The sequence below is a fragment of the Sceloporus occidentalis genome, unplaced genomic scaffold (assembly GCF_023333645.1).
Source record: "Sceloporus occidentalis isolate IW3139 unplaced genomic scaffold, rSceOcc1.0.p SCAF_82, whole genome shotgun sequence".
Taxonomy (NCBI): Eukaryota; Metazoa; Chordata; class Lepidosauria; order Squamata; family Phrynosomatidae; genus Sceloporus; species Sceloporus occidentalis.
The window spans coordinates 618,081-741,918 of record NW_028317062.1 but is presented as its reverse complement, the minus strand read 5'-3'; the positions used below and the strand labels follow the sequence as shown (position 1 = coordinate 741,918).

The window sequence follows — 123,838 nt, the reverse complement described above, 5'->3', positions numbered from 1 at the left end:
AACTATGCATAAGTCTGTTATAAGTTAAAAAGGATGGATATTGTATCAGCCCAAGAGACAATTGAGTCTTCAGGACCTCATCTTCAGATGGAATTACATATATATATATATATATATATATATATATATATATACTGTATATAGAGCTTGATTGTAACTGTACTGTCCACTGCAATGGCAATAACATGACATTTAATGTATCTCTCAAATATAATGTACAAAGCCGGGTTTATAGGCGGTTTTTCCGGTTTTGTGTAATGTCACATATCGCATGCTAGGATGGGGCAAGATTTCTAGACATGGCAAGCAATGCATGCTAACTGTCCCTGCGTTGACATGCTCCGATCTGGCTCCTGTTGTTCAACAACCCACCAAAACAGTCCAAGCCAGTTGTTTGAGCGTGAAAAGACAAACCCAGCCTGACACGTATATTTGATTTAATGTCATGAAACCCAACTGATACCTAAACAAAGCTGACCCTATTATGTAAGCAATATAGGCATATTTGCCTAGAGTGCAGAATAGGTGGGGAAAGCATTCACCAGATTGTCTCTTGTAAGTAAGGACACTAATTTGAAAGGGCCTTGGGGAAGAAGAATTTGTGGGGCCATTTTGCCATCCTCTGCGGGTTTGAGGGAAGCTGATCGCTGGGATATGACAGCATATCCCATCCCAGCCCTCCACTACAAACAAACCTGGAGAGACCACAAAACTGAAGAATGGTAAGCAGCAGCACTAAAGAGCCCTCCTACGTTCATGAACCCTGATTGCCCCTGCCTAAACTTGTGCTCACTAACTTTGCATGCTCCATGTAATACCCTTACATTTTCTGCTTCTTTTGGATTTGCTTAAATGTACTGTGATCCGAATAAGCATAAGTAGGTAATAGAAATGCCCCATCTGCTGTTCTTTTCTTGTTGAAAGGTTGATGCGTTGAAACTCTAATAAACTTAAGTATGGTTGTTTTATACCATAGGTACTTAATAAAACAGCCCCTCTTCTGTTCTATTTGATTTTTTTATGTTTAATAGTTAAATCTGCTTAGTCCACAATAAGCAGAATCTGGTGACAACCTGGTTAGTATCTGTGTGTGTGTGTGTGTGTTTGAGTGTATGGTGTTAATGTGTTTGTGTGTATGTTAGTGTGTGGTCATAACATGAGTATGTTCGTATTTGATGTCACTGCTGCCCGTGAGAAGGCCAATTCCAATTCCTACAATACCAAAAAAGTAAGGCAAGCGTTTACACTACATGCACAGACATGACCTTCCTGATGTCCTTGTTTATATTTGTCTGACCATGTGAACCTGCTGACCTCATTTCCTACCAGGAAATTCCTTTTGAACACTGGACCTTCAGCTTTCCCAGCTCTTTTTGGTGAAGCTTGTGTTCTGAACTAGTTTTATCCTGTGTTTGGAGGAGGAATGCTGCCTATGACCCCAAGAACACCATCCCCACTGTCAAACATGCATGTGGGGTGTTTTTCTGGCTAATTTCACCGCATCAAAGACACAATGAATGGGACCTTGTACTGTCAAATCTTGGGTGAGAACCTCCTTCCCTCAGCCAGGGCATTGAAAATGGGTCGTGGATGGGTAGTCCATCATGACAATGACCCAAAACACACGGCCAAGGCAAACAAAAGAGTGGCTCAAGACGAAGCTCATTAAAGTCCTGGAGTGGCCTATCCAGTCTTCAGACCTTAATCCCATAGAAAATCTGTGGAGGGAGCTGAAGGTTCAAGTTGCCAAATGTTAGCCTTTGAATCCTTAATGACTTGGAGAGGATCTGCAAAGAGGAGTGGGACAAAATCCCTCCTGAGATGTGTCCAAACCTGGTGGCCAACAACAAGAAATGTCTGACCTCTGTGATTGCCAACAAGGATTTTGCCACCAAGTACTAAGTCATGTTTTGCAAAGGGGTCAAATACTTATTTCACTGAGTAAAATGGAAATCAATTTATAACTTATTTGAAATGCGTTATTCTGGATTTTTTTGTTGTTATTCTGTCTCTTGCTGTTCAAATCAACCTACCACTAAAATTATAGACTGATCATGTCTTTGTCAGTGGGCAAACGTACAAAATCAGCAGGGTATCAATTATTTTTTTTTTCAATTGTAGGTGTAAGTAAACTGTGTAAGTGAATACATTGGAGAAAATAATGCTCAATCATTAATTTTCTTGTAGCCGTCTAACATCATGGGTTGTTTTATCAACCTGGTCATTCAAGAGTATGAGTAACCAATACTGCCGGGCTCTGGCACACCAGACAGATGCCAGCAGGGCTACATGTTTGCCGACATTGGCGCTTGGCAGATTAGGTTGGTTGTTCTCCTAATCCTGGCACAGTAAAATGTGTGCTGTATTCAAGGCCAGACTGGGGGTGACTAGGCGGCCCTGGCACTTAAATTACATAGATGCGGCCGCTGACCGAGTCATCCCCTGAATACTGCTCACTTCTTACCGTGCCAGGTGTAGGCATAGTGTTACTCAGCGATACAACCATCAGCATGTATAAAAGGTGATTCTGGGGCAAAGTTTGAAATGTGGTCCATAGCATCCGCTTGAATAACAGAATCAGAACCTGAACAATGTATCCAATGAATTGGATAAATTGAAATAATTACATTGGGTGAATAAACACCTTAAGTGTGTAAAATTTATTGTAACTTAATTATAATCGATCTTATCAGAGTCATCAATAAAGTACGCTGATCTACAAGAAGATATTCGCGAATCTCCTGAAATCTGCAAACATCTCCACTAGAAGCAACACAATATGGACTACATATCCCAGTGGGCACCGCGGTGAGTGACGTCACGGCCGTTCGTTCTGTCTCTCACGAGATTTTGCTGTGTGCCAGTGACTGCTCCTCAGTACCGGTTCCGGTGTTTTGTGTTTTTTTTACTCCTTTTTATACTCGGTTATTCACGGTTTTATTGATGCTAGCAGATTGAGCCGTTACCGTCTGTTCGGAGTCTACGCTGTCCCCCCCCCATAAGCTCGTGTTATCCCCCACTGCAGTGAGCCACGCCCCGGCCCCTCCTGACAGCTCATACAAGAGACATGGCCGACCCAAAGTACGCCGACCTGCCGGGCATCGTGAGTACCCAGTGTCTGGACCCCATCCCTCGCACCCCGTGGACTCCCAGGCCCGGTGCCGCAAGCAGTCAGTGTGTGCAGCCGGAGCAGTGACAGGCGGCGTGCTGTGTGTGCATACTGTACATACACATCAGTCCATTTCATACAAGCCCTGTGTGTAGGAATACACGGCTGTGTGCTGTTGCCATTACGTTAAGCAATGTCCGTGTTATCAGTAGGACATTCTTAGAATGGCATGATAGGCCTCCCATAATCAATAGCAATGTATGTGGGGATCCCTGCTTTAAATGAGATTATGAAACCTATGGCTGGTACTCTCTGTGTGTGCGGAAAGAAAAGCCTATTGTGTTTGCTACACTGTTGTGTTGTGTTTGCTACACTGTTGTGTTGTGTTTGCTACACTGTTGTGTTGTGTTTGCTACACTGTTGTTTTGTGTTTGCTACACTGTTGTGTTGTTGTTTGCTACACTGTTGTGTTGTTGTTTGCTACACTGTTGTGTTTGCTACGCGTGTTGTGTAGCGTGTAAGTGTGTGTGTTGTTAGACATACAATATTACTGCACTAGTTTGATAAAACAATACCAATTACCAATATGTGAAGCTAGATACCTAGATTGCCTAGCTGTAGGGTCTAAGACCAGGTCAAAGACTGTAAAGGTTTCACTCTTTACATCAGGAAAAATGGGCATATTAGATGCTTAGAATGCATCTTATCTGCCGTCGAGTCATATGCTTCTGTTTTTTTTTTAAATCTCTTAATGACTATCGACATGGTCATTAAGAGACAAAACCTGATAGTAAATTTAGTGCAAGGAAAGTAAAAGTACCACCATGAAATACCCTGAGGTGTCTGTTTTTTGAAAATATATGGTTTAATGGAGGCAAATTGAATTGGCCGGCTTCAAAGATGTCCCAAATAGGACATGGACATAGGATGGCTAGATTTGGAAAAAATTGTTTCAAAATAGCAATATGCTACTTATACTTATTGCCCTATAACTTGCAAAACAGCATTAAAACATTGGGCATTAAAACTCAGGGCAAATATTAAAATCTTGTAAATTTTTTTATTAGCTTTTGTGTGTGTGTGTGTGTGTATATGTATATATATATATATATATATATATATATATATATATATATATATTATATAATATATATATATCTCTCTATCTTGAGTGGGTTCACTAAATGAGAGATAACAAAATTACAGCTAAACACAAAAACTGCAGAAATATTAAAACACGAGTCACGAAGGGTTCAAAAATTAAAAAGCAGTCTGGTTCTGTTTGGAAACTCGATAAAAATGTTTAAAAGTAAAGAAGCAGTCCTTAAGGGGATAAGGAACCGCAAAGAGTTCCATCCCAAGAGATCAACATGGAATAGCACCAAAAGTTAAGAGCCTAGAAGCCGTGGTTGTCTGGCGTCTGAGATTTGTTCATCGCTGCTGTAAATGTCAAAATATTGGTTCAGGTCAACATAGAAAAAGATGTCACATCAACTTTTAGCACCGCAAAGATCTCTTCCGTTTCAGCCGGATAATACGTACAGCAACAAAACGGAACACACGGCCTTGTGTAACGATGCTTATTTGTCGTTTCGACAGGGTGCAGTGGCACAAAATATTACATTACTGACCCTTTAAAAACTCACCTTGAATAGACAATGCCATTTTGATAGCCTATTGAGATACTTCACTGAGGTAAGCTTGTTGTGTTAAGCATTTAGATGAATAATGTCTTGGAAAATCATATTTATTATCCCTTTTGCCTTTCCTGTCTTTCGTATTTGAGCAGCGGGCGTTGGCTGAACAATCTTTAGCTTGTGCTCAGAGCTCTTTTTTACTGGCAGTGAAATAAGATGATGACGATCGCTGTCAGGAAGACTTACAGAAAGAGCTTAGTTTGTATGTGAGGAATTGAGATTTCACTTATTTTGTCATTTAAGCCTAATCGGCGTCTACTCATAAGCCTTTGCATGTACATATATCATGTGTACACCAAGGTTTAAGCTATAGTTCATTTAATACTCGCCTCCTTTACTGAATGGGGTTCAATTACATTCGAGTTTCTAGAGTGCATATGGTCAGTTTTGAGAAAGACCTAATGTTTGGTCTCTTTGAGGTCACTAAAGAAAGAGTTGGTAGGAGAGCATCATACGTTTTGGTCATATCACCCCTCCGTCTTCTAAGGTGATGCTCCACCATCATGAGTCCCCTTAATATAATATGTATATATCATAATTAAGAAATATGTCCCATTCTAAGGATATTTTTTTAAGAGTTGAAAAAATGTTAGAACAAGAGGGCATACTCTAAAACTAGAGGGGCAAAGGCTTAAGTGTGATGGAATGAAGTTTTACTTTACTAAGAGGGTGGTAGATAAGTGGAATGGAAGTGTTAGAGGCTAATACATGAATTTGAACATGCATGTGGAAGGTAGAGAGCTACCCTCAATCTAAAACAATACCACGGACTGATTTAAGGTCTACAAAAAATGGGACTAGATGTGTCAAATGGGTCTTATCTGCCTTCAAATTCTGTTTTTCTGTGTATTGAGACCACCTTGAAAATAATTTATTGTCTGGAAAGTGACATTCTCCTATCTAATTTTAGAAAATGTTAATGGTTATTCTGTAATGTTTGGCAGTCCTGTTATGGGATATTGTATTTAGTAATTTGTTACAGTAAAACAAAAAAGCTGTGCTAAAACAAATCCATAATAACAAAACCAAAATGCATTAATAATTGACTTAGACGGGGAACGCATGCTGTCTGCATCTTTTTAAGTTATTTAGGCTCATTTTAACCCCCCCCCCAAGGGTAGCATTTGTTCTGTTTTCAGAAGATGCAAAACATTAAATCTACTTAAAAGTTATAATATCAGGGACTTTCAATGTAGGTGTGATTTCTCAACTCTTATCACTCGTAATAATCCTGGAATTATTTGATATATGCATGGGATGAGCTAGATCTTATATTTGAGATATGTGTGTGTGTAAATATATATGTATTATAAATTTGGTAAGAGCCATTTGGTGAATAACAGTCTGCATAGAAGGGGTTGATTGGATTTGCCATCCTGAACATATATAATAATTCTTTGTTTTGCTTGTTTTAGGCTAGGAATGAGCCTGATGTGTATGAGACCAGTGACTTGCCCGAGGATGATCAGGCAGAATTTGACGCGGTAAGTCCAGTAATCTCTTCTCGGTTTACTTTAGCCAATATAAGCAGCCATGCCAATTGGTATTTCAGATGCAACTTGGCAGATCATTCACTGCATGGTTCACATAATTACTGGACTACTGAAAGCACAGTGCCGTTATTATACAGAAATTACGTGGCCATTTCCATGGGAGAGAACTACAGACATAAAGCCATGGTAATATAAGATGAAGAGCCGGATAAGCTTTCAAGACTTCAGAGATCCATTCTTCAAATATAAATGGAAGAAAAAAGCCCTGCATAATGCGTCATTAAGTTTATGAAATCTCACTGTACTTGGTTTCAGCTTGGCCCTTCTTCCCTGAGAAATGTTCTCAGTTCTTCCTTTATAATGTATAGAGGATTCAGGTAGTTGAAAAGCTTCGACTTTATGTAAGTTGCCTGCAAAGTCGCCATTTAGTGAACAACCCCATATAGGCCAGTACTGTGCTGGAAACTATACTTAAAACAGACACTCGCTGTAAGTATTGGGAATAGGAGGTTAGATGAGTCCCTATCTTTAACAGTGAATTAAATAATGAATCTGGGTTCCTTCAGAATGTTAGATTCATATATAAATGTAAATTGTTGGCGCTATATGAAAAAAAGATGATAATATATGTATGTTCCTCAGAACAGATTACTCTATTTTGGTCAAATTGACCACTGCACATATTTGAATAGTGTTCATAACAATGTTCAAAAGTATATTTATTTACTGCCAAATCACCATATAACAGAGACATGAATTATTAAAACCAAATTGATTACAAAAAAATGCTGCCAGCACCCTATGTACCGAATGTGGAACAAGCTAGTCTTTCTTTGTGATTTGTATCGAGACAAACATCTTTATACTTACTCCCTAAAAATATGATAGAAAACAAGTGAGTGTGATTCCTAATGCTAATGCATTGCCTTAATATTACAGATAATGCTGATGTCCAGCTATTCATGCCTATAAAAGTATATTGTTCTCTTAAGAAAGGGCAAAAAAAAAAATCCATTATTTTTAGCTTAAGTTGAAAAACGTTTGCAGTGTTCTGAGCCACACGTTTACTTCACGGCATCACTGAAATGCAAATTTCCTTAGTCACTTGTCTGTAGAATAGTAAAAAGATGTTAAGTTCCAGCAGTGGTGATTTTAGGAGCCATGGTTCCTCACATTCAGGGGGCTTACAGTGCTCCAGCAATTAGTTAAACGACCAATTGCCGTTCCTCTACAATATGATTTTGTTTGATGTATATTATTTATGCTGTGCCATATATTACAGATCACATGTGGTGACTAGTACATGGTGAGCTAAGACTCCTAAAATTATTACTGTTGGTATGTAACATTTTATTATTATTACACGTGTAACTTTTTATTGATACGTCTTCGAGTTCTCAAAGAGCGATTAGTTCCCAGTAGCTCCGTTGTGTGTGTTCTTGTACGGCTTTGATAAATTGCGTGACACCACAGGGAATTGGGCTTCTGTGTAACTAACTCAAAGGGTTTTTGTCGTGGTTGTAATTGGTAAGTGCTGAAGGGTTTATAATAATTGTGATCTAGCACATATCCTAAAATGCAATGTATGTACATGTCTACAATGTTATGAGCGCACCTGCAGAAATACCCCAAAGCAATCACATGATGGGTGTAGTAACGGAGCTAGGAGTCTAAACCTTTATACAATGGACACGTCTAGAGAGCTCACTATAACATATTTTCTGGGCATCAAACTAGTATGTAATGTATGCACGTTGCTGTTACTCTACGTTGACTCCTGTGGTCTACAACACTTCTCTCAAACTGGTGGCTAGAGGATTTGAGATAGGTTGGGGCCTGTGCATGCCAATCTGAAAAATCCATACGTTCAGAGTGAAGTAGCCCAATGAAATTATGCGTAGCCCTTCGCCTTACAAAACCTTGCCAGCTAGGCTTTATAAACTCGCGCTCCATCCACATTAACCAGATGCTTTATAGTTTACTTTAAGGTCCTTGTTTTGGAAAATGCTTCATATTGATGTCCGGGGAAAAAATGGTGGCCCATGCCTTCTTTACTACTATTTTATAACAAAAAAAACCCTTATTGAGAAAGCAATTTGAATATTCATCAGCGCTGGCTGTAGACAGTAATGTAGGCCGCCGGTCTCCCGTACCTCCATGCTCCATACCAGCTCCGTCATGTTATTGCTTAGGGATTCCTTTTACTAATGTTTAGTTGTATTAAAGCCGTTGCACATGTTAATTTACTTATGTCTTCCTAACACTCTCCCACCTCCCTTTTTGACCACCGTGCCTGGACGCTAGTTTGCACAAGTAAGACTTCTCATGCTTCTTTTTCTGCATGCTTTTTCCTGATTTTGAATTATTGCATGCAATTTCATTTTCCGCATTTGCGGTTTTATTATTTTACTTAATTATTTGCTAATCCCCTTTAGATCTGTGGTGTGTGTTTATTTTTTGTACAATTACCTAATCTTTTTTCCTCAATGCAGATGTAAAGTTGAATTATATGTTCTATAAAGACTGATCAATGAATCATAATGTGATTATAATTATGTGTGAGAAATGAAAAGGTTCATACAGTGACTGATTGATTGCATGCACCGGCTATGTTTTCATCATGTATTGGTAATGTCAGTCTTCCATTTTTATGTTACAATAAGTTAAAATGTTCTTCTTGCATGGAGCCATTGAAGGTGGGCTTTTAAGGTTAAGGAGTATAGTTGAAATTAACCCAAGCTGGTCAGTATTGCCAGTCAACAGGGCTGTACTTAGCAGTTGATGCTATAATGAGCAGTCACATCTGCCTGGTGCCATGAAGGACATTATTGTCCATCAATCTAATCACTGGATGGTGATTAAGTGTAGAAAATCCAAGGTAAGCATGTTCTAGCTCTATTCAGGCCATTAGTGTCTGTAACAGCCACATGTTTTCCCGTTGCCTGTTACACCTTTCATTTCGTTTACTCCTTCACACCCCATCTGTATCCAAAAAAAGGTATAATTAAAAAGGTCAGTACCCAATGAATGCTCATGGATGACCATGTACATATAGAAGAAGTATGTCTTACCCTAAATTGAATACATGTTTTATTAAAAGTCCTAAAATATCAAATCTTTGGGCTTCGTCACCCCCGTTTTTCTGCAAGGTGGGTACTTTGGGTAGCGATCCGAGGTGAGTTTTCTGAGCAGATTCTAAGCTATAATGTTAATGACAAACCACAGTTTTAGAGATAGACATTTTGCCCGCCACTCAGTATATTTTATCTCTTATTGTTAACCTTGGCAAAACACCAAATACTGTTTCCTCTTATACTGTATATCCAGAAGTCCCTGCAAGTCTCTAAACTTGGTTTGTATCAGAAACACAGTCTGAGACACTGGGGTTTATTCACTAAAGGGAAGAGTCTTCGCATGAGTTTATAGGAAAGTGGTTTCAACTTTCTTGCGTCACTATTCATTATGAAGGTCCAACTCCAGTGAGCTTCTGCTGCAAGAAGAGCATGGCTGGCCATGTATAATGTATAGTTGAATAGTCAAATGTCTCCTCGCCCGCATCATACAGGGCTGGGTCACCTATTCTTGCTTGAAAGACCTGCCAGGGAAGGCACTTCATAATCAATAGTGAGGGGAAGGAAAGCACGTTTCGCGCTTCCTTTGTTGAATAAACCCTTATATTATATAAGCAGTTAATACTGAATCTATGATGGAGATAATTACGACGTTGAGTTTTTTCCCCTCTTACTGAACTAACCTTGTCTGTTCTCAGTGTGACACCAGCTTACTGACCAGCTTTCCATTAATGCCCATGTTCCATCACTAAACCTGCATATGAAATGGCACTACTGCTATATATCATATACTTATATACTATAGGTCCTTTTATTATGTCACAGGTATAAGGTAACTACCAAGTGGCATTGCAGGGCTATCATAATGTATATTTACTGTAAATCTATCTATTACGATTTGGGTGTATTTAAACAAATTTAACAGAGCCTGCATACATTTATGTATATCAATGGAATCGAACATATTGGTGTCATTTGCAATATATACATATAACTTATATGTATATATGATATAAATGTAACAAACTATGTTCTAAAAACGCAAGCTTGCAATGCTTGTTAGCTGTTGTCTGTTTGAATCTTTGGGCATTTCAGGTACTGTGAGCTAATTGTGAAGTTGTTGCATGTTTATAATCTTCTAATACCAATTCTTTTTTTTTTCTTCCTCTTTTTAACGTATGTTTTTTTTGTTATTTTTCTGTCACCTCTTGGGGAATCTGCAAGGAGCTGGTAAGCAGTCTGCTACTATGTGCCTCTGTCGCTGTGCCTCGACTGCTGTGTGTCTGTACTTCAATTCCATTGTCATTCGCCTGTGACCCTTTAGTGCATTAGTTCCGATAACATTTTCCCAATAAAATGCATGCCGTTACCTTGATTCCAACATGCTCAGCAAGCAAGGTCTTCATTTAATGGTCAAATTTCATTTGCTGCTCATAAAAAATAGCTTACGCAATATTATTTGCCGTGTATATATATATATATATAATGTTTAAATAATTTAGCGTGAGAGAATGACAGGAGTGGATCAGGGGCCGAAGAATACAACTCTAATTAGGTGGCATCAATATGAACAGCATGACCCTCAAGAGTCTTATTGGAAAAAAAAATAATAGATGGACAAAATTGAAGTAGCCCTTAAAGTATTGTTAGTCCGATTTCTTCCTGGGGGAGTTCTTCAGCAACTGATTCATTACGTTTAGAATTTTAAATGTGTTTATTCTGAGGCACACATTTTAGTACAGCGGACATCATTGCATGGGACAAGAAGCTGACGTCTTAGATGTTGATGTTCCTAACTCAGTCTGCTCAGTATGTTCTTCTGTTGAGATCTTGTCCGCCTTAATAACATCATTTCAGGGACAATTCATTACTTGTGTACTTTGGTCTCCTATTGTTGCCCTGTCGCAAGGTTTATGTCTAGATTGTTCCTGCTGTTCCTCTGAAGCTCGGTGAGGTTATCTGATTGCACGGTCACCGCAGTAGCTGTCTGCTGTTGTCTGACATACAAATAACACATAGGTACCTGACCACAGTTATAAATACATATAAAATAAATGTGGTCCATCTACTATTCTGTAGATATATGGGAGAATGAGCTGTTACATTTGTAGTGAAGACCCAAGTCACCCCTTTATAGTCCAGATCTCCTTTCTTATATAAAACATTGCTTACATTCCTTATTTAGGCTTTTTTTTTTTGTGGACCAAATATTAAGTATAACCTTAAATTTAATGTACACGGGGATTACAAATACAGTGTAAATTGCAGAACACTACCTGTGAAATGTGTATTTCAGTATGTTTTACAGGTTTTTTATAACTGTATAGATTAATTATACAGTATAACAAAACAAATTGTAAAGAATGTAGAAGCAGTAATGGCATGGTCACCAAAACTGCAGAGCCCTGTGAACAAGAAGGACCAACGGATGGATATTCAGGGCTTTTCCGAAACGGCATTGGCATCTGAGAGCGATACAAGCTGTAGTTTCAGAAACGCCAAAGGCTGGCGCTAACGCCATACCATGTTCTTGCGTTTTTTGTGGGAAATATAAGCAAAATTCCATTTTTCTTACAAGCATGTGAATTGTTCCATCTGCATGGATCCTCAGAAAGCTATTTTTCTGTTCTTTTGCTATTGCTGTATGCGTTTCCCCCGTAATTATGCCTTTTTTTCATAACCATATGATTGAAACTTGTCTTTATGTAAATCTGCTTAGTGTACATGTACTGAATCCGGGAATCATGTTTGATTTATTTTCTCTTGTATTTCACAGAAAATAAGTTCTGTTAAAACTAACAATTATAGGAAGAATCGTGTGTTTTTGTTTGATTTTGTTTTCTTGTATGACTGATCTGCTCTTTGAAGGGTACAAATGCCTAAAAATGGTTGTCGTACTTTTAACAGTAGTGTACTCCCAGCCGGCAGACCGAAGAATAAATTGTGTCGATAAAGGGGCCGTTAGAATTTTTCATGGTTAACGTAGATTGCGAAGCATTAACATAGTATTTGCGTTTAAGAGACTTCTCATTCTGGCCTCGAAGATCCTGATCTTCAGACTTTTCTTCCAGTTCTTGGGAAACGATTGAAAACTTTTTATTTTACAAACGCCTTTTGATTCCTGGCTTATCAAAAAAAAAAAAAACCAAGATGGGGAGGTATAAGCATAAGGCAGCTGAACTATGTAAAATTAATGAGTTTTGCCTGGGGGTACAGAATTGTTACACGTACAGAACCATTTTTACCCTGAGACATCTTTAATATTGCCTTGACCACATTTATAAACCATCTGGGATCTGTATGAATGAGCTATTTTATTTGCTCAATAGAATGCAAGAATGATTCTAACTTTGCAGTTGGCAATTAATACCTCTCCCGTGTTGTTTAATTTAGGAGGAACTGACCAGCACTAGTGTGGAGCATATTATTGTTAACCCCAATGCAGCTTACGACAAGTTTAAGGACAAGAAAGTCAGTACCAGGGGTTTGGGTAAGTGTGAATGCATACCGTTCCCAGAAAGCCTTGTGTTACAGAACCAGGCGAAGGTGTGTCTCTAATACTAGAAAGTGTGTACTTTATACCAGCGCGTTGTGTCAGGATAACCCTACATGGTTATTAAGTTGTCGCATCATATAATTATATCATCGCGTGTCTGGCAGTCCAGACTATGGGACCGTAAAACCCATCCATTCTGCCTGCTGCTTGCATGGTAAATCTTCTATGGTGTTGTGATACATATCACACTAAAATCATTTTCCCCCCTTACCTAGATTTCTCTGATCGAATCAGCAAGTCCAAGAGAACCGGTTATGAGTCAGGCGAATATGAAATAGTACGTATCTTACAAAGGTTTATTTTAATAATTTTGTTCACGTATTTATCCACTTCTCTAAGACAGTATATCAGTCCACTAGGCCGGTTCAGGGATTTTGCTTGCATAATAAATACTTTCGTCCATTGGGCTTTAATGGGGTTATTCTATATATGCAATATATTTTCCTGTTTCCAACAGCATCCGCTGCCTTGACAACGCCAAGTAAAATTCTCTCAAAACAACTAATCCATAAGGCCCTTGCTGGTAGTCTGACTACTATGTATTAGGGATTTCTTACTTTGTTTAGCTTATTTTGTTTTAATAGTTTTGAGTTGGTGAGCCATAACTTTTTCTACGGAGAGGGGTGCATAGTATTTGGGGACTATTTCCTTTTTTACTTTTAGATGTATTCTATTTCTATGTGATTTATACACACACACTTTTAATACAAGTTTGGCCCTTTTAATTAATTCATATGTGTTCATTTCCTTTTAGCTTGGTGAAGGAATTGGATTAAAGGAAACCCCACAACAGAAATATCAGCGACTGCTGCATGAAGTCCAAGAGCTGACACAAGAGATAGAGAAGATACAGGTGAGATTCTGTGGGCTTATATGTTAATTGACCGTTGCCTTGACCTGGACTGGACAAATTCTTTGAGCCAAGTAGCCATGGCTCCTATCATTCTATCTCCAGGCAAGACTTTATACTAAGAAACAACAGAGTCCTGCTTATTGTTTATAGCCAGATAGGAGTAATAGCTGGGCTGTGTGGCAGCCGGCAGTCAGTCTCTATAAGTGTGGTATCGGTTGTATAGCCCAGTGTATTTGCCTTTCAGAGCACAGTGAAAGAATCGGCCACTGAAGAGAAGCTCACCCCCGTGGCTTTAGCCAAGCAAGTGGCCGGTTTAAAGCAGCAGTTGGTGTCTACCCACTTGGAGAAGTTGTTGGGCCCTGATGCTGCCATCAATCTTTCAGATCCTGATGGGGCCCTTGCACAGTAGGTTGAGTTTTATCATATTTAATCTCTGATGCTAACCCAGGATCATGACCTTTTTAAGAATCTTTCTTTTTATTGCATGCAGATTTTAATTGTTTTAGTCTTAGAAAGGCAGGTCATGTGAATGGGCTTATTGTTAATGACACTGTAAACCTACAGTAAAATGTGTAAAGAAGTTGTAAATATAAAGCAAATCAGATGTAGATAAGAAGATGAAACACGATTTTAAAAGAAAAACAGCTTCACGTTGCTCATTTATGGAAGTATTTTGTGGGGGTTTCCTTTTTAAGGCGTCTGTTGACTCAGCTGGATGTTGCCAAGACCAGAAAAGGTCCAGAAGGGAAAACTCCGGCAAAGGTTCCTGCCCCAGAAACGGGCAATGTGGTGACATACGAGTTACACTGCCGTCCTGAGCAAACCAAATTTTCCCAGGCCGCAAAGGTAAGCTCAACGTCGTTTGTGGAAATGGGGCTACACTTGGATAAAAAGTCACCAGAAGTCCCCATTTTCCAAATTATGTCTGAAATAGAACATGCTTCTCCTCCATTCTTTACATGTATGCTATTGCACTTTTTGCCCGGTCACAAGAGGCATTTGTCAAAGAATCCTATTTTATTTCTCCGTTTGTCTTGGGTAAAGTCTCCCATGACAGCTCATCTATGTATGCTCTCAGAGCTTATACATGAGCGAACATTGGTGCTCCCAGCAACCTCACTTACTAAATGACTCAAATAGGCACAGTTGGATATTTATAGAAGTAACCTACTGGATCATTATTGGTATTTATGGTCTAACCATTGACTACATACATTAGAACAAAAAGCTAGCGCAATGCTTTAAGCAAAAATTTCTCCTAGTTTCCTGCCAATAAAGACCTCTGAGCCAGTCTCGCACATTTATTTCTAGTCATGCAAGGATGCGTTAGGCAGTGATCTAAGCTTTTATCTGTATTACAAGCAAGTAACACATCTTACTGTCTGAATAACTCTGTTACAGGTTGCAGAGCTGGAGAAGCGGCTGGGAGAGCTTGAAGCAGCAGTGCGCTGTGATCAGGACACGCAGGCACGTTAACACATTGCGACACCTCGTCGTGTTATGAAAGTGTATAAATATGCATGCCGTTTTTACATTTTCCTTTGTTCTTCCAGAATCCCCTTACTGTTGGCCTACAAGGATCTGGTCTGATGGTAAGTATCCGATACACAACATCATTCACGGAGTCATCCAGTATATAGATCTATTCGTCCATCTGGCTACTGAGTAGAGTGAGAAATTGAACCCCTTCATCCTGTCGGTTCATCCCAATATTTCTCAGTCCTTTCAGGATGTAAAAACTAATAAATCCCTTGTAATGAAACCCTCCGATAAAGGAGGAAATGTTGTTATGAATGCAACACAGATTCTGCATAGACATGCTGTCAGACACACAGGCTTCCACACCCTACAGAAACATCCTACCCCAACATTATGTGAATTACGAGAGATATTATTATAGGGCAAAGAGATTGGGTTCCTAATTTCAGTTTATTCTAGTTAAGACTCATTGAACAGGTAAAATTCTGGGAGCGAGACACAAAGCAGGTGATTCAAAAACTCTCCATCATCACAATATCATTTGATGCTTACCCGGCAAGCTTTGATGTGGAATCCTTGTATAATAATATACCTCATCAAATCGACATCTTGGAAAAATGTGGATACTTTGCCCTAGATCACATCCAGTTTATTCTAAAAATGACTTGAGTTTGTGTACCTAAGCCGTAGCAACCCAAATTGGCCAATATGCTGCGGCCCAGCATGACTAGATAGAGCAACCTTGGTATTAAATTGCTTTGAGGAGACTTATTTTCGATCTATAAAATCTGCACATGAACTCTTTATACACCCCATTATAATGAAACACATAATTTACACGACATTAAAATAATATAAAATGTATTTAGAATTTGATTCATTATAGATTTTGTCATTCATGATGATATTTAATTGGAGGTATTTTGTATTAATGTATATTTGACCACTGATTGAATTAAACAGCAGTGAGTTATGAGCTGGATATGCATACATTTAAAATACTGGGGTTTTCAGTCTGGTGAACATATGTTCTTAAGTGGTTTTACAGTCTATAAGTAGGAGTTAATGAATATTCATCTTGATCTCTGGTTTGGTAGCTTTATTCACCAGTTAAGATATTTTCTCCTCTGTGTCTGTATTATTAGTATTGTTTATGGAGCGAAGTATGTTCTGTGTTTAACCTGACCCAGGTAATTTATACCTCATCTGGTAACGCTGTCTGTGCTGTGATTGAGCATGATCGCGTTACATTTACTGCCCATGTACGGCACATTTACGTCTTGTCTCATTGAAGTGATCCCTCAGTATTGACCATTTGACGGCGAGGTTGGGTGGTCCCGTGTTCCTTCAAAACGACCCGGGAACTTTCCCTGTGATTGCTCTGTACCCCTGAGGAAGCCATTCATACTGCAGAGAGCACATCAGGCTTTTTCTTATTTTGCTGATTCTACAGCGTAGCTTAGCAGCCGCTTTTCGTCCCTTTTACAGAAGACTAGTTAGGGCTTTTTTATCTTAGACGTTTGATCATTTTGGGGAGCCCTTAGGATTAATAAACTGGTTAGATGTATAGGTCTACTAGCTGTCCATGTATCAGGGACGTCTATAATAAGGACCTCTGTACTGGAATTAAATCTGTTTTTTTCGCTACCTATCAGTCGTATTAATAGTGTACCTCCGTACTGCTCTTGAAGTGAGCATTTCCTTATGATTTATTAATTTTTTGTTCTGTATCTGATCTCTGGAGATTTGATTTCTTTCCCCATCTTAGACGCTAGTAACATTACTTTAGCATTCTGTTTTTTATGTTTCGAGTGCTTCTGGGAATAACTGCCTGTATCAAATATAACCATATTTAAGACATTGTGCAAATCATTCTGCTTAATGTTTTTTTTTTTAGGAAACTGTTGAAATTCTACAGGCTAAAGTTAACATGTTGGATGTTGCATCTCTGGACCAAGTTGAGGCCAGACTGCAGGTAAATTTGCCATTTACAGATTACTCACTTTTTCCATTTTCAAAACTGGTATGGAAAAAGGGGATTCTATCAGCTAAATGTGTCATAGCGTTGCGTCTTTACTGTAAAGGCTCATTTCTGGTGTACTTGTTAAAGGAAAACCAAAGGAAACAAAGCAGACGTTTTAGAATACTGCTACAAATGCTCTTTTAAAGGATTTATATTTAAACATTAAAATGAAATATCAAACCATGAATTCTTCTTTCTGCTTGAGAAATGTTGTAGTTTATAACGGTAGGTGTCATCTTTTATTTCTTAAGAGCGTCCTGGGGAAGATGAATGAAATAGCAAAGCACAAGGCAACTATTGAAGACGCAGACACGGAAAGCAAGGTACTGCATGTGTGTTGTCGGGTATGAAGAAGGATTTCAGGTGCTATGATATATCGTACCTAAAAGTGTAACTAGAAAAGAAAAAGTGGGGTTCATCATGAAAAGAGAGATACTGTAATAAGTAGAACGTTTTGTCTGCCTTGACCTCAATGTGACTTGTCAGCAACATCCTGAGATGCTTTACAAGACGTGGTTTTCTTGTCATCGGGTTACAAATCCAAGCGAGCACCATGTATATGGTTTATTATACGTTGCTGTTATTGTGTGAAATTCCATAACAACGAAATGTAGTTGAGATATTCTACGCTTATACATGGTTACAATCCACCACCGGCTTCCTAGTAGGTTTCCCCTTAGTCTAATGACATAACACACTAATAATTACACTGTCTTCCAGGTGCACAAGCTATACGACGTGGTTCAGAAGTGGGATTCAATGTCTAATACATTACCGCAAGTAGTCCAGAGACTGGTGGCATTAAAACAGCTGCATGAGCAAGGTAATTAACTGTTAATGTTGAAATGTTATTAATACATATATATATATTCGGGGTCTAGCGCCCGGGCAGGCAGCAGGGTTAGGATACAGATCCCCCGCAGGGGACCTGCATCCTACTCTCTGATACGCTCAGACAGCCTCCCCTGCCGGCACTTTCAATGGGGGGAGTGCCGGAGGTTGTCTAAGCGCATCGTGCAGACGTTCACCGGCAGCAGCGATGCGCGTAAACAGCCCCCGCTGCCGGCACGTCTGCACGATGTGCTTTAACAATATCCCTTGCCGGGAATTCCCACGGGGGGAATATAATAAATATAATGCATATTTTTATTCAGTTTGATAGTAATATTGAAATATAGTGAGGGAAATGAGTCAAGAAACTCAAAGTTGATTTTGATTTGTGAAGCAGAAGGATAATATTTGTACACCATTTATTTGCATGTAGTGTTTCCACCCTCTAATGATCTTTGTTTTCTGGATTCATTTAGCCATGCAGTTTGGGCAGCTTCTCACCCACCTGGACACCACGCAGCAGATGATAGCAAATTCTTTGAAGGATAACACAAGTGTCCTAGCCATGGTATGTAGCATGCATCCTTTTAAATCTTTTAAGGGGGTGAGAAACATGGAATTATTCCCTGCTCCATCCTCCCAGCTGCTTGTTGGACTCATTATTTACGAAGGACTTCTTCCTATTTAGCTTTGTTTCAAAATTCTGTACACTTTGCTTACTGATGAAGGGTCTTGAAGCACAGTATCTTTGATGGCTGGTCATCGTTTGTTAGACAAATTGTGTTATTAAATGTTTTGATCTTAATCCCAAGGCATGGGAATGAGCATGATGTGCTGTACTAATAACTTCAAAGCAATTGTATAGAATAGAGTTAAATGTCATTGTAATATTTAATTTAAAATCTAGAATTCTCTGCAGGTCCAGAAAACCATGAAGGACAACCTGGCAACCGTGGAGGACAATTTTGCCAGCGTTGATTCAAGAATAAAGAAGCTAAGCAAATGATCCACAGTTTATCTATATAAGACTTGGTCCCTGAAATACCAGGGAAATACCTGTTCCCCACACCTTGTAGGGATTTATCAGTGTACAAATATAGTCTTGTTAGTCTCAAAACCTTGCCATCCCTCTACTCTACCCCCCCTTACCCCCGAGTATGCTGAGAATGCTTCTCCTGTACCTACCCAAGCTGACACCGCACCCGCTATAAAAGGGGCCCTTATCCAGTTCAAGTACCAGCTACTAATAGTATCTTACAAGGTGTTCCATATGCATGTTGGTACCTGCAGTCTGGAAAGAGGAGAGTCCGGGGATCCAAGGCAAACTTTAAACTTCTCTTTATTTATATATGGATGTTCTAACTAGGTGACCGAACGTCTTTGGTGCGTAATTTAATCTACATATAACTGGCACCATTACGTGTCCGTGTCGCTGTTTTGAGGAACAAATGTTCTACACTAGAAACCCTCTCTGAAAAAAAGTATGTTGAAGGTTTATAGCCCTTTACTGCTTCTTAAATAAAAAGGATCTTTCCAAATCGTGTCATGTTCTGTGTAAATCACTTGGTATGCAATACTTAAAAAGAAACCCTTGCTCAGTGCCAGAAAAAAGTGTTTGTTGCCTTTAATGCGATGTCAGGGGAGGGCTGGCAGCCTGGGGGGCAAGTCAAGTCAAGTGGCCCATTGTGCCACCGAATCAGCCCACCATACATGCCCATCTTTTCCTGAATGGGGACAGAGGTGACACTGGGGAGCTGAACTTGTGAACACATAGACACAGAGATTTCTTTTTTTGTTTAATTTAAAAAAAGGATTATGTTTGTCCCCCATGGACACACTTACATGTACACACATACCCATTTTTTTTTTTGTTTTTAACGAATACAAAAAAATATTATATAGTTTGTACAAAAATAAATTGGTTTACTAACTTGCCATATTAAATAATAAAAAAAAAAAAAGTATTAAAGTAGCGCCAGCCGGCGGCATCAGCACCCAGCGGCCGTTTAGATTAGATTTCAAGGGTAATGGTGACCGGTCCTAATGTGTCAGAATTTCCCTGCCATCCCAGGTGACACTAAGGACACTAAGGATAGACTCCTCCTTCGTACCTGATAGGGCAGGACTCAAACTTTAAAAGGGCCCTCCCCTCCTACTAACACCAGTTTTTTTCCTGCCCCACCAGGTAGGGGGACTCGTCTACCTTTTATTATTTTCTTCGGCTCTAGGTTGAGCCGTTTTCCCTGGGGGATACCTTGCACCTTAGCCGGATGTCTGGTGCTGCGTCGCCCAGCGCTTGTCCCGGTTCCTGGACGCTGCTGCGGTGCCGCCGTCCCTGCGGTGATCGCGGCCGCGGTGGCACTGTCCCGGCGGAGATCGCGGCTGCACCGCCGTCGTCTCGGCGGTTAGCGCGGCAGCTCCGCCGGTCGTGTTTCGGAGTTGCCAGCATGTTTGCCGGCACCTCCTATGGCCGGGGACGCCTGCCGGTCTGAGGATTCAGTGGCTAGACGCTGCTATTGCGGCTTAATGGCTTCGCCCATAATGGCGTCTGCAGACTTCCGGTTCGGGCTTCTGCACTTCCGGTTGTGCGTTCCAAGCCTCGTTTTGGTCACAATTCAAATTTTTGGTGCCAAACTCTCTGCTGTTGCAGATTACAGCCTAATTTCAGCTCCCTTTTCACTATATATATAGAAGGTAAGTGATTTGGCTGCTATGTGTGTTCCTGCTGTTTTCTTTTGATCAGGTGCTGTTGCATCTTTCATTATGTCGGCCCCTGATAATTCTGAGCCGCCCTCTGTTGGGGACAAGCCTAAGAAAGCTGCTATGAAGTGTAAACATGCCCAATGCTCCGGGTGTCACAAGGCTTTGCAGGATTCTAGGAAGAAACTCTGCTCAGCTTGCCTGAGATCTGTAGCGGATTCTGAGTCGCCTGGGGGTAGGGAGTTTTTGACCTGGCTTAAAGAGGAGATGCAGTCTACCTTCTCTGCCTTCCGTCAGACTGTTCCTGCCTATCATCACCTTCCAGCGGTACAAGACCCCGCTCTCCTGGGGCGTCAGCCTTTGTACTCAGACTCTGAGTTTGACTATCCTGAGGTAGAGGAAGGTTCCTCAGAGGAAGGAGAGATCCGGGAGGAAAGTTCATTTTTGTTCCCGGTGGAAGAAATTGAGACTTTAATTTCTGCTGTGAGGTCAGCTATGCATTTGGAGGAGGCCACCACCCAGAAAAATGACTCTTTCTTTGGTGCCAGCTTCTCCAAGCAGTCTGCCTCGTTTCCTGTTCATCCTGCGCTTTCTGACATTATCAAGCAGGAATGGAACCACCCGGAAAGGAGGGTTAACCTGTCCAGAGGGGTTAAACGCATGTTTCCCTTTGATGAGAACTTTGCTGAGTTTTGTGCTACCCCGCTGGTGGATACTGCTGTTATGAAGGTCTCCAGGAAGACTACTCTGCCGCTTGAGGATGGCTCTCATTTTTCTGACCAGATGGAAAAGAAAGCCGAAGCTGCGGTTAAGAAATCTTTCGAGGCTTCGGCTGCTGTCTTTAAACCGGGAATTGCTTCTGCCTCAGTTTCCAGAGCTGTCAAGATTTGGCTCTCTCAGATCGAAGAGGATATTGCTGCCAAAACCTCCAGGGAGACTATCCTCAAGAATGTTGCTGCCGTGAAATTGGCCGTGGATTTTCTCTGTGATGCCTCCATTGAAAACATCAGAATGATGGCCAGAGCTTCAGCGCTTTCGGTTGCAGCTAGAAGAGCCTTGTGGCTCAAGGCCTGGGCGGTGGATAATGCCTCTAAAAACAGACTTCTTAATATCCCTTTTAAGGGTAAGACTTTATTTGGGGAAGAGCTGGAGTCCCTTTTGGAGAAAACCACAGGGGACAAGCATTGGATGCCTCAACGTAAACCTCCTTCGAAAAGACGGCAGTCCTTTCGGCCTTTCTTCCCGGGACAATCTAGAGGCCATAGTTCTAGATTCAACCCCTCGTCCAGAGAACAAAACTTCCGAGGCAGATTCCCTCGTGGAAGGGGGAGATTTGACAGGATTGCCTTCCCCAAAGCGTTTCAAGACCCCAAGAACGCTGCATGACGCCTCCTCCATTCCGGTGGGAGGAAGGCTCCGTTTTTTCACCGACAGTTGGTTCTCACTCACCCGAGACCCTTGGTTGAGAGCCATTGTATCGCACGGCTATCAACTTCAATTCCGGACCAGACCTTCAGACCGTTTTTTTACCTCCCACCTTCCTCCAGACCAGGCAAGGCGGTCAGTCCTGTTATCCACCATCCAGCAGTTGTCAGACCTTAGAGTCCTGGTTCCTGTCCCCTGGCCAGAACTGGGCCAAGGGGTTTATTCTCCGGTTTTTCTGGTCCCCAAGAGACCGGGTGGTCTTCGCCTAATCATAGACTTGCGTTTTTTGAACAGTCACCTCCAGTTCATCAGGTTCAAGATGGAAACTGTAAGATCCACCCTCGACACCTTATGCCTCAACGACTTCATGGCTTCATTAGATCTAAAGGATGCATATTTCCCTGCCATCCCAGGTGACACTATGAGAGACTCCTCCTCCGTACCTGAGATAGGGCAGGACTCAAACAGTTAAAAGGCCCCTCCCCTCCTAGCACCCTCAGTGTTTTTTCCTGCCCTACATCGGGTAGGGAGGACTCGTCTCCCTTTTGTTATTTTTTCACGGCTCTAGGTTGAGCCGGTTCTCCCTAGGGCTAAGCCCCCCCGGGAGGGGGATGCCTGCACCATAGCCGGGTGGCTGGTGCCGCGCTGCCCCGCGCATACTCACCGTGGCTGAGCGGTGGTCCGTCCGGCTTCCTTCCCTCAGCTCCCGCGGCTTCCTTTGCTGATCTGCCAGCGTCTTCTGTGTTAGACGCCGCGGTTCCGGCGTCTCGGCGTGTTTCAATATGGCGTTCTAGGCATGTCCGGTATGCGTTCCTAGCCTCGTTTTCAGGGTCAATTCAAAATTTTGGCGCCAAATTTGCTGCTGTTGCAGTTTGTAGCCTGGTATGAAGCTATTTAAGCGGTGTGGTGAGTTGAGAGCTGTTTATATATATTCTATATATATTTTCTAACGGTGCTGTTGCATCCTGTTTAATTATGTCTGCTCCAGATAATTCTGAGCCTCCCTCTGTTGAGGAAAGACCTAAAAAGGCTTTATCTAAGACTAAGCTTCCGCAGTGTTCTGGTTGTCACAAGCCTCTGCAGGATTCTAAGAAAAAGCTCTGTTCCGCCTGTCTAAAGTCTGTGGCGGATTCTGAAGCCTCTGGTGGGAGAGAATTTTTAGCCTGGCTTAAGGAAGAGATGCAGTCTACCTTTTCTGCCTTTCGTCAGTCAGTTCCTGCTCCTCCCCATCTTCCGGCAGTATGGGAACCATCTTTCCTGGGTTATCAGCAGCTTTCTGACTCCGAGTTCGATTACCCTGAGCTGGAGGAGTATTCTTGAGAGGAAGGTGAAATCCAGGAGGAAAGTTCCTTTTTGTTTCCGGTGGAAGAGATTGATACTCTCGTCTCTGCTGTAAAGTCGGCCATGAACTTGGAGGATACAGCTACACCTAAAAAAGATCACTTTTTTTCCGGCTTCTCCAAGCAGTCACCGTCTTTTCCTGTACACCCTGCTTTATCCGACATCATTAAGCAGGAATGGAACCATCCAGAGAGGTCAAATTCTGTGCAAACACGCTGGTTGACACCGCAGTGATGAAAGTTTCCAGAAAGACTGCCTTGCCGCTGGAGGATGGCTCCCATTTTTCGGGTCTTATGGAAAAGAAGGCTGAAGCAGCCGTTAAGAAATCTTTTGAAGCTTCCACCACTGCTTTTAAACCTGGCATAGCATCTGCCTCAGTGTCTCGAGCTGTTAAAATCTGGCTGTCGCAGATCGAGGAAGAGGTTGCAGCAAAAACGCCTAGAGAAACTATCCTCAAGAACATTGCTGCTCTCAAGTTGGCAGTGGATTTTCTCTGCGATGCCTCAATTGAAAATGTCAGGATGTCAGCCAGGGCCTCTGCACTTTCTGTGGCGGCCAGATGGGCCTTATGGCTTAAAGCCTGAGGGGCTGACAATGCCTCAAAGAACAGACTGCTTAATATCCCTTTTAAAGGAGGGTCTCTGTTTGGCGAGGAACTGGAGTCCCTGCTTGAGAAAACGACTGGTGATAAACATTGGATGCCACAACGCAGAACTGCTTCCAGGAGACGGCAGTCCTTTCGTCCATACTTTCCAGGCCAGTCCAGGTCCGGTTTCTCTCGCCCTGCAAGGGAACATGCCTTCCGGGGCAGATTTTATCGTGAAAGGGGTAGATATGACAGGTTCGCCTTCCCCAAAGCGGCCCAGGACCCCAAAGGTTTTGCATGACTCGGCAGGCATCCTGGTGGGAGGAAGACTTCGGCATTTCATAGACTATTGGTTCTTCATCACCCAAGATTCCTGGGTGAGATCCATCATATCCCAGGGTTATCGACTACAATTCGAAAGCAAGCCTGCAGACCAGTTTTTTTATTTCCCACCTTCCCCAGAACGTGGAACAGCGGGGATTCCTGTTGTCTGCCGTCCAACAGTTTGTAGATACAGAAGTCCTTATTCCCGTGCCCCTGCAGGAACAGAGTCAAGGGGTTTATTCCCGTGTTTTTGGTTCCAAAAGCACCAAAGGGGTTTCGTCTCATTATAGACCTACATTTCCTGAACCGTCACCTTCGTTTCCGAAGGTTCAAGATGGAGACCGTACGATCAGCTCTGGACTCTCTAAATCTTCGAGACTTCATGGTCTCCATAGACCTAAAGGATGCGTATCTTCATGTCCCTGTGCACCCCTCCCATCGACGGTTTCTGCGGATAGCTATTCCTTGGGGTTCAAGAATCAGTCATTTTCAATTTCAAGCCCTTCCATTTGGACTGTCTCCAGCCCCCAGAGTGTTTACAAAGCTCCTTGCAGTGGTGGTGGCCCATTTCAGACGTCAGGGTATTTCGGTTATCCCTTACCTGGACGATTGGCTGATTCACACTCATTCAGCTGCTCTCCTTCAGTCTCACCTTTCCCGGGTGGTCCAGACGCTTCAGGATCTCGGCTGGATTCTAAATTAGGAGAAGTCCAATTTAGTTCCTTCTCAACAATTGGTGTTCCTCGGCCTTCGCCTGGATTCCTGCGAAGGAAAAGCTTTTCTTCCTTCAAGCAAGATCAGCGGTATTTATTCCCTAACCTGCAAGCTGCTTGCTGCACGCAAAAGTCCACTAAGGCGATGTATGTCTCTTCTCGGCAAGATGACTTCAGCAAGGTATGCAGTTCCCTGGGTCCTGGCTCACATGAGGGTTCTTCAGAACCATATTCTTCATCTGATGGAAGAGAACCCATTCGCCCTGGACAGACTGGTTCATCTTCCTCCGCATGTCAAGGCATCCCTCTCCTGGTGGCTCCTACGAGACACTCTGGCCTCAGGAAGACGATGGGCCTGGTCATCCAAAGAGCTCCTTACCACGGACGCAAGCAGAACAGGCTGGGGAGCCACTTATCGGGACAGCTTTGTTCAAGGTCTCTGGTCGCCTGCCACTCAGCTCCTACCCTCAAACTGCCTGGAGCTGCTGGCGGTGGAGAATGCCCTACATCACTGGGAAAAGCAGCTCTTCGGCGAGAACATCCTGCTTTGTTCCGACAATCGGGCGGTAGTCGCCTACATCAACAAGCAGGGGGGTACAAGAAGTCCTCGCCTGCTGCGCCTAGCTCTCAGGATTTCCTTTTGGGCAGAATCTCGTCTAATGACTTTGTCTGCGGTTCACCTTCAGGGGGCTTTGAATTCCCAAGCCGACTTTCTGAGCAGGACTCCCGTTCAAAGCAACGAATGGGCTTTGCATCCTGCAGCCTTCCACATGATTGTCCAACGGTGGGGAATGCCCGAAATAGATCTTATGGCTTCCAGGGACAATGCTCAAGTTCCAGCGTTCTTTTCTCTCAATCCTCGGGACAAGCCTCTGGCAGTGGATGCCTTCACTCAGACTTGGAGTTTCAGCCTCGCCTATGTTTTCCCTCCATTTCCTCTGATATTCAAGGTTCTGCAGAAGATCAAGTTCGACCGGGCGTCGGTTATACTGGTTGCCCCAGACTGGCCCAGACGTGTCTGGTACGCGGGCTTAGTCTCACTCAGCCTTGCACCGCCCCTACGGCTCCCGGCCTGGGAAGACCTGCTTCACCAGGGTCAGTTCCTTCATCCAAATCCTGCGGTATTTCAGCTGACGGCTTGGAGGTCGAACGGAGAATTCTGAGGTCTCGAGGCTACGTTGGACTTAAAAAGATGTCTTTCAATTTATCTGGAACGCACGCAGCCTCTGCGCAAATCATCTAGTTTGTTTGTAGCCTCTTCTGGTCCCAGTAGAGGTCTTAGCATTTCTAAGCGTACGATGGCAAAATGGATTGTGTCAACTATCTGTTTAGCTTACACAGCAGCTGGCGGGGTTCCCCCTCCCGGGATTCGTGCCCACTCTACCCGCGCAGTTTCTACTTCATGGGCTGAACAATGTCTTGTCTCGCCTGAACACATCTGCAAGACAGCTACGTGGGGAACTCTGAGTACTTTTGTTCGACATTATAGACTCGATCAGATGGCACAAGAGGATGCCCTGTTCGGTCGTACGGTTCTTGGGGCTGTGTTTTCCCCCTGAGTTTCTTTGTTTCCCACGATTCTTCTTTGTTATATCTCTCATAGTGTCACCTGGGATGGCAGGGAAACATTAAGTTCTACTTACCGAGGGCTTCTTTTCCCTGCCAATCCCTGGTGACACGTTTAGTTCCCTCCCTTCCTTTCAATAAATGTTTTTGCAGCGATTCTGTTTTCCTGTGTGGTCTTTGATATTCACTGAGGGTGCTAGGAGGGGAGGGGCCTTTTAACTGTTTGAGTCCTGCCCTATCTCAGGTACGGAGGAGGAGTCTTTCATAGTGTCACCAGGGATTGGCAGGGAAAAGAAGCTCTCGGTAAGTAGAACTTAATGTTTCCACGTTCCCATCCATCTATCTCATCAACGTTTCCTGAGAGTGGCGATTCCTCGGGGTTCAACTGTCCAGCATTTCCAGTTTCAAGCCCTTCCATTCGGATTGTCGGCGGCCCCAAGAGTCTTCACAAAACTTTTGGCAGTCGTGGCGGCCCATCTCCGAGTTCAGGGAATCTGTCATTCGTTATCTGGACGATTGGCTTATCCATGCCCAGTCGGCGCAGATTCTTCGGGTTCACCTTGCCACGGTGGTTGACACATTACAAGCTCTCGGCTGGATTCTGAACTGGGACAAATCCTGCACCGTCCCCTCTCAACAACTAGTGTTCCTGGGTCTTCGTCTGGGTTCCTGTTCCGGGAAAGCTTTCCTTCCGACTGCCACGATAGAGGGGATTCGATTCCTAGTACGCAGGATTCGCTCTGCGCACCGCAGCTTCTTACAGTTATGTATGTCCCTGCTGGGCAAGATGGTCTCCGCAAAGTATGCAGTGCCCTGGGCTCTGGCCCACATGAGAGTAGTTCAAGGATTTGTCCTCAACCATCTGGAAGACGACCCTTTGGCTCTGGACAGGCGTGTCTGTCTTCCTCCGCAGGTCAGAGCTTCCCTCTCCTGGTGGCTCCAACAAAACGTCCTTGCCGCAGGGAGAAGATGGTCTCTTGTCTCCAAAGTACTTCTCACCACCGACGCCAGCATCAAGGGATGGGGAGCTACGTGTCAAGACCTGTTTGTGCAAGGTCTCTGGTCCCCAGCTACAAAACTTCTTCCCTCGAACTGCCTGGAATTACTTGCAGTAGAAAAAGCTCTGCATCACTAGGAACATCTGCTCGCTGGCATGGACATTTTGCTTTGTTCCGACAATCAGGCGGAACAGACAAGGGGGCACAAGAAGTCCTCGGCTTCTCCGTATATCGCTCAGGATTTCCTTTTGGGCAGAGTCCCATCACATGACTCTGGCCGCCGTCCACCTCAGAGGAACTTTGAATTCTCAAGCAGATTTCCTGAGCAGAACTCCTGTGCTAAGCAGCGAGTGGGCTCTGCATCCGGTAGCCTTCGATCTAATCGTCCAACGGTGGGGCTTGCCCGAGATCGACCTGATGGCATCCGGAGACAATGCTCAGATTCCTGTTTTCTTATCCCTCAGACCTCAGGATCATCCCTTGGCAATAGATGCCTTCTCACAGGAATGGAATTTCCGTCTCGCATACGTCTTCCCTCCGTTTGCTCTAATCTCCAGGGTCCTACAGAATATCAAGAAGGACCACGCCTCTGTGATCCTGATAGCACCAGACTGGCCGAAGCGAGTCTGGTATTCCGACTTGATCGCTCTAGGTCTCTCTCCCCCTCTGAAGCTCCCAGCTTGGAGAGACCTTCTGCATCAGGGTCCGTTCCTACACCCAAACCCTGCTGTGTTCCACCTGACGGCCTGGAGATTGAACGCGAACTGCTGAGAGTGCAAGGTTTTTCTTTTCCTGTAGCTGAGACTCTTCTGCAGAGTAGAAAGAAGGTTACCTCTCTGCGATACATTAAGATCTGGAAGAGATTTCACAGTTGGTGTTGTTCCAGGGGGATTTTGCCAACTGCCTGTTCCTCTGCCTCTATTCTGGACTTCTTCCAGGAGGGATTCGACTGTGGACTTCAGCCTTCTACGATCCGGGTGCATATTTCTGCCATCAGTGCTCTCCTCGGGTTTGAGCTTATATCTCTGCCTGTAATCAGACGTTTTGCCAAGGCCATCGTCCTTCGTAAACTTACATTGCCTCCTTTTGAGCCTGTGTGAGATTGTGTTTTAATTATGATACCTGAAGCAAAGTAATTTAACTATGCATTAAGCAGGGCCAATGCATTGTACCGTGTTAGACGGGAGAGAGTAGTAATGCCTTTATTGGCTAACTGAATTGTATTAGATTGTAAGCTTTTTGAGGCTTATAGTATTGAAGGCTTTCGATCCAATGCACTTTAATAAAATGTATCTTACTTATAATGTTTGCAGCAAATTACAGAGGACTTCATACCCTCCTTCCCCTGGGGTGGCTTTGAGGGCAGTGGTAGCGGTGCGTAGGGAGGGTATATCACCAGACAGTCTTAAGTGTATGCAGAGTGGTTGTGGCTAATGGCTACCCACAGAAAAAGGAAAATTACACCAGGCCCAGGGGAAGCAAGGCTTACCTTTTAGTTCCAAAAAAGTAAAACAGTGTGATGTACCGCCAAATTTGGCAGGTATGGGCAGACACAATATGAAGTAACCTTATTGCACCACACTAAAAACATCTTCCGTACTTACTATTAACACAAAATGATAGACATTACGAGTAAATTCTACTTTCTCTAATTTAGAGCAAAATGGCATTAATAAACTAACAAAACTAATTTGTCCAGACATTCCCTAGTTGCAACAAAGACTGTTTTTTAATTCATGAGAGCAGACTTTGTATAGCAATCTGTGGTGCAAGACGCTATATGCCATCAGCTTCTGTATTCTATCATCTAGTATACCTGTCACGGATATGTTTCACCAGCTAGGGCTGCAACTATTATTTTAATAATCGATTAGTTGGCCGATTATTTTTTTGATTAATAGATTAATCGGATAAAAAAATGCAATTTTTTTTCAATTTAAAATAATGTAATAAAAACCGTACAATTTACACTTTCATCTCTTTATTGCAATGGCCTCTCTCTCTCTATTCACCTTCTTATTTTACTGACATAATAATAAAAGCTACAAGAACCCAAACACAGTGTTTCTCAAACTAGGTCTTAATGCAAAGTTATTAGTAAATATTAATTCATATGTTAACTATTTTTCATATTTAATAAAAACTATGAGAAAAAAAAAGCCTGGTTTAAATTTTCTTTTATTTACCAAACTGCCCCCGGTTATGCACATCTGGCCCCCAGCTTGCCACTCTGCCCCCATATATGCCTTATACCTCTTATATGCCAGATTCCACTGTGCCCCCTGATATGCCTTATACTCCTTATATGCCAGTGATATGCAACTGAGCCCCCTGATATACCTTTTACCCCCAGATATGTTTTATGCCCCCCTGATATGCCTTATAACTTCCAATATGCCACTCGCCCCCATTTACTCCTTATACCCCCTATATGCCCTGAAATTCATAATACCCCCCATACACCACTATAACTCACCCATACACCACTCTGGCTCCTCCCCCTCCCAGACACCACTCTGGCTCCTCCCCCTCCCAGACACCACTCTGGCTCCTCCTCCTCCCAGACACCACTCTGGCTCCTCCCCCTCCCATATGCCACTCTGGCTCCTCCCCCCTCCCATACTCCACTCTGGCTCCTCCCCCCTCCCATACTCCACTCTGGCACCTCCCCCCTCCCATACTCCACTCTGGCACCTCCCCTCCCATACATCACTTTGGCTTCTCCCCCTCCCATACATCACTTAGGCTCCTCCCCCTCCCATACATCACTTAGGCTCCTCCCCCTCCCATACATCACTTAGGCTCCTCCCCCTCCCATACACCACTTAGGCTCCTCCCCCTCCCATACACCACTTTGCCTCCTCCCCCTCCTATACGCCACTCTGCCTCCTGTCAGCAACGGAGGTTCACAAGACACCAGGGAGCCGGGTAGAGAGGCAGAGTGGCGTATGGGAGGGGGAGGAGCCAGAGTGGTGTATAGGAGGGTGGCTCCCATAAACCCCTCTGACTCCTCCCCCCCCTCCCATACACCGGTCTGCCTCTCTACCCAGGTCCGTTGCTGACAGGCACTTTCACTGCAGCTTCATAGAAGCCTCAGCGTAAGTGAAGGGCAGTAACGGTGGCTGTCTGTGCGATGCAGACCCCCACCGGCTGACAGAGAGGATGATTCTCTGTCAGCCGGTGGGGGTCTGCGCGATGCGCACAAACAGCCTCCGTTACTGCCCTTCACTTACGCTGAGGCTTCCATGAAGCTGCAGTGAAAGTGCTTGTCAGTAACGGAGTCGGGAGAGAGGCAGAGTGATGCATGGGAGGGGGGAGGAGTCAGAGGGGTGTATGGGGGGGGGGTCGGAAGTGAGAGACCGGCCGACAGTGAGGGGAATCCAGATCCCCTGCAGCGTTGCGGGGGATCTGGATTCTAGTGTTATAATCCGATCTCTGTTTGAGGTCGGATTATATAAAGGAGAGGAGTTTTTCAGAGCATTTGCTCTGAAAAAACCATCTTTTTATAATCGATAAAAATCGATTCGATTAATCGATAATGAAAATCATTGACAACGATTTTTTATTATCGATTATTATCGATTTTATCGATTAGTTGTTTCAGCCCTATCACCAGCTAAACTGGCAGTGTGTGTTACCGTATGGCATTAGAATGTGTCTGTATCTGGATGTAGTGTTAAGAGCGTGTATCGGTGTTAGCATCTACATGTTAGCGTAAGGTGTTAATGTTTGTTAGCGTGTGTGTATGACCGTAGGCAATTCTTTTTTTTCCCGTTACAAGAGTATGTGCAGGTATAGATTCAATAAATAAGACATGGAGACTCAGCATTGCAGGTATTAAGAAACAGAACACACAAACCAGCCCTGCGGCTTTAATGCAAACTCAGCATTGAAGGTATAGATCAAAATAATGCATGGAAATTGCAGGCATAGGTTACAGGTCGCACATGCCAAAGGGCATCCCTTGCAGCCAGATTGCACCCACAGAAAATAATCTCTTCTTTCTCTTTACCTCACTCTTATCACTACCCTTTCTGTTTATCTCTCCCCCTTTTCATTCTCTCTCCTATTGTTCTTTATTGCTCCCTTTTTCTCCCTACCTCTCCCCTTCACCTTGAACTTCCCCCTCTCTCCCATTTCTCACTGTCATTCCCCTTTACTTCCTCATGCTCTGTTTTCTTATCTCTCACTCCTTTTTCATTATCTTTCCCTTCTATCTCCCCCATTATGTCTACCGTATATTTTTCTAGATGAGCTGAATGGTTATCTGCCGTTACTTGTTATGTTTCTCCTTTTTGTTACCATCTATATCTCTCTCTTCTTATTTGGGCCTGTGGTGGGGAGTCTGTCCTCCTCCTGTTCGCCGCTTGAGGAGCTCATGAGTCTCCCTCTAACCAGCGCAAAATAAAGGGACCCCAAGATCTGTTCTTACAGACTTCTCGTTTCCCTGGTCTCTCTCGATGCTGTCAGCGATTGATACTGAGCGCCAAATAAGATGTCATATATGATTCATCATCAATCGCCAGCAACATCAGAAGGGAAACACGGGGTCTGTGGGAGCAGACCTCATGCTCCCTTTATTTTGGGCCAGTAAGAGGGAGATCCATTATCTGCGAGGATATACTGCACCCAGCCACCACGAACCCTAGGCATGCACCTGTTCTCATAAGGTGTGCTGATGGGAGTGGTATAGTGGCCCAGGCACTAAGTATGTACTTGGCCCCAAGATTTCTGATGGTTGCCCTGTTACGTTAATAACGTAATAAGACAATGACCATTTCAATAAATAACTTATGCTTATATTTTACTGTCTGCTGTTACCAAGAAAAAGAACTGTCAACTGTCTTCATGTACCTGCCAGCCCCACTCAGTTGATGACATCATGCTTGTACAGAAGCAAACACAACACTACAGGCCCAGACTGAGAGATTAATAAACATCGGGCTTCAGTCATGTTACTGTCACCAATTTTAGGACTCTTGGAATAATTTCTTTCCAAGGCTTTCCTGGGTAGTACCTTTAGCTTTGGCAATACATCCCGAACATAGAACTTGACAGCAGACAAGAATCCTTCGGACCATCAGATTAGTGCAAAAGTAAAATATACATCAAGCTGGTTAATTACAGAGACAAAGAATAGGAAGTGTCTGCTCGCTGGATTTGGCCAGTTTATTGTGGAACAGAATTACACAGCACCATTATCTTCTGATCAACACTAGGGAATAGCTCCCTTCAAATGTAACGGAGAGCCGCTCAATCTCTGTCCAAGAGCGGCTCAGTCACAAACCTCATATTAATCCTACAAGCAATCTGGTGTTATTTGAAAATTGGTTGGACACGGCTCGTGGATCACAAACTGAACCAAGAATGGGCTAAACTCACTCATGCCCTGAGAGCAAAGCTGTTATATACTTACCTCAAAATACATTCTTCATAACACCTTCCAAAGTAAAACAACGTCACCTTACAATAACTAATTTGAGTTTGTGTTTTTAAATTCTAAATACATCAGGTGTAATTCAGTAATATGAGAGAATTGGCCTATCATAAGGCTCGATATGTAATATAAACCCACGTAATGTGGCCAACAAAAGGAAAGGTAGCTTAACCTCCTGTTCCGAGGATCTGCATGACTATTCCTCAAAATTGTGTTATCTTTCTCCTGTTGATAGTTGTTGAAGGGTTTTCCTTAGTTCAGTAAGAACAAGGGTGGTGGAAGGAGAAGGGAGAGGCCTTCAAAATGTGTTCAAACAGCAGGGCAAACATTACCTGATCTAATCGCAGCTTCTATCAAAGTAACATTTTTTAAAAAATTACAATTTACAACTAAGCTAGCATTTAATGAGACGCTTCATATTTTTTATCATTACTGTATGCCTGTTTGTATTTAGAAGTTGTGATACCTTTTAGGGGGCCACCATGGAGGATCATAATGTACTTTAGATATCAAATTATATATACATATATCAAATTATGAAACTCTCAAAGCCACCAAGCTTTGCTGTCTTGGAAGTTGGTAATGGTAAAAAACTAGATCATTCAGAAACCTCCTGATCAAAACCAGAAGGAACCGTTCTACCCCAAGTACTCCACCAAAATAAATACACACACACACAGACAGAGCTCAATTTAAACATATTACCACACTTTTCATTTTAATACATGATAGAAAATAAAACAACCCCTCAATAATCAGAAAACATAAAATCTAAAAATGTTTCAAAATATTTTCATCTGTTAAATTAAAGTCAACTTCCATATAAAAAAGCTAAAATTCACAATTGTAAAAGTTTGGTGTTTTTTTTTTCTTTTTTTGATTTTTTACAAAAAAATATTAAAAGCTTAAATGGGGGGAAATATTTTACATGAAGAGGCAAAAGATTAATACAAAAAGTTTGTTGTTTTTTTTTGCAAAAAGTTTTGTTTCTCCTTAAGAGTATACAAGACACTTAGGGCTATACAATATTTACAGAACACGAGCGGTTATATACTTGCATAATTGAGTGTATACGTTGACCTCAACTCCTGCCAGAGAAGTCTGAAACACATTGTAGAGAAGTGCTTCATAACCATCATCAATGAGAAAGGAGATCGGTCTGTTGAGGACTCCTTGGCGGGTCTGTATCGAGCTAGGCATAGTGTGCAGTAACTGGGTCCAAAGCTACATTCTATGGTTTAGGCCAGTGATGGGCAACCTTTTTGGCGTGGTGTGTCAAAAATCGGCAAAAAATCGAGCATAACTCGCGTGGTGTGTCACTTCGACAAAAAAACATAATTTTGCGCAATTTATAGTTTAAACTACAAAAATGTATAATTGCAATATATAATTGTATTTAATAAACCAAAAACAAATTATTTAACATACCTGCTTAGTAACTTCTTTGTTCATCAGTCGATTTCGTATGTTGCCCTTGATATACCAATCCACACACATACACACCAATCCACACACATACACACCAATCCACACACATACACACCAATCCACACACACACACCATACACCAATCCACACATCATACACACCAATCCACACACACATACACACCAATCCACACACACATACACCAATCCACACACACACACACCAATCCACATACATACATACCAATCCACACACATACACCAATCCACTCTCACTGTATGCTTTCCTACCTTTCCTCTTTTCTTCTTTCAGCTTCTTTGCCTCCTCTTCGCTCCTCTTCTTCAGTCTTCTCTGTCTTCTTCCGGGTCAGAGGGCACGGACGGCGGTGGGCGCGGCTTCAGTGTTGTGTGCCGGGATCTGACAACAAACCCCGGCGCACAACAGCTGTTGCCGCGCGGATCACAAGGGAGCGATATCGGAGGTCTTTAACAGACCTCCGGCTCCCTTGAGTGATTTTAAGCCGGGTTCAAGGGAGATCCTTGAACCGGCTTAAAATCACTCAAGGGAGCCGGTGGTCTGTTAAAGACCTCCGATACCGCTCCCTTGCGAGCCTGCTCCTCCAGCGGCGGACATTACTGTCCGTCTCTGGAGGGGTGCCGGCAAGTTGGCGGACCGCCCCCCCCGCTAGGTACGCTACTGCACGTCCCGCCCCCGTTCCTCCAGCACAGATTCTTTCATCCTCGGCGGCCGTGCAGGAGCCGAGGATGAAATCCTGCGCGTGTCACCCCAAATGGCTACGCGTGTCAGCACTGACACGCGTGTCATAGGTTCGCCATCACTGGTTTAGGCAGTAGTGTCTATGAAGTTTCATATGACCATTTACACGCCTGTTCTTAGTTTGTACAAGTAACAATGTTACAGGAGTGGGTTGTTGCGTTCACCGTCCACTCACTTCCACTAACATGCTTAAAACGATGCATGTGGAGCTTTTCATCAGAAAAATCCATGGGGAAGCACAATACGCATGGAAAGTCCCAAGCGTTAATCTAAGGATAGTTGTTGGGGTTTATTCACTAAAGCACTAGAGATGTGATTTCACTATGCATTAGCAGTAGCTCACTAAGGCTATTATGATATTAAGACAAGTCATTAAAATAAAAATGCAAACTCTCCCGCCAGCTCCCTCTTCAGCAAATAATCTAAAACTGGCTAGCTATAGGGAGATACAGCTATGCTTGTATCGGGGTAGACAACACAACTTATATTGTTTTCAAATGACCTGGTGAAATTACCTCTGAATTATTGAGAGAGGCCATGCGTCTGTACAGATTTCTACATGCATCATTTCCTATTATATCGGGAGAAATAAATACACAGTATACTTCTATGGCTCTTTGTATTCCTGTAGGATAGAACTATAAAAAATGCATAAACAGATCATTTTAAGCTCTGCCCAGAGGTATTGAGGTCAGACATGACATCGTATGGGTCCTCTTGTGCAAATAAAAGAACAACAACTTAAGTTAAACAAAATAACTTAATAAGGACTTTAACTGTGATGGGCCAATGTCTCTGTAATCCGACGCAGTAGTACATAGCAGCGCATGTATCCGAGACTATGCGCTACAAAACCATGTACATGAAGCGCATGAATACATTACATATCAATATGTATCTGTCTCATTTCTGCATTTGTATATGTGGGTATATTTCAATAACACGGCAAATTGATGACCTTTGTAGTGTACGTATGTCATTTAGTCACTGCTGAGCACTTGACGATACAGTTACAGAGAGATGGAAGCATGCTTTGGCTACACTCATCTTAGTTACATGCAGGGCTTTGATCACAATCCATATGGTGGTTGTATGACCGTTCTAATAATTTCACTCAGTTACATGCTACTGAAAAAGAGTGCGGCCTGTTTAATGTTGGCAGAGATAAACATGTTTCATGATGGTAAGAATCTTGGGATTTGACATGAAGATGTTGATCATTGTATTGCACAAGGAGCAGGTCATGGTAAACATGGCATCTACACATCCCTTGGGTTAGGACAGAAAGGACCACCAATCTGGACACATTTTCTACTGGAAACCTTCATGTTACTTAAACATTCAGCTTGATAAGAGTACGGTGATTTATATCACACACACTTATGTGGATCCCCCGGATATTGTAAAATGTGTGACTATCACAGCTAACAGTGATACCCATCCTATCTATACCATTCTGTGTGTTTTATGACAAGGACATCCCTTGGCTTTTAGGAGAGGGAACCCTAGCTGATGGCATAACAAGGTGCGTGACCGTCAATTTCCTCGACAATTACTAAAATAATCACTGCACAAATCCTCACTGCTAGAACTGGCTTTACTGGCGTAGTAGTAGTAGTAGTAGTAATAGTAATTACCACTGAAAGCTAGAGCAGCGATTGGGGTACTCAAAAGATTCATTTCCAGAATTGGATTACGCCTATGCACATGAAGGCAACCCATTGTTTAGAACATGCTACACTGCAATAAAATATTAGATATAAAGACAACACACCTTTCTATTATCAAGATTACATTTTATATATTTAGGACGTCCTCTGGGCAAAAGAGAGAAATTGCATGGCTTCTAGTTCTAGTAACCTAGCATGAATGATGAGAGTATACCATTCATACACGGATCCCGTTGTACGACCCTCTGGGTGATATTCACCCCCCCCCAGTAATTAGTCCAACAGCAGAGGTGACGGCGTGTCAGAAATGGGTACGGAAAGCCAAACTGAAATGCATGATTTCCCTGAATCAGTACTCAGACACGGCAGTCAAACAAAACATTAAAATTACTTTGACCTTACATTATCACATCCCTATTAGAGTTATGTATAACGTAAAATATCCAATAGCCTTGCAGCACTGATGTCAATGGAGGAAACTAATTTTCATCTTTGCCCCAAAAGTGCATGGTCCAAGTATAGATTCCATAGATTAAAAAATATGGTCTATAATGCAGTCCACTAGCCCCTTTAATAACGAGTCACGAGATGTCCCTGCATGTTTTACTAATGTGCTTCTCCAACAACTGTACTCGAGTGGCTGCCCAGTGATGCTGCTAATGCAGACGCTCGGTAGTTAGGTGTAGCAGTAGTTAGGTGTAGCCTATACACCTATGTAACGATGCTATGTATATGTCCGATTCCCAAAAACTTGAAAGAACCATTCTAGGCCCCCCTATGTGTGGGTTTAGGATAACAATAGGTACAAGACAGCTATTTCGGTAGGTGCAATGGGCATGGGTATGGCAGAGGAATGGACATGAAAAATCTAGAATAAGCAAAACTCATGGAAGCTACAAAGTGGATACATAAGGGAGGAACGTGATTTCTAGTGCAGAAAGAATACAAGCTGAGCAAAATTAGGACCAAAGGGAAAAAAAATGGCTAAAGACAATGCAGGTAATCGAATTTGTGCTTTCAAGATGAAAGAGTTGACATTCCTGATGGCTCATCTATTCTGTAGTGTTTTTCCACAGCCCCTTCTAGTCTAGTACATGAAGATTCCGATTACAAACAGTGATAGAGAAAAAAATGGCAACCCCAGTCCCTTCGCAAATGATCTGCCAAGTCTCAGGGGCAATACGCCAACTCAAAGTGAAGCAGAGAGTCAAATACTGTAGTTATGGGAGGTGAAAAATATTAAAGAATTTGCACAATACCATTGATAAATACAGTGAGTGTCCTTATAAATGTATATTTCAACCTAAATATTTAAGGTCCTACCTTAAAACAGGTAACTTTTCTTAATATACAGTGGGAGGCTTACATTAGAAAGGGAATAAGGCCATGGCGATCAGCAGGGGTGCAGGCCAGAACAGTGGCCTACAGAATTCACTAGTTGAAAAACAGGTGGAGCGTCAAAGTTTTCTCCACGGTAGTGTGCGTGAGAAGGCGACGTTTAGCCTGGCTACTGTCAGAAGAGGAACTGCATGTATGGAAAAAGTGAGAAGTTCTAAATAAAATGTTAGAGCGCTCTAACCAGTTGAAATCTGCATAGCTTGCATCTGATGGATGACAAAAGAAGTGCCTTATAAGTGGAGATCAGTCAGAGGAGGCATTGGGTTAAGAGCCGAGAGAATAAGAAGCGCGAGGGAAATTCGCTAAATCATCCTTCGCCTTCTGTTCTTTGCAGGGCGACCGGGTCTGTTGTGCCTGGCGGTGGGACGATCGGCCTATAAGAGAACACAAATTCAGAACGTAAGGAGCAATCTGATATGGTAACAAGAGTGTAGTGAAAAGGGTAATCTACTCAATGTAAATATAAAATACACGAAGAGCAGCACCCAACAGAAACACAGATGGAAAGAGAGGACCTGGGGGGGGGGGAGAAAATAATGGAGGGGGGGGGGCCAAAAAGAAGTGAAAAAAATTAAAGGAATTGCAAGGAAGCAAGTTAGGCTCACGGGAAGTATAACAGGTCCGTGTAAAAGAAGACACGCAATCGGTACTCATTGAACATCCTTGGAATGACTGTATTGTAAAGAACTACACTTTAATTTTTTTTGGTTTTGCTCATTATATAGATGAGGTAAGCACCCTTTAATGCATTACTAAACATTTTCCCGAATGCTGGTTGAAGAATGGTGCCAGTTCTTTATTCCACATTATGAAACGTAGGAACCAGGGCACCTTTTCCAAAGACAAAGAAAATACCAAACAAATATACAATTAAGAGTGGGGGAGAATGACTGAAATGCTTCAATAAAACAAATTCTTCAGTTTAATATATTAGTAAATAGGAACTATCAGTAATGCACCCACAAACATAATGTGATTAGGAAGCCTTACAAAGAGCAGATGGGGTCAAGGCTTCTTAAAGAAAAGTATTTAATAAATAAGTAAAAATTCAAACATATGGTGCAGGATCAATTCTACACGGAAAGACCCCCTTCAAAATAATGAGGTCACTCGCAAGATGTTATTGCACTCTTAATTAAATAAGTGCATTAATTGCAATATCCAAAGTAATAGAATCCAGCAGACGGCAATAGAAAGCAACAAAACAGCAGATAAAAGAATGGATAATTATATTATATTTCCTATTATATTAATAGTATATTCACTCTTAACGTGTTTCTCTGGATCCGATCATGGCTTCAGGAGGAAATCAGCAGCATTTGTTTATATATTGCTTAGATTTTATTAAAATACCTTTTCCTTATTATGGCTTCCTTATAGCATTGTGCTTGTGAGTGCATTACGGCTAACCCATATTTATTTATTTTTGACTAATATACTACACTGATTTTTAATTTATTTTTTTATCTATTTAAGCGATTCTGCGCCACTCTGATTGTATCATCGCTTGTCACTTTTACAAAGAGCAAGATATTTTCTGTCTTTTCAACGTTGGCACTGCACACTTAATCCATTTTGAATAACGGATGGTGAATGAATGAAAGGCGAGGTCTGCCAACCTATTGCTGCATTTTAGCGTACAATGTGTGTTGGTTGAATTAATGGTCGAATTCTCCTCAGAAAGAGTTTCCTTTAATTAGATCATGCGCATAATCGAGACAAGGCACACAACACACAAAAGTCGAAGCGTTGTCTAATTACACATTAAGATTACTTGGTTTATATAGCATCTTATCTACTTCTAATAGCATGCTTCTTTCTGATTGGTTACTTTTCAAGCAGGTTACACCTCTTTAAGCTGCATAATTAAGAATGGCCTAGACTTGACCCTTTGCACATATATATATATATATATAGAAGAACATAGAGTAGACATGTCGGCGTGAACTCGTCCATATATCATAGACTAGACATTCCCTGCTTTCTTTTGTCTTTGACAGCAATAATATTTACGATAACATAAACATTTTTCTAACATTTCCCTCCTGTTTATCAAAATATTATTCAATATCAGACTCTTCATCTTCAGTATCCGTCATTAGCACTGATAATTCGTCTTTCATGTCAATAACGTCATTAATATGTAGAGTCTCAGATACTTTTAATAATTGATCACAATCTTCTTTGTTGATCTGGGAATACATAGTCTGATTTACAGCTTTATCATTTGTCTTATTCAAAAATCCTCTGCAACATGGAATAAAACAGCATCCTCCGAATATCAATACTGCGGATACTATAGTGATAGTAATTATTCCGGACATTATCATTCCTGACCCTCGCCCGAACCATCCTTCTAACCAAGAGGTGAACACATTATGTATTCCTGCATTCTCGGCAAATTCATTTGATAAGGATGTTAGTCCTTCAAGGGCTTTGGTCTCCGCACAACAACCAAATATCTGCTCTCATCTGGGTTGGCTGTCTCAGTCCTGTGGAAAAAGTCTCGACACAGTGAATTAGACAAATCTTTATAATCAAAATAGCTGCTATTACCCTGAAGTTTCATACAGGTGTAATTTCCCCCATATATTTGCACTGTTGGAGGTAATTCAGGTCTCTTAACCTTGGGAAACAACAAGTCCAATGTATGACAAGTTTCATTTCTAGGTGGGGTATAAGTCTTATCAAACAGCTTTATTATGCAGTCAAATCCGACTAGATCATTCTCTTCTGTTAACGGAAATGGCACCGTAGCCAACTGCGGACGGGCTTCTGCACAGACTATACAATTCTCTTTGTTACGACTCTTTACAGTAAATCGAAGCCATTCCAACCAAACGTTATCTCCATGAAATCCTGCTTCCAGGGCAATTTGATCAACAGAACTCAAATTGGTACCGAATTACCCCTGTCTCAATTTCCTCGATATATCTTTCTTCCTGGATCTGAAACTCTTTTTCTGCTTGGACCTTTCTGGAAAAGACAAAAAGAAAGTTCCCTGCGGGTCTCTATTGGAAACCCACACAACTATAGTATATAGTCTCTCATCCGTCTTCATAGGTTCCTTTAAAGTAAATAACAATTTATTACAATTATCAAAGGTTGTACATTCAGATCGTAATCTTTTTACAGATAATCTTGTTGTTATTCGCTCTTGCCCCGGGTATATCATATCCCCAATCTCAACTAGCTGTTGTCCACAAAGCATAATCCCAACCAAGACATGATGTTATACTTCGTTTTCCAGGGGGCTTTTCGGGCATCCAGCATACATATACAATCGGCCTTAGCATAGTTTCTTGCTTGCCCAATATTTTCACAATGAATCAGTTTACACAGATCAATTTCAATGGAACTATCTCCTGCTAATGAAAAAGTCAGATTTTGTGCTTTGGTATCTTCCCATCTGGTCACCTTCTTGTTCTCATCCCACTTAGCATTAGCATTAGAATAAGGAATTATTGTAAAAGCATCAGTCACTACCCAGAAAACTATAAGCAGGCACCACCCCTTCATCCTACCTGGCCGTCAACTCAGGGTTCAGGGAATGGATTTCTTCACTGGCTTGAGACGAGTCCAACCTATCGTCTGGACCCCCCTTTGTACCCAGACTTAATGAGTGACTACCAGCAAGTGGTGTTACCTTCTTACAGTGCGACTGATGTATCCAACAACAGCTATCTTATACGCCGTGGGGGTGGTTAGTAGTACTTGGTACGGTCCTTCCCACCTCGGTGATGACCAATTCTTTCATTTGATTATCTTTATTAGTACCCAATCTCCAACGCTCAATTTCTCAGGAATTGGCTCTTGTGCTTCTGGAAGAGAATTAAGTTTGTATTGATCTGGTATTCAACATTTTTGCCATATATTCTGCTGAGGTTAATTCTTTTTCATTACTTGCCTCTTTTACCTTTATCTGCGGCAAACTATATGGTCTCCCGTACATTACTTCAAATGGGGTGAGACCTTGCTTGTTGGGTGTAATACGCATACTCAATTTTACCATAGGTAGGCAAGAAACCCAATTCTTCCCGGTTTCTGCCATGGTCTTTTTTTAATTTATTCTTTATTGTTTCATTGTTTCTTTCTACCAACCCTGCTGACTGAGGATGATAGGCACAATGATTCTTTAATTGTATACCAAATACTTGTGCAAATCTGGAGATTAGTTGATTGACAAAATGACTGTATATTCTTTCTGGTGTTCCAAATCTAGGAATGATTTCTTTTATCATGAAGACAATTAGCACACAAAATTTTTTTTTTAGAGTAATTTTGGAACACCTTATCTATCTATTACCATCCCTCCTGTTGAGACATGGCTCAGCCCATGACTCAATAAGGCTGCATAGCGAACCAATGATTTTGGCAATATTGGTTTGTTGTTAATGTGAAAAATTTTCTTACATAGAGTCGCTTTTTTAGACTGCCAATATCGTTTTTCAGACATAGGGGCAGCCTGCTGCATATCATACAAAACCTGGTGATCAATTTGTATTTCATTAGTGATTATGGCAAACATCTCTTGAGCAATTCTTTTTGCTTCCATATCTGCACGGTGGTTGCCTAATGCTACAGGATCTTTGCTGTTGGTATGGGCTGCACACTTTATTACAGCTACTTCTTTTGGTAGATTTATAACCGTTAATAGTTCTTCAATCAGGGCTTTATGATTTATCAGTTTCCCTGTGGAGGTAATCATACCTCTATTTTTCCATTGTTGTGCAAACACATGTACAGTAGAAAACACATATTGACTGTCGGTATAGATATTTACCCGTTTGTCTACTGCCCATTTGCAGGCTTCTATGAGAGCCGTTAACTCAGCCGCCTGGGCTAATAAATGATTAGATAATTTACCTCTCTTACTTCAGTATTGCATTGAATATCTCCTTTATCCCTTTTCCACGAGTGATTAATCTCACATCGCAACACCATATCTCCCACAGACTTCTACTGATCAGTTTGCTGTTTACACAGAGACAAATGTGTGGTTATTCGGGGTGTTAATATACCAGATAATGCCCCTTGTCCTTTGTCCAGTAAAAGTATTCTGTCTGTATTACAGTACTTTGTTCATCTTTTAGATTCATAATACTCGTCTCCTCCGGCTGTTTTCTTAACATACATTGTACAATGAAAATCATTTGAATGCTGAACTTGTAAATCATCACAGGTCTCAAATGTCTTATGTACAAGTTCTAAAGCCTGTATTATATTTCCCTTATTTTCAATAAAAAATACTAAAGCATAGTAGTAATGATCATACCGTCCTTGATAGTTATTTCTTCTTCCCCCCACTGTAACATCAAACTTGTCTCCCACGGGTGCAATGTGCACTCCCAACTCTCTAATCAGATCTCTTCCCGGGAGATTTACGGGACATACCTCAGATAATATTACACTGGCGGTAATTATTTTTCCAGACTCTGGATGTTGTATTTGGAGGGGAACTGATAAGCTTTCGGTATGTGTCCTCCCATTTACTCCCTTTATGTGAATTTTACCAGTCCCTTTCTGTATGCCCGTGCAAGTGGGATGATTCAATAGGGTTCGCGAAGCCCCTGAATCAACCAAAAATGTTACACGTTTGTTATTTACAATTAAATCAATTTCAGGCAAGTTTGACAATAACAACACATCATGAACATTACTGAGATCCAATGTCTCTTTTTCCTGTATTAGTCATTGTTCTGGGGAATTCTGCTTTCTCTTGTCTGGCTCGGGACACTCTTTTGCCCAATGACCTTCCTTTCCACAATTATAACATCCTTGTGACCATCTATCACCTCTACCTCTTCTACCTCGGTACGACCGTCTGCTCCAGCCACCACGACCTCGAAACCTCTCTCTCCCTCTTTCGTTATTCCCTGTCAACGTTCCTTCATACAACATTCCTTCATACTCCTCTCCTGCTAACATTACTCTCACTTTCTTTTTCTCCCATTCTTTGTGCCACTTTTCAGAATGCTTAGCATATTCCAACACATCATTCAACAACGCAGTACGGAGGTTAACCATATGTTAACTGACATTCGCATTTATCTCTTTACGTGTCCCAGACACAAACACATTTTTTAATTGCTGCTCATAAGCAGAATTTGGATCTGGATCGGGAGGTGGGGTTAATCCACTATAGATATCAAAAGACCTTTTTCAGTCGATAAAAATATTGATCCACATTCTCCCCATCCTTCTGCGTACATATATTTATCTCTGTTCATATTCTATGCACCTACATGGTTAACGGATGTATCTAACTGTGACCACTCCATAAGGAGGTGCGTTACTTATATTGTTACTTTAAGCATATTAATTAGAACATAAAATAAATCAAGATATATCATAAAAACCACAGACAGATATACAGGATATCTTATTACCTTAAAAACAGGATACGTGCTAATTATAAATTCTAGCATTTAAAATATTAACCCTTATTTAAATTAATTCTGAAAGAAGCATCAGAATAAAAGCATTAGAATAAAAAGATAAAAAGGCTTTTCTAATGTCGACTCTACATATAATTTATGATCGATCACAGATAACAGACAAGACATACATTTAACAGATTCTGGAACCAGCTGGAAACATGGTATAGAATTTGGAATGTTATAATTTAGTCACTACGTAGTTTCTTCTAAATCCATACATTCACCGAGTGGTCCAACCACTCCGAGTCTAGATTCTACCAGGATGGTCCAACCATCCGAAACCTGAGCTAGAGCCCTGCGCGGGACTACTTTTTTAATCCCGCTCCCGCCCGCTCCCGCGGTTTTTAATCCCGCTCCCGCCCGCTCCCGCAATGTGGGCGTGCCGCTCCCGCCACATTTGTGGCCAATCCCGCCCGCTCCCGCCACATTTGTGGCCAATCATGCCCGCCTCCTTACCTGATTTCCCGCGCAGTCCCGCGCGGCTGCCCTCTCTGTTGTTCCCTCACGGCGTCTCTTCTCTTGCTCCGCCCAGGAACAAGGCGGAGTCACAGGAAGTGACTTCACATCACGTGACTCCGTTTTGTTCCTGGGCGGAGCAAGCTAGGAGACACTGTAAGGGAGCAGCAAGAAGGCAGCCTTGCGGGACTGCGCGGGATTACCGGGACCCGCAGGTACAGTGCCTGACCGCCCGCTCCCGCCCGCAGCCCCAGCAAGACCGCCCGCGCCCGCAAGTTTTTTGGCGGGTCCCGCAGAACCCGCCTCCCAGTGCAGTCCTCTAACCTGAGGGATCCGCCCTCTATTTTTAAGTGCACTATACCTGAACAATGTGGACTTATGCCTAAACATTTTCTTGATTAAGTTTATACATAAACTGTTTGTCTTCTTTCAGCGGTTTCTTCTTTATCCACAAGAAAACACTCTCATCCGTTTGTTTCTTTCCTTTACAGTGGGATTTCCCCATGATACAATCTCACCGCAAAGCAGAAAACAAGGAAAATCTTTTGGTATTTATAAGATACCACGTCTGGACAGGGTTAACAGAGAGTTCTTGGTATTTATAAGATACCACGTCTAGACAGGGTTAAACAAAGGACCTCGGTATTTATAAGATACCACAACTGGACAGGGTTAAACAAAGAGCTCTTGGTATTTATAAGATACCGTTCCTAGACAGTAAAGGCAGGAAAATCACTCTCGCAGCGAAGTTGTTCACTTGCAATCCCAGCACTTGATCACAGAGAGCTTCTCACAAATGCCGGGGGGCGTATTAACAACAACCTTATTAACTGTTCGTTCGCCGTAAAGGACTCCTGAACAGTCATTCACACAGATAGATTCATTCAGACAAGACATGGGTTGGTATAGCTGTCCCTGGACCATAAGAGCTCTTCTCTTTAAGGTCTTGTGATACTCTTGCACAATAATACAAGCCGCAACCAACATCAACAGTATTGTCACAATTACAAACAACAATTCGCTATCACAAAAATAATGACTAACTACCTGTGCACATTTCTCCTGATCAGCCTCAGTACTCCAAGTACTATTCCTTATTATCGAATGCATACGCAGTTATTTATTTCAGTAGTCCCTGACAGACTTTGACCTCTTATATTTCCCAGAAATATTTTCCTACTCACATTTCTGAAGAGAAGACCGTAATAAATTTTCGGGAGGACGCTGCCGGTTTCAGGGACGATGTCGCAAAGTGCCTCTGGTTAACAGCAATCTTAGCTGGAGGACTTATATTACCTCAGATGCAGATTCTTGAGGTGCAGTTCCTCAGGACCGTCGTCCCTGTCTCCGGTCAGGACCTCCTCACACAGGGCACCAAAATGTTGGTTGAATTAATGGTCGAATTCTCCTCAGAAAGAGTTTCCTTTAATTAGATCATGCGCATAATCGAGACAAGGCACACAACACACAAAAGTCGAAGCGTTGTCTAATTACACATTAAGATTACTTGGTTTATATAGCATCTTATCTACTTCTAATAGCATGCTTCTTTCTGATTGGTTACTTTTCAAGCAGGTTACACCTCTTTAAGCTGCATAATTAAGAATGGCCTAGACTTGACCCTTTGCACATATATATATATATATATAGAAGAACATAGAGTAGACATGTCGGCGTGAACTCGTCCATATATCATAGACTAGACATTCCCTGCTTTCTTTTGTCTTTGACAGCAATAATATTTACGATAACAAACATTTTTCTAACAATGTGCTTGCCTGGCAAACAGACAATTTGCTTACGTTTAAACCGTTGGCAGGGTCAGCAGTCGGCCATTTCTCAGGAACAGCTTCCAACCGAGTGCTCGTTCTCTGTGAACTAGAGCCAAACAAAATGAAGTGTTAATTCTATGAGTATATTTTGGATACTAGCAGAAGCAACGTTTGAGGCACCGGGACCCTGCAGATGATGACCCATTAAAACTATACACACTGAGGCGTAACTAGAAGAAATCGGAGCCGTGCGCCAAGACGGAAACCACGCATGATGATTTCACACAGATCCACAGATTCAGGAGAAATAATTCAATATTGTGTATTTTCTTCCACTGTTATGCAAGTCATAGTTTTTTCTTGCAAACACTACCCCTCCACACACATAAGTGCAGACGATAATTGTCACAACTAATAGACAAAACGAGCGTTGCACCTATTATATGTGCCCCGCTGAAATTAGCTGATGTTCATACTATATAATGTAAATAAAGCAGTCATGGTTTTGTAATAATGCTGCCTCTGCTGTGTTTTATGAACACGTACGTATGAAAGTAATGCATGGGATTTCACGACTTACTATGAACCCGTGATCACAAGAAGTTTAACAACCTAAGAGTAGGACTACTTGGAAATCAAAATATATGCTTGATCCTGTGGTCAAGAAACCCTAATTAGGACAATCAAAATGAATGGTGGCATAACTTCATTCAAGAGCATAATTTCTCTTTCATTTTCAAAGTACTTACTTTTGGCCCCGCCTTCTTCCTCGCCGGGAGCGTTTCAGCAGCTGGGGTGGCACCTGAAGTAGAGGAGACAATGTGATTCACCTAAACAGTTTAAACAGGCAGATCTATTAATTATTTCTATATAATAATACACGTGCTTTAAAGAAGCATCTTCTGTTACTATGGCAACAACCTATCAATATCTACATTTTTGTCGTGGCAAAAATATAAATGAGCCAATTTTCTTGATTAAAGAATTACTTCTGAGAAAGGTCTAGGTCTTCAACATAGGAGATACGTGGCTGCCACAGTGCGCTCAGACGACCAGCCAGGTAACTCCTACGCAGCTGCAGCGCGGGTTACTGAGATATCTTTCCTGCAGCGTATCTAGGATGTCTGTCAGCTTCTAGGCCAACAGGCAGCCTCCTTCCACCTCCCCAGCTACACGCAAGTCTTTCATACAAGAGTTTACTGTGAATTGTGTGGCGCTGGTTGGGCGCTGCATCACAGACAGATTGGATTTGGTTTTGCAAGAACCAGCTCACAAACAATGTTTAAAACCCGTCTAGTGTGTGTCAGGAGGTGTGAGTGTAATGTTCAGTATATGGCGTGCAATATACGCAGAGGATTTGACGGCAGATAAGAACCATTTGGTCCATCTATTCTGCCCATTTTTCCTGATGTAGAGACTCAGACCTTAATGGGTCCTTGGTCTCATCTTAGATTCGGGACAGCTCTATGCCTACACCATGCATGTTTAACACACATAAATGATATTAGAAATACAACACGTTTTAGTGAGATATCTGCGTATATTCCTGCCTTGTACAGGCCTCATATTACACATTTGTATTATTTGAGTCTGAGACTAGCTTAGCGCACCGACATTTTTTCTTTTTCCCTATATTCCCGCCTTGCTCTGATATTTTCCATGACTGAATATAAAATGGTGTTTATTCCTGTAGCTATCCCATGATGCTTCATTTTCCCGATCATTACAGAAGGTATCCGTTTACAGTCTGCTGATCACTGCTCAGTAACGAGATGATTTGATAAATCCCGTCTGGTATCCTGTTCTCTGCTGATCGCTGATATTTTCTCCAGTGTTTCTTTTTAATCTCTTAACTCCCTAGTGACTTCTCTACGTCCCTAGCCATAAACACGGTTACCAGCTCCCTGACACGTGAGCTCGTATGATCTGTGCTAATGAGTTCCACATTTCAGCTACGCAGAGACACAAAATAAGAAGGACACCCTGCGCTATAACCTTAAACAGGGTGTGAGAATCAATGCTGTGAAATATGCCGAAATGGCAACACAGAATTTACATAGCATAGCTGAATATGAATATATCAAAATAGTCACACATTATAAAGCCATAGAAAGGATTAATCATTTCATTTTTATGGCACAGGGCAAACCAAAGAGCAAGCCCTTAAAGGAACAGTCTAGACCCAAACCTGTACCTTCACTCTTTATTGTTTGCATGGACTTCAATTCATTTCACAGCATGCATTGCTTAGTTAGTGGAGTCAGAAAATAAGACTTCTGTCTCAATTTGCTCTTCCCTTTGGCTGCCTGTTCAGAAGCCAGGAGGCATCCATATGAACACATCTTGCACATGCTCAGTAGCCAGTCACATGCATACTAGCGAAGCATTAACGCTCAGACACCACATATATGATTGCCTTCTCCGACTCCCATTGACTAGAACGAGAGTTCTACTGAGCATGGTCAAGAAGCATATTGTGATGTGCTTCCTGCTTTCAGTATAGGCAGCCGGAAAGGAGTTTGAGACAGCAGAGCTCCAATAACCAAAGTATGCCTGTATTTGTGCCCAGCAAAATCACTGGTGTCCATGCAAAGAGGCCCCCGAAATGCATTTAACATGAAAATAGGGTCAGAGTGTTCCTTTACTATAAAAAAAAATCTAAAGATGGTTTACAGGTGTGTAAAGTGCATGAAGCGCATGCTCACCTCCACCTCCTGCTCCCTGGGATGTCCTTCCTCTTCCTGCCAAGTAACTTTAGCAATGCCCATCACTGGCTGTGTCAGTTCCTGGCTATGCCCTGCTACCTCTCCATCATTCTGCATCGCATCACCACCATTATACCTCCAATAGGACCGTCTGGAACCGGACAGCCTATCCCCACGTGGCCTACGACCATAAGACCGCTCACCTCGGGCATGGCCATTGAACCTGTAACCCCTTTCTTTGCCCTTGGTCAGCTCCATATCAGGAATATTTAAGGCATTAAATGAATGGGGAGAGCCCATCCATGACAAAAGATTTGGGGTAGCTCCATTTGGGACTTCAGTAGGGATAACAGGATCAGCCAGTATCCTGCCCCTTTTCAGTGGAGATACATCAGCGTCTGTTTCAGAGCATGGGGATTCAAACGACTGGGGCAAGGTGTCTGTTCTTGGGGGATCAGATGGTGTGCTGGGGGGGAGGTCAGCTCCAGCTGGTCCCTGGAAAGGAGGGCCTTTGGGAATAGGACTAGTTTCAAAGGCACTTGAGGTGTTGCCAACAAATGATCCAGTTCGCAGTGGAGGAATTGGGGCTACCTGAGTCCTCACACACACATCGTTTCTCTGAGAAGAAAAAACGGAGTCAGAAGGTTGCTGACAGACTGGTGGGACTTGAGGTGCAGGTGTAATGGGGAATTCTGGATGGGAAGACGGGTTGACTTCTTTATCAGATGTGGATGTAGCATGGCTCTGTTGAAGAGAAACAAATTAACAGTTAATGACACCTGAAAGATAGAATTATGATGCAAGTTTGTGAGTTAGAGATGGCCACAATGCCCTAAGAATTTGCACTAAAGCAAAAGAACATACAGAATTGTATTTATTTAAAGGGCACCAGTTAAAAAGTATAGCTACAGACACGATGGAAGACAAGTATACAAATAAAATGGAGGTGGGAGGGATAATACGGTTGCCAACGCAAATGGAGAAGGAGGGGAGTGGATGTAATAGAGGTTATATATATCGTGGAAGACCCGAGAACCAAGTATACAAAACTCACCGTACAAATCACACACAAACTTTAACAAAGGAGGCTATGAGACAGATAAGCCTTAGTTGAGTTACCTGGGTGTTGTTGCGCTGCCCTTGCAGAAGAGTTTGTCCCTGGAACAGCTGCATCCCCAGAGCACCCGGGAGGGAAGGAAGAAAAGTCTGCTGGTTTGGAAGCAGAGCCTGAGCACCCAGCAGAGTTTGGAGGCTTCCCAAAGGCCCACCAGCATTTGCATTCAGTGCCGAGAGATCACCTGTAATAGAAACAATGGAAGGGTGGTGGATAAGTGGAACAGCCGTCTAGCGGAAATAGGAGAGGTATAAGGCTTTCATGAACACACAAGACTAGATAGGGACATAAGGTTCTTATCGCCTATTACCATCTGACAGGGTGGTAGATAAATGGAACAGCTTTCCGGCTAATACAGTGAGGGCATTTATACATAAATGGGATAGGGATAAAGCAATCCTGAATCTAAGAAAAGACCAAAAACTGATTAAGAACTCTACATCAGGAAAAACACAAGCAGACTAGATTGGCTGAATAGTTACTATCTTCTGTCAAAAATCTATGTTTCATTATAAATTGTAGTTGGGTTAGGCATAAAAAGTGATTCTACTCAAAAAGAGTAGCCTTATCACCATAGCAAGTAAAGGAGTAGTCCAATCATTGAGAGCATTCCACTGGTTGCTGTGGTTAGAGGACCACTTTCCCAACGTTGCCCTTTTCTATGCATTACCAGCTATGTTTTGTTATACATGCTATACAGTGATCTTTAGATACACGGAAATACAGTAGTCAGAAATGTACATAGCAGGCACAGAGTAATTCTAATCAGATGTCTGATATAGCAGAATAATGCTCTGTAATCTTAATGCACCATTCCGACAGGTTAAGATCCTTTTCAGACTCGTTAGGACGTATCTGTAAGTCCTTAAAACTTGTGGCAAGAGGACCCCATTACAACCTACAGGTACGTCCTGACTTTGCTGCAGCCTGAACTCTCCCTTGTCAGCAGAAGCATTGTTTCCTGCTGACTAATTGCGCGTAATGGCGATCACCACGAGCGCTGGTACACTATCATTCAAAGAATGTCCAATCACACGATCGTGCGTTCCCTCCCATTATCCCCCTTGCTTGCTGAAGAAAATTCTCAAAACTGACTTCTTCTTAGTTGCTAGAACTTCCCTGTTACTGATACAACCCCCACACTACCTCTCACTATTCTCTGTTCCGTACGTTTGTCCTAACCCTATTCCCTCAGGATTGTAAGCTTGCGATGAGGGCCCTCTCCACCTAATGTATCAATTCTAGTCTTGTCATACCCCCTGAACATATGTATTGTATTAAGCGCTGCGTAAATTGTTGGCGCTATATAAATAAAAGATAATAATGTAAAGCATGGATATGGCCCTCTGGAACATATTTTGTATATAGGGTATGATTATAATAAGGAGATGTAGCTGAACCTAAATTGGTCATTGTTCAGCTGTTACACCTACAGTATAGCATACTATTTCAGTAAAGTTTTTTTTTTAATCTATCACACTAGTAATTATGTTTTATGTAGTTCTATGATTTTAAAAGAAGTTCCTACTTCTGAATAAAATGTTGTAGAATCTGTGTGGTTGTTCATCAAATATGGTCATATGTACCAATATCTCGATGGGTCCTTACCTAACAAACCAGCCGTTAGCAGTGGGCTGAGCAGAGGCGGCACCAACGTGTTAAGTCTGCCAGACTGCAGGAGGTGAAAGGGGTTGTGTGGTTCGGACGGAGGGAGTTTCCCCTCTGATAAGGCAGGTGAGTTAGTGGTTGTTGTAATGGACATAGACCCAGCACAAGAGGTATTGATGCCACTCTGAAACAAAACAAAAAACACAAGCTTGTGATGAGCAACAACTCACACCATATGAAGACTTCTTTAAAAGCCATTGGGTGACCAAAGATAAGTGATAAGTAATGCAGGGCAAACCTCGCTTGCTTGCTCATGAATTCTACATAACCAGTAGTTCCTAAAATTTGGGCAATTGTCCAACATCGCAGTTTTAAAAATATTCTTCTGTGATGCAATCAATTTAGAAATTAAAAAAGCAGGAAAGAAATCAATATGTATTATTTACCATCGGTTACAAATCACTACCAGCAAGCTTTACGTACAGTTAATTAAGCTGAAAAAGAGACCATCAAGTTCCAACTTTTAGCACATACTCTGACTAGATCAAGAAGACAATAAAAATCCTTGGCCCAAAAGATTTTCAGTTTTATCTTAAAAAGGTGAAAATATCTACAAAGAGAGTCAGACATTTCAATGATTAGTTCAACATTATCTGTGCTTAATGTAAGAGTTGTAGCAATTAAAACTTTTTGCGAAGTAACAATCGAATTTAATAAAACTTTCCCAACTATATAAGATCCCAAATGCCCTTCTTCCTTTTCTATCCTGGACATGACACTTCCTACACTCTTACCTCAAAGGATTCCCTGTGTCAGGTACGAAGTTCTATGTTTGAAGAAAAGCGCCAGGAAAAGGTATTTATTAGACTTGTGCGCATGGACCAAAAACAATCCAGACTAATTTTTGGCTGTAATTGAAATTCAGAGGGCTTTTTCCATTCGGAGTTGTCACTCACTCACACTCTTATTCATTCGCTCTCAATGTCCCCCTACCTTCTCCGCTGACTTCTTCTGTGTCTCTGCCTCCTTTTCCGCAGCTCCACTTGCTAATCTCAGGTATCAGCTCTTTTATTCAGGCCTCCCTGATCGCTTCTGCAAAATTACTCCAAGGGGCCAGAATATTCCAGACAGATTCACAGAGAAGCCTTTCACTTTCTCTGTGAATCCGCCTGCATTACTCTGCTATCTTGGAGTACTTCCTCAAAAGGGGAGAGCCACCATGGGGACAGTCTCTCCCCAGTTCCTCCAATCAGGGGGGAGAGAGAGTGAGTGGACGCTGTGCCCCTTATGCGGAAGCGATCCGGGAGGCCTGGGTAATGAAATGGATACCAGAGAGAAGTGGGCAAGGAATGAAGACTGAAGAACAAGAAGTAACAAGAGACAAAGTGGAGCTGTGGAAAAGGAGACGGGGGCACGGAAGTGGTCGACGGAGAAAGTAGGGAGACACTGACGGAGGGAATGTTAGAGAGATCAACGAGATGCAAATTAAAATTCGGAGCTCTTTTTTCATTTGTTCTGTTGGAGGACTCCTCCTCGTTTTTGGACATTCGTACAAATCCAAATGTGCAAGTCGGGTATTTATATTGATCTGAAATACACTCATATGCAATAGTTAAATGCCCTTTTGGGCTCCCTTTTTATGTTTATCCATAAAACCTGTCCACTCCAAATATAGTGGCCAGAGTTTTTGTAAGCAAATTAATTGCATGTCTTTAATGCGAATATATAATGAACACCAAATCAGAACGTGGATACACTGATACGGCACTGCCCATACAAGTTCTTATGTACCAAAGAGTGCCCCAAATGAAAATAGATAGATTGAAATAGACCGATGCCATCTTTCCCAGTTACCTGTCCCTGGCAGGCGGAGGAGTCCACAGCCCCAAGACTGGCAGCCAGAAGTGCTGAATTTAGGGCAATCAGAGCTGGTGAGGCAGAGACAGGCGGGAAAAGCAGTGGCTGGAGAGTGTTGTCCGGAAAGTTTTCAGGAAGGGTAATCTGTGCCTCATGTTTCTCAGGTGTGTCAGTTTGTGCGGTGGGTAGGGAGTCCAACAATGGTGCAAGAGAAGATAGTAGCGTGCTTTGTTGTTGGTTTTGTTGGGAAATATCTAGTTGTGGTAGCCCCAGACCACCGAGTGGTAGAAGAGGATTTTGCAGAAGAGAAGCCATCAGCAATGCCTGCAAAACACCATTTTCTGGATCACCCACAGCAGATGGAAGTGCAAGGGGTGGGTTCTGCAGTCCCATGAGACCAAGATCTGTACCACCCAATAACGATGAGGAAAGTAAATTGAGCAAGCCTTGGTTTAGAAGCTGTTGGTGCTGATTCAGACCAAGGGAGAGTGGCAAAGACCCCATCATTGCTAAGTTCAGCAGGCCAGGGTTAGTAGCAAAGGGCAGAACTTGATCCTGGCCCAGGAAGGAGAAGCCATCCCCAGCTGACGGTAGGGAACATGGCAATTCGTTGTTTCCTTCTGTGATGCAACTTGGCAACAGACTGGGAGCAGGAGAAGCTTTTGCGACCGGAGACTGGTTGAGCCGTGCAGTGGAAAAAGCTAACAGGGAAACAAACCAAAACGTTACAAAGGGGAAGATAAACATTATACTTATGTTTGCACATATTTCTAATAATGCATATTATTCTTCAAATTGCTGCATTTATCCCCCAACAGAATTACATGTAGAATTCAGGCCCCAAAACATTTGCCATTATGCTATAGGGTAATATACAAGGGATGTATGCGGCCCTCTAGAACATAAAAATTATATGCATGTGGCTGTATTAATGTAATAAGGGGATGAACATAAACTGGGTCATATTTTACATGTTTTGTGTGTTTTTACGGTTTCAAAAGAAACCCCTACTTACACAGAAAAGGGATGTCTAATTTATGTGGTCACATTAAAAAAAAAAAAAAAAAAAAAAGGTGAATCTTGATTAAAACGAACAGTAAAATGGCAACCCCCCCCCCCCTGAATTTATGCTACTAAAAACCTTCAACACTGATGGGGTTCAGAAGCTAGACACAAAAGCTAAGTGAAGTAGAAAGGAAACCTTGCCTCACTGATACTTACATGAGTTGGCCCCAGTAGGGGTTGATGGTAATTTCAGTGGTAATGGAGTCCCTGAGTTCTGCTCTGTAGCTGTCTGAACAAGTTGCTCTACAAGACCGAGGATGTTACTGCTAAAGTCTTGGGATGCCGGAGAAAGGCAGGGATTTTTGCTTTGGCTTGGGGACTCCTCTACTGATAAGCGAGGCATCTGAAGTGAAGAGACATTCTGACCAGAAAATGAATTTGAATGAAGGACTTTGGATCTTGCCAGGTCTTCCTCAAGTTGCCCCCCAACCCCCAACAGTTTGGATACACCAGGATTCAATTTGGAGTGACCACTAGGGCTATTAGGTGTTAGAAGCAATCCACTAGATTGGTAGTGTGTACCAACATCAGGACCCGGGGAACTCTTCTGTCTTTTACGTTTCACCATTGCATCCCTTCTATGTGAATGAGTCCTGTTGTGCAGCCCCCGGCCATCTTGTGTGCCAGCTGCAGAAAGCAAGGTATTGGGATTTAGCAAACGGCTCGGTAAAGTGCTAGGGGCTGGGGCTTCTGGTTTGGTTTGACTTGCCATTTGAGCCTTGGCTGCTGCTGTAAGGAGACTGCTGGCAGGGAACGAGGCGTTGCTTTGCTGGCCCAGAATACACCCGAGAGGAAAGCCCAGTAAGCCTTGCACTGCTCCCAAAGACACAGGTGGTGCTGTTTTATTGCTTTGGTGGGATAAGGCATGGCTGGCATTTGAAGAGGATCCCAGTTGGGCCTGCCCAATCGGAGGGAGGCCTTCAAGTATTGCTTTTGGACTATGGGGCACAGAACGTTTAGGAGAGCCAGCAGGCCGGGGAGATCTGGAACTTGCCCTCGGGGGAACAGGGAAGTGCTCAGAAGAGGCAGAGGAGTGACGTGAGCGTTGAGGGGACGGTTCCATACTGCCAGCTGGGGAAGAGATCGTAGAAACTGAGGACCTAGTGGTAGAAGGAGAAGTCAGTGCCCCACCGCGAGCAAAGGGAGAATAATGCGCTGGCATGGCAGGCGAGGATCGATTAACAGAATTGTGTTCAGGAACAGAATGTGTATTTATGATCGAAACCTGAGAATGGAGTGGAGGGGGAGAGTTCAACACATGGTGTTTTGGACTGGGAAGCCTGCAACTGCTGGAGTCCAAAATGCCCAGTGGATCCTTCTCAGGGAAGGCAAAAGGACGTCTGGGGGCCTGAGAAGGTTCTTCCAGGGTCTGAGTGTAGGTGCCACCAGCCACATAACTACAAGAGCTAACTGAAAGTGATTTTGGGGACAGGCCTGAAAGTTCTTGACTGCATGAGGGGTAGGAAGGTCGATTCTGGGAAGAGTTAAAAGAATTAGAGCACAGCTCATGGGATATGGCTTGTGGAGTCCTGGAAAACACCTCATAGCTACCATTAGATGGTGCTGGAGGACAGTTCCTTAAGGCATAGGATTCACCAAGAGGTGCCCCATGCTGCCTATGTACAGGCTGCCGCTGGCTGGATCTGATGCCAGAGTACCTTTCTCCCAGATTGGAAGTGAAGGGATCCTGTTTCTGATCAAGGGGTTTCTCGACTAAGTGGTGAGTAGGCGTGCCGTGGGCTTTTTCCATCATTAGTTTGGTAAAAATGTCAGGATCCAGCGAACAGGGGTGCTGTCCCATCTTTGGGCTGGTGGATGTCCCGTGAAAATTTTGACCGGGGCCACATCCTGTGTACGGGTGAAATGTTAAAGATGAGGCATTATTCATTGATAAAGATGCAAAACAAACACTAAATATATACAAAAAAAGACATACAAGTAAAATAGTTCTGATCAATAAGCACATTGAATACCGTATAGAATCAATTTTGCCAGGGGTCATGGAGGAAACCGCGATTTCTAATAAAATCAATAGGCAAATGAGCAATGTACTAAGCTTTAGAGATGAAAACGTGAATGGTCAGGCTATGTGGAAGACACACCATGGGCTCTAGTTTATATCATATAAACACTGGATACCTCTAACAACATTGTGCTGGGACTGTTCAACTAGACTAAAACGTGTACCCCAAAGTTGGCATGTATAAACCCGTGTAAAAACCTCGCAATGTGTGTTCTGTTCCCAGTAGACTCGAGGAAGCAACTTCCATTTTTTTTCTGATTATAGACAAGCAATCTGAAGTGAAGGTCTCAAGAGGAAACAAAACGGCTCCCTCCAACCACACACAAACTATTTTAAAAAGGTATGTAAAGAGTATCGAAATTCCTTAAACATGCCTTGAATATGCTACAAAACACTATTGTATCAAAGTAGATAAAAAATATTTGTGTATATTGGTTTTCTTTAGTCAGAAATAAATTGTTGGGCGCTGTGCAGTAAAGCACACAAAATGTCAGAGGTCCCCAATCAAAAAGAGAATTTTTATTATAGGCACTTTCCTATTTACGTATGCATGTTAATTGCGGAACAAAACATGCATTAGCCTTAAGGCAACATTAATCCATAGGTGGCTGAATCTGTTCTGCGACACAAATCCCTTAAGTCCCTTATCCCTATGAGAGATAGAAGTAGAGTAAAGTGACTTATTACTCGGTGTTTAAACAAGAAGGACATTAGGTGTGTTAGCCTGTGTGAACCAACATCCTATCCAGTATCACACAACAAGCACGAAGATACTTCTACGAACTCCTTCAAAACAGTTGGTTTTTTATTTTCTTTCTAAAATGTCTTTGACATTACATGATATAATACACAAACAATTCAACCCAAGCAAACCATCTAAGCCTTACCATGGACATTGTGACATTTGTGAGGCTTGACCCTTTTGATTTCTATTGCTGTATCGAGTAAGAGTATTAGTGGACTACTTTAGCAGGCAACAAAAGGGTTCTACTTTAGATAGAATTCTGAAATGTAAAATCCTGACGTTTCTTATTTGTCAAAACGCTTATAATGATTAATTCTGCTTGTAACGCTAGCAGAGGCCTTTTCAACGGCATATTAAACATCTGTTGGGTATTGTACGGCGATATTTCTCTAAGAGGGAAAGCATGGTTACCAGCAGCTTGGCTTTGTAGTGCAAGGGGAGTATTCTCGATGCTCTTGTACAAAGTAGCGAGGGCCACAATTTTCCGTCTATGGTTGCAGAGTTTGGTCATATCCTCTTCTGCCTTCACGTCCTCTGCGCTACGCCTCTTCACCACTGCTCTGGGGTCAAAGTTAAAAACCTGTTCAAACAACCACACGAAACGGGTTACTGGGCAAACTGGTTAGCAACTGAAAGTATTTACATTTCTTTAAAAAAAAAACTGATATAAGCAAAAGAAAGATACTTCAGATAAATTTTTGATGAATTAAGGAATGTTTACAATGGATTTTGTAGCAGGTATACTGCGTAAAGACTTTAAGACATTTATTTATCCTTAGTATATCAGCGGGTTCATGGATTATTTCTAACTGTTAATGATCGGCTAGTTACCCAGCAAGTCCCTTAGCCACCCATAAAACACATTAATGTTTGCATTCTCTCTTACCCAACTGCTACTCCAAAACACTATTCTGTTCAAAGCCTCCCCATTTCTTAATACACAATATATCTGCTATTGAACATGGGTAATATTGCTCTTGGATACTACTTAATTGCTCTATATAGGTGATTTACAGAATTACCTTGTAGATGTTCAGCGGACACTCTAACCCACACTTACAGGTTCCATCGGTGACTAGGTAACTCCTTAGGTGGTCCATAGAAGTAAGAATAGTACCACTCGGACTGTAAGCCAAGCAGAATGGGAAATCAGTAAAACTTGGAGAGTTGTTGGAAGTATAAGTGTGTCTTTGGGAATTGCATGAGTTGGAGCATTTATATGGGTGGCTGAAACTCACCTGATGTACGCCACGGTACCTGGCTCCACTCTTCTCTGCCATCCAATGGGCACTTGGACCGTTGGGGTCCCTCCATAGTTATCACCTCCTCCACTTTCACTACCACCATTCATTTTGTTCTCTCTTCTCTCTTGTACCTAGGGGCAGGACACCACATCACAAAGATATCATATGACCAGCCTGACCCATGACCCATGATAGAGATGGGACAATCCAAATGCCTGCCTCACACATTGTAACACATGTTTATAGCATTTACAGAACTCTGTGGCCTGAACTAGATCATTACACAAAACAGTGTAAACATTCACTTTAACCGAGTCAAAAACATTGTTCTGTGTGTATATTAGTCTTTTCCTAGGCATGCTTCCCTTTTTCACTGCAATATCTGAACTCGCCCCTACCCAATGGAAACATATCCCAATAAGAAATCTACATTTGTATCGGTTCAGCTACCTATCAGTAATTGGGATGCGCACTTTCAGGGAGGAATTCATTGTGCCTGCATTATTCAATCATGCATGCAGGTCTGCAGCCTAATGTCAGCAATACGAGCATTGTTCTCAAATCCTTAGGGGTTAAAGTATTCAAGTGTCATCAGAACATGAGCCCGCACATCCACCGACGTCTGTACCTGCTCATTGCGGCACAATATGGGCGTTAGGTCTGCATGAGATCCTTGTTGCCCAGCATGGCGCGTCACAGCGTGTCAGGTTCCCGTGCAGGGAAGAAGCAAAGATTGGGTATCAGTCGCTTGCTCCTTTAGGGCTCCCTTGGAGCTGGGAGATCGCAGCCAACCAGGGTTGCTAAGGATCCATGACGTCTACAAAGAAAAAATAAAACGAATGCAAGGTTATTGTTTGTTGTAGAAATTGGATTTTTTTTTCATAATCCTTTAATTATATACATTGCATGGTCAGTGACAGAGCCTTTGTAAGCCACCTGAAACACAAGAGCACAAGCAGACTTGAAGGGGGTTGTGTTAATCTACTCAGGTGTCTAATACAAACATCACAAGCTCTGTATCTCAGAACGGTTCAAAAACAAGCTGCTTCATCTGAACCCACGAATGGAACAGAGTTCGGAGTACACCGTTCTACCAGTAGGCCTGCACCAGAAACATACACAGAGACTTAAGACAGAATTCACAAGGACACGTTACTAGTGAGTCAACCGTTTACCCTAAAACTCTTTCATGTAGGTCATTGGCTTCCCCTCGCCAATCACCCATCCAATTCTGAACCAAGGTGGTGTCTGGGCCTTCAAATAGACCATACGCAGCAGTAACCAAGGGCTGAGAACTCCCCTGCCAATACACGAGTCCTGCGGGACAGGAAGGGGTAAGGCCACCACTTCCGATGGGGCACACTGCTAGCATAGGTTTGCCCGGGCTGCCGTGTTGAGTTTGGGACTGATAAGAAAGCAGGGTGTCTGTGCAGGAACATCACCCTCTGAAACAGAAGGCACTGGGGATGGGTGGGGGTAGAAAAACGATCATCCTCCACGCTCTCCTCTCCAACCAGATGAAATAACCAGGACAAAGAGGCTGCCAGCCAGTAAATTGATATTTATTACCCTTAGGAAGAAAAGCAGTCATTCCCACAAGACACAATATGCTTCTGGAGGAGTGAGGAGGTCAGACTGTATTAACCCTGTCAAACCCAGCAGAAATGATCTTATTCAACACACTACAGGACAGTGAATGCATGCTACGCGGATCCTCAGGGCATTTGTTGACATGCATGCGCACATACCGTCACAAACAATGCAAACCACCTTAGGAGAGGAAACTGCCTATTAGTTTGTTTCTTAGTATTCCGTGGGTCACGTGACTACACCAGAATCCAGATACCCCGCAGGTTTATAGACTTAGGTGTAATGACATGTAATGGGCCTTTCTATTTATAGCACTGCAGCCAAGCAGCAGGCATACCCATTACCTTGTTAGAGACCGACAAAACCTCTTTATAAAGAACAATTCAAGTGGGAAACAGACAAGAAAACCAAGCAACAAGGGGTTACATACAGGGATCAATGAGTATCAGTGGGTAGGGTAAACCACCACACTTAAGGTGGGGAGATAAAGGAGGGTCAGTCCTTTATATGGTGGCCAAGCATAGGGTTGCTTAACTTCCCAAATGGTATGCTATGGGGAAGGGCAACCAATCAAGTTAAGCTACTGAGGGAGGGTGACCAAGCCAAGAGTGAAGGCAGCCAACTGATGTTCATCCCATGGACCCACTCACTAATGCTCCCACTCCCATCACACCTGTTCTGTCACAATAAGAGTCTTATATGTTTATTGTACGGTACATCATCATTTACTTACTTTCTGGCACAAATCATACACATTGTTGAAGAGGAGTTTAGGTGGTAAGGAAAATACCTACTGCATTGTTCCAAGAGAGGATGGAGACATTAGTTGGATGTGATTATTGGGCCATCATATAAAAGATGCACACATAAGCTTTCAAGACTCATAGAGGTCTCAAGCATCTGAAGAAGAGAACTCAGAGGTCCCAAACCCATTTGTAATTGTACATCTTTTTTCCTATGTTGGTCTAAAATAAGGTATGACTTTTTAAGACTCCATTTTTACAATCATTCATTAGACTGCACATGCCAAACTCAGCGTGACCTTTCAAGATACCAGATTTCATAATTTTAAAATAATTTGTATCAAAATATTTAATGGAGATCTCTAAAGTGCAAAACAGATGTAGACAAGTTGGCTGGTCAACTGGAAGTTTTCTGTTAACCAGAAGCCCAAGAACAAGTTCTGTCGACGAACTACACCTTTTCCTATAATGTCTACTAATAAAGAAATATGCCCTTTGTGTATTTTTTTAAGACAGAAAACTTCTACAAAATATTTTTTCCAAATGATATGATCACAACCAGGTCAAATGAATATCAATGCATTTTCTTAACCTCACCAATGCGTTTTAATAACTTGTCCATGAAATAAAAACCAGATCTACTTGTAGCACAGAGAAAACCTGTTTTTATTTGTCAAAATAAGACACTTATTTAAAGCTGGTAAGGAACCTATTTTGTACTTCAGCGTTAATGATTTTCATCCTTACACACGTACGTAAACCAGCCTTTGAGAATAATGTAAATTATAGCGATACAGTGTTACAATCAGGACCTGAAAAAATCAGTAGCTAGAATTTGACGGCAGAGAAGGCCCATTTGGTCACAAGCGATCTACCACTCTCTCAGTAAAGTAAAACGTCCTTACAGTACATCTAAACCTCTGACCCGCTAGTTTTAGACTACAACCTCTTGTGCTAACATTTCTCCTCCTTTGGCATACGTGCTGGTAAGCATACTGTACCAGCGTACCAGACCTCGTATCAGCTGCGTATTCAACAACTTTGTGCAGCAAAACATTGCTATGTGATAAGAGGTTGTTACATAGCCTGGTATAACATACTCACCTTCATCTCATCCCTGTGCTTGCCTGATCTTGACCACTTCCGGGTACAGGGCACATCTGCGCTTTGTGCATATTATCTATTTGTATGTGCTTTAGCTGTCATCTTAGCCCAATCTTCTAAAAAAAAAAAAAACAAAAAAAAAAAACCTTGCCTCCTTATCACACTGGCAACAGAAATGCTCAGTCTCAATCACCCAGTCTGACATTCTAGAAAGCCAAGGATTTTGGACAAGGACTTCTTTAGGCTTGCTATTAAGAATAAACTCAGTGCAGCACAGAAAATCACCCAAAATATCACATGAAAATATCACAAAAACAATGGCAGCCTTCAGGTCTATTTATTGTAAAACAAAAGAAAATGCCAACTGTAACATGTATTACTGTACATGCTCAAAGAAAATAGGTTTTCCATGGGACATCCCCTTTCAAATACTGAGAAAACGCACCTAATCTGACGTAATATTCCTGGTTTCTTTCATATGGTTTCGGTTTTCCAATCCTCTAATATGGTAGACATTCACTAATTTGCAGCCCATGGTGCAAGACATCATGTATCATTAAATAAAAGCAATTGGAAGTACTTTGTACTTCTCTTAGGAGGAAGCTGCAGCTCCCTGCCCCCTCTGTGGTCCGGCATTTCATGACACTGATTCTGTAGAAGTTCCCCACACATTTGCAACAGGGACATCATGAAATGTTCTGAATATAGAGGAGTCTAAGGAGGCATTTCCCATTCCACCCTCTAAGCCAGGGGTGTCCAAGTTTTTTCTGCAGTGGGCCACTTCATCAGAATTGTATCCGTGCGAGGGCCGCACTCATTTTTCACTGCGTGAAAATATGGCCTTTAATAAGATATGCAGATTAAAATAAAGTAAAATGACACAAAACCTTTACTCTTCCTCTCACTGATTTCTGGGCCTAGAAAGTTTTGTGACTACAAATTCAGGATTCTGGATAAGTAAAAATGAAATAGTTCTATTTATTTTAGGGATGCACCGAAGTGAAAATTTTGGACCAAAACCGAAAATTCAGGGTTCACTTAGCCAAAACTGAAAATGACCCCCCTCACACACATACTTTTAATAAAAGTAAGTTACACACCAAAATTGTACAAAAAAAATTATATATTATGATTGTTAACAGCAATCTCAGGCATACCCAGATTCCAGCATGTACTGGTTGGCTGGGCATTGTATTTTTTGTCCAATTTTAGTGTGTAACCACACTTTTATTAAAAGTAACACAACAATATGACTTGGCATGATAGGAGTGTGATTGCTAACAGCAAACACACTCTTTTCATACCCAGGCAACCAGTAAATGCTGGAACCTAGGCATGATGGGACTGTGATTGCTGTTAGCAGATTGCTGTTAGCAATCACACTCCTATCATGCCAAGTCAGCCAGTACATGCAGCTAGCCAGGTTTCAGCATGTACTGGCTGACTTAGCATGACAGGAGTGTGATTGCTAACAGCAATCACAGTCCCATCATGCCTAGGTTCCAGCACTTACACATCCATGCTATCACACACACACTCATTCATTCATATACTCATTCATTCACACATTCATTCCCTCACAGGCATACTCATTCAAACAACCTCCCCCACCCCCTTACCTACTACAGCTCTCGATGCCGATCACAGACTTCAGCAGGGGGCGCGGCCTCCCTCGTTCTCCCCACAGAGGAGGCAGGACTGGAGCAGAGAATAGACCCTCCCACAAGTAAGCGGCAGGGCTTGTGATCCTGGCTGCTGATCTCACGCGGGCCGCACCTCGAGGTCACGCGGGCCGCATTTGGCCCGCGGGCCGCATGTTGGACGCCCCTGCTCTAAGCAATTCAAAAAGCGACTTTTAAATAAAGAAGTAATTTATTTACAACGTGGAATGGACAAGCAGTGACTGCAGAAACATTTCGAAATATGGTGGGTATATTTCTAGCAAAGCAAGTGAAATAAGCAAGTGACCCAGGGATTAATCAGTCTATAAACTGAGGAACCCAAACGTATCCCTCATCCTGAATAAAATTTGCCTGAAATTTACCCAAAAGACCCTGTCTCATCCATAAGTCACAGACCCCTCTTTTGCGCTCATGTAAATAGCCAAGCCTCTTGGCAAGTTTCCATGCCCGTGGTTCAGACAGGGTACAATTGGGGACCATCTTGAAACCGAATGGCAAAGGGAATGCATGCAACCATACAGTTCACCCACACTCATATGTAACAGGGTGTAGTGAACAAATCCATGATGTCATGAAGTTGTAACCATGATGTCATGAAGCTGTAACAGCATTTCTCACTGAAACACTGTGTGTCTCTCACTCGGACATGACAGAGTTGAAAATATTGTTTAGCTGACTGGGATAAATAGGGACAACTTAAAGAAAATATTTCCATTTACGAGTAGCGCAAAATAAACTGCTGCAAGTGTGTATATGTATAGTGCTAGGGTCAGTGTGTATATGTGTATATGTATAGTGCTAGGGTCAGTGTGTATCTGTGTGTATGTATAATGCTAGGGTCAGTGTGCTTGTGTGTATATGTATAATGCTAGGGTCAGTGTGCATGTACATCGTTCAGCCATAACATTATGACCACCTGCCTAATAATGTAGCCCCCCCCCCTTGCCCCCAAAACAGCCCTAACCCGTCGAGGCATGGACTCCACTAGACCTCTGAAGGTGTGCTGTGGTATCTGGCACCAAGACGTTAGCAGCAGATCCTTTAAGTCCTGTAAGTTGCGAGGTGGGGCTTCCATAAATGAACCCTTGTGCCATGTGTCCTCCAGGTAAGCAACGCACCCGGCCATCCTCGTGATGTAAAAGAAAATGTGATTCATGAGATCAGGCCACCTTCTTTCATTGCTTCGTGGTCCAGTTCTCTCTCACATAGCGATTGTAGGCGCTTTCAGCAGTAGACAAGGATCAGCATGGGCACCCTGACTGGGATGCAGCTACGCAGCCCCATACACCTTTCCATCAGAACAGCTTGTCTGTTGGATGTGACCACACGGGGCAGCCTTTGCCCCCCCGCGTGCATCAATGAGCCCATGAACCTGTCGTTGGTTCACCACGTTTCCTTCCTTGGACCGCTTTTGATAGGTACTGACCACTGCAGACTGCCCCACATGAGCTGCGGTGTTGGAGATGCTCTGATCCAGTTGTCTAGCCATCACAATCTTGCCCTTATCAAAGTCTCTCAGATATTTATGCATGCCCATTTTTCTGCTTCTAAAACATGAACTTTAAGGACAAACCGTTCATTTGCTGCCTAATATGTCCCACCCACTGACAGGTGCCATGATAACAAATTTATCAGTATTATTCACTTCACCTGGCAGTGGTCATAATGTTATGGCTGATCGGTTTATCCTGTAGTGTCAGAGTCAGTGTGTAACTTTTTGACAGGTTCATAAAGTTAGCACAACAAAACGGGCAAGAGTGTTCCGTGATGGAGTGAAATCATTGCGCAAAATGTTCTTGACGGTAACAAGATCACAATATTTCAATAATTAGCTTCTGTGCCGTGTGAACCTGGTACACAACCAAAAAGATTCACACAAAGTTAAATCCAACAGTGTGCAAACACTACATCCACTCACCAGTGTGACCCATGGCAAACACGTAACACATCATGATATACAGGGTTGTAAGTGTTGATATGTCATATGTATCTTGTACAAGCTCTCATAACTCCTGCTTGCGCATGACAGCAACCATGAAAATAGTTGACAACACATGACAAGACTTTAGCATTTAAATATATTGGCTGCACGCACAGGGCATTATCTCAGTTTAATAAACCTCCATTCCAGCCTCCCAAGAATATGAATTCCAGTGACGTCATAAAACCTTCTAGAATGAACCACTGGCTAAAGCAGAAACTAAACTAGCACCCATTTCACGTCCTGAAATATTTTGTGGAATGTATGAATTCAGACTTTACACCAGAATTTAAACCTCTTCCATAATAAGATATAAACTCACGGCGACTGCACATTAAAATCCAAACTGGGGTACAATTTCGGGTAATTTTGTGTCTTACAATAATTTGCTCCATTGGCGGAAAATTACTATCTAAATAATTTTCCAAACTGATTGACTGATGTAAACATCAGATTTTAGAGTTGGGTTTAATCAATAAACGAAGAGCTCGCCAACTCCTTGACTACACATTATGAAGGGCCAACCGAGCTTCTGCTGAAGAAAGAGCTTGGCTGACCCTGTATAATGTATAGTTACATAAGTAAAACTTCTCCAAAGTCTCTTTGTGCCCTGGATCATACATTATACAGGGCCGGCACTGCACTTCTTGATGGAGGAATCTGCCAGTGCTGGCCCTTTATAATGAATAGTGAAGAGCGGGAGTTGAAACCACAACTCTCCCTTCTAGTGAATAAACCCTAAAGAGTTTGACTTCACCTAGATGAGCTACTCTGTGGAATACATCAAGGAATACCTTTACTTTCTAACCAGGGTACTATTACGTAGTACTGTTTCCAAATAGATTCCTGGTCACCGTAACTAAGAACCTCTGGATCGACAATACCATTTAAACGTTAAGATTTCAGCCTACAATGCACAAATAATATTGTGGAATCTGCTGTTGCCAATCACAGGTCAAGTTTCGCTCATACGTTTGATGTAATAATATTTATCATTGTTAGTACAGCAAATACATGCCGTTCTGTTCCGCTCTACACAGGTAACAATGGACAAGAAGGTAGGCGACCTTGGCTCCTGTAAATTTAAATAGTCAATGGGGAGTCTCTGGTTTCGGCCGGAGACTCTGGGTGAAGCCGCACTTCTCCGGGTCTCTGGGGAAACGCCGGGTCGCGGGAGCGATGTCGCAACACCCCCCTCCAACAATAGCGGGACCACCAACCGACATCCACAAGACCACCCACCCGCATCGCACAAGGGGGCGCTCCGGGTAGCCGGAAAGTGCCCAGGTGTACTTAATATGTATATTTTAATATATACAAGTTACTCATTACTTTAAAAACAATATTTAAAAAAACGAAGAGAATCAATTATGTGGACAATCGACGCCATAGTCCCAGAAGAACAGCGATCTGACTTTTAACATATTGGGTCTTCGAATTTTCCTAACACCATAGCAACCATAGAGACATCTCTATTCGGCATTCAGGAAATATCTAAAAGCCTATGTTATTAACTAAAAACCAGTTAGAAATATAGTATGCGACGGCAGAAAAGAACCATTCGCCCATCTATTCTGCCTTGACTCAGACCTTAATCGTTCCGTAGCCTCGTCTTAGATTCGGGACATCGTTATGCCTATCCCATACATGTTTAAGTTCCCTCACTGTATCACTCTCTACCGCTTCTGCTGGGAGGTTGTTCCACTTATCTACCACCCACTCAGTAAAGTAAAATTTACAAAGTTAAAACCCGATTGCAACGGTAATGAATTCCCAAAACAGGATCTCATTCACAAACATTTCACGTGCGCTTCCCCAAAGAACATACAAATGCTTCCTGGATATCATCGACGCTGAATATTATTTTTAAAAAGGTACAAATAACATCACAGACGTGTAAACAAGCATCACCCTTCCCCCCACACCTGGATATCTGACATGTTCTTGTCATTTCGGTTAGAGACAGCCCCCAGCTGCTCGCTTTCTCTCTCACACATACACACTGCCATGTGGGGGAATAAAGAGGAGTTCTTCAGATTTCTCTACTCACCTCCACCAGATCAACTTTGTTTTTCCTAGGAAGCTCAGAAACGTTGACAAGCAGCACTGACACTGGATCCCCTCCTCACCTCCAGCAGATCCCTTCCTCGGAGGCCTCTCTGTAGCAGTGGGGAAATAAGTGAAACAACAAAGAGCAATAAAAAACCTGCTCCACGATCAACTGGTAAATGTAGAGCACAACGGGCGGCGCGATGACGCGATGACGCGAGCGCGACGCGATGACGCGAGCGCGACGCGATGACGCGAGCGCGACGCGATGACGCGAGCGCGACGCGATGACGCGAGCGCGACGCGATGACGCGAGCGCGACGCGATGACGCACACGCCGTAGGAGATGGAGATGCACGCTCGTTGCGGGGCAGGAAGGCTGGGACGAAGAGGCGGGTAGCTGGAGACAACGCCGTCGCTTCTCCCGCTTCCGCAGAGGTACTGAGCGGCTTTGGGAGCGGCATCGTGCTCAGTCAAGCCGACTGAGCTGGCGGAATATACGGGCGATCTAGCCCGGGTGATGATATATAGGACGGGGGTCCGGTCGGCTAATGAGCAGTCCTGTTTATCTGCTCCCCCCCCCTATTGCCTGAGGAGAAGTGTCTGGGTTTCAACGCTGACGCTGGTGGAGGAGAGAAGGAGCCATCACTGATGCCGGTTGATGCGGCTGATGCGAGCCGAGGGACATACTAAAACGAATGACAAAATGGAATGCCCATAGACTATAATGGGGAGGAATGCCCATAGACTATAATGGGGAGGAATGCCCATAGACTATAATGGGGAGGAATGCCCATAGACTATAATGGGGAGGAATGCCCATAGACTATAATGGGGAGGAATGCCCATAGACTATAATGGGGAGGAATGCCCATAGACTATAATGGGGAGGAATGCCCATAGACTATAATGGGGAGGAATGCCCATAGACTATAATGGGGAGGAATGCCCATAGACTATAATGGGGAGGAATGCCCATAGACTATAATGGGGAGGAATGCCCATAGACTATAATGGGGAGGAATGCCCATAGACTATAATGGAAGGGAAAAGAATAATTGATTTTGAAATAAAAGCTTAAGAAATAGCATTTAGACCTTTGGCACACATACTCCCCTAGGACACACATGTGATCTAAAACTCAGATTACGTTGGATTATAGCTGTTTTCTATGGAATGACAGGTGAATGACAGTTTTGAGGGAATGCCCATAGGATATAATGGGAGAAAAAAAAATCTTGTTTTTTTAGAGAAAACCATATGACATATCATATAGATGTTTGGCACACATACTCCCCTAGTACAGGTATAGGTTCTAAACCTCATATTAAGTGGAATTATAGCTGTTTTCTATGGAATGACACGTGAATGACAGTATTGATGGAATGCCCATAGGATATAATGGGAGAAAAATGAAACTTGTTTTTTAGAGAAAACCCTCTGACATATCATATAGATCTTTGTCATGTATACTCCCCTAGTACAGTTATAGGTTCTAAACCTCATATTAAGTGGAATTATAGCTGTGTTCTATGGAATTACAGGTGAATGACAGTATTGATGGAATGCCCATAGGATATAATGGGAGAAAAATCAAACCTGTTTTTCAGACAAAATCCTCTGAAATATCATATCGATCTTTGCCACATATACTCCCCTAGTACAGACACAGGATCTAAAACTCATATTATGTGGGATTATAGCTGTTTTCTATGGAATGACAGGTGAATGACAGTTTTGAGGGAATGCCCATAGGATATAATGGGAGAAAAATCAAACCTGTTTTTCAGACAAAACCCTTTGAAATATCATATAGATCTTTGTCATGTATACTCCCCTAGTACAGTTATAGGTTCTAAACCTCATATTAAGTGGAATTATAGCTGTGTTCTATGGAATGACAGGTGAATGACAGTATTGATGGAATGCCCATAGGATATAATGGCAGAAAAATGAAACTTGTTTTTTAGAGAAAACCCTCTGACATATCATATAGATCTTTGGCACATATACTCCCCTAGTACAGAGACAGGATCTGAAACTCATATTATGTGGGATTATAGCTGTTTTCTATGGAATGACAGGTGAATGACAGTTTTGAGGGAATGCCCATAGGATATAATGGGAGAAAAATGAAACTTGTTTTTTAGAGAAAACCCTCTGACATATCATATAGATCTTTGTCATGTACACTCCCCTAGTACAGTTATAGGTTCCAAACCTCATATTAAGTGGAATTATAGCTGTGTTCTATGGAATGACAGGTGAATGGCAGTATTGATGGAATGCCCATAGGATATAATGGGAGAAAAATCAAACCTGTTTTCAGACAAAACCCTCTGACATATCATATGGATCTTTGGCACATATACTCCCCTAGTACAGTTATAGGTTACAAACCTCATATTAAGTGGAATTATAGCTGTGTTCTATGGAATGACAGGTGAATGGCAGTATTGATGGAATGCCCATAGGATTATATGGGAGAAAAATCAAACCTGTTTTTAAGACAAAACCCTCTGAAATATCATATAGATCTTTGGCACATATACTCTCCTAGTACAGATACATGATCTAAAACTCATATTAAGTGGGATTATAGCTGTGTTCTATGGAATGACAGGTGAATGACAGTATTGATGGAATGCCCATAGGATATAATGGGAGAAAAATGTAACTGGTTTTTTAGAGAAAACCCTCTGACATATCATATAGATCTTTGTCATGTATACTCCCCTAGTACAGAGACAGGATCTAACACTCAGACTATGTGAGATTATAGCTGTTTTCTATGGAATGACAGGTGAATGACAGTTTTGAGGGAATGCCCATAGGATATAATGGGAGAAAAAATAATATTGTTTTTTTAGAGAAAACCATATGACATATCATATAGATCTTTGGCACACATACTCCCCTCGTACAGTTATAGGTTCTAAACATCATATTAAGTGGAATTATAGCTGTTTTCTATGGAAAGACAGGTGAATGACAGTACTGATGGAATGCCCTTAGGATATAATGGGAGAAAAATGTAACGGGTTTTTTAGAGAAAACCCTCTGACATATCATATAGATCTATGTCATGTATACTCCCCTAGTACAGTTATAGGTTCCAAACCTCATTAAGTGGAATTATAGCTGTATTCTATGGAAAGACAGGTGAATGACAGTATTGATGGAATGCCCTTAGGATATAATGGGAGAAAAATCAAACCTGTTTTTCAGACAAAACCCTCTGAAATATCATATAGATCTTTGGCACACATACTCCTCTAGTACAGGTATAGGTTCTAAACCTCATACTAAGTGTAATTATAGCTGTTTTCTATGGAATGACAGGTGAATGACAGTATTGATGGAATGCCCATAGGATATAATGGGAGAAAAATCAAACCTGTTTTTCAGACAAAACCCTCTGAAATATCATATCGATCTTTGGCACATATACTCCCCTAGTACAGAGACAGGATCTAACACTCAGATTATGTGGGATTATAGCTGTTTTCTATGGAATGACAGGTGAATGACAGTTTTGAGGGAATGCCCATAGGATATAATGGGAGAAAAAATAATATTGTTTTTTTAGAGAAAACCATATGACATATCATATAGATCTTTGGCACACATACTCCCCTAGTACAGTTATAGGTTCTAAACCTCATATTAAGTGGAATTATAGCTGTGTTCTATGGAATGACAGGTGAATGACAGTATTGATGGAATGCCATAGGATATAATGGGAGAAAAATCAAACCTGTTTTTCAGACAAAACCCTCTGACATATCATATAGATCTTTGGCACATATACTCCCCTCGTACAGACACATGATCTAAAACTCATATTAAGTGGGATTATAGCTGTTTTCTATGGAATGACAGGTGAATGACAGTATTGATGGAATGCCCATAGGATATAATGGGAGAAAAATCAAACCTGTTTTTTAGAGAAAACCCTCTGACATATCATATAGATCTTTGTCATGTATACTCCCCTAGTACAGTTATAGGTTCTAAACCTCATATTAAGTGGAATTATAGCTGTGTTCTATGGAATGACAGGTGAATGACAGTATTGATGGAATGCCCATAGGATATAATGGGAGAAAAATCAAACCTGTTTTTCAGACAAAACCCTCTGAAATATCATATAGATCTTTTGCACATATACTCCCCTAGTACAGAGAGAGGATCTAAAACTCAGATTATGTGGGATTATAGCTGTTTTCTATGGAATGACAGGTGAATGACAGTTTTGAGTGAATGCCCATAGGATATAATGGGAGAAAAATGAAACTTGTTTTTTAGAGAAAACCCTCTGACATATATAGATCTTTGTCATTTATACTCCCCTAGTACAGGTATAGGTTCTAAACCTAATATTAATTGGAATTATAGCTGTGTTCTATGGAATGACAGGTGAATGGCAGTATTGATGGAATGCCCATTGGATATAATGGGAGAAAAATCAAACCTGTTTTTCAGACAAAACCCTCTGAAATATCATATAGATCTTTGGCACATATACTCCCCTAGTACAGAGACAGGATCTAACACTCAGACTATGTGGGATTATAGCTGTTTTCTATGGAATGACAGGTGAATGACAGTTTTGAGGGAATGCCCATAGGATATAATGGGAGAAAAAATAATATTGTTTTTTTAGAGAAAACTATATGACATATCATATAGATTTTGGCACACATACTCCCCTCGTACAGAGACAGGATCTAAAACTCAGATTATGTGGAATTATAGCTGTTTTCTATGGAATGACAGGTGCATGACAGTTTTGAGGGAATGCCCATAGGATATAATGGGAGAAAAATTAAACTTATTTTTTAGAGAAAACCCTCTGCCATATCATATAGATCTTTGTCATGTACACTCCCCTAGTACAGTTATATGTTCTAAACCTCATATTAAGTATAATTATAGCTGTGTTCTATGGAATGACAGGTGAATGACAGTATTGATGGAATGCCCATAGAATATAATGGGAGAAAAATCAAACCTGTTTTTCAGACAAAACCCTCTGAAATATCATATCGATCTTTGTCATTTTGAACACTGGTGAAACTTGTAATATGTTGGTCACCAGAATGAGGAATCTGCACACACACCAAAGGAACTCTGGTGCTTAACTGTGCCAGGAAGGGCCAGCTCCCCAGTAGATCAAAATAAATAAAGGCTCCAGGCACTCAAGGGTTCCAGCTCAGGCAGATTTATTAAAGGAAGACAGCAACAACGTTTCAACCTCACAATGAGGTGTTTATCAAGTTGATAAAACTGTTATTTTGTTGAATTGAGTCCTCACACAAATTCATTCATTTCATGTTTAGGCAGTTGGCCCAAGGATTTGATGGAAATATCAAACTCAATTATGGCTATATGACTATGTGGCCAGTATAACTGAGCTGCAAAAGCAAATTCTGCATTTCTCACCACTAACTAAAGTAAACCATCTCATACTTACAGGCAATAGGAAGCAACTTCGAATAAAGTAAACATTGCCCTAGTAAATTAGATAAATGGTTTAAATGTTATAATGAGGCTTAAAGTGATATTTATTAACTAAAATAAACTGAGATAGTGGGTTCTATCCAATTATGTGAGATAAATCAGTTATTGTTTTTTTGACTAAATAGGTTGTATTTCCGTCTATGGTATTCAATGAGCTGAGATAGATTAATTTAAGCCTCTGAATAGAGCTGGATATTTTAATATGCTGATTTAGACAAGTGTTAACCTAGGTTTATTCGGCTGTTAAAACATTTCCAAATTAGCCCAGCATAATACATAATTAAATTGGTAACATTTATTTAAGGCTATGATTAACCCGTTAATGACCAGGTTTTTTTTTTTTTGTTTTTTTTTTACAATGCTTTCCAAAAAAATATCAGATACATTTCCATCTTTATTCAACTATGATTTCCTGCCAACTCATTCAGTCCATCCCTACAAATTATATATTGTGTTTTTAGAAGACAAGTAGGATCTTCATTTGAAAAAAATATTTTATACATAAACCATTACTTAATCTGAAAAAAAATTCTAAAAATAGGAAAAATTCAATTTTTCACAACTTATTCTATTACAAAATATACATAGCCAGTGCAAAGTAAGAAAAAAAATTTATTTAGGTATTTGCCTTGATTTTGGAAACACCTCATATAGCTGTTATTTATTTTGGTAGTTACTGGGCTAAACTGGGTTACTGGGATATATATAATATTTAACCCACAAAAGTGGCCAGAAAAAGCTATACTGCTGTATGCCCTCCACGAACATAGGCACCCTTGGTTTAAAATGAGCTAAAAATGCTGTGAAAATTTGTCTTTATTGTTTAACCCTTTCATCTTTTCTTCAAATAATACACAGAAATGCTCTGCTATCATGGATATCAAACAATTGCAAACACAACACAGTTTTTTTTTAAAAAATAAATAAAAATGAAATATATGTGTGGCAGAATTTTCGGCACGCTTTTAGTTAATACTTTGTGCTTACCTCCCTTTGCCAAGATAACAGCTCTGAGTCTTCTATAATGCCCGATGAGGTTGGAGAATACATGGCGAGGGATCTCAGATTCCTCCATACAAAATCTCTCCCCATCTGTTAAATTTCAAGGTCGACGCTGGTGGACTGTCCACATGTTTTCTATGGAGTTCAAATCATGGGACAGCGATGGCCATAGTAGGACCTGGATTTTATCAGCCCCAAAACATTAAAAAAGCTACCACCATATTTAACCGTGGGCATGTGGTCCTTTTCCATATGGCTACCTCTCTGTGTGCACTAAACCCACTACTGGTGTTTATTGGCAAGAAAACTCTTATTTGGTTTCACACGACCATAGAACCCGGTCCTATCTGAAGTTGTAGTAGTGTCTGGCGAACTGAAGCCAGTTGAGTTTGTTTTTGGATGGGAGTAGAAACTTTTTTCTTCAAACCTTCCAAACAACTTGTGGTGATGTAGGTGACGTTGGATTGTAGTTTTGAAGATTTTCTGACCCCAAGACGCAACTTATTTCTGCAATTCTTCAGCTTAACCTTATGCCTATCCTATGCTTTCTTAAACACCTTCTCTGTATTAACATCTACCACTTCTGATGGAAGGCTCTTCCATGAAGTCACTACCCTTTCAGTTAAGAAATATTTTCTGATGTTTCTCCTTTTAAATAAACTCCCTTTAAGTATTTAAAAACTTAAATCATATCCTCTGAAATAATTACCCCTAAATCCCTTTCCTCACACGTTGAGGTTAGGACCGTATCAAATATTCTATACTCTGCCTTTGGGTTGTTTTGCACTGGTGCATTACTTTGTATTTATCAATGCCACAGCTCTGACCATTTTTTCAGTTTATCTAAATCATTTGCCATTTGGCTTATCCCTCCAGGAACATTGACCCTGTTGCAAACTTTTGTCATCTGCAAAAAGACATACCTTTCCATCCACAATATCACTAATAAAAAATATTTCCCATTTTGTGAAGCTCAACAATCTTTTGCCCCACATCACAGCCATATTTTTTGGTTTTACCCATTATGATCAATGACTAAGGGAATTTGGCCTATGTGTTACCTAATATTTATACCCCTGTGAAACAGGAAGTCATGGTTGAACAACTTCCTATTCCAAGTCACCCAGATGTACTAAAAAATATAAACTATCAATGGAAACATCCGTCAAGACAAATTTTCACAGCATTTTTTGCTCATATTTACAAAGGGTGTCCATATTAGTGAAGGGCACTGAATACCTTTATACAGCAGTATAGCTTTTTCTATACTTTTGGGGCCCAACTATAATATATATATATATATATATATATATATATGTTTGAAAACAGTGATGCACATCTTTCATATTTTGCCCAGTAACTACCAAAATAAATATAAATACCAGGCATAGGAGGTGTTTCCAAAATCAAGGTAAATACCTAAATAAAGTTAGATTTTTTATTCTACTTACTTTACACTGGCTATGTATATTTTTTAATAGAAGCAACTGTGAAAAGAATGGTATTTTTTTCGCATTTTTTATAATTTGTTTTCAATATTAAATAGTTTGTGTATATAAGATCCTACTTGTCCTCTAAAAACTCAATATATAATTTGTGGGGATGCACTGAATGAGTTGGTAGGAAATTATAGATGAAGAAAGATGGAAATTTATCTGGTAGTTTTTTGGAAAGCATAGTAAAATAAACGCTGGGGTTAATCACATCCTTTAAATAAATGTTACCAATTAAATTATTTATTATGCTGGGCTAATTTGGAAATGTTTTAACAGCCGAATAAGCCTAGGTTGGTCCATCTTAACACATGTCTAAATCAGCATATTGAAATATCCAGCTCTATTCAGAGGCTTAAATTAATCTATCTCAGCTCATTGAATACCATAGACGGAAATACAACCTATTTAGTCAAAAAAACAATAACTGATTTATCTCACATAATTGGATAGAACCCACTATCTCAGTTTATTTTAGTTAATAAATATCACTTTAAGCCTCATTATAACATTTAAACCATTTATCTAATTTACTAGGGCAATGTTTACTTTATTCGAAGTTGCTTCCTATTGCCTGTAAGTATGAGATGGTTTACTTTAGTTAGTGGTGAGAAATGCAGAATTTGCTTTTGCAGCTCAGTTATACTGGCCACATAGTCATATAGCCATAATTGAGTTTGATATTTCCATCAAATCCTTGGGCCAACTGCCTAAACATGAAATGAATGAACTTGTGTGAGGACTCAATTCAACAAAATAACAGTTTTATCAACTTGATAAACACCTCATTGTGAGGTTGAAACGTTGTTGCTGTCTTCCTTTAACCCCTTCAATCCCAGGGGTTTTTGGTACCTCAAAGCCCAGAGCAATTTTGCCATTTTTGGGGTATGTCCGTTTAGCGATGATTCTCTTTTCCTGTGAATAGTGTACCCATGTAAACTATATATTGTTTTTTCAAGGAGAGATAGAGCTTTCGTTTGATACCATAGTTGGGTGATTAGCTGAAAATTTAGAATGAGAAATTTAGTAAAAACTAGCGAAGATTAGAAAAATAAACTAATTTTTTTTACATTTTCCCTCTGAATCCTCACAAAATTAGGTAAAGCGATGGAAAATCCCCTCCAAGTTTATTAATTCAGGTGTCCCTGATTTCAGAAATACCTAATTTATATAGATTTTCCAGACTTTCCCAGCACCAGGGAGCGTTCTATTAGGTGTACAATTTTGTATAATTTTTATGCCTATGGCTTAACGGGTTTGGGGGTTGTGAACGGGGGCAGGAGGGTTATACTGGCTAGATGTTATGCTAGGGCAATGGGAAGTAAGGTTTTTTAATACATTTTTTATTATCTTTTTTTATATATATATTTTTTTTTTTTTTTTACATTTTTTTTTTATATATTATTTTTACACAGTAATGGTTAGAGGTCCTCCTAGGGACCTCCTGAACATGTCAGTGATGTCACAATGACATCACAGCCCACATTATAATTTTTTTTTTTATTATTTATATTAATATTTTAATGATTTATTTAATATTATTTTTAAATGAATAACCGTTTTTTTTTTTTCTGCTTTTCCCCTACAGGACGGGAGGGGGAGTGAGAGAGATGGTTTCTCACTCCCCTCCCCACGATCCCCCTGCACCGATCACACTGTGATCTCTATGCAGGTCCTCACAGACCTGCATAGAGATCGCAGCGTCTCTGTGCCTCATCGGAGGGCAGGATATCCCCGCAGGGGATATCCTGTCCTCCGATGACCTTCCGGGTTACGTCAGCAGTGACGTAACCCGGAAGGGAATGCCCGATCGCGCGTTGGCAACTGCGCAATCGCGCGATCGGGCAGTTTACCGGTAACAGCTTACCGGCTTTCATGCCGGAAGCTGTTACGGGCGATCGGACAGCAGAAAGCCGGCAAAGCCGGCTTCTGCTGTCAGTGGGGAGTCCAGGCTGTCAAACGACAGCCTGGTCTCCCGTGCAGCGGCAGGGATGTGTCCCTGACGCTGCACGAAGGGCTGGACGTACCGGGACGTCCATAGGGGTTTCTTTGTGGGCGTTTTTTGGACGTCCCGGTACGTCTATAGGGGATTGAAGGGGTTAATAAATCTGCCTGAGCTGGAACCCTTGAGTGCCTGGAGCCTTTATTTATTTTGATCTACTGGGGAGCTGGCCCTTCCTGGCACAGTTAAGCACCAGAGTTCCTTTGGTGTGTGTGCAGATTCCTCATTCTGGTGACCAACATATTACAAGTGTCACCAGTGTTCAAAATGACAAAGATCGATATGATATTTCAGAGGGTTTTGTCTGAAAAACAGGTTTGATTTTTCTCCCATTATATCCTATGGGCATTCCATCAAAACTGTCATTCACCTGTTATTCCATAGAACACAGCTATAATTCCACTTAATATGAGGTTTGGAACCTATAACTGTACTAGGGGAGTATACATGACAAAGATCTATATGATATGTCAGAGGGTTTTCTCTAAAAAAACAAGTTACATTTTTCTCCCATTATATCCCATGGGCATTCCATCAATACTGTCATTCACCTGTCATTCCGTAGAAAACAGCTATAATCCCACTTAATATGAGTTTTAGATCCTGTCTCTGTACTAGGGGAGTATATGTGCCAAAGATCTATATGATATTTCAGAGGGTTTTGTCTGAAAAACAGGTTTGATTTTTCTCCCATTATATCCTATGGGCATTCCATCAATACTGTCATTCACCTGTCATTCCATAGAACACAGCTATAATTCCACTTAATATGAGGTTTAGAACCTATAACTGTACTAGGGGAGTATGTGTGCCAAAGATCTATATGATATGTCATATGGTTTTCTCTAAAAAAACAATATTATTTTTTCTCCCATTATATCCTATGGGCATTCCCTCAAAACTGTCATTCACCTGTCATTCCATAGAAAACAGCTATAATCCCACATAGTCTGAGTGTTAGATCCTGTCTCTGTACTAGGGGAGTATACATGACAAAGATCTATATGATATGTCAGAGGGTTTTCTCTAAAAAACAAGTTTCATTTTTCTCCCATTATATCCTATGGGCATTCCATCAATACTGTCATTCACCTGTCATTCCATAGAAAACAGCTATAATTCCACTTAATATGAGGTTTAGAACCTATACCTGTACTAGGGGAGTATACATGACAAAGATCTATATGATATGTCAGAGGGTTTTCTCTAAAAAACCAGTTACATTTTTCTCCCATTATATCCTATGGGCATTCCATCAATACTGTCATTCACCTGTCATTCCATAGAAAACAGCTATAATTCCACTTAATATGATGTTTAGAACCTATAACTGTACGAGGGGAGTATGTGTGCCAAAGATCTATATGATATGTCATATGGTTTTCTCTAAAAAAACAATATTATTTTTTCTCCCATTATATCCTATGGGCATTCCATCAATACTGTCATTCACCTGTCATTCCATAGAAAACAGCTATAATTCCACTTAATATGAGATTTACAACCTATACCTGTACTAGAGGAGTATGTGTGCCAAAGATCTATATGATATTTCAGAGGGTTTTGTCTGAAAAACAGGTTTGATTTTTCTCCCATTATATCCTATGGGCATTCCATCAATACTGTCATTCACCTGTCATTCACCTGTCATTCCATAGAAAACAGCTATAATCCCACTTAATATGAGTTTTAGATCATGTATATGTACTAGGAGAGTATATGTGCCAAAGATCTATATGATATTTCAGAGGGTTTTGTCGGAAAAACAGGTTTGATTTTTCTCCCATTATATCCTATGGGCATTCCATCAATACTGCCATTCACCTGTCATTCCATAGAACACAGCTATAATTCCACTTAATATGAGGTTTAGTACCTATAACTGTACTAGGGGAGTATGTGTGCCAAAGATCTATATGATATGTCAGAGGGTTTTCTCTAAAAAACAAGTTTCATTTTTCTCCCATTATATCCTATGGGCATTCCATCAATACTGTCATTCACCTGTCATTCCATAGAAAACAGCCATAATCCCACTTAATATGAGTTTTAGATCATGTGTCTGTACTAGGGGAGTATATGTGCCAAAGATCGATATGATATGTCAGAGGGTTTTGTCTGAAAAACAGGTTTGATTTTTCTCCCATTATATCCTATGTGCATTCCATCAATACTGTCATTCACCTGTCATTCCATAGAAAACAGCTATAATTCCACTTAATATGATGTTTAGAACCTATAACTGTACGAGGGGAGTATGTGTGCCAAAGATCTATATGATATGTCATATGGTTTTCTCTAAAAAAACAATATTATTTTTTCTCCCATTATATCCTATGGGCATTCCCTCAAAACTGTCATTCACCTGTCATTCCATAGAAAACAGCTATAATCCCACTTAATATGAGTTTTAGATCCTGTCTCTGTACTAGGGGAGTATATGTGCAAAAGATCTATATGATATTTCAGAGGGTTTTGTCTGAAAAACAGGTTTGGTTTTTCTCCCATTATATCCTATGGGCATTCCATCAATACTGTCATTCACCTGTCATTCCATAGAACACAGCTATAATTCCACTTAATATGAGGTTTAGTACCTATAACTGTACTAGGGGAGTATACATGACAAACATCTATATGATATGTCAGAGGGTTTTCTCTAAAAAACAGGTTTCATTTTTCTCCCATTATATCCTATGGGCATTCCATCAATACTGTCATTCACCTGTCATTCCATAGAAAACAGCTATAATCCCACTTAATATGAGTTTTAGATCATGTGTCTGTACGAGGGGAGTATATGTGCCAAAGATCTATATGATATGTCAGAGGGTTTTGTCTGAAAAACAGGTTTGATTTTTCTCCCATTATATCCTATGGCATTCCATCAATACTGTCATTCACCTGTCATTCCATAGAACACAGCTATAATTCCACTTAATATGAGGTTTAGAACCTATAACTGTACTAGGGGAGTATGTGTGCCAAAGATCTATATGATATGTCATATGGTTTTCTCTAAAAAAACTATTATTTTTTCTCCCATTATATCCTATGGGCATTCCCTCAAAACTGTCATTCACCTGTCATTCCATAGAAAACAGCTATAATCCAACGTAATCTGAGTTTTAGATCACATGTGTGTCCTAGGGGAGTATGTGTGCCAAAGGTCTAAATGCAATTTCTTAAGCTTTTATTTCAAAATCAATTATTCTTTTCCCTTCCATTATAGTCTATGGGCATTCCTCCCCATTATAGTCTATGGGCATTCCTCCCCATTAAAGTCTATGGGCATTCCATTTTGTCATTCGTTTTAGTATGTCCCCGAGCCGATGCTGCTAGATGCCGCTTGAGGCCGGTTGATTTTGAAAAAGCACGAAATAAAAGAATTAACGGTGAGCCAAGCGACTTTGGTGAAGTGAAAAAGCGGCTGAATTCTGGCAGATGCACATTGAGTGAGTTAAAATCAAATTAAAGTCTACAACGAAGAGTTGGTCTGGAAAATTGACTAGAATTTTTTTTTTTTTTTTTCCTCTTTTTTAAAGCAATTCAGGATACTCTATGCTAAATTTGATCATATGAAATATATCTGATACAGTGTTAATAACTTGTTTTGTTTGGTGGAGATATTCCTCCCTCCTAAAACATGGCAACTAAAAGAAATGTGACTAGAGATCTCCCTAAAGAACAACCAAAAAGAGACAAAAAAGAGAAAAGAGAGAAACAACCTGGAACAATGTCAGAATTTTTTTCTCCTTCTCAAGATAGAAATAAAGAAAAAAACTTAAATATGTCAACAACTTCTCAATGGGATGAATCCCAAACCCGTAGTAGTCTTAGTCCCACAGTATCTCAAGACTTTATGCTTGCTCAGTTTGAAGAAATCAAGAAGGAAATATCTAAGGGCTCAATAGAAATCAAGCAAGAGATAAATGAGCTGGTTAATAAATTATCTGATATCGAAAATAAAATCTCAAATCTTGATTTACATTGCTCAACTATGAAGAAAAATATCAATAACGTTACTCAAAGAGTTGAAAAGATTGAAACAAAATTCAGAGAGCTGGAAGACAGATTTAGAAGACTAAATCTTCGTTTTCGTAATATACCAGAGAAGGTTTCTCAAGACAAACTTAAACCATTTCTATTTGATTTATTTCATGCTCTGGGTGTGTCCTTAAAAAATTCTGATTTAACAATGGACAAATTATACAGACTCAGACGACCAAAGGAGATTTCAGAAACAATACCACGAGATGTTATTGTCTCTTTTTCATCTGTATATATCAAAGAACAAGTGATACGTGCAAAGAGGAATTCTAATTTGAAAGACGAGGTGTATCAAAACATTCAAATAGTTCAAGATTTATCATATCAGACGCGGATAAGGAGGAGAGAATTTTCTACATCGTTATCTATTTTAAGACAGAATAATATTAAATATAGCTGGACTAGCTCATCCGATGTGAGACTCTGGTGGGAAGGTCAAATAAGATCTTTCGATTCCCCAACTGTGTTGGCTGAATGGTGCAAGAATCAAAATATAACTTTAACAGTATAATAATGTTTTGGTTTTTTGTTTTTTTTTGTTTTTGTTTTTTTTTTCTTTTCTTTTTTTCTTTCTCTCACTAACAAATGAACTATATAAGTAGCACTATGGAATGCACTTTTTGAATCTAACTGTGGGCACTACTGGCCTCAGGAGGGCCACATACAGAAGCAATTAGTTAAATAATGGATATATAATAATGAAGGTGTGTAATGGTAGAATAAGGAAAATCGAAGAAGGACGACTTATCGTCATGCACTAAATTAATTGAGTAAAGGTTTGATACTGAAAGATTGAAGTCACTAAAAAAGAAAAAAAGAAAAGGGGAAAAAAAAAAAAAAAAGGAAGGGGAAGAAAGGAAGAAAAAAGACAAACAAAGTAACACTATGGAATGCACCTTTTGAATCTAATTGTGGGCATTAATGGCCTCAGGAGGGCCACACACAGAAGTAATTAGTTAAATAATGGATATATATTAATGAAGGTGTGTAACGGTATAATAAGGAAAATTGAAGAAGGACGACTTAATGTCGCGCACTAAATTAATTGAGTAAAGGTTTGATACTGAAAGATTGAAGTCACTAAAGAGAGAAGAAGGGAGAGAAAGAAAGGAAAAGAAAACAAACAAAGTAGCACTATGGAATGCACTTTTTGAATCTAATTGTGGGCACTAATGGCCTCATGAGGGCCACTCACAGAAGTAATTAGTAATGAAGGTGTTTAATGGTATAATAAGGATAAGTGTAGAAGGACGACTTAATGTCGCGCAATAATTTTTTTTTTTCTTCCGTTTTTTTTTTTTTTTATACAAAAGAAACATATAAGTAGCACTATGGAATGCACTTTCTGAGTTTAATTGTGGGTATTAATGGCCTCATGAGGGCCACACATAGAAGTAATTAATGAAATAATAGATATATATTAATGAAGGTGTTTAACGGTATAATAAGGAAAACTGAAGAACGATTTAATGTTACGCACTAAACTAATTGAGTAAAGCTTTGATATGGATAAGCTGAAGTCACTAAGTTTTTTGTTTTTTTTTTTGTTTTTTTTTATTATTATAAAAAATGGCTTAACAGAAATATGACTATACAGAGAATTACGGTTCAGGAATATTTTATAGGAGTTAACTCATATTATTGTCTTCCTAGCCTCCTTAATATTATAACTGGAATAACATATTTAAAAGCAGTGAGCGGTGCTATCTCTACCATATGTCTTAAATTAGACATAGGAGGTGTGTCAGTTTTGAGACTCCTCATGGGGGGAGACATAGGGTGTATATCTAATGCTCCCCACAGTTTTGTTTTATGTCTTTTGATGAATGAGTTCTTGGCCACAGATTCTGTGTGGACCAATGAGATTGTATTTTTTCCTGTTGTTTTCATTTCCTCCTCTTGGGGCCCTTCAGCGCCGAAAGTGGAGCGAGATGAATGGAAGTATGATAGGTTTTTTCTATATGTCTTTTCTTTTTTTGTGATATGGTTTGATATAAGCTGCATAAGGAAGTGTAGACGTGTGATCCCTAGAATGTTGGAATGATAAAGGTGTGTTCAGTCAACACCCAAGGCTTAAACTCGCCACATAAGCAGTCTATCGTGTATAATTTTTTATGTAGAGAGCATATAGATGTGGGCTTTTTTCAGGGGACCCATTGGAGGAGAACAGATATAAAAAAATGGGGTGGGAAGAAATACCCGGTTTTGGTTCATGCTTCAAATGAAACTAAAAAGAAGAGAGGGGTAGCAATAATTTTTTCTGCTACACTCCAAATAGAAATTAAGTATGAATTTCACGATCCAGAAGGTAGATATATAATTATAGTTTGTAAATTAGATGAAGAATGGTTTACTTTGGTCAACGTCTATTTACCTAATGTTGCTCCAGTATGTCTCCTGAATAAGATATTGGAGCGAGTTGATAATATCAAGATTGGTTGCTGTATTATTGCAGGTGACTTTAATTGTGTCTTAGATAGTGAATTAGATACTAAAACGTCTAAAAAAAGACTCAATGAAGAAAAAATAAAATCCCAAGCAAGAGCTTTTAATAATTCTCTCAATAAATATGAACTTATGGATACTTGGAGAGTTTTGCATCCACTCGAAAAAGACTTTACTCATTTTTCCCATGTTCATTTATCATATTCTCGTATCGACTACATATTAAGTTCTCCTCCACTTATTAAAAGGATTAAAAAAATAGAAATTAGAAATAATACCTGGTCGGATCATAATATAATTATGATGGAAATAAGAAATAATATCAATAAGAATGTACACTCCACTTGGAAATTAGATGATTCTATGCTCTCGAATAAAGATAACGTGAAACACTTATCAGAATTAATAGATTTATTTTTTAAAGAGAATAATCCGGTAGATACGTCTCCAGAAAATAATTGGTGTGCATTTAAAACAGTGTTAAGAGGATACTTAATTAAGCTTAAAAGTACAATCAGGAGGAAACAAGGGAAAAATCTTGCGGAGCTATACTTACAGTATAATCAGGAAGCTACTGAGAATAAAAAAAATCCCACTATAGATAAGATTCAAAAAATCAAACAAATTCAAGCTCGTATTAATGATAAATTGATGGAGAGAACAGTTAATAATATGGAGAAATTAAAAACTAGATATTACTGTGGTAGTAATAGAGTAGACAAAATGATGACGAACAGACTAAAGAAATTAAAAAGTAATAACCGGGTCCATAGGCTAATAATAGATAATAAAACATAATTTACACCAGAATCAATTGGAGAAAAATTTAATCAATATTACGAGAAATTATATAATTTGAATAATAAAGTTTCATTAGAAGAAATTGATAATTATCTCGATAAAATAAACTTTCTCCAGATATCTACAGAGCAGAGAGCTACTTTAAACACTAAAATAACATCAGTTGAAATTAGTGTAGCTATATCCAAATTAAATAAATACAAAACACCAGGACCAGACGGGTTTACTAATCTATTCTTTAAAACATTTAGTAAGCAAATTCTAGATTCTTTATTTCTTACTTTTAATTCTATTGCTAACTGTGGTAAGCTTCCCACTGAAATGTCTAGAGCTAATATACTTCCCATTTTTAAACAAGGTAAAAACCCGACAGATCCGGCTAGTTATAGGCCAATTTCTCTAATCAACATTGACGTTAAATTATATTCTTCCATTTCGCAACAGATTAAAATCTATCCTTAACACCATTATTAATTCAGATCAAGTCGGTTTTATTCCGGGTAGATCATCATGTAATCATATTAGAAGAATCATTAATATTATAGATCAGGTAGAGAAGAAGAATATCCCTATTATAATAATGTCAGTCGATGCAGAGAAGGCTTTCGACCGGGTAAATTGGGATTTTATGAGTAAAGTCTTGGTTAAATTTGGAATAACGGGTTGGATACATATGGCAATTATGGCTCTCTATTCAAATCCGGTTGCTAGGACAGTTGGACCAAATATATGCTCAGATTGGTTTTGCCTAAAAAATGGAACAAGACAGGGTTGCCCTCTGTCCCCACTGTTATATATTTTATCTGCTGAGCCTTTAGCAATATGTATTCGAGACAACTGTGAAATTCAAGGTTTTTGTGTTAGAGATTTAAATCTAAAAATTAACTTATATGCAGACGATATATTAATCTCTATCACTGACCCACAGGTCTCTTTAAGTTTTCTTATGATGGAATTTGAACAATATAGTAAAGTATCGAACTACAAAATGAATACAAATAAAACAACATTATTAGAAATAAATTTAGAAAGCTCTCTAATTGACCAGATTAAAAGAGATTATGATTTTGTATGGGCTAAATCTGATTTTATATATTTAGGTATATATGTAACAAAATCTATTTCTTTAATTCTAGAGACCAATTTTTTAAGACTATTAAAACTAACTAATATCTGGTTAAAAGAATGGAGAAGTAAAGAATTCTCCTGGTGGGGAAGGATTAATATATTAAACTCTTACATAGTACCTAAATGGTCATATCTGTTCTCAATGTTGCCAACAAGTATGCCCGACCCTTGGATAAGAATGGTACAGACGAGCTTTGAATGTTTCGTATGGAAGGCAAAAAAACCTAGATTAAAAGCTGCCGTAATGGCACGTAAACCGATTGATGGAGGCTTGGGTTTCCCTATTCTGAAAAATATTTATTTGGCAAATATAATAGTTCATATATATAGAATGCAATCAGACAATTTTCTAAATGAAGGGTGGCATGCGATTGAACTGGAGACAGGTGGTTTGGAAAACCTGGATGATATTATATGGTGTCCCCTCACCTCAAAACATTTTCTAAAAATAAAAAGCTTTAATTTTATTTTGGGACAGATCCTTCTAATTTGGGAGTATATTAAGAAAAATTTGAACATTAAAGGGATCCTGACCTTCTCTAAACTTAAATCTATAGAAATGTGTATTTCGGATATAAATTTTGACGATTGGAAAATTAAAGGTATAATAACTCTAGACCAACTTTTGACCTCAACAGGACCTAAACCCTTCTCTCAATTGATAAAAGAATTTGAGTTAACTAGTGCTGACATATTTAAATATCTGAGAACAAAAAATTTTCTGATGAAAGAACTTTGGAAACCTAGTCGGGAGCTATTAATTCGAATTAAGAAAATTTTTACTGGGTATGAAGTAGATAAAGTACTATCGAAGTGTTTTGATTTAATAAATCAGGTTATGCTTGAATACACTTCTCCAGTCATTAACGTATGGGAACAAGAATTACATATAGAGATTAATCAGGATAATTGGGCTAGATCTCTATATGATGTTAAGGTTTCCATACACTCATTGTCATTAGCTGAAACTCAGTTTAAAATAATGAATAGATGGTACTTGGTCCCTACGAGATTACATAAAATGTATCCCAATTGTTTAGATTTATGTTGGAGATGTAAAGCAGATAAGGGAAATTTTGTCCATATCTGGTGGAATTGTGCAAGTGTGAAAAAGATATGGTTTAAGATGTATGATTTAATATCTGCACTAACAACAAAAAATCTTAATCGATCTCCTGTAACGGCGCTACTACATCTAGATTGGCCAAAGTGTAACATCAAGGAAAAACAACTTATTATTCATTGTATTATAGCTGTGAAAATTACGATCGCTCGTTTATGGAAACAAAATCTCCCAATTCCATGGAATATGGTAATCTCTCAGCTGAAATTCCAAATAAAAATGGAAAGACAGCTTTATAAATCATACTTTATTTCTGAAAAAAAATCTAAGGTATGGGGATCATGGCTAACTAGATTAGAGGAAAGCATGTGATAGGGCCTGAGTGTGCTGACTGCCCGTGTTCATTTCAACTAAAATGAAGTGACAACTGGACTAGGAACATGAGGGGATCATTAGTCTCCATATTTCCAAATGCAGCTTTTTTTCTTTTTTTTTCTTTTTCTCTTTTTCTCTCTATGTAATGATATTGGGTTTTTTTTGGATGTTTTTATATTGTATTGTATTAATATTTATGTATGTATGAATGGTATATTTTTGTCTTTTATAATGAAAAAAAGATGTATTATAAAAAAAACCAAAAAAAAAAAAAAAAAAAACCTGCTCCTTCTTATTGCTCCCCCCTCATTGTTTTTGTTGTTGTTGTTTTGCTAGATGTTGTTGATCTTGCAGCAGCCCCTCCTTAGTTCTCTCCAGAGCAGGCAGTGTTGTTATTATTTATTTTACTGGTGGCTAAGTATTTGGGTGCCCGGAAAATGATTGCAATGTCCTGGGAACCTGTTTACCCCCTGGAGGTCCCTTTTGAAGAAAGAAAGGGGACAGGTTATAGAGTTGGCTGGCGCAGGCCTGTGCTTGCTGCTAGATTTCCCAGCTTCCCCTGTCTCTCTCTTTTCAGTGGCTGTTTTCCTACCCTGGACTCCTATGCCAGAAGATCATGGAGTTTGCTGTTACGCATGCGCAGTGACGCTCAAGGGGCAGCCTTGGGGATTCCATGCCCACAATGTGAAAAGCCGTACTACGGGAGCCGGGAAGGGCGACGCGTCTTTGGTGGTGCATGTCAACAAACGACTATGAATATTTTTCATCCAATTTTTTTTCTTGTGTTTTTTTGGTGAAAAGAATATATTGCTACTCCGTCATGAGACCCATAAGTTTATTTGTTACTGGTGGTTGCGGAAGATTCAGACATTACGCTGGGTTTTTGTTTAATTATAAACCGTTTACTTTTTAATATATCAGCTATAAATAAAGTGTGGTTGCAATCTACGTAGATTTGAGTATGATATGAGACAGCAGACCAACTAACAGGCGGGAGTGCGGCTGCTCAGTGCTGGAAATGCCCTAAACAAAAATGGAGATGATCCTTTACTGCTTGTGTCGCAGATTCCATCTCCGTGGAATTCGTGTCATTCCTCTGATTAAAATAAGTAAACAATTCTTTCTGAGTGACTTGTTTTGTGTTTTTGGGTGGAATGGGCTCGGTCTCTTTATGTGGCTTCACTTATGTTTATGTAGTGTCCATTTTGAGATGGGGTTAGGGATCAGTGCCAGAAATATCCATCCTTTTGCTCCTCTGCAGGGTGAGGGACTCAGAGGGAGAGAGGAAAGAGCTGTCATTATGAAACCTGGCCATAAACTACTGGGGCCTCTTCAAAGGGGACATGCATTACAAACCAACTCCCCTACCAGAACCAGGCATATATTAAATACATAACCACAGTACTAACAGGGTTAGGCACCAACATTGCTCATGGACCTTTACTGGGGTTTCTGGTGGACACGTTTTTTATAACTAATTTTCTATAAACCTTCACGGTTGTCATCAAGCGGTCACTTTGCCTATACCGGAGTACTAAACATCAACTCACTGCTCAGCAAGGATGATATTTTTTGTATGAGTAATATTTTATTGCATGCCCCATAAATATGATATTCATGAGAACTCTGTGTTTCACCTTGGGCCTCAGGGTTTTACCCCAGTCCTAGTGTGAAGGATCAGATTTTGAGGGGCACAGAGTCTGGAAGTGACTCCTTCCTCTTCAACCCTGGTGTGATCATACACAACTCCTACTTAATGGCTTTTCTACTAGATATCCATACCTGGGAACTTGTGGGCTACCCACTGACATAGGGGAAGGGGGGGTCCTGCTGACATTACAGGAAACACCCCAATTTAAAGAGGAAATGGGCAGGTAGTGGGACGTGTCAAGACCCCGCTGCTGCAAAAGTGGTGGTTGGGGTCATTTTGAATTTATTGTTTTGTGGTAGATTGGATAAAAGATTCCTCAACATATAATTTGTCATATTTGGATCAACAGTTTTTTCCCCCAGGTACATTTAGCTGCTTTGCTACACAATAAATTTCCTACGACTGGAATATGCTGGCTTCAAAAACACCTATACATATCAAACAATAAGTGAGGCACATAGTGAGCTCCAAATATGTCCCTTTGCATATGTTCAGCTACCATTGGTTATGAAATTGCCTCTGTCAGGTTCTGAGTGCATTAGAAAACCTTGGTTTGGTCAATCCATTTGATTACCTCTTTTTCAGTGGTCCAGGTTTGTTACATACAGCGTTCGTTTATGCTCGAGCAGTTCTTCATTTCGATACAAACACATGGTTTTAAGAGATGTTTGGAAAATCTACCACAGTTACCGATTTATTAAAAGCCCAATTGAGAATTAATAAAGTTTAATTCCAGTCCTGCGACATAAAGTTGGCTTGTCTGGTGTAATGAGCAGGCGCAGATTGGCCATCCTGCACACTGGATAAATTCCCAGTGAGCCAACGGCCAACAGTTCACACACTCACCTGATCTGTCACCCTAGTACCAAATATCCTTGGTCATAAGAGTTAAAAGGTAAACTATATGACCAAAGTATGTGGACACCTGACCATCACACCTATTTGAGGTTGTTGGGCATCCCATTCCAAAACCATGAGCATTTATTCACATTTAGTCAAAAGAGCATTTGTAAGGTTGGCGACTGATGTTTGACGAGAAGGCCTGTAGCACTAACATTACCATTCAATGGAATTAAGGGATCTAGCGCAAACCCTAAAAAACTGCCACAGGCTATTATCCCTCCTCTATCAAACTTTAAAGTAAACATTCTGGTTGATAGAATCCTCCAAACACAGATTTCTAGATAATGAGACGTGATTTATTATTCTAGAGAACACATTTCCACTGGTCCAGTGGCATTGTGGTTTACACCACTCCAGCTGTCGCTTGGTATTGGACATATGATCTTCAAACTGTCTGCAGCTGCTTGGCCATTGAAGCCATTTCATAAAGATCCCGACTCACATTGATTCCAGAATGTTGCTTCCAGAGGCAGTTTGGAAATCTGTGGTTATTGATGATACAGAGGACAAGCTACTTTTATGTTCTATGTGCTTCAGCAGTTGGCGACCCCGCTGTATGAGTGTGGGTGGTCTACCACTTAGTAGCAGAGATGTTGCTACGCTTAGATAATTCCACTTCACAATAATAGCACTTACAGTGGACCAGGTCAAATCTAGCAAGGCAGAAATTTCATGGACAGACTTGTGGTAAAGTGGACACCCTATCACAGTGTCAAAAGAGCATTTGTGAGTTCATGCACTGATGTCCTGGCTAGCAATTGAAGTTCCAATTCATCCCAAAGGTGTTCAATGGGATTAAAGACAGGGCTCCGTGAAAACCACTTGAGTTCCTCCACCAAATTTGTCAAGCCATGTGTTTATTAATTTTGTTTGTGCCCAGGGGCAGTCATTCTGGAACAGTAAAGAGCCTTAGCCAAAATGGTGCCACTAAGTTGGATGCATACCATTGTCTAAAAATGTCTTTGTATGCAGTAACATTAACATTAATGCAGTGCTATACCATAATCCATCATTCATCAAACTTTATACTATACATTCCTGTAAGTAGTGTTCTCCTGGCATCCACCAAACCCAGATTTGTCCCTCAGACTTCCAGACAGTGAAGTGTGATTTGTCACTACAGAGAACATATTTCCACTGCTTCAGAGTCCAGTGGCAACGTGTTTTTTACGTCATTCCAGACAATGCTCGGCATTGCACTTGGTGATGTTTGGCTTGTGTACAGCTGCTCTTGCATGGGAACACATTTCACGAAGCTCCTCACACACAGTGCTTGTGCTCATGTTGTTTCCAGAGGCAGTCTCTTCGTGGCTCAGCTTTTGCTTCAATTTCACAATAATAGAACTTACAGTAGGTAGAAATTTCACAAACTAACTTGTGGCAAAGATGGCATTCTATGACTGTGCCGCATTTAAAGTCTACTGCCAATGTTTGTCCATGGAAATGGCTGCCTACTGTATGTGCTTCATTGTATATACCTTTTAGCAAGAGATGTGGCTGAAACAGCCCAATTCAATAATTAGGAGGGATGTCCGCATACTTTTGGTAATATAGTGTATATATTGTTTATTTTAATCTGTAAACACAGTTATTCATTTATTCCAAATATTGAACAATATGTACCATATGGTGTATTAAAATGTCAACACAAAAGCAGATTTTATGCTTTAGTAACAAATATCCTGCATCCTCCTAATTTCAGACCTTCAAAAATTGTCAGCCTGCAGGGAAAGTACATCCCGGCTACCCCATATGACACCATAATAAATATTGGAGGGTATTTTGAAAAGATAATTCGCTGAAAAGAAGGCCAAAGAGTAGATCTCCAGTAGTTGCAATTCCCATGATTAATGTTATAGGGAAGTGAATTAAAGGATTAGTAGAGCCCCATTTTTAATGCTTTAGCAACCCAAGGGATTTGTTGGAACACTTCCTTCTTGGATTCATTTTTAAGTCATTTTTTTTCTAAGGTTTTTAAGGTCAGATTTGACAGCTGAGCAGATATACTTCTATATCCTTAAAGAGTAGCAGCACTCCATGCTAGGGGAGAGAAACCCAGTATAAGAGGAGCTGTCATGTAAAGGAGACATGTAAAGGAGCAATAACATGCATTTCTTCATGGTAAAATGCACCTTTTTTCTGTGTGTGGCATATTTATATTGTCAGTAAGATACCAATCAATGTGGGCTAAGCAAGTTGTTATTTCAAGCAGACAAGCAGGAACACATACATTATGTTTTGCATTGGTATTTTTTAGCTCATGTGCAGGTGCTTAACTAGAAACCACAGGGCCCTGGTGTGAAAATTGCCCCAGGGCCCCCAAACTTCAGAGCTGGCCTGTGCAATCATTGCCCCCGAAATAACTTGTCTGTGAATTCTTTGCTCCTTGCACCTCTTCCAACATACAATCTGGCACACATATGGAAACACACTTAAACAAATTACATACACTCATGCTCTCTAATAAATACTCTATTTCACCCACTTACACATACATGCTCACACACAAACACCTACACATCCATGCCAAACTGCACAAGTCCAGGTTGGAAGGGCCGTTTCTAAACTATTTTGGACTGGTACGGGGAGACAGGAGCTTATAATAATAATATCACATGACCCCGTGAACATACCCAAGGCTGGTGTGCCTTTCCTAGCCAAACTTCAGCCTCAAAGGAGCGTACTAGCCTAAGCTAACACTAGAAGCTCCGTATATGACAACAGAAGCATTTTGGCTATTTTTGCTATAATATGTGTCTTGAGTAAAGCTGTTCAATTAAACTTTCCTAAAGTAAAGTTGGCTAATTATCTATACAGATTTATAAACTGTGTGTCATTATTTACATAATTATGTTGCACATCGTATAATTTATTATACGGCGCTCTGTTATTTGGACCACAAACTCAAAGCCTCTTGGGATTAGAACACGGCCCATGATTACATCACAGGTGACAAAGTTGCTTCCAAGGAATTGCACAAATATCAGCACCAGATTTATTACAACAATGGTGAATACACAACAAACGAAAAGGGTTTAGGGGAGTAACACTTAAATATAGACTGTGAGTCATTCTTAATACGCATAGAAAAATACAAAATATTACAGTTTAACCCTTTCAAGTCAATATAAAATAGCAGTCCCAATAATCTTCCTAAGATGAGGGACCAGAATCTGTTACAGGGAGTTTTCCATTAAATTCTAGTTCAGTGGTAAGTCTATTCTTAGTCATATGTCTCAAATGTTTGCTCGGTTTTGCCAATACAGAGTAAAAATTTCTGTCATAGAACACTAATGCTATTGAATAATTGAATCCCTGTACAACATCCCTGTTGTGTTGAAGAGGCAATTTTCAGCTGGTGAAACAGATATGGAACAAACAGAGCTTTAACAAAACACCGCAGGAAGGATCCTTCAGACTCTGATGGGGATCTCTGATGACTCCTCTGTCACAGAGCAGGAGAGTAAACAAGAAAATCAATGTAAGTAAAGGGAATGCAGGGTTTTTCATTCTTTAAATTAATATACATTTAAAAATATATATTTACAACAATCCAAATACTCTATAGAGTACAATAACATTTCCAGACACAGGGTATGACATATATTTTACAGATGCCTATGACGTGAGTTGCAGCAGGATTCAAACGCGTTGTCCTTGGCATGTGAGTGAGGCAACTTAGCCATCACACCTGCCAAGTGTTTAATGCTATAGCTCCATGTGTGACCACCAGCTGACACTATACCTCTACCAGTGCATGGAGTTATCTGTGTACCAACTGGCTGTTGCCCCAGCAATTTGTCACATAGGTTCAGTTCACATGACCTCCTCTTTTATCACTAAGCTTTGCTGATCTGTCTTTGCTTGTGTACTGACCTTGGCTTCCATACTGACCATTCTCCTGCCTGCTCCACTTGTGGTCCTAACTCGGCTCTTCCATGCTGAGTGTAAAAGAAATAGATCTGGGAGAATAGGGTAGTGTGACAGGCTGATGTGAGGTGTGGACTTGGGGGCAAGGAGAGGTAAATGCAGACATCCCAACTCTCCCCGAAGGTCAGGGAGTCTCCTGCAATTTAATAGGGGCTCCCTGTAAAGCCTGCCTACTGAGAAAACTGATAGGTTAGCTAGCACAAGAGACCAATCAGTACGGGCGCTATGTCACTCGCATGTCAGGGCACAGGTACCTGGGGCCAGAGGATCATCATACATGTTTGGTGGCAGGAGGCCTCCCTAAAATTACTTTTTTCAGGTTGGGATATCAGGAAATGTGAAGGTTGAAGCATGGAGTGGGCCAGGGGGGAGTGGGACTAGTTTTCCTCTCCTAGTATATACAAGAGTAGTCCATCAGCTGCCTGTGGATCAGCCTGCAGCAGTCTTTGACTGAAACCTGCTCCCTTCTCAACACCAGATTATTCCTGGCAAACCATAAAGTGTACTTTGCGCCACACATTAAGCACCAGGCATCATCAATGGCACCTTCGCTGTATTTTCTTGAAAAAATCTGTAAAGTATACAATGGTAGGACTGGTGCTTTGTCTCAATAGAGTCCTTGAGTTTAAGCTCCAGCCCCTGACACGCATAACTGTCCTTAGGGGAACTCCTCTCTGAATGGTCATCTATGCAATGTCCTTATGTCTGTTGGCCAGTGCACTTGATGCCACATTAGTCCATACAGGGAGCCCTGAAATGCCCTCGGCTCTGATAACCTTATGGATCACACAAGGAGTCCACAACTCCTGTTCAAGTCCCTCCAGTTGGTGCTCCCTCACAACTTTGCCTACATCCAAGTAGAACTAAGGCATAGTCCAATTGTAAGAGATGGAGCTGTCTGATTTGTGCCATTTGCTTCCATAGGGGCACGAGGAAGAAGCAGGATATGAAGTTTCCAACGTCTCTAAGAGCCCTGCGCACACAGTTACACACAAAGAAGGCTCTCAGCATGGTAGGGATGTCAGGCACACTTTGCCTTCCTTGTGAGGATCATTGTATGCTTTACCCTGTTCATTTTGGAGCCCCAGATGATGCAAAAGACTGACTTGGTGATGGCTTGGCAAACGGTAGCAAGCAGGGGTTACGTGTGAGCCATGTCCAGCATTAGGGAAAGGATTTTGTTTTGGAGCACACGTCAAACAAGAGATCTCTGAGGCTCCACAAGACATAAATCTGCTTTTCCTTATGTATCGGTTTGTCTTAGTCTATCAATTCTTGTCTTGTCATATCCCTTGAATTTATGTATTGTATTAAGCGCTGCGTAAACTGTTTGCGCTTTATAAATAAAAGATAATAATAATAATGTATGTAAGGTATTATTTTAGTGAAGAATGTTTTTGAACATAAACATTTTTTGTGGGGGTTGGGGGTGGTAGATTGGCCAATTAACTTATGCATAATTTGGTTTGATTTAAAACTTTTCCCAGTTTGCATATACTTGTGTGGGCCCACCCAACAAGAAAGGCGAATCGTGGCAAACGAGATTCAGTCTATAGAAAAACCCTCACACGAGGGTCACGAAGTCTCCCCACAACACTTAAAGTGGCCAAGGGACGCGGTCAGAGGCACACCTAGGGAGCAGAGCTTTACCAAGCCCTTTTTTATGTATATTGAGGACCTGTCCATAGATATATATTTGACAAAGTCACCTAAATGAAAAAATGTATATCCACTCAATTTAACACATAAACTGACTTTCTGATTTTACACATTACTGTGATGTCAACACTTGAATCCCCCGGGCTGCGGGAGTGGCGTCTTGACATGCCCCCTCCCCAGCCATTTCCCCTTTTAATAGGAGTGTTTCCCACAACCTCAGCTGGAGTGCCCACCAACAGCAGCGGGCAATCCTGGCCACCTCCCGTAAGGGTAGGCTCTTGGTAGCAAGACCCCAGAAGTTCCTAGGTATGCACTCTAAGAGTCTAAGAAAAAAGAAGGTCAGGAGGACCCGGGTCTGGAATAATAAAGTTGTACAAAAGGAGAGGGCGGCCCTGCTCTTGACAATCTAGTTGTGATTGAGGAGGAAGTGAAACAACATGAGAGATCTTTAAAAACTAAAATAAAAAAAATACTAAATACTAAAATTGAATAAAATATAGCACACCTATTTATAGATCACCAATTCAAATATATATATCAGTAAACACTGTATAATAGGTAAATCCCCCAAAATCCCCTGGTGCAGCCATCAATCTCGTCAGACGCAATCAGGCTTGGCTAGTGCTTGCCAGCTCTTGCATCATCCTCTCTGACTCAGGCTTAGCGCGTGACTTCCAACTAGACACTTCCGCATCACATCATATGAGCGACAGTATCGCAAATCCCGCCCCATGCCGCTCCTACGTCCTGTTAACGCCCACCCTGCGTTCCAAGACGCGTTTCACTGTCAGACCTCCGCACTTGATTGGTCTTCGCATATACGTCCTTGCGTCTCAACAGATGACCTTTGCTGAAATTGTTTAGAAGGGGCTCAAGGGAGAGGCCTAGGAGCTACCTCATTGGCTGTACCATCTCGCGTTGTTATTGGCTGAGATCCTTCGTATATAAGGGCGATTTCACCGGTTTTGTGTTTAGTCGTTTTGCTGAGGACGCAGACGATGTTTAACATGAGCCCAAGGTCTCTTAACGATCAGCAAGATAGCACCCTGCGCACCCGTTGTCGCCGTCCTTGTCATCAGCGAACAGATCCCACGTGGAGAAAGGTGAATATCATAGCAAAAATGTTACTGTTGCATAAGTGTGTACATGGCATCATCCTCATCATCACTACATCAAGCGCTTTACCGTAATATACCTCTGGTTGGACTGGTACCTCGGCTCATCAGTGCCAAGACGTCTGTCCTATTGACTAGGATTTTAAACCCCTTTGTACATGTTTACCTTTATGAGCACTTTGATCGTTAGAGCTTCTGTTCTATGTACTTTGTCTTAAGTAAATGTAGTCTTGGTGTTGTCCTTCCAGGTACCACTGAATTCCCAACTTCTTTAAACAAGTCGGCTATAACCAATTCATTATTAGTATTATGGAACAAGCATTTGCTGGTTGGCATGGAAATGTAAACTTCTGGGTTGTTTTTTTTATATGGTTAAAAAGAAAATGACAGATCTGTAAAGGCTTAGTAGTTTAATAGGCTAGGTGGCTGAGTTGATGTTTTGTATAAGTGGAACAGCAACTAAAATTTGATCTATATGTGTCTGTTGGGTTTTTGATTGCTTTTTGTGTTAAGCATCTTGGAGTCTGATGGGGCTATTGGCAAATGGAACCAATTCCTTTTAAAGTATAGAATGTCTGTCAAGTTGTAAGATGGTGACATATTGTAAAGAATCATTTAGATTGGTGTCTGTGTGTCCTTTTTTTAAAAAAAAACTGATTTAGGGCAAAGAAATGTCTGAGTAGTAAAAGTTGTGATGTAAAGCAGAATCTTTGACCTTGGGCACTCTCAATAATACCCCCTATGCCCATCATATGATCTTGTGTTGTTAGATGGCTCAATATACTAATAGGTGCCAAGGCCAATGGCCATGAGTAGTCTAGCCGGGCGCCAAGAGGATCTTGACCTAAATCACAGATGCTGCTTTGATAGCCTCAAATAGTGACTTCGTACACAGTGGAGCTGGGATGCTTAATGTTAATTTGCCGGTTACTGTTGGGAAATCAGAAAAAAATGCAGCAGACATGACCTGACCTGTCTAGCGCCTCTGACAATCGCAACGGACTATCATTTCCTGTTAATTATTCCCTGATTCTCGTACAAACTGGTGTGACTTGTATCGGTTGCATAAGTTGTGAACCACGTGTCTTAAGAAACTTCACCAACTATCTCAATAATAATGGGTCACAATTGTCTCTCTTCAGGAGTTTGGTTACTATTTAATCGATAATGTTTTTCCAATACATCCAAAATCATCGCTTGGTTTGTTAAAGCATTTAATGGATGCTTCAGAGACTTAAACAATAAGTGACACGAGGGTTGCCCCAATAACACATCTAATGTAGACTCTCCCTTGAGTTAAGATTGTTTATGGTTAATGATATTAACATAACTTGGAGATGACATTATTTAGCCATTACCTATGTCCTCTGCGCCTCATATATACAAATGTATTGACGATGCTTCTGCCTTTGAGTTTGAATGCTGTTGTGAAAATGACTGATCTGAACTTTGTTACAGTGTTGGAAGAGAAAGACGAGTTTCATTCATCACCACACCTGAGGTAAGCACTCTATTTTTTTTTTTTTTCTTCTTTCAAGTGCGAGAACTCCTGCATCTTTATGAGTGATCAACATCAATGGGTATTCAGTGTTTTCAGGACTGGGTGGTTTTCATATGCTGGGACTAGTGTCCAAATGTTAGATTATATATAGATTTGTCCAGGACAAGTAGACTTCTTTTAAAATCATAGAAATGCATAACTAGTGTAACTACATAATTTGTGATAATAGGCAAAAAAGTGTTGTAAAAATAATCTCTGAACAGTGACCCAATTTATGTTCAACATCTCTTGATTAGCATAATGCACAGTAGTAACAAGGGAGATCTTTGTTCTTGCCAACTAGCCTATTTACACTATGGAGGCTGTATCGGCTCAGCACATCTTCCATAGACTTTTAAAGGGCACTATGCACCTTTAAGACACAGCACGCCACGATATGACATTTAAGGCGCTATGCACCATTACCATAGAGGGAGAGGCAACTGGGGGTGCAGCCTTAGTATAACAGGATTTTGTGATGTATGTCATGGTGACATCTCTGGGGTCCCTATAAATACATTTGTGGAATGAGAAACTGTGTTTTCACATCACTTGTAATTAGGGGTCTGTGGTCTGAAGACTTAAGACATTTTATGCATTAAATGTCTTATTTGGTAGCACAAACACAGAACACTCGGTTCTGTTGTTTCCGAGACTTGTAGAAATATGTAGTGCAACAGTTTCAAAGTATGCGTTTATTGATGTGCATCTCCATTTTACTTTTTAGGCGTCTGTTGTGACCAAAACAAACATACACAATGATGGCGGAATCTCTGCCGTACTGTGGCCCCGCAGGCACGCTAGCTGGGTGGGAGTTGGAAGCGTGGTACAAAGATCTAGAGGACATCTTGTGCTCAGACACACAGAACGCAGACTGCTTCCAAACAGAGCGCAATAAGCAGGTATGTTGATGTACATATAGAGGAAACTAAAACCTCTATCTGCCACTGTTGCTTAGCTCATAGAATAAGACTGGTTGTGAAAGTTACTTACTCCTGTGTTTCAGCGTACCTAGTCTTTAGTTGTAAATAATGGAGAGTAAGGGACCAGGCCTCGGCATACTCTACTCTACTCATACTCTATCTTGTCCTCATGTTCACAATGGTCCGTCCTTCAGAGGCGCTCTGGTGTGAAGCAATTGGCAAGGACATCTTGTTGGGGTTTTATGGTTGCTCAAACTCATATTTTCATATATTTACTAATGCATTTCTAACGCCACTCCTTTTTCAGAATGGGTTTGTGCAAATGGATACAACAGATGACTTAACATACTTCTGGACACTTGAACCCATGAGTTCTTCTTTACCTGTGGAGCTTAGCCATGAAGATGTTGTTGCGTTGGAAGCTGATGTAGACCAACTTCCTTCTGAAGTCTTAGATTTTCTTAGCACCGGTACACCTGCTAGTTGCAGTGCTTCATCTGACACTGTGGATGCTGGAACTATTCAACAGACTGGAACTCTAGAACAGGAATGTTACAGCAGCTCTCCAACACATACGCTTACAGAAGATGAGGAATCCAGTGCTGGCTCATCTGGCACAAAGAGAAAGAGGAGAAGTCAACCAAGAGGAGGGAAGGTTCGGGTGAAGGAACGGGAACTAGAAAATGAAAAGAAAGTTGCCCATTTAGTAGTGGAGAATGAACGGTTAAAAGGAGAAATTGAGCGTCTGAGTATAGAGGTGGAGAAGACCAGAAAGGATCTGATAGAAAGGATGGTAAACCTTAACAAGGTTTAACCTTTTGAAAGACTTTGCAAAAGGAATGCTATCTTACAATGAGGTGTTTTGAACTGTGTACATACCAAATGACAGTGGGATTTCCCTAGAATTCATGTGTTGCTTTAGTCTCGACATGGCTGGTTTGTGCGTAGCCCTTCCTATAGTATGTTTATGTTCCTATATGGATATAGATGTGATTTAAGTAAGGACGAAGCTTAACTTGTTAACTTTTTTTATTTTTATATTAATATAAAGGCTGCTGCCCTTTTGTGTATACCTGATATAATGCATATTAAACTTATCTGCATGTCTCAAAAGCCTAGTATTAAGTTACTTCTATATCTGCCTTCCATAACCACTTGTACCCAAGGCAAAAACTATTTAACCCCTTAACGACCTTTGCCCGTTCAGGACCGTCATGGAAAAACGGTCACTTAATGACCTTTGACGGTCCTGAACCGTCAAAAAATTAAATAAGCTTAAACGGCGTTACTGTAATGCCTCGATGTCGAGGCATTCAGCAAGGCCGAGATCGGCATCGTGGGCCATGTCTGGCCCCTCCCTGGGGCGTCAACAGCCGCCATACATTGTATGGCGGCGAACGCCTGTTTTAAAAGCGTTTAGGAGGCAATCAACGATCGCCTCCTAAACATAAATCGATCAGGAGGCATCCAGCGACACCAAACACTTACCTCTGGATGGGCTGTGACCGCTCCGGAGAGCTGTCACAGCCGCAGCTGCCGGTGATCTTCGCCATCAGCAAGATGGCGGCGGCCCGGGAAAAAAACAAAGATGAAAGTTCGCTAGATGGTCTCCAGACCCTCTAGAGAACTCTGGCTCCACTTGCAGGTTGAATACAGGTACTGCATTCAACCATGCAAGTCAATGGAGCCCAGCTTTCTAAACACAATGTGATTAGTAAAATATTAAAAAAAAAAAAAAAAGTGCTAACATTTAAAAATAATTATGCAGTGATGTCACTAGATGAACCATCCAGTACCAGCAAAATGTGTAAAAAATAAATAAATATAAAAAAAAGTATTAAACTATTTTTTTTTTTATTTATTATTTTGAGCAAGTGCTAAAATTTCTCAATCTCAACAGAGTTAAAATAAAAGCACTTCAAATACCCAAGGGGTGTCTAATATATATAAAAAAAAAAAAATGGCTGATGGGGTAAACTGGAGTGGCCGAGCTCAAAGATAGGTACAGACTGACCAAAATGGAGAAAGCGCACTTCCCAAATGTGGCATTTTAAATCTCACACGACAAACCCATGCATGTCGGGTATCACTGCACTCAGGAGATGTTCCTGAACACACATTGGGGTGTTTGACAGTGACATATACCAGAACCTGTATATCTATAACTAAAGTACAATTTGTGTGGGTAAAAATAAATCACTATTACAAAGTTTGACAAAGTGTAGTATAATTGGTGCATGGAAAGGGTTAAAATAACAGCATTTGGAATACCCTGGGGTGTCTAGTTTTCAAAAATATATGGTTTGACAGGGTTAAATTGAGTTAACCAGATTCAAAAATATTCCAAAGAGGAGATGGAGGCAGACTGACCAGATTTGTTAAAAAAGGTTTGGAAATCATAAAACGCTGCTTGTACTTATTGCCCTATAACTTACAAAAAAAACAGCAAAACAAAAACATTGGGTATTTCTAAACTCAGGACAAGTAGTAGAATCTATTTAGCTAGTTTTTTTACTTGCTTTTTTAGCAAAATGTGTTTTGTATTTTTTTAAATTTTTCACCATTTTTTTATTTTTTTATAGTAAATAAGATATGATCAAAATAATGGTATCTGGCGAAAGCCCATCTTGTCCTGAAAAAAACAATATATAACTTATGTGGGTACACTAAATGGGTGAGGAGAAAATTACAGCTGAACACAAGCACCACAAAAGTGTTAAAACAGCCTCGGTCGCACAGGATACAAAGAAAAAACGAGCCCGGTCCTTAAGGGGTTAAGCTATCTAGTTAAAGTAGAACATTACTGCATATAGCACTGTACTATATGACTGTTTCACAGTCGCAATTTTTATTTTGATAAAATACAAACCAGTATCTGGGTTTGATATATTCTGATATATATATATATATGGATCAATCCATACAGCAGATGCTGTTTTTTTTGTGTTGGATTCACCTCTTAACATAGGGTGGCTGGCACAGTGGAGGTACTATTGTTCCAGCGGTAATCTCCTTACAAGGAGGGGGTGACAAAGTGCAGCTCTTCGTCTCATGGATCAGTGTAGAGCCCTGGGCGGGTTTTTGTGTTTTTTTTTTTTTTATCCTGCCCGCTCCTGCAACACTGCCTTCTCTTCTTCCACCCAGGAACCTAGCGGAGTCGCATAAATTTACATCACTTCACGTGACTCTGCTGGGTTCCTGGGTGGAACAAGAGAAGAGAGGCCGTGTGGGAGCAACGGGAAGGCAGCCTTGTGAGATTACTGGGACCTGCAGGTATATTGTCTGACCGCCTGCAACATCTGAAAAACCGCCCGCAAGGTTTTTTTTTTGTTTTTTTTTGACGAGTCCCACGGGACCCGCATCCCGATGCAGTCTTCTAGATCTGTGAAGCAAACTACATCACTGATGCAATTCTTTCAACGGCATGACTGAGGAACAGCACATGTTTACTTTCCTAGTGGCTGTCTGGTGCCTTTGGTGATGCAGCACCGTTGGGCCTTCACAGCATGCTTAGGTTTTATTTACTCACAGTGTGTCTTTCCCTAGGAGCAAATTTGTGCTAGTGGCACACTGGAGAATCTAGTAACAGAATGTGGAAAATGATTTCATATAAGCTGAATGGCCCACCCCCTGTGATCTCCTGTAAGCTAAATTGGCTTGCCCTAAATAATGAATTAAAAGTAAATTAAGAACTTTCAGGTCTATGATTTTTGTTTCGCTGTCAAAGCCGATCTATTGTGAATTTGGGTCGCTTCAGTGCATAGGATGGCTGGGAGCTGCATTAACTTTTGAAAGTTTTGCAATCCCCTTCCCTGTGCTAGTTGCTGCGCAGTGGATATGCTTGGCCAAGTACTTCTATCACACACTATATAGGTTCTCCCCATAAGCTTCAATGCTGGCTGAGTGCTCCAGGGCAAGGGGAGCAAATAAAGTGCTTTGGAAGGAATTTTGTCTTATTTAGCCTTGCACGGTAAGAGGTAATATTTGTATTAAGGTAGCAATATAGTTTTTGCAGCCCTTTAAATTTTGGTGATAACCTTAATGCACATTTTCAGCTGGCAGATTGATCTGGACGTACCGCAGCGTTCTGTTTTACATTAATGTAGGCTTTGGAATAAGTTATACATTCTCAGCTCACATATATGGTACTCCCAGGTTGGTTAAAAGCCTAACAAGTACAGGCTTCTGTTTAACCCTGTATCAGCTGTTGATCCAGTATGATCTAAAGGGATTCCCAATTGTACTTCAAACAGTGAGTATTTCCCAGGGGGCATAACAAGCTCTAATTAATCCTCTATACTAACATTTACATTCCTGTATTTTCTTTTTGGCAAGAAATAAATCCCAATTCTTAGGCATTAATTGAATATGATAGCATAACCTCTGTCGGAAGTGAATTGTGCACCCCCCCCCGAATGTAAGGCAACACACCAGTGGCCTAGGCTATGCATCTTTAGAGCAAGAAAACCAATTAGAGGGGTGAATTGTTCTGCCATATTACAGTAAAAAACCTCTTGTCATTTTATGAGCCCATTAACGAACACAGGTTACAATTGTACTATTGCTGTGTTTTGTTCATAGTTTCACATACAAAAGACACCGTTTTCGTAAAGTAAAAAGGTATGAGACGTATAGCACCTGCATATGGACATATAAGTTTGACAGCAGATCACTATTTAGGTCATCTAGCCTGTAACTATCAAAAGGTTTATATGATGCTTTCATACACCAACCCCAGGCATTGTGTATGCAAGTCGACCTTTAGGCAGGATCCCAGGGGGTAATTACTGCGAGTAGGTAACTGGTGTTACCATGACACTGTTCTATTTGTCTTCTGCCTTCCGCACGCTGCTGGTGGAAGTACACTTCTCGCATCTTTCCCTGGTCAAAAACACACTGAGGCACTCGGCAAGTCATGCAATCGCTTGCAACATATTACAGATTGCACAGCAGCCATCGTTCAACCTCACAGAAGGCACCCAACATCGTAACACTGTAAATAAACCCAAGTCAGCAAATATCCACAAATATGTTTATTTAAAATCATGTTCCCGGTTTTAAGTTTCTGCTGTAACCGATAGATCTCACAAGCGGATGTTACTTCTTTTTCTTGCCTTTCTGAGCAGGGGGATCCGGAGACTTCCCTTCCGCCAGGGTCAACTCTTTCTTTAGGGCAAGAAGCTTTTGAACCTCAGCATCAATTGTAGATTTGTCAGCTTTCTTACTTTTCAGCTCTCGGACATGGTTGCCCTAAAAAACAAAACATTTAATAAGTTATTCTAGCTCTATCCTTTTTTCCTCCACATCATGCACCTAATAAACCATAGATACAGATACTATTATAATTTAAGCCCTACTTACAGTGCTCTTAAAAAGTATTTAGTAATCCAGCGAAGACTTTACTCACTATAAATTCATGCTCCACACCTACAACTCTGCCCTCTCTCTCTCGCCAAACAGCTCTACTTCTCCACTCTCATATCCTCTCTTTCTTCCAACCCACAACGCTTTTTTTCTACTTTCAACTCCCTTCTCTGTCCCTCCACACCCACACCACAAACCTCTCTCACTGCCCAAGATCTTGCTACCCACTTCAAAGAGAAGATCGAGACTATTAGAAAAGACCTCCCTCCTACACCACTCAACACCACTCTCTCCACTCCTACTATACTAACTGCCTTTTCCCCTACCACCGAAGAAGAGATAGCCACTCTTCTTTCTTCCTCTCACCCAACAACCTGTCCCCTCGACCCCATCCCTTCACACCTCACAAAGTCTCTATGTCCATCCCTTGGTCCATCACTTACCCACCTATTTAATCTTTCTCTATCATCTGGAACTGTACCATCTGCCTTCAAGCATGCGCTAATCACACCAATTCTAAAGAATCCTTCTTCAGATCCCGTCTGTTTGACTAACTACCGCCCTATCTCTCTGCTTCCTTTTACCTCTAAGCTGCTTGAATGGATTGTGTACAATCGCCTCACTAACTTCCTCTCCTCTAATTCCCTCCTTGAGTCTCTACAGTCTGGTTTCAAACCCCTTCACTCTACTGAAACAGCTCTAACAAAAGTCTCCAATGACTTGCTCTCTGCCAAAGTAAAAGGTCACTACTCTATTCTAATACTACTGGATCTCTCTGCTGCTTTCGATACTGTTGATCACCACCTTCTTCTAGACTCACTTGCTTCTATAGGCATTCGAGATACAGCTCTCTCCTGGATCTCCTCATATCTGTCTAACCATTCCTTCTCTGTCAACTTCTCTGGCAAGACATCATCACCCCTTCCACTTTCGGTTGGTGTCCCCCAAGGTTCAGTCCTTGGCCCTCTGCTGTTCTCTCTTTATACTTCCTCTCTTGGCAAACTAATCAACTCATTTGGCCTCCAGTATCATCTATATGCAGATGATACCCAAATCTACCTGTCTTCTACTGATCGCTCTCCATCACTCATGTCCCGTATTACCAATTGCTTGTCTGCTATTTCTTCATGGATGTCACAACACTACCTGAAACTTAATCTTTCTAAAACTGAACTCATTATCTTCCCTCTCTCCATCTCCACTCCACTACCTGAATTCTCTATCACCATTAACACAACTATCTCTCCTACTAACCAGGCCCGATGCCTTGGGGTCATCCCTGACTCAAACCTCTCCTTCATCCCTCACATTCAGTCCCTCGCCAGATCCTGCCGCTTGCACCTAAAAAACATCTCTTGTATCCGCCCATTCCTCACCCAAGAATCCACAAAAACCCTGGTTCATTCCCTTATCATTTCCCGTCTTGACTACTGCAACACTCTTCTGGTTGGCACTCCACTGTCTCGACTCTCTCCTCTACAGTCTATCCTAAATGCCGCTGCTAGGCTCATCTTCCTTGCACGTCACTCCTCTTCTGCTTCCCCCCTCTGTGAAACCCTCCACTGGCTCCCAATTACCTTTAGAATTAAATTTAAGATCCTGGTACTGACATATAAGGCCATCCATAATACTGCTCCTCCGTACATTTCTGACCTCATTAGCAAATACTCTCCTACTCGATCCCTACGTTCCTCCCATGGGCTAAGGCTCTCCTCCTCACTTATCACCTCTTCCTTTTCCCATCTACAAGATTTCACTTGAGCTCCCCCATATCTCTGGAATCTACTTCCACCGAACCTTCAGCATTCACCCTCCCTCCCGACATTCAAGAAACATCTAAAACCCCACTTCTTCAGAGAAGCCGCACCATCTTAGCTGCTAGAACTTCCTTGTCATCGATACAACCACCACACTACCTCTCACCCTTTCTCTATGCCTTATGTTTGTCACCCCATTTTCCTCTAGATTGTAAGCTTGCGAGCAGGGCTCTCTCCACCAAATGTATCGGTTTGTCTTAGTCTGTCAATTCTTGTCTTGTCATACCCCTTGAATTTATGTATTGTATTAAGCGCTGCGTAAACTGTTGGCGCTATATAAATAAAGGATAATAATAATAATACAAATATTTACCCCTTCCTGATTTCTGCCTGTCACATTTAACCATTTCAGATCATCCAGCTAATTTTAATATGAGATTAAAATAATTTCATTTATTAAAGGTAAAGCATTAACCAAAACCTATATTGCCCATATGAAAAAGTAATTGCCCCCCAAACCTAATAACTGTTTGTGACACCCTTGTTGTCAACAACTGCAATCAAATGTTTGCAAAAGCTGCCAATGAGTCTTTTACATCATTGTGGTGGAATTTTGGTAGATTCTTCTTGGCAGAGTTGCTTTCATTCAGCCACATGGGTGAGTTTCAGCACGAACTGCCTTTTTACGGTCATTACACAGCATTAAAATCATATTCATGTCAGGACTTTGGTTAGGCCACTCCAAAACCTTCATTTTGTTTCCTTTGAACCATTCAAAGGTGGACTTGCTTGTGTGATTCAGATCATTGTCCTGCTGCATAACTCAACCGAGCAAAATTAATGGTTCCATCAATTGTGGCAAGCTGCCAAACATCGTGAAGCAGCCCCAGACCATCACACTACCACAGCTGTTGACGCGGATCGTGTTGTGGAACGCTACATTAGCTTTTTTTCAGATGCAACAAGATCTATGTCTTCAAAAATGTTCCATTTGTGACTCATTAGTCCACAGAATATTTTCCCAAAAGTCTAGGGAGTGGTTTTGGCCTTGAAACTCTCCCAAGGACTGCAATTTCTTGCAGTCTTATTGTGGAATATTCTGACCTTAACTGAGCCAAGTGAGGCTTGCGGTTCTTTACATGTTACATGTTCTTTTGTGACCTCCTTGATGAGTCGATGCGCTCTTGGAGGAATTCTGGTGGTCTGGCCACTCCTGGGAAGGTTCACCACTGTTTCCAAGTTTTCTTCATTTGTAGATAGCTGCTCATCATGGTTCACTGGAGTTCTGGAGCCTCAGAAATAGCTTTGTAACCCTTTCCAGACTGATCGAAGTCAATGACACTGCTTCTCATCTGTTCTTGAATTTCTTTAGACAGGCGCATCTTGCTGCTTTTTAAGCCCTCTTAGCATACATTACATTTCAAGACAGGTTCTATTTAATTGATGTTTGGCTACAACAGGGCTGGCAGTAACCATGTCTGGTGTGTGTACAGTGAAATTGAGCCCAATTACCAATTCAATTTGGTTAATTGGTTAATTGGTTGATTTAATAAAGGAGGGAATTACTTTTTCACATAAGGCTAAGCAGGGGTGGATAGTTTATTCTTTTATAAATTAAATCATTTAAAAACTGCATTGTGTGTGCACTCATGTTATCTTCACGGAAGTGAAACAAATATGCAAACAGAGAAGAAATCATTTTTCACAGAACTGTAAGTGTAACCCATTTGGTTCACAATTTCCTTGTAATGTCAGTAAAGTATATGTAACCAAATTCAGCCTCCTAAATATTATCTGTCTATTGTATGTATGAAGCCGATCCTGGGGATCCCCGTCATAGCCAAAGTAGCCAATGTGCAAATTACACGAGCCTTTTTAAATCAGACAGCATGCCCATGCATCTGGGAAACATATTCATGTGTTTCCAACACATTCTCCCCTAGCTGACTGAAACCAGCCATTTGCACGCTAGCCATCTAGATGGGTGCCCTATATACTAGTACTGTACATTGAAAGGGATGAGACCTTACATCTCAGGAGAGCGTTTAATTTATAAATATTTAGTAGAGTTGGTATGGCCCATAATTGAAGGACCATCATGTGAAAAAAACAAAATAGAGTAACTATACCTTTACATTGACTGATGAATAAACTTACCTGTTTCTCTATCTCCTGCAGGAGCGCCTTCACTTTTTGTGGGTCACCAGCCTTTGTAGATTCAATCACAGGGCCAGCAGTGGGCTCAGCTTTCTTTGTCTCTGGTTTCACCTGCAGGGATTACAAAATGTCAGTTCTCTTCTGGAAACAGGGATTAGAATACAATACAACAAAGTGCTACTGCGTGTGGGATTCCGAATTCTATGGATTCAAAACTTTAGAAGCTAATGAAAGTACGTGTGATTTGGATCAGTCACTATGTTTATGAGTGGATCGGGGAAAGCACAACACAGAGCTGTTAGGACTTATTGCTTTCGGCTGAATAAAACGGAAGGAGAGATGCACGACACTTATATAATTGTTTAGTGTAGCCATGATATGATAACTACATAAGAAAAAAAAACAACAAACATGACCATGTGGTTTATTTACTAAAGCGGGAGTTGGCAGGAGAGTTGTGCCTCAAACCTCATGAATTCACTATGAACTATAAAGGGCCATTTACTGGGAGATTTCTCAGCAAGAAAGACGGACTTGGCCCTGCATCATGTGTACTTCAATCAGTAAGCTAACCTTCAAGAAACCCGATTGAAATATGCTTCAGACAGGACCAGTCAAGCTAAGCCAGGAGCAGAAGCTCACTGGGGTGGGCCGTTCATAATGGAAGGTTAAGCGAGATAAGTCTGCAACTCTCTTGTCAACACCTTCCTTGTGAATAAAAGCACACTAGGAACAGCAAAACAAACATAAAAAAAACTGCAAACTCAGCCCTATAGTGTAAACTGAACATGCAGTAGACAGATTACCTGGAGCTCAGGATTATCACCATCCAGCTAATAAGAAGGAAAGGGACATAGAAAGAAAAGTAAAGACGCCCAGTAACAAGCACCAACAAAAAGAGTGGAAATTATCCCAAATTGTTCCAGACGTTGCAACACAAACACTGTAAATGGCTCCCAAAAATGTATGATAACTTGGGTCTTCATCATATCCCAGCATGCAGTTCTTTTATACAGGATATTGAGGTGTATCTGATATAGTAAATAAATCTGGCTTTGTTAAGGGATTTAGATCAGGCTTTCTAATATTACACAGGTTTAAAACTGCAGGTATTGCCCGACAAAAAGCTGTACACGTCTAGTAGCCACCCAAATAACCTCACCTGTCCACCTCCAAAGCGTTTTCTCAGGGATTCGATTTGGTCACTCTCCAGCTTCTGGAACAATGGACTCACCTGAGGGGTTACACATTAAAAAAAGAAAAAAATTGGCGTAACTCCTAGTACAAGATGCTGCAACAAACACAGGACTAAAGCAAGGTATGCAGCGTGTGGATAGAACAATGCCCATCGGGAAAACAAAGAGTGGAAAAACATGGTTCGGCAACAGCAACACAAGAACGGCAACGCAGCATTGTCAATTCAGCAATACACAAACAGTTAAAAGGTAATAAAAATAATTAATATACAGCTCCCAAAGAAAAATCAAGGTCTCAAAACTGATTTTGTATATAGCTTGGTGGTGGTGCAATTGTTTGGTTATATATTTACACCACCAGCAATGAATTAAAACTCGGTTTCGTATTAATTAAATGTACAGACCACTGTCACAGTTAAGACATTCAACATGTATAAAGTGGCTCATTAGTCAATATTTTTGCCAAAAGGTGCAATTCTTTAGAACATTCCACACTGATATTTCCCAAGACATGTTAGGTACTCACGGTGCCAATCTGATGCCCGCTAGGCAGAGAACAGAAGAAGTCACTGGTCAGTACTTTAGCTTCTTGTGGCATCAGTAGCTGCTCCTGAATAGTGCTGCCAACTGTTGGCATATACGGCTGGAGCATGACTGATAGCAGAGCAGCCATATTTACAGCCACCCCAGTTACTGTGCCTGCACGCTTTCTGTAGTGGGAATGAAGTTTAAGAAGTTTGAGTTTTTTTGCATAACTAAATCCTTTAAAATTATTAATTAGCTTGTGCTTATAATCAGTGTAATTGTCTGAGATCCACATCTACATTTATAAAGACTTCTTGACCCAATCAACAACAATCAGTAACTTAACAGTACAGATAATATAATTGAGGTACTTGTGCAGGTCCTAAGAAAAGGAATGTAAAATGATTTAATGGTGGCATAAATTTAGAATAAAGTTCATTTGTTTAACAGCGTTAATATGTGTATTTAGTGTATGGAACAGTAAAATATAGGATACGCCGAAAGTGGCTTGGTTTAACACCTTCAGGACCGGCGTTTGCGTACTGCATCTTCCCTTGAAGACCGCAGTTTTGAAAAAATATATATTTTAATTCCGTGCTCATGATTTGCTTCAAAGCGATCACGTGCACGGAATTGAGGGGGAGCGGCAGCTACGGATCACCTGGGACACCCAGCGGTCAGTAGCAGCCGCTCCTCGCGATCCCAGCGTTCATAGCGACGCTGGATCGCGCATCATCGATGACGTACCTGGTACGTCCCGGTCTGGCGGTGACCTATGGCCCGGAAGTACCCGGTCTTGATAAAACTTGATAAGACTTGGCTCATAAGTTAGAAGAGCTATTATGATTGACGATGCAATCATCAGTCAGCACCTCCTAGCAAAACAGTCTGTACTCAAGTGAAACTGAACTAAATTAATTCTGTTAGGGAAAGAAAAAAAATATATAAAAAAAACTTACTGCTCATCTTTGGTTCCCTTGATGCATTTCCATGGCTCATTTACTTGGATGTATTGGTTTCCATGTCGAGAAATGTTCAGAATACAACGCAGAGCATCGCGGATGCTGAAGAGGTAACACAAATACATTCAACAGGATAAAAGAAAAACTATACAGAAAAAAATGTGTTAAAGAAAAAAAAAGATTACACTGTTACATGCTATAAAACAACAATTAATATACTAGGTCACTCTCTCAAGTGGGCATACCGGACTTTTTCCAGGAGACGGTTGTATTGATGAAGCTCGGCGTTTACTTGGGCGAGAAGCCTCTTATCCTCTGCCAGAAGTTCCATGGCTGGGACGCGCCCTTCAAAAAACTTGTGTACAAACATGCCAGCCCTGTAGTGGATACAAGATCGTTTTCCAATCAAACGTTTGTATTCATGATTTATCAAATAATTCAGATTCCAAAATGCTTTCAGACATTAAAAACGTAAGTATACCAGTCTAAACCTTGCTATATTACACGTGTTCTGCAATATGCACAACACACGTGTAATAGATGGAGCATTAGGCTGTTTTAACATAGACAAGCCACGTATTAAGCTCTATGGTATGTTAAGCATATAAACCAAAGATCCCTAATTTTGTTTTTATGTGATTAGTCCTTCACAGGAAACAAAGTTTTTCGAGTGTCTATCCTTTTGCGTCACATGTCAATTGTACTTGGTTGTGGAATTCTGGGGAGAGTTGGGAAATTCAATACTACTAGTACTTTGTAATGCTGTATGTAGTTATTAAATAAGTGTTAACAAGGTAGGTTAAATAGACCATTCCATGATATTCTAATCAAAAGAAATTACAGAACTGAACAGTTGACCATAAGTAAATTATGATTTCAGTTTGCAGGAGATCTTGTAAGCATTCTTGATGCAACAGCAAACTTCAGGTAAACATTAGATAAGCAGGTATAACTTCTTTATAGTTGGGCCATGCCTCCAAAATCCATGCTTTGTGCCCACATTCTAATTTTTATACCTGTTGACAAAGTTGCCCAAGTTGTTAAGAAGCTCAGAGTTGTTCTTAAGCATCAGGTCATTCCAGCTGAAGGCGCTGTCCTGTCCCTCTGGCCGCACATACAGCAAGTAGAACCTCCAGATATCAGCAGGAATACCGGTCTCTTTGGCCATGTCTCCAAAGACTCCTACACCTCGGCTCTTTGAGAACTTCCCATCTTCATAGTTCAAGTATTCTGTTCAGAACGGGATATATATATATACGGATTTTAGATACTGTACCGCACATTGCAGACGCTCCGCCTCGCTGAGAAGTACCACTTCATACATTTCATTCTATGCATAAATACAAACCTATACATTTACTCTCACTTGGATATAAAGGATTTTTTTTTAATGAACTACAGGGTTCAACAAAACAAAAACACATAATAAACAGTTTGAGAATACAAAAACTTGTGGTCAAAGAACCTTCGGTTAACATTACCTGTTGCTATGAGATGGTTGACCAACGTATAATTATCCTCAACACCAAGGAGACACGATGGAAAGATCACACTATGAAAAGGAACATTATCCTTTGCCATGAAATTATAAAGCTGGACCTACAGAAGATAAGAGTAAGGAAAGAATGTGTGAAAATTGTAGATCTTTCTGACTCATCCCTACCTTATAAGAATGGAGTCATTAAATGGCTGCTTAATAACTTTAGGAAAACGTGAAGAGTTACCTGCTGAGGATTTTTCCACCATTTCTCCCACTGATCTGTATAGTTGGCCGTTATAGAAATATATCCAATTGGAGCATCAAACCACACATAAAACACCTGTTAAAAACAAAATTATTACAAGATGCACTCATGGCCTTTATAAGAACATTTTTTTATTGGCAGTATTGTAAATTAGTATCTTGATGGACTGAAACATCTTATTTCATATAGATACACTATTTCTTAAGAATCACCTTGTCTCTAAAACCATCCAACGGTACGGGAGTGCCCCACTTTAGATCCCTAGTAATGCACCGTGGTTTTAAGCCATCACGGATCCAGGAGCGTGTTATAAAGCGAGCATTTGCAGTCCAGTCTCCTGTGGCAAAAGATTGGTCCAGCCATTTCTCAAGGCGTTCCTCTAACTGTAAGAGAAACGGGTGCAAGTTGAGTAAAGGGTTTATAAATTCCACGTTAAAGCATATGACATCCCAGCACCGGAAAACATCGCTAATGGTTACAAACCTTGGGAAGATCCAAAAACAGATGCTTGGAAGATTTGACGACTGGAGCTTGCTTGCACACTTTACACTGGGGTCTCTACAAATAATGGAAAATTACAATGTTATGGAGCATTTATCTTTCTCACGGCACAAAGGAACTTTATCAGGTTTATGAAAAAACTCTTTCAATATTTTGGTGAAAACAACCCCCATCTGCCAACAACTGTAACTTAAATAAGAGTATGCGCTAATATAGGAGCTCTATTAGTATATCAGACCTTTAACTCTACTGCATTGATGAGCTTTCCACATTTGTCACATTGGTCGCCCCTGGCTTCCTCGTAATTGCAGAACGGGCAGGTTCCTTCCACAAATCGATCAGCCAAGAACCTCTGGCATTTCTCACAGCGGAGCTGCTCTACTGTGTCAGTCAGCAAACAGTTCCGCTCGCGGAGGCGATTAAAGATGTCCTGGGCAATACTATGAGGAGTATTAAAAACAGTTCATAAGCACTAAGGTATATGTTTTACTCCATTATCCTCACATCAGATTCTCAATATATTTGCTCCTACTATGGCATTTATAGGAGAGCCACACACCACCATGCACAGCTTGGGAGAACATGGGAGAACCATTGCTTCCAATAGGTTGAAAGGCTCCAATATAGGACACTAGTCACTTCTATGTCATATCTTTCTTCAACATTACTGAAGTTATGAGGGGGTAAAGGCAAAACTACATTTAAAACTCAACAACTACAAATGGAGAACACTAATGGTGCCTGGCATGTTTTGTCAAAGCTTATTAGCATTTAATCCAATTTCTGTATATTTCACTGCACTGCAAATTGATCATATACTTTCCAACATCCACCTTATACTGGAAGGATTGTTTGTGGTTACTTACGTTGTCTGGTGTTGAGTGGTCGTTCTGCCAAAGTAGTCAAAGGAGACATTGAACCACTGGTAAATAGCTGCGTGGACAGCATTGTACTTGTCACAAATCTGTTGTGGGGTCAGCCCTTCCTCCATAGCTTTTGTCTCTGTAGCCGTGCCGTATTCATCCGTCCCGCATATATACAGAGTATTCCAGTTCCGAAGACGACAGTATCTGAAAAAACAGGACAAAAAAAAAATTAAAAAAAAATGTATGAAGTGCCTACCCCAGAAAGCTTCTCCAGCAAAATGAGTTATAGTGGATAGTTATACATCTCTTCATGAAAATCACTGATTGAACTATGCATTACTCAGGACCAGCTCAACCTCTTCTTGCATGAGTAAATTGCCAGGGGGGCGCATTCTAATAATTTTAGTGATATAAAATTTCAACTTTCTCACAAAAGATTCTTTAAAGAATAAAGGCCCAAAGAGTACAAGAAAGATAATAAATGTATCCCCATAATGTAGATGCCGTCCATTGTCCTAAAGACTGCAGTTTAAATTTTGAGATAATAAGTGAAACTTTCTATCTGGTTGGAGAAAGGCAATAATCCTAGCTTTAAAACAGCTAACAATTTGCACACAACAAAAACTGTATTTCAGCCAAAAAAAGTAAAAAATTGCAATTTTTAACTTGTAACAAGATGAAAACCAAGGTGATGGTAAGGTCTTGTTTTTCTACCTGGCAAAGACATCCGCACTCAGCACAGAGCCAATGATGTTCCCAAGATGAGGTACATTGTTCACATAGGGCAGAGCACTCGTGATCAATACGTTCTTCTCGCCCTCTAAAGGAAGTCTGGAAATAAGAATATAGTGTCCACACGAGAATTAAAAGACAATGAGGGCCATGCAAAAAGTGGTAACAGGAGTAAAACAGCAGGGGTATAAACTGTTCCACGGTAAAATATTCTGGATTAAGATTGTCACACCAAAAAGCAGATCTGTGTACAAAATCATATAAGATGTGATGTATCCTATGTATTCATATTTGTTGGCTTTTTGTAAATAACCTACAAAGTAAACAGCTACATTCAGAATGGTGTTAGGAAACAGTTACACAACAGAGCTACGTATAGAGACTGGTAGCTCTGTTTATACATACAGCTATGCTGAGACCATCACTATAGGCATTACTCTATATGAGCAGCGCCATGTTCGTAACAATCAATTAGTTGATTCAAATACAATCCAGCTCTCACTTACATAGGGTGTGATCTTTCTTTTGGCTTAGGAGCATCAACAAGGCCTTTGGTCCAAATTTCAGCAGCTGCAGCAATTTCCTCCTCAGACAGGTTCTGGACTCCAGAGTCTTCACCCTTTAAAAAGAAATAAAGTAAAAATAAAATTAAGAAGTCCTATATCCAACATTCCAAACGCCAGCGAATTTAGGATGCGCTTAGTATGGGAACACCAGAATTAAGAGTAACAGGACTTTTGCCACAAATGCAAATAGACCTGAAACACAAAGAATGACATCAGCAAAAGTGGAGACAGAAAGACTCATTGCCAAAGAGAGTAAGACAAACCCCAAAATGTTCTTTAACTATATAAATAGTAAAAAGGTTAAAAATGAAAGCGTTGGCCCCTTAAAAAGTAATGAGGGAGAAGTTATAGACGGGGATCAGGAAAAAGCTAATCTATTAAATATATTCTTCTCTGCTGTATTCACAGAGGAAAATGAAATGCCAGGTAATATACAGCAGGATGAGATAAATGCCCCAGTACATGTCGCCTGTCTAACCCAGGAAGAAGTGCAGTGCCGCCTAAAAAAAATCAAAATAGACAAATCACCAGGTCCAGATGGCATTCAGACCCGCGTTCTAAGGGAGTTAAGTAATGTAATAGACAGACCCCTATTTCTAATATTCAAGGACTCTATAGTGACAGGGTCTGTTCCCCAGGACTGGCGCATAGCAAATGTTGTGCCAATATTCAAAAAGGGGACAAAAAGTGACCCGGGGAATTATAGGCCTGTTAGTTTAACTTCTGTTGTGTTTAAACTGTTTGAGGGTTTCCTAAGAGATGCTATTTTGGAGTATCTCAATGAAAATAAGCGTATGACTCCATATCAGCATGGGTTTACAAGGGATCGGTCCTGTCAAACTAACCTGATCAGCTTTTATGAGGAGGTGAGCTCAAGACTGGATCGGGGTGAATCGCTGGATGTCGTATATCTTGATTTTTCCAAAGCATTTGATACGGTGCCACATAAAAGGCTGGTACATAAAATGAGAATGCTTGGGCTGGGGGAGAATGTGTGTATGTGGGTAAGTAACTGGCTCAGTGATAGGAAACAGAGGGTGGTTATTAATGGTACATACTCTGAGTGGGTTACTGTTGCTAGTGGGGTACCACAGGGGTCAGTTTTGGGTCCTATTCTTTTTAATATATTTATTAATGACCTTATAGAGGGATTGTATAGTAAAGTATCAATCTTTGCAGACGATACTAAGCTCTGTAACGTGGTTAACAAAATAGAGGACAGTGCACGATTACAAATGGATCTGCATAGGTTGGAGGCTTGGGCTGGGATGTGGCAGATGAGGTTCAACACAGATAAATGTAAGGTTATGCACATGGGGAAGAAAAATCCAGGCTGGGAATATGTATTAAATGGGAAAACACTGGGGACGACTGACATGGAAAAGGACTTAGGAGTTTTAGTTAACAGTAAATTTACCTGTAGCGACCAGTGTCAGGCAGCTGCTGCTAAGGCAAATAAAATCATGGGGTGCATCAAAAGGGGCATAGATGCCCACTACAAGGAAACAATTCTACCACTGTACAAGTCACTAGTCAGACCACACATGGAATACTGTGTACAGTACTGGGCACCAGTGTACAAGAAAGATATAGTGGAGCTGGAGAGGGTTCAAAGACGGGCAACCAGAGTAATAAGGGGAATGGGAGGACTACAGTACCCAGAAAGATTATCAGAATTAGGGTTATTTAGTTTGGAAAAAAGACAGTTTAGGGGGGATTTAATAACTATGTATAAATATATAAGGGGACAGTACAGAGATCACTCCCAGGACCTATTTATACCCAGGACTGTATCTATAACAAGGGGACATCCTCTACGGCTGGAGGAAAGAAGGTTTCTACACCAGCACAGACGGGGGTTCTTTACAGTAAGAGCGGTGAGATTATGGAACTCTCTGCCAGAGGAAGTGGTGATGGTAAACTCAATAAAAGAGTTCAAAAGGAGCCTGGACGTGTTTCTTGAAAGCAATAATATTACAAGTTATGGATATTAGATTAATAGGGACAGAACGTTGATCCAGGGATTTATTCTGATTGCCATATTTGGAGTCGGGAAGGAATTTTCCCCCTGGTATGGGGCAATTGGCATCTGCTTCATAAGGGTTTTTTTGCCTTCCTCTGGATCAACACAGTAGGGACACAATATGTATATAGGTTGAACTTGATGGACTTTGGTCTTTTTTCAACCTTATGAACTATGTTACTATGTTACTATGTAAACTGAGAGCGGATTATTAAATAATATTTTATTAATATAATAATTCATATTTAATATTAAAGTGAAGATGCTTTGTGTTACCGTGATTAATGTATATTGTGATTACAGATCTTTCACTACTAAACATTGGCCGTTTCCCCATGAGAAGATGCTACCTCTTGTTCATTGCAGGCAGGCTTGTGAGTTGGGTTCACCGGTGTAGGCAGTTTCTGGAGGTACAGCTTGAAGGCCAAGGAGCCCTGTCCCTTTAGCAGAGATTCAGCAGCCTTCTTACACTCATCCAGCTGACTTATGTTGCTAAACCATCTCTTTAAAGCAGCTAGCTCTTCTAGTATGAAGAAGAAAAAAAAAAAAAGTTTCAAATGGCAGCACTTCTCCTTATTGCTTGTGGTTCCCCCTATTTGTACAAATGAAAAGAAAAAAAAAATCCCTATTGTGGACAACGGGCTCTATTCACTAAAGGGAGGGTTTTGGTTTCGACTTCTACACGTCACTGTGCATTATGAAGGACCAGCCACGGTGACGTTCTTTTGCAGGGAGACCTTGGCTGGAACTAAAAAGTGCTCAAAGCATCCTTACCCAATTAATTGTGGATTATGCAGGGCCAGCTAAGCCCTTCACATTGAAGAAACATGCTGAAAGCATGACTCTCACGTAAATTCTCTATTTAGTAAATAAACACCAAAGGTGTGATATAGCAGAGGTCCATGGGTGGCAAGAAAGAGCAAAAGAACTCAATTTCACAAAATTAATGAATTTAGTAAAGATAATTTATGGTCTATAGACAAAACGAAAATAAGCCAGAAGCTACTGATTTCAGGGTACTGGTGTTTTCCTCATAACGCTACATAATGCTAAATGCTGTACATTATCATCACAAGCCTCACCTGGTAGATTTGCCACATCTGAGACAAGAGGGTAGATGGCGCCCCATACAACAATATCAGCGAGAGACAAAGCATTCTAGAAGACAGAATAATGGCAAGGTATTATAGCAACACAAATCTGAATATTAAGAATACAACTTATTCTACTTGGCAAGAAATGTAACGGGTCATATCTATTTTATGTCTTTAGTCCGGCCTAGCAAATTATGAAACTGAGCTACAATCCATGGATTTGGGTGGAAACCTGAGCCTCCGATTAACCGAGCTCCATTGCATTCTGGAAGTCTTTTGCTTAAGTCAGAATAATACATTTGCCAGGCTGCATCAGACACGATATGCTCTGCAGCTTGGGGCTAAAGAGATTTGTCGAAAACACCACTGTTACAGAGACAAGAGGACCTTTGCTCAGGCTACACTCAGCTACAGCCCTCCACCTGTCAATGGCTTATATCCAGTATGTTTTATTGGTAGATTCGCAGAAACGGCTTCCATTTTAGCCGTTCACTGATTAGCTGGAGGTTTTAAAATGACCTCCCCCAGTACTCTGTGCTTTCTTGGAACAATTAAGTATTGCTAGAGAAGGGTGAGAAGGTAATAAAATGTGGGATGTAGGAGCTACACATACAAACTACTATTTTGGTATGCCATGCATTTAAAGATTAAGATCACATAAAATTATTGAAATACATATTTTTTTTTTTAAATAGACTAGTTTAGGAGTACATATTTCCATGCCAGTGCCAAGTTGGCAAGATCCCTAAACTGAGAATCAAACGGAGAAAGAAAACCCACACATGCTGTTATAAATCACATCTGTTTGATTGCGCAAGCCATGGTGCAATATCTAAGTACTTACATCAACAAGATAGACACTATTCTTCTGCGCAAGGCTCTGGTCAAGTTGGACAAATGCCTTGCGGATGGTTCCTATGGCTTCTTCCTTTTTCTTTCCCTGAACTACATGAGAATGTAGGGCGGCAAGTAACAACGGCTAGAGGTAGAGACAGGGATCAATGACATTTTAAAATCATAATAACATAATTGAACTGCCATTTATCACAATGTACCCAGTGACTAACATTTTATAGAACCTACTTGTAGCTCCATGGACTCCCATTCCAGCCACTGATTGTTTAGGTCGGTAAGGTCCTTCCCAGATGACAAGAAAAAGTACCTATGGTGGAAAAACCAAAAGATGTTACCTTACTTCCACTTTGGGACAATGGTCAAACAATTTATAGATGAGAAAATCCCAGCCAACCGCACCCTTAGAAGACTTATTATTTTACTCTCTGAAGAACAAATCCATATTCAATGAACACAATTCTCTAGTGATTTAAATATGTGGTCCAGAACATTTCATTTAATTAAAATTAAACTCCAAGTACGAACTGGTTTGTATAGGAGTATAGATTTTACTCTGGACAGCTGAAGATATGAGGCACTGGAATTTAATGTGATTTTAGATTATTTTCTGTGATTTTGCCAGCCCGCTAAAAAATGTGTTGTAAATAAGCTACCATTTGTTAAGAGCCCACATCTTGGACACTGCTTCCTCATTACAATGTGTAGAAGGTCCACACCTCAGGTTCCATAGACTAAAGGCCATAAATAATGACCAATGCACCTGCTTCATGATGATGAGAGATGTTGCAACACAAGAACGCCCGCCATTAAAACAAGATTTTACATCGGGTGTGATATACACTATAACACATTTGGCATTTCTATACAAAGAATTTCAGGCAAGCAGAGCTGTTATGTTCAGCCTAGGTAAGCTATCTTGGGAGAATGGTTCTATATATTTGTAGACGTGAACGCTACCAGTTTCTCCTTCTGCAAAGACTACTGTGGTATAAATTGTGAACAGGCCTTACATTATCACAAGCTCTAGAAAGAGTCGAGGCCAACAGGGGATGACGAGACAGGATTTGTAGTTTTGCGATTCAAATAGGGCTTGAGGCCGAGGACTAAACTCATCTCTTGGAGAGTATTTAACTTAGGCAGAGTACCAAATTGTGCCTCCCTTATCCACACATTAAATTCCCAATAAAGAGGAATGTAGGGGGCATTTAACGCCCTATTGTATACTTTACAACCTGCACCATAACCAAGCCTTGCGTTTTACCCAACAGCAGTACCAAGGGCTCTTTGGTTAGACTTGGCTTTGACAGGCTTTGGAAAGAGCCGTGGTGATGGAATACAAACAATAAGGCTTGTTGTATCAAATCACAGGATCCCCCACTTATCCAGGACATAGGCCCCTATATAAAGCACGACATAAGGGGTACCTATGCGTAGAGGGGAGGGATCACCGAGGGCCTCAGAGTGGGCTGCTGACAGCAGATATGGGTTGAGAACATCCATAGTGTGGGGACCACTAACACAGTGTGGTCCAGAGCTGTTTTATCATTAAAGTTGGCCACGCCACGGCCGTAGGTTAATTTGCCAAATCATTGATCCATTTTGCATGCATTGCTCAACAGGGATGATCATAGTTAGATCTACTTACCTACAGATCGCGTTGGATGTAAAGAGGAAGTTTCCATTGTCTAGTTGCAGGGCTGGCAGTTTCGGCTGCGACAGAAAGGGCACAACCTTTTCTGACGGGGAAAAAAACGCAACCGCAGATTAGATAAATTGCCAAGATAGATACGAAAATTCTTCAGACACCATTTGCCAAGTAAGCCAACAAGTATTTCACAGCAAATATAACAAAAATGAAATAAACGGCCAGGCGAATTCACATAAGAGCTTCATCATTTATTTCTATTAATCAATAAAAAACTGAGAATAACAATTATCTACTGACCATCTAGACTATTATATAATTCTAACATCATCACCCCTGTGTAACAACCTAGATTGTGTTTTGCAATACCATCACGTGTGGTTTACATTCTCACAGCGTGGTTCGCTTACCTTCTTGTTGCAGCCTTTGGACCTCCACATTTGTGGCCCAGAGAGCGGCAGCTGCCAGCACCTTAACCCCATGCGGGTTTCCCTCACTAACAACGAGCTTCATGCCGGCTAAAGGAATAAAATACAACCACCCGGCACCTAGACTTTCATTCACAGCTGATGCAACGCATAGAAAAGCAACACGCACGTGGACCGCAATGGATACTGGGACATGTAGTGTCAAGTGACTGCCCGACAACGCAAATGGCAGCTATGGAAGAACTACAATTCCCAGTGCGCAATACATACGTAAACGTGCTTTACGCATGTGGGTGTGCGCGCCTAGCGGAGCAGCTGTTGACTGGAGCAAGTGGTTTCCTGGGGAAGGGTTTTGCAATGCATTTGTGTGTCACCGGATTTGGAAAGACCATGACTACCGAGAATAATAATTTCAGGCGGGCTTTCCGAACATTCAGGGGCGTAACTAGAAACCACCGGACCTGAGGCGAAAATTCTCCCCGGCCCCCCACAGCTTCAACAGCTAGTCTGTGCCGTCATTGCCCCTTGCCCCCCCCCCTCCTTCTAACATAAAACACTTAAACACGCAAATTACACACATTTACTAATACTCACTAACATACGCTCCATCTCACCCCACTTACATATCCATGCTCACACAATTACATGTGTACTCACACACACAATTACACATCCATGCTTACATACATGCATCCATATACATACACACATCCTGCCCCTGCTTACCTTCATACACTGTGCAGGGAGCCTCGGTCCTGTCTCCCTGTGCCAGTTCGAAATAGTTTAGAAAGGGCCTTTCCACCTGGGTTGGTGCAGTCCAGGTCGGAAGGGCCATTTCTAAACCATTTGTAACTGGAACGAGGAGACAGGAAGCAGGGGTCGCGCCAGGCCCCCTACTACCCCTGTAGTTACGCCAGTGCTAACCATGTAAAATAGTCAGAGGTATGGAGAATAAACATGTTCATTACATACTCCACAATTGACATCATGTTTCAGGGGCCAAAGTGTCGCCGGAAACCTCAGAAAAGGTTCACAGAGGGCTACAGAGCTTTATTACTGTTGATGGGTCCAGTCCCGTGTCACCATATGAATTAAATGCATGGTTGTCTTTAATTGTCATGGGTCACAGGGCAGCCCTATGTTACTGACCCGAAACATATTTTTTG

At 40.9% G+C, this 123,838-nt stretch overlaps 4 protein-coding genes across 6 annotated transcripts; 2 read left to right on the top strand and 2 right to left on the bottom strand.

The window, feature by feature from the left end:
- Positions 1 to 3,067: 3,067 nt before the first annotated feature.
- On the top strand, positions 3,068 to 19,118 carry LOC149285216 (dynactin subunit 2-A). 3 transcript variants are annotated; one of them, XM_089495634.1, is made up of 16 exons: positions 3,068 to 3,103; positions 6,222 to 6,290; positions 8,604 to 8,612; positions 10,595 to 10,600; positions 12,764 to 12,860; positions 13,142 to 13,203; positions 13,681 to 13,779; positions 14,024 to 14,184; positions 14,475 to 14,625; positions 15,181 to 15,246; positions 15,333 to 15,371; positions 17,156 to 17,233; positions 17,533 to 17,604; positions 18,002 to 18,104; positions 18,589 to 18,680; positions 19,032 to 19,118. In XM_089495634.1, the coding sequence occupies exons 1-16, from the start codon at positions 3,068 to 3,070 to the stop codon at positions 19,116 to 19,118; spliced, it is 1,227 nt and encodes a 408-aa protein (XP_089351760.1). The 3 variants fall into 3 exon arrangements, with proteins under 3 accessions (XP_089351760.1, XP_089351761.1, XP_089351762.1); XM_089495635.1 differs by lacking the exon at positions 8,604 to 8,612; XM_089495636.1 differs by lacking the exons at positions 8,604 to 8,612; positions 10,595 to 10,600.
- A 19,621-nt stretch (positions 19,119 to 38,739) lies between these two features.
- On the bottom strand, positions 38,740 to 59,611 carry LOC149285215 (uncharacterized). The gene is made up of 13 exons (XM_089495587.1): positions 59,499 to 59,611; positions 59,283 to 59,385; positions 58,672 to 58,840; positions 55,649 to 57,340; positions 54,425 to 55,128; positions 52,571 to 52,754; positions 50,968 to 51,146; positions 49,849 to 50,592; positions 47,893 to 47,945; positions 47,174 to 47,249; positions 44,277 to 44,451; positions 42,889 to 43,317; positions 38,740 to 38,849 (listed from the first exon to the last, which is right to left on the bottom strand). The coding sequence occupies exons 1-13, from the start codon at positions 59,609 to 59,611 to the stop codon at positions 38,740 to 38,742; spliced, it is 4,731 nt and encodes a 1,576-aa protein (XP_089351713.1).
- Positions 59,612 to 100,091: 40,480 nt separating this feature from the next.
- Positions 100,092 to 101,070, top strand: LOC149285214 (DNA damage-inducible transcript 3 protein-like). Its single transcript, XM_089495548.1, has 2 exons — positions 100,092 to 100,235; positions 100,564 to 101,070. Exons 1-2 carry the CDS (start codon positions 100,092 to 100,094, stop codon positions 101,068 to 101,070), a joined length of 651 nt encoding a protein of 216 aa, XP_089351674.1.
- A 4,283-nt stretch (positions 101,071 to 105,353) lies between these two features.
- Positions 105,354 to 122,757, bottom strand: LOC149285213 (methionine--tRNA ligase, cytoplasmic-like). Its single transcript, XM_089495640.1, has 21 exons — positions 122,655 to 122,757; positions 122,245 to 122,335; positions 120,828 to 120,906; positions 120,589 to 120,723; positions 119,733 to 119,808; positions 119,001 to 119,173; positions 116,568 to 116,680; positions 116,044 to 116,160; positions 115,330 to 115,533; positions 114,702 to 114,903; positions 114,446 to 114,520; positions 114,175 to 114,345; positions 113,942 to 114,037; positions 113,699 to 113,816; positions 113,234 to 113,447; positions 112,463 to 112,594; positions 112,215 to 112,319; positions 111,257 to 111,440; positions 110,697 to 110,768; positions 109,535 to 109,645; positions 105,354 to 105,506 (listed from the first exon to the last, which is right to left on the bottom strand). Exons 1-21 carry the CDS (start codon positions 122,755 to 122,757, stop codon positions 105,354 to 105,356), a joined length of 2,724 nt encoding a protein of 907 aa, XP_089351766.1.
- Between the last annotated feature and the right edge of the window lie 1,081 nt (positions 122,758 to 123,838).

Excerpts from the sequence above, each read along its gene's own strand:
- LOC149285216 (XM_089495634.1), top strand. The coding sequence starts at position 3,068 with ATGGCCGACCCAAAGTACGCCGACCTGCCGGGCATC. Across the intron at positions 14,185-14,474 it reads CCTGATGGGGCCCTTGCACA|GCGTCTGTTGACTCAGCTGG; the intron begins GTAGGTTGAGTT and ends TTCCTTTTTAAG. Across the intron at positions 18,681-19,031 it reads ACACAAGTGTCCTAGCCATG|GTCCAGAAAACCATGAAGGA; the intron begins GTATGTAGCATG and ends AATTCTCTGCAG.
- LOC149285215 (XM_089495587.1), bottom strand. The coding sequence starts at position 59,611 with ATGAATGGTGGTAGTGAAAGTGGAGGAGGTGATAACTATGGAGGGACC. Across the intron at positions 52,755-54,424 it reads CCTCCGCCTGCCAGGGACAG|AGTGGCATCAATACCTCTTG; the intron begins GTAACTGGGAAA and ends GTTTTGTTTCAG. Across the intron at positions 51,147-52,570 it reads GCTAACGGCTGGTTTGTTAG|GTGATCTCTCGGCACTGAAT; the intron begins GTAAGGACCCAT and ends TTTCTATTACAG.
- LOC149285214 (XM_089495548.1), top strand. The coding sequence starts at position 100,092 with ATGATGGCGGAATCTCTGCCGTACTGTGGCCCCGCAGGCACGCTAGCT. Across the intron at positions 100,236-100,563 it reads AAACAGAGCGCAATAAGCAG|AATGGGTTTGTGCAAATGGA; the intron begins GTATGTTGATGT and ends CTCCTTTTTCAG.
- LOC149285213 (XM_089495640.1), bottom strand. The coding sequence starts at position 122,757 with ATGAAGCTCGTTGTTAGTGAGGGAAACCCGCATGGGGTTAAGGTGCTG. Across the intron at positions 120,724-120,827 it reads GGGAGTCCATGGAGCTACAA|CCGTTGTTACTTGCCGCCCT; the intron begins GTAGGTTCTATA and ends CTCTACCTCTAG. Across the intron at positions 105,507-109,534 it reads TGCAGGAGATAGAGAAACAG|GGCAACCATGTCCGAGAGCT; the intron begins GTAAGTTTATTC and ends TTTGTTTTTTAG.